Consider the following 128,114-nt stretch of genomic DNA (forward strand, 5'->3'; position numbering starts at 1 on the left):
ATGTACAGTTGTAGCCGCAGCCCGTCCGTCCGAGAGTTAGGTAGTAAGCGTCTAGCCAAAAGTCAGCTGAAAACCACAGCGTGTGTGCGTAACAAGTCTTTACGGCAAAGGAGGCTGACGCAACCGCAGGCTAAGAATAGCATTCGAGTCGAGAACACGTAAAGCAAGTCAAAACTAAGACTTAAGGAACTGTGAGACAAGAGTCAAGACTTAAGGGGTGCGTAAGACCCAGTCAACTGCAAGACGGGAAATTTGAGGCACAGTCAAGAATGAAACCGAGGCAACGTGAACCCGGTCAAGCGGCATGATCAAGGAAATGGGAGTCAAAAACCAAGGCAGAGAAAATGTGAGACTAATGTTAAGAATATCAAAAGCAAGATGAGACAGAGAAAAGCAAAACCAAGGAAAGACCAAAGAAATGTTAGACTGGGGCGAGAATAAGACCAAGTTGCCTCAAGACAATCAAGAACAAGATCAAAAGAAATGCAAACCCAAGTCATAAGTCAAGACTCAACCGGGCCCAAGGAATTGTGAGCCAAGACCAAGGAGAGGATAGCCCTTAAAGACAAGTACTGCAGGTAGTGACGTTGGCAGGGAAATGACTTGGCTGGCCTTTCATCAACAATTTTTTCGCTCTCCGAGTCTCAGTGTAGATTCTTTGCTTTTATCGCTCTTATCTCCTGTATTTCTTCTATGATTTGTGGCCGTTTACAATGATTATTGTGTGTGATGACAACCGTGCAGGTGTGTGTGTGTGTGTGTGTGTGTGTGTGTATATCAGGGGGTGCTGGATAGTTAGCACTGGTGCATTCCTTCATGCCTCTGCTCCTGTCTGATAACCTGGAAGGAGCCGCAGGGTCCCGCTTGAATTCTTTTGTGTGTGTGGAAAATGTGCTGTATTTGTTTTCAGGACTTTGTGATTACAGTGCCAAGGTCTTCATTCGCGTTGATGGGCGTTTTGGAAGCGCACCGGATGTCGAATATTTTCCACAAATGTTGTCATGCGGAAACATTTGCTTGTAGGAATGAAGTCAGCCGGTCTGACACTGCATTGTTGTCTTTGTATCTGTTTTGAGTCCTCAGAACAGAAATGTAAAAGGGGGAAAAAAAAGACATTGTGCACATTTCGTGCACATGACGAGGCTCCCGGGGCTCCGCGATGTATTGGAGTACTTCCTCTGAAACACTTCCTTATTTTAACTAGCTTCTCTAGAAACTTTGGAAAAAGGGAAGTATGACTATTGTTGTGGTATACGTGGTGTGTAAATACAACATGTTCACACCATGTATGTATGTATCACAAAACATGAATTACAAATATCTGCCTGATTATTAGACAGCCAAATATGCCATTTTCAAACAATGGCATAACAATTCGGAAAACATTTGTTACTGTATATGTCTCCAAACAATCATAAAACAGTCACAGCAATAACGCAAAATATTTGCAAAATTTTGAGAAACATTTGCCCAAATTTTTCAGAACAATCACACAGTTGCAAAAAAATAAAAAATCTTCCAAACAATTGTATAACACTCACAAAACAATGTTAAAACATTCACTAAAATATTGCCAAGCGCTGGCATAACAATCGCAAAACAACATACTGAAAACAAATCTCAACAAATCTGCAAAATATTCACAACTCCAATCACTCTCAAAAATGCCCTAAAAAACATTTGCAAAACAACCGTAAAAAACATACACCAAAGTTCTGCTGATGCAAAAAATATGGCATAACAATCTGGCTGCTGTTGAATCAGGCCGACTTGTAGCCATCTGTTTGAGCTGGTGCAAATCTCTTGTTAAGCAAACAGGGAATGAGGTCATATACAGTACGTTTATGCGTTGACTGTACATACGCTTGTGTCTGCTCAGCCTACTTTTGTCCCCGCCATCATCACATGATTAATATTGATCGTATTTGTGGGCGAGTTGAGAAGCCATTATCCTCATTATGTCAAAGACGTATGCATGTGGATGAAATTTGTGTTTGTGTCTTCCAACAGCACTTCCACGATGGCCGCAAAGCACAGCAGCACATCGAGAGCTCGTGGAAACAGCTGGAGTTGGTGAGTCATGTCGACTGCTTCTGCGGTTGGATTTGGATTTTTGGCTTCTGGCGTTTACTTTGGCTTTGCTTTTTAATGAACTCCGCAATTGTATCAAGACAAAAAGGGAAACGTTTTGATGACGAGCATCAAATAAATGAATGGGAAAAAAAGGTTGACTACAGAATGTTTTTTTCTGTAACGACAATAATAGTTAATAGTTCTTGAAAAAGTTTTTATTCCACCATGACAATTAAGTTTGTCACTAAATTACTTAAAATGATCTAATAATTTGCTAGATCAAGTGTGTGTGTATATATATATATTTTTATGAATGCCGTTTTTCTTATTTCATTTAAAATGTAAACATTTTTAATTAATGTATTAAATTCTTAATTTCAAATTGGGAAAGTACATTAAACAAATACGTACAGTGCATTTTACAATTTAACTGAAATTATATACTACATTGTCTTATTTAGATTTATAGTTTTGTATAATATACTGTATACAATTTCAAATTTTATTTCAAATGTAACATTGTTTTATAAAATAACTCAATATTGATTTGACTGAATATGAAAATTACACATAAATTCAAGTTGTAATCATTAAATAAAAAATGTCATGCTTAAAAATAGAATACAATGAGCCATTTTTTTAAATTTAAAATGTGAGTGATTTTTAAAAAAAATTATGTATTAACATTTTCACAATACAGTACGCATGTTTTAAAAAAAATGTAATTCACATTCACTCGCGCGCACAAACAAGACACACACTCCTCTTTACTGTATTTACAGTATTTGACCATATAGTCAGTCCAGCGCGGTCACGGTTGAGCGTGACAAATTACACTGGAGCAGATGCGACCGTGTCTCATCTATTTGTTTTAGTGGCGAGTTTGTACAGAGCAGCAGGCCTTATCTGTGCCTCCCCCCCCCCCCCCGCCCCCCCTCCCCAGAATGAATATGACTGCGTTCAATGATCTCTTTGTGAGGCTGATAGGCAGAGTTCACAGTGCACGCTGGCCCCCCGACAAACTCCTGATTGTTGCCCGGGGAGGGGGGGACAGAGAGTTGGATGAATGCTTGTTTTTGCGCATGCAAAACACCACTATGGACGTATGTTTAATCCTTAGCCCGCCAACGTTGTCCTTGTGTCATAACGTGACCCGCGTTGCGTATTAAAAACCGATATGACGCATTGCGTACAGTCTCGTACACGTTACCACACATTATCACTCATTTTTTCTCGCGATACTAAAAGTTGGGCCCAGCCGATATGGATGTTTTTAAGGCCAATTCCAATATTTGGCAGAATAAAATTCCAATAACAGATTAATCGTGTGATTAATTAGGAAAATAGGTAAGGAATAAAATGTGTTAGTTATCGTTTTTCATGAAGGTGTCATCGTTAATTTCAGTGATACTTAATCTGGTCTTCCTTCTCTCTGCTTTTTTCAGTGTAAAAGGAAGTTTGAGCGTGACTGCAAAGAGGCCGACAAATCACAGCAGTACTTTGACAAGATGGACGCCGACATCAACGTGACAAAAGCAGACGTGGAAAAGGTACTTTGAACCCCCCCCCCCCCCTTCACAGCTTTGACTTGCCACTTCCTGTTTTGACATCCAATCCAAAGGGTCCTCAAACTACCCTCTGTAGCAGGGGTGTCAGGCTCAAGCGTTGACACAGTTCGGACCCGATTATTATGCAAATACGGGCTGGGGAATAAAGAGGCTTTTTGCTCGCGCTTACAGGCGGGAAGAAGAGCCCTGGAGCAAGCGGGGCCGGCAAAACAAGAGCTGCCTTGTCCCGTATTCACAGTGGAGGCATTTATGGAAGCGCACTGTACAAGCCTCGTGCATCACACATAATTAATTAGCGCACAACAGCCACGCCATGACGACTGTCACACAGTCACAATAGCATCATATGATTTGTCGCTGCAAAGGCAATCGACCGCGTGTGAAGTCCAAAAAAAAAATCAGTGCTTCTAAAAGTGGCGTTCCCAAGCGGGAACTTGGAGGTTCGCAAAAAATAATTGGCAATAAATTACAGCGGCGCCTTAACTTACGGGTTGAATTTGTTCTGTGAGCACACTTGTATCTCAATTCATCTGTCACGTTTGAAATGAATGGAAATTCCATTTCAAGCTATTTGCAGGGAAAAGGACCAGGTTGCTGAAATTGTGTTTTTTTCAGTTGTTGGCAGGATTATATGAGATGGTCCTTCTTCCCATCTATCTCTGCCAGAAATGTATATTGACAGGCAGAACAAGTGAATGCTGTTCATTCCATTATCACCACACCATCTTTAAGTATCTACTTTTTGTGACATTTTTCTTTGGTATTGGCTCAATAAATTTACTGCTAATGTGTAAAAGGAACACAAGTGACGGCATTACAATAAAGTGACACTGCACACGTGGTATTATTTTGACAAGTTACGAGCCTGTGACTGTTCCCGTCATTAACGTGTCATGTCAGTTAACTTGGTCTTTTTTTTTTCTTTTTTCTTTTTTCTTTTTGCTGTGCGCTGCGCACACGCCAAAACCTCAAACGGTTCCCTGGCCTATAATTTGAGGTTTGGACTCACGTCCCAGATTAGCCCCAAAGACGACTGTTTCTTGCTGTGGAGATCCCAAAGTTGCACCCTTACTTATATAGCGGAACATGTAAAGTAAAAAAAATAAAAAAAATAAATACTATCCAAATTAGGAATGCACAGAAATGAACATTTTTGGCCAAAACCGAAAATGAAAAATGCTTGGCCGAAAGCCGAAACGCCGGGAAAAAAGTATGCCAATTTTTACTATCATTGCATATATTATAATTTTTTTAAATTATAATATTATTATAAAATATTTATTTAGCACTGGCATTTCAACAAAGCACAATATAATTTAAAATGTGCCCACACCGCAGACATGTTGGCTAATGGTACAATAAACACCAAACGAGGGTTAAGCGAATATTCTGCCACCGAAAAAAAATTCGGCCAAAAATGGCAAAAAAGATCATACAGAAAATATAATACTTACTGTCTGACACTAAACAATTATTTGATGCTGAAATTGTTGAATAAGAATGGTCAATCATGACCAAAACAATAGCAAGCGTTAATAATTGCAAAATGTTGCATATTTACAAAAATACTGAACATTGACAACAAAAAAAAATAGTCCATACAATCACTAAATGTTTGCATCAAATTCACAAAACTATCACGAAACAATCCAAAACTTACATTAAAATACAAAATAATCACAAAACTTTTGTAAAATACCATATAGCAATTGCCAAATAGTTACGAAATATTGTAAATCTGCCGCCTAACAAGAAAATTGGCAAATAATCTATTGCTCTGAAACAAAATATTTGTATTACAATTTCAAGGACTGTCAATAAGAAAAACAGGGCACCTCATTCATAAACATGCAAAAGATCACAGAAGAATGCAACATTCACTAAAGATTCCTCCCCCAACAACAACATCGAATTTAGCTGTAGCGGGCCTAACAATCCTTTTGTTTTTTGTGTTTATGGTGTTTGTATATTACTTTTTCAATGCCTCGCCTTGAAGCGAAGTTCCCTCAAGGTAGGTGCGGTGGACAGGAGGCGTTTGCCCGTGTGTGTCTGGACGTCCGTGGCTTGCCTCACTTTTGTCATATTTCTACGTGTGCAAAAAAAGCTCAAATGGGGTCGATTTGAACCGCAACCTGTTAGATATGACACGTTCGCTGACAGGAAACCCAGACAGGATGTGATTGGTCTCCATGGCGACACACGGTGGTGTTGTGCAAGCGCACTTTGCATAGCACGGCATGCTCACACATGCACATTACTTTTTTTTTCTTTTTTTTTTTTTCTCGAAGCTTCATCCAGCATATCACCTTCCTTTTGTGTGGGTTGTAACTTCCACACTTTGCTACTAGAACGGACGTGCTTCTTCTATGATGTCAGCTATTGCTTATCCATGTGTGTGAGTGTGTGTGAGTGTGTGTGTGTGTGTGTGTGAAATCAAAATAACTGTTTCCCCTTAGAAATGCACTGAACTCAAAACAGGAATCTCAACTCATAATTCCCTATTAAAATGAACGGAAATGGCAATAGTGTATTTCATACCAATGTACTAACAATAATAACATAATTAGATAATATGTAAACAGTTTGTGCATCATAATTCAATGGGCATTGTCCTGCTCCCTCTGGTGGACTTATATTTTATTACCGGCATTTGCTTCATGTAGAGGATAAAGAATATATGCCTATCAGTATTGCTGTGTGGTCTGTCGCACGTGTTGCTACCGCTTGTGTTAAAATGCAAGTTGTTTATTAATAACCACGATGCAACGCTAGTTTCATGAGCCCATCTATGGCTTTTACCTTTTTGTGTTAGCATTAAGCTAATTGACATGGTTTTGTTGAAGGTTTTAAAAATTGAAGGCCCCATTTTACAGTGAAACCCTCATATTCACAGTTCGCCGTTTAAGAATTCACCTTTGTGTGTGAGGTTTGTTTAGGCATTAGTAGTGCTTTGTCACCTACAGGCCATTACAAGGGTGCTAATTACTCACCTAATGAAGTTCCCTTTTTTTTTTTTTTTTTTTTAAATGACAGATTTTTCAAAGTGTTTTGTCTTTTCCCCCCTCCTTCTGGTGTTGGCTTTATTTTACCAAAAGCTCCTCCCCAGAATGTTTTTATAAAAGGATTTGGCCTGAAAAATAGTCCCTAGAGGAATCAGATTTTTTTTTAAATTTGTCAACGCCGGTTGTGCTGTTGTTAACGAAACAGTCCTGACAAATCTTGATTAATTGATAAAAAATCACCAGCTTTTGAGGAATATTCTTCCAGAAACGGTAACATTTTTAGTGTCATTGTGGCTTCACAGGCTGCACTGTATCAATAGTTTTTTTTTTCGTTTGTTTTGCGTTTGTGTTGCCCAGGCCTCAGTTGTGATGGAAAGAGGAAACAGACGTGTTTAGTTTAGCTGCACACACGCACACACACACACACACACACACGAAGGAAGCACACACATTGTCTATCTGAGATAATCTCATCTCCATCTGCTGTGAGCCCCTGCTGCACTTGATCGTCATGAATGTCAAATTAGCCAAATTAACTTGAAATCCCGCCGTACAAACTGAACGCTGTAGCCTTGTGGAAGTGTAACTTAAAGGTGAAGATGGCACTGAAGTTTTGCTTCTGTAACACGTTCAAAAAAAATTGATTTTGGTCCCAACAAATTAAAATCAAGCTCAGTGCTATTCTTAATGGAGTTGGATTGTCTTTTTGTTCATTTTCTATCTTTCTGTCACTACCGAATATTTTTAGAATCAATTAATCTATTGATTATTCAATCGATTAATCAACTATTCTGATTCATTTAAATTTTGCATTCAAGTGTATTACAAAAGTATTTTTTTCCCTGTGATTACTATTTATTAACCAGTGATTGGTGTTTATTTCGTACTTCGTATTTGTATAGTGATTAAAAAAAGGTGTGTGTGTGTGTGGGGGGGGGGGGGGGTGTGATGTTGTACTATTACTGGTTCGGTCATTGTTTTCCAAAGTAAAAACAGAAGTTTGCAAATGTCTTATTTTGATTAACTCATTTGCTCCCACAAACGTATAAATATGTTCTATTTTAAATGTTACCATGTTCCCAAAGACGTATTTATACTTTTATTTTTTTATGCTAGAGCATACAGAAAGCTTTGATGCAACCTCTAAACTGAAGAGAATGTTTGAAGCAATGGTAGTTATTACAAAAATGGCCAGCAGGTGGCAGCAGAGTATAAGATTAACCAGGGCCATGTTGAAAAAAAAGCTAATTTATCCGCAGTTTTAAACAGATCTGTGAATAATGATGAGCTATATTCTAATGCTAATTGCTGCAAAAAACGGAAACAGAAATATAAAAAAAATTCCTGATGAAAGAAGAGACTCTATCTAGTCTTTCTATTGGTAGGTTCCATGTTTTCATAGCAATATAACAATATTCTGTGGGCCTTGCAAAATCAGTCCAAATCCAGTAAAACAGTCGGGAGCGAAGGGGGTTGCTTCAGTGAAAATTGCTAGGAGTCAATGAGTGAAACACAGAAGATAATGAAAGTATTTTTTTCTGGAAGGACTGCAGAAATCAGTGAACAATTACTGTTTGGACAATTTTAAATTAGAAAAAAAATAGTTCCAAACAATTACGCAATAGTTGTCGATTAATTTGATAATCGATTACTTGTCGATCAATCAATTTCGACAGCTCTATAATTTTCTAAAAATAAAAACATGTATATGAAAACACCCTGCTAAAGCGTGCATGTGCTTGTATGTGCGCACAAACAAAGTACCAATCAATGTTTGTGTGCTCCAGCTGTGTTTGTGCATTTTAATGTGTGTGTGTGTGTGTGTGATACATCACTTGCCTCACTGTTGTAACAACGCATTTCTTTTGTTTTTTCTCCTTCTTTGTGTTCAGGCGCGGCAGCAGGCTCAGGCCAGGCACCAGATGGCGGCCGACAGCAAGAACGATTACTCGGCCTACCTGCAGAAGTTCAACCAGGAGCAGAATGAGCACTATTTCACCGTCATACCGAACATCTTCCAGGTACGGAATGTTGCGACGCGTGTCCATTTATCATATTTCATTCTTTTTTTTTTTTTTAAATTTTTTTTCTAAATTTTTTTTTCTAAATTTTTTTTCTAATTTTTTTTTCTATATTTCATTCTAACGCATGTCATGTGCATTTTTTGCGGCAGCAACTCCAAGACATGGAGGAGAAACGCATCGAGAGGATAGGAACATGCATGAAGACGTTTGCCGACGTGGACCGGCAGGTCATCCCCATCGTGGGAAAGTGTCTGGACGGCATGACCAAGGCGGCCGAGTCCATCGAGGCCACTACGGTGAGAAATAAAACACCAACAAAGCGTGTCTTAATCTGTCAGAAAGTCACATGACGGCCGTGTGACCCAAATGTGGGCGTTTCCACCCTGGTGCCAGCCATGCTGCGGTAAAAAAGCAACATGTCACATGCTCTCAAAGCAAGGCAAGGCAAATTTATTGGAGAGCAAACTTTTGTCCTTTTTTAAAAAGCAAAAAAAAAAAGTAATTTGTGACTCGATGTCTCAGTCTGAATCGCGTTTCCTCTTCCTGCGGGGCCTCCCGACCGACTCGCTTGTTTTCGTCACGCCTGACACATTTAGCTGGTTCTCCCTCTATTCTCCTCTCGCTCTTATCACCCCGACTGAAAACACGGCAGGCGGCAGGTCGGTGATGTGTGGCGGCTTATCTGTACACCCGCCGATTTGGCGGGAGAATCACAGGAAGCAGACAGCGGCGTGTTAAGATATCGTTTGACAGATGAGCAAGGACAAATGGGAGTTATTTAGAAGTCGTGGCTCTGCTGTCATTTTTTTGTCTCATTCAAAAGCAGTTTTGTTTTTTTAATACGATAACATTAATTTCTCATCAAACTTTGCGTTTTTTTTAGGCTGTTCGATATCAAGTATATCAATGTGATCATTTTGTGAATATGTCGTAATATGCAAGGCCCACAAAAATCATTAATTAAAATCTGCCGATTATTTAAAAAAATATATTTAATGCATAAAATTATCCCTCCCCTCACTCAATTCCTTTGAATGGGATCCTCCCTTCACTTTTAGCATTAGCGCAAGGCTAGCGATGTTTTAAAAACAAAGCATGTTTTGTATTTGAACATACAGTGGATGTAATTCTTATCTTAAAGTACGCTTAGGGACAACAGAATAACATACGCTACACACTTGCTAGTTGCTAATGATACGCAAGCAAAATGCTGCATTCAGGGTACTTTCTATGCGTCGGAAACTTCGATTTTAAGGGGAAAATAATCGGCCAATTGGCCGATTGTTTTGGCCGGTGTTTGAAAGGCAATAATCTGCGGCCGATTAATCAGTCAGGCCCTAGTGATTAATAAATTAGGGTGATTTAATAAATTAGGGTGATTTGCCAACTGCGGGCATGTAAAGCCCTTTGGGACTCTTGTGTGATTAAGGGCTATATAAATAAACTTGACTTGACTTGGATAGACCAGGCCGATGATCGGCGCCGATTTTGGGCATTTTGACGAATATCGGTATCGGCCCTTTTTCAAAATCTTTGACGGCTGATAAAAGGTAAAGCTAAAACCAATTTAATCTCAGGGAAATATTTGTTTAAACTTTTTAATATGTACTATAACCTTGGGAGTTCCCTGAACATTTGTTATTTTTTTTTTGCATTTTAAAAATGAAGTATATTGTTTAAGATTAAAAAGAAAAAGGAAAAAAAAAAAACTACATTTTGTAAAGTCTGAAAAATGGTTCAATAAATCCCGACCCGAAAAAAATAAATATCGGCTTCAAACATCGGTTATCGGCCTCCTTGATAATAATCGGCATCGGTCCTGAAAAAAACATATCGTCTATTTCTCTTATAAATTTGACTTGACTGATTGATGGGCACATGCCAAAAACATGAATAATTTCTTGAAACATGATCACTGTGGTAACGTAACTTCACAGTTGCAAACGGCTCAAAAATCAAGTTGCATGTTGATGTGTCATGTTAAAACTGCTGATGACTACTTTCCATATATGGGCTTGGTTTGTCAGTATGTTGACATATGGTGACGCAACGAGCCCAAAAGCATCCCGCCAGGATCGTTTTTTTTTTTTTTGCTTTTGACGCATTTTGTAACTGGCAAAGTCAACTTAAAACAAGTCAAATGTCCTTAAAAAAAAAAAAGCGCATCGCTGATTCAAGGTGTACGTTTTAGGACTCCAAGCAGGTTGTGGAGTCGTACAAGTCCGGCTTCGAGCCGCCGGGAGACGTGGAGTTCGAGGATTACGGACAGGCCATTAGGAGGGCGGTGTCGGAAACCAGCTTGAGCAATTCGCGTATGGAGGTCCGCGAGAGGCCCACCGGCAGAAGCAAAGGCAAACTGTGGCCCTTCATCAGGAACAAAAACAAGGTAACGCGCAGCAGCAGCAGCAGCAGCAGCAACCCAGAAAATGCACCGCGGATTCTCCGTTAGCATTTTGATGCTTGTTTATTTCCCCCTCACCTCCTTCACTGACGGAGCGTCCGTCCCGTCTGTAACACACACTAATTAATGCATTTCACATCTCCCGGGCTCCATTTTAATTCACCCGCCACCTCACTTTTGTTTTCCGCTGACTGGCTGTCCACTGTGAGTGGTGATACCTGATTTCTGACTTACGGGCTGGTGGTGCACTCTTTTTTTTTTTTTTTCTCTCTTGCACGTCACTTTTGGGTGCTTTGTATTTAGGATAAATGTCCCATATACGATGTGTGAGAGGTATTTAGACGAAACAAGGAGTAATACAGTAATCCCCCACATATTGGTGGTTCACGATTAATGACCCATTTTTCTGTGGGTGGTAGCCGTTCCAAGCTATTTGCTGAGGAACTCGCTTATCCAGAAGATGTCATCAAAGCCACGTCTAAATAGGAAAGTAGTGCAGTCCACAAAGCTCAGTTCTGGCATTCCAATCATTTTTTGGTCCCGTTTTACAACATATTACGCTACGGGACACAAAACAAAATGATGGCTTGTTGAAAAATCTAAAGCAAACAAACTCATGCTAATGCTAACCTAGCTTAGCAAAACATGTCAGAGAGTGTCAGCATGCAACAGAAATGCACAGAAAGATCTTGGAAATGTTTATGGATCAAACATCTGTTATGAGCTTTGCTGTTCTGCTCCTTGTTAGCGAATAGCAAGTAGTAAAATATTGAAGTTTTACCAGGGGGAGAAAAAAACTGATTATAGTACTTCCTTGTCACCAACTTACTGTACTAAAGCATGTGGAGATCGAGAAACTAAGACTTTTGCAAGTTGATCTGGGGTAGCTGCTTGTGCATGAACACGCACACTTCTGATGCTTGGCAACTATAAAATGACTTAAGGGGGCGTCGATTCTTGTGAAAAGCGGGGGATTACTGTACTCTAGCACAAAAGCATCAGAATTTTTGGTTTAGAAAAAAATTCTTGCATCACTTGATCGTCTTTCGCTTTGGGTTTTTGGAATGACATCTCACCGTGCATGGCATCACCGACTCATCTTGTCCTTGGACGTCTACTTCGCCAAGATTGGCTCAAAACGGACGCCTGCATGCGCTCGGGCTGCTTGCTTCAACGCACCTCTGCTTCGTCGTCTTTTGTGTTTTTCCCTCACGAGTTCACCGATAATATCGACGTTGCGCTCATGTTGTCTTGGATTTCATTTATCTCAACGTGTCAAAGGAGGCTGATTGATTTTGTTTTCCCTCCTCTTCCTCCGTTGGGATTCTGTACCCCCTTTTTCTCCTCCTATGATTTTCCCTTTACCGGTAGTTCATGTCCCTGTTAACGTCCCCCCGCCAGCCACCGCCCGCCCCCCCAGCCTCATCCCCGCCCTCACCCTCTGCTGTTCCCAACGACTCCCAGTCTCCCAAGCAGCACAAGGAGCCCCTCTCGCACCGCCTCAACGACTTCATGGCCTCCAAGCCCAAAATGCACTGCCTGCGGAGCCTGAGGCGAGGGGTAAGTGCGTGCGTGTGCGCGCGTGTGTGCGTGCGTGTGTGTGTGTGTGTGCGTGTGCGTGTGCCAAGCTTTGTGCATGCTTTTGTGCGTCTCCACACCTGAGCGCTTCACCTGCCGCACTGTATGGGCCCACAAGGTATCATTACAACCCACAATTAATGTACAGTACTCATTTAGTCATATAGCAATATTTTTATTTATTTTTTTACTCAACTGCAGCAGGTATTGGAATTTGCGCAAATGCACTTTTTATAATAATACTAGATATGCCCGCCCCCAAAAAAAATTTTTTTTACCCTCCACAAAACACTTTTATTTTTTTTATTAAAGTAATATTTCAAAAAATGTTTGCCAAAGCATTAATCTATTCAACTGCAGAGATTTATCGTTTATTTGTGAAAATGTAATACGATTTTTTTCCGTCAAAAAATAATAGTTTTCTCTCAAATGAATGGCAATCAATAAATACGTATCCACTAATAGTGGCCGAACCCTAACCACTGCAGAGAATGCCTGGTGTTTATTTGTGGAAATGCAATTTTAAAGTCTTTATTTTATATATTGTTTTTTACACAAATAAATAATAGTTAAAAGAAGAACACATTTGCCCAAATGTTGACCAAAGCAAAGCAAAAAATTGGATGTTGTATAAAATTATACTTTATGGATGTATATATTTTTTGTTTTCATGATAAATACTTCCACAAAGAGTGACTTGGGCGTTTATTTACTTAACTGAAATGTACAAATAGATTGACATTACGATCATGCCCCTCCCCCCCCCTATGCAAAAACAAAACAAAACAAAACCACTTCACCTTGCCACAAATACTCGTCTGGGCATTTATTTACTCAACTGCAATGAGCCCTTTAGAATAATCTCAACCATTAAGGCGTTAAACCAAAACCAAAAGGATCATTTTGGAAAAGTTGCACAAGCGACGAGAGAACGAGTCATCAATATGGAGGGAGGCGTTAAATTGTCGAGGATGGCACGTTAAGACTAATTGGAGCTTATGATAGGGCCAGCCAATAGGAAAAGAAGGAAGGAAATGAGGTATCATTTCTGTTATGCAAGGTACAGGTTTTATTGATAATGAATATTAATGTGATAAGCTCACAAAAGGAGGTGTTTATTTGAGGTAGGGCATCAGTTTGGTTTTTCTTTACTCTTAAATCTGAGCTTTTCTTTCCAAATGTCACTCATGTCATGCCTTGCCTCATACGGTGCGGTTCAGGTCCTTGTTCTAATTTTTTTTTTTTAACTCTCTTCCCGTTCCTATGAATCAGTGACGGCTGTCTGATTCACCAGCTGTGTCTTCATCTTCTGTCCTCATTCTTAACACCTCACGACACACACACAACAAACCCCGCCCACCCACCCCCGCACCCTCGCACCCTCGCCATGCGCCTTGACAGTATCATGGAGACTCATCCTCGTTCTCGCTGGAGGCAGATTGTTCATTTCAAAAAAGGGGACTGCAGCCGTCTGCAGCATATTTGCAATTTCAGCCATTTATCGTTTTTGTGCTCGTTCTGAAACGCTCCGAGATGACCGTCAGACGGCGCCGTCGCAAATAGGAAAGTAGCACAGTCGGATGATTCGTCTCAACGAAGCTTCGTTCGGTGCCAAGCTATCTTAGGACAATGCGGAGGGAGCACAAAAATAGATGGATAGGCGTGAATAGGTGACGTTTTCAGTGAATATCTGAGGTTGGTGGGCCGCTAAGAGGCTGGGGGTTCGAAATTCAAGTTTTGTGACTTCCTCGAGGTTATCAGCAGCGGCACGACCAGGGTGTCGTCGTCACCGAGGTCAAAACGCACCTTCCCGTTCCCCAATCCGGCTGTCGCTGACCTTAGGACTGCTCACGTTTTCCTTCTGCACCACACAAATGCATTTAAGGCAACTTGTGACATTTTTTTTGTCTGGTCCTTGTTTTGCGGACAAGTAGGTCACCTTTTTCAGTTTTTCTTAACTCATTCACTGCCATAGACGTAAAAAATTTATTTGAACCATTTCTATTAGTTTCACATTTTTTCCACTTTTGTTAACAAGAGTATGAAAACCTAGAATCGTTTTTCTTGTACATTTAGAACAGATACAATTTTTTTGATTAATCGTGAGTTAACTAGTCGTGATTAATTACAATTAAAAAATGTAATCGCCTGATGCACCTAATAAAAAAAAAAATATATTATTAAAAATTAGGGGCGTCAGACGATTAAAATGTTAATAATAGAAATAGTTCAAATTAATTTTTGACGTCTATAGCCGTCAATGGCAGTGAATGAGTTAACATCTATTCTTGTGTAGGCTTGTTTGTTCTGGTGAAAACTTGTTGTCATGTTTGGAAAATTCAGCTTCTGAAGACAGCATCACTTAGTGGGAGCATGAAATGTAGTTGACATGTCCGTCATGTGACCCACAAAAAAAAGTCGCACAAAGCCGTGTTGGAAAAGTTACAGGAAGTCTGCCGTTTTGCTTTGAAGTGTCGAACGTGTCCAAGGGATTTAGTTAGATTTCTATCAAATTAAAACCGTATATACGAGACGTATCAGTGATGCTAAATTGTATAAAGTTGAGTTTTGAACATTGCTATTGCTAACAAATTCCACGAGGGGACGAACATTTCCGACACTTAACGATTGTTGATTTCACGTCAGGGTTCGTTCAAGGTCTCCAGTGTTATCTTAAACGTTCTCTAAGCAGTCTTTCTCAAGAAAAAACATGAAGACTACGTTTATGATGCTAATGAATGTTGATCTTACGTCAGGGTTCGTTCGTTCGTTCGTTTAGAAAAACCCTGCGACCTTGAACGAACCCTGACGTAAGATCAACATTCGTTAGCATCGCAAACGTTCAATGTCAGCTCTCGACCAAACGTTGAATGTTATCGCGTTCCCCGGCTTGCTTGCAGTTTTCTATTTCAAAAGGGGCAGCCGTTATTCAAAGTCGTATGAATTGGTGCGAACGTGACATGTGAAAGGCACAATGCAACGTGCAGAGGAAACCATTGAAGTTTAGCAGAAAAGAATAAAAGGAAGTGCGGGTTTGTAAAAAGCGGGAAGGGCTGCGACGACGGTCCTTTGGAAGCGCAATATCCGCCGTTCAAGCCGACGCGTTGGCGGCAAATGTTGGCATCGAAATGAAAGCTGCTCGTTTTCCCATGTGTCCTTTCATCAGACGGAGTATCTATGTTTGCTTTATATTCATGTTTGTCCATGTTACAAACTTACGGGATGAGAGTTTGTTCATTCCACTCCCACTGGCACACAAAATTAACAACCTTGTATTCTTTAATTGGCCCACATAAGATTTGGTACAAAAAATAAATACTGGGCTAATTTTTCAATTATTTCACTTGATGCAACATCAAATTGCTATATCGGAATGAACAGTTAAATATGGACAGCAGTCAGCCGCCGAGTAAATGCAAAAACTTGTAATTGCCAAATGTGAATGAATTTCCATGATTTTTAATTCTTAAAAACACAGATTTCAATTAAATATCAATGCAGGATCAGTAGGACAGATACTGATACCAATATGTTTGCCATTTCATCAATTTGCTAAATCTAAAATAATTTTCATGATTTTTTACTTTGGATTATTAATGAGTTAATGTCTTTGGCACCCTCTTGTGGCATTGTAGGGAATTTCAGGGAAAAAAAACTAGCGAAGAGGTACATTTTTCAGCAAATAGCTGGCACTAAGTTGCACAGAAATAAAACATCAATTTGCAAATTTCAGTCTAGTATACGAAAACACAGCACATACAGAAGACAGAAATAAATAAATAAATGATATTGTGGATGTATGCATTGATCACCACAAGTAATTCCGAAATTGTGCCAGTGGAGGTGTTGTATACAGCATAAGGATTTGTTTATGAAACGCCTTTTGAGCATTTATTTGATGTCCTTCATATGCAAATTAAGGTCCACTTTTGTAGGACAATTCAGTGCACAAGCAGAGCGACTTTCACTGCCGTAGGACGTTTCTGCACACTGCACCATTTTCAATGGCATGCTAAGAGAACGCATAATTGTTTTTTGGGGAGACGGCGAATCCATTTGTCGACTCGTCGAGACTACTGGTTTGCATCAAGGTGAAATGCTTGAAGTTGATTCATTGCTGTTTGACATTTTGCTCATTTTCGTCAGCCTTTTATTTTTATTTTTTTACACTTGCGTGAAAATGTTCGTACTGTGCGGACAAATATTGTTGAATTGACTTGGACTCAGCTTTAATCACATTGCAGTTGATTGCAAAAAAAAGATTTTGTTCTACTACTGGTAGTGGGTATTTTGGTGCCTCTGGTACGAGACACATTCCTACTAGTTAGGCCTTGTCGTGTTACTAGTGCAAGCACAGTAGTTTACTAATAAAAGGTCAAATTGCTTACTAGTAGGCCAAGAGTGGCAACGCTCGTGAGAACATTTTATTTTTATTTTTTTCTTAAGAGCTCAGTATTGTTCATTCGGAAATGTCATCATCATTGCTCTTTTTTTTTTATTATTATTATTATTTTTTTTTTTAATATATATCGTGAGAACATTTTTAATTGCAAGCCACAGTCATTCTACTCGTGCGCTGAATTATTTCATTAATTTGGTCAAAGAGTGAACTAGTAATCATATTTACGACACGAATATTGAATGAGTGCTCAAATGGTTTGTGTCAATTGACATATGTTTTCTCCGACAACCTTCACGACGGCAGCAGCAACAACAACAATCGGCGCGCTCGCGCGTTTGTCACAAAGAGCTCATGAAGAGGACTCTGGGCCGGCCCACGTACGCTTTCGAGGCCCGGCAGTACGTCGTAAGTTGGTGCGCGCCATCCTCATAAAAAGGGAGCCCCCCCCCCCCCCCCCGCTGTCTTTGGGTCCGATGACCTCATCCCACGCATCACATGCGCTGGCTTTTTCACGTTCCCGCCCGGCTGTTTTCCCAGACCCGCCGTCAAGTTGAAAAAAAAAAATAAAATAAAAAAAAATAAAATAAAAAAAATATATATTAAAAAAAAAAAAAAGAAAAAAAAGTTGAAAGTGTCGCGAGCGCCCTCGGGGGATGTGATGATCATCGTGATGATGATGTCATCGCCAGAGGTGGGGGGGACTGGAGTCACATGAGTTGACTCGAGTTTTGGGATGAAACTTCTGAAAGACTCTACTTGAACTGCATAACAGGACAGTTCTTGTTTTTTATTTTGTGGGGGGGGGGGGGGGTTGTATCGGGCATTTGTATCGATTCGCTTAACGAGTTTCATTGGGCAACGAGTAACGGAAATAATACAAATCGGGCTGTTTGCTTCTTTTAACTGGTTTAATATCGTCACCTTTGGACAGAAGATACAACATATCCAGTTTTGCGCTCATAATCTGTAACGTGGGTCCCTGGGCCAAAAAAGAAAAAGTAGGTGACTTACTTCTCAAGTATGTCAAGAGAACCAACAAGCTTCAAGATATCAGAGTGCCTCGGGAAATTGTCCACTTTCATTCTCATTCGTCTTGAGAAAATGAAATATTTGGGTTTTAACTGATCCAACCACTTGAAACATTGAGACTGAGAAATTTTACTTCCTCCCCGGATCGCAGTTCTTACTTTTGCCTTGAACTTGATCCAAATCGAATTCAGACATAAAACAAAGAATTCTATTGGCTAGACTTTATTGATTTTTTTTGCCACAGTAACTCCAAATTGGCCTCAAAAGATCAAAATTGAAAACTTGCACATACTACGTGACTTAATCCCACCTCTGGACTCATCAACTATCTACGCTGATGGTCACACTTTAGAGGGCCCCATAACTGATCCCTGCAGCTTCCCGCAATGTACGTGTTAAATATATCTGTGTCTGTCTGACTGCTTAGAAGTCTGGGATGGTAGCACACCTGAACGCGTCATCGTGTAATATGAAATTGGAGAGTGTCATTTTCGATACAGTGGCTAAGCAAATATTAAATCATTAAAAAAATAATTATATAGTAAAATAGTAAAAAAAAAAAAAAAAAAAAAGATTCTCATTGTACTTTTTTTTTTCTGATTCTGATGTAATTATGACAACCAATTATTATAATTATAATCAAATGAATACAACGATACTTTGGGCAGCCCTGTCACTCCTTTTGAACTTCTCTTTTCACAAAAACGGTTTTGGACTATAGCGTCCTCCACCACATTCTGAGTTATTGAGACAGCAAGACGAGTGCAGCAAGTATTTCACGGTGGAGTTTCATCTCCAAAATGGTGGCCGTGTGATTGGATGGGAGCATGATTAGCGGAGTGCGCACCAGCCTGCGAGCCTCATAACCGGATTCCCACCAATACGAAACACAACAGCTGCTTTAATACGGTCTCCTCGTAGTCGTTATTGGGGGACAGAAAGTTTGTCTCGGTCCATCGTCTGCCTCCTTGTTTTGGATCTGCTTGTGTGCTCATAGCGCCCTCTGCTGTCCAGTGTGTGTCATGGCAGCAGGAAGTGAAGGGGTGGGGGGACCATCTTCATGCACTCCTCCTCACCCACCTTCCCCTTTAAGGCCTCATCCTTTTTTTCCCCTCTCTTTTTTTTTTAGCACAGGGGTTCTCAAGCTGTCTGAATCCAGGGGAGACATTTTCTTTTTTTTTTTTTTAACACTAATTAAATACAAACACACTGTACGACCCTAAATGCCATAAGAATTAAAAAGTTGAGAAAAAAGTAGTTGGAGAATTTTTTTTTGGAATGTTACAATAGCAAAGTAATATTTTTGCAATTCCCCCCCAGAAGAGTGATCATCATTACAAGAACAATTTTGTCAAAATAAAAGTCATAATCTTGCAAGAATAATGTCACATTTTTACAAGATAAATTCATAATATTAAGCTATTAAAGTCAAAGTTTAGAGAGTGAACACGTGAATTTCTAGCAGGCCATTTAGCTAGCTAGCTAGCTAGCTGGCTACCAAGCATTTATTTAGCTAGGTAGGTAGCCATCTAGCTAGTTTGATGACCTGCTATCTAGATAGAGGTATAATATAAATATAGTAAGAATAGTATTCTTGACAAGTGATACTTACGATTCATTTAAATACTCTGTATGTGCGGTGTACATGAACACTGTTGAACAAAAATAAACACAAAAAAATCCTATCCCTTTTTCTATGTACACAAGAGACTTATTTCTCTTAAAAATCATTCACAAATCTAATTCAGTAAAAATATTTTGACAAAAGCCTCTTGTACACATTTGATGTTATTTGCGTGGTGGTCACTCTCTGCGTATGTTGGTAAACACTTAAGCGACATCGTTTTACTTCAATTTGCGGACCCCCAAGCTCCCCCCCCCCTCCCCCGCGGACCCCAGTTTGAGAACCGCTGTCATTTAGCCGACGTGAAACTGCCGATGAGCAAATATTGTTTTTTTGAAATGTCCCTCCTTTTTCCCTCTTGACGTTGACTGTGTTTCTCTCTTTCCCGCCTCCCCCCCATCCTTCCCCCGCTCCCCTTTTCCTTCCTCCCCCACCATGAAGCTTTCTCTCAAGCTGGTAAGCATGACCGTGTAACCGCACCACCAACCACCCACCATCAACGCAGCATGACGCATGCCCACCCTGTAACACAGCTGTCGATAACGCAAGTTGTTGTGCCGCTTTTTGTTGTTACTTTGGATTTGCTGTGACGTAACGACGGGCGTTTTGTCTCATTGCTGTTATTTATATTTTGTTTGTTTTGTTGTCATGCAAAATGGCTATGTTGTTTTAACCCCTCATCCCTCTCCCATTCCCCGCTCTGTGGCGCAGCTCACACTCAATTCCCACGTCCGGAATCTCATTGAGGTGATCACGTTTTACTGTTGTTGTTGTTGTTGTTGTTGTTGTTTTTAGCTGCCCTCCTAATGACAAGATACTAACTTTGGAGTCGTAGTTGCCAACTGGCGTCCCCGCACTGCATGATTTTTCTTCACTGTGGAACGCTAAGTGTTGTTGTAGCGCCGGTGCTAGAGTTTGATTGATTGATTGATTGCTTCGTGTGAACATTTAAACTGATTTTTTTTTTATATATAAAATAGAAAGCAGGGCTGAACGATTTTGAAAAATCATAAAAAAAAGTTCCGTCTCACTTTCTATTGCGATTTATTGTGCGATCATCAACACAACGCAGTTGTTTTACAAGAAACACTATCAGATTTATTCTACATATATATTTTGGTTTTATATGTTAGGGTTTTACGCTAAAGCAAATGAACCATAAATATGAAAGACAGTCAATTAAGAGTTGTTGTCTTACGAAACACTTGGACGTGCCGTCTTTTGAACGTTCCCTACGTTAACTTAAAAATAATTCTGCCAGTTGTGAGTGCAGCGTTAACATAAGGATGTAGATTATAAAATCAGATTACAACAACAATGCAAACAAAGCTCGGATTGATCAATTCAACTTTTCGTGTTCAATGAAACAGTCATTTGGAATGCACGTCCAGTGCTGAACATATTTAGATGCTACATATATACTAGTGATGGGAAAATGAAGCTTCATGAAGCACTTGTGATATTTTTTGACTCCTCTAGATGGCACTCTTGGTTGAAAGATGCAGTGGAAATGTAATCAATTTCCTTTGCACGAACCTTTATATTTAAACAAAGAGCACCATCTAGGGGAGTCACAAAATATCACAAGTGCTTCATGAAGCTTCATTTTCCCATCACTAATATATACACACTGTATTAATAAATAAATAAATAAATAGGAACAAAACAGACATATACACTCACCAGCCACTTTATTAGGTACACCTTGGTAGTGCAGCGCGGCCTTGTGCTGCTGAAGCCCATGTGCCTCAAGGTTCGACGTGTTGTGCGTTCAGAGATTTCCGGCAATTTCTCTATAAATGCTCGGGAATGGATGGTTGTGCGTGAAATTCCGAGTTGATGAGCAGTTCCTGAAATACTCCGACCAAGCCCGTCTGGGCAGCAGCAACCGCGCCACGTTCAAAGTCACTTCAATCACTTTTGTTCCCCGTTCCGACGCTCGGTTTGAACTGCAGCGGATCATCTTGACCAAGTCGACGTGCCAAACGCATTGAGTTGCTGCCAATGCGATTGGCTGATTGGACATTTGTGTTAACGAGCAGTTGGGCAGGTGTGCCTAATTAAGTGGCTGGTGCGTGTAGATATATATATAAAAAAAAATAATAATCAAAGCCTGTCAACCGACCAAAATGAAGCGTTTTGTAGCCTTTGCTATTTTCTACTACATTGGCGATGTCAGTTTGAATTAGATTAAATGTTCAGCCCTGATAGAAAGATTTTTAAAAAAGTGGCCTCAAGCATGAGAAAATATTTGACTCAAAATGGCGAATTCCGACTGGTTGAGAGAACATTTGAATGTGATTGGATGAACGACTCGATTACTTCATCATTGTCTATTAAAAAGCCAACAAGAGGACAACAAGGAATTTGAAAAATGTTGAGCATTGTAGAAATGTCCCGGACTGGGACATTAGTTTGTGGATCGTTTGATAACCGATTAGTCGCGAGCTTTGCTAAATCAGCAGTCGGCAAATGTTTAACCTGCTAGCTCCCGCTCACCCTTTAGCCTTTATGCTTAAGCTAACACTCTGTCGCTGGTTGGTTAGAAGAATGAAAAATACAAACATGAATCACGTTGTGGTTTTTGATTGATTTTGATCTCATAGATTTGTTTGTATGAACACTAACAGGTTAGCATGCGGCGCATGACAATCGACAGCGTGTTTGTGGTAGCGTGCGTGGCATGTCCGGCACGGGTTGCATGCGGTTGGTTATATGAGCCACTGGAACGAGAATGGGCTGACTCCATTTTGTTATTGTTATGGTTTTAAGTACAGCATAGTCAAGAAATTCATATCATTCAGATGAAAATCAGTCTTTAATTATAGTTTACTTCCATTACGTGGCAGCGACCCCCAAAAAAAACTCTTAAATAACAAAAATGGAGTAAGCCCACTAATTCTCAATGGGTTGCCATGGTGACCGTGCGTGTGTGGGAGCTCCAGGCTTGTAGTTCCAGCAGTCGCACCCTGTGCTGGCCAACACTCAATGAGATCCAAACCCGCCGATCCACCTGTAAGGTAGTCCACCGTTAGCTTTTCAATACCCCCCCCCCCCCACCATAAAATGAATTACCAAAAAATAAGGCTTTTAAAAAAAGACATAAATGATGTTGGAAAACAAATTAGTGTGTGTTACCCCCCCCCCCCCCCCAAAAAAAAAGAAAGAAAAAAAAAAGTTTCCTACTTGGTGCATTAAAAATAAGTTACAATACATACATTTAAATGAGGGGAAAATATTTACAAAAAATGTAACCACCTGTTATTTTGCAGGTGAAATTTATTTTCTAAATTTAAAAATAAAGAAATGACTAATGAGATGGAGCAAATGCTTTTGTGACTCAATTAAATGAAAAGCGGTAGGAAAGCACATACCACTAAAGAGACACTTAGAAAATAAACATGTGCACACATGTTGAAATATTCAAATTATTGAAATGAAATTTTAAATGAATCACTATCTAAAGTGGCCATTGTTATTGGATAAGAGGTCTAATCAAAATAATCTTTAAAAAATGAAATACAATTTACAAATAGCATGGCAGCAGTCACTATGCAGTATAATTCATAACATTACTGTCATTTAAGAAATGTCATTATTGCAATAATTATAATAATAAAAAAATATTAGGCCATATATTTTGTGAATGAAAACATGAAAACAAATTAAAAAGTGCTTGTTTGTACTTTAATGCTTGACTGTACGTTGTCAAAAAAGTTTCAGAGTATCGGTAGCCTTTTTTCGTTGTTGCGTCCGTGTTGTGACCACAAAACATCTCAAATGGTTTTGGACTTAACTCATTTTTGAAATCATTTTTTAGAGTGGCCAACGTATCTCCCGACATGTCAGGTGCTTCCTAACACTCAAACCCTCGCAAAAGGAAATACCTCGCCCGACTGGAGTCACTTGATTATAGGTTTTTGCATTTATACTTTGTTGTTTCCGGTCTTTTAGGGTTCCGGGCCCGAGGACTTTAGCCACCTGCCGCCGGAGCAGCGAAGGAAGAAGCTGCAGGGCAAGCTGGACGAGCTCCACAAAGACATTCAAAAGGAGACAGACCAGAGGTGCCGTGCAAAAAAACATTCAAATCCAACCAAGATGAAATATCTCAAAAACGACGTCTTCTTACCCGGCCGGCATGCGTGAAACGGTTTTTACTTTGCGACACTTTTTGGTAAAACGCCTGCGACCTTCTTCCTCCTCAAGGGACGCGCTCACCAAGATGAAAGACGTTTACGTGAAGAACCCGCAAATGGGCGACGCCGCCAGCGTGGACCCTCGGCTCACCGAGCTCGGGCAGAACATCGAGAAGCTGCAGCTGGAAGTGCAGAAATTTGAGGCAAGCGAAGCTCGCCGGCGCTGTGTTTTGGTTTATCGCCGCAAGGCAGCCAACGGTTCGCACGTGTCCAGCTGGGCTGCATCCAAACGAGGACTGCTTCACGTCCATATTAGGAGAACATGTGCTGACTCTTAAGCTTTATTTTACCAGGTTGCCAACACCTCATTTATTAACACAAAGTAATGGCAGCCAGCTACGTTGTCCACATTTGGGTTATTCTAGCAAAGTATCGTGGGTCGGTTCCATTCCTAGAGGTGGTGAGAAGAAAAAAAAAAGACAACTTCATTAAAACAAAGTAAAGTTAGATTTCCCTTAGATTTGTGGTACATTAAAATAAAGTAATGGCAGTCACCTTCTCCGTCATTCCTGGAGGTTGTCAGTATGTTAGAGGCACATAACTTTTATCTTAAATTTCTTAAGGTTGTTGATACTTGGTTTATTAAAACAAAGTAATAATAGTCCTTATCTTATGCTTAAAACATTTGTTAATCATTTTTCCAATTGCCCATGTTGTGCATCGTTACTTGGTTTTACGTTACCAAGTGTTGACGATCTTATAAAAATGAGGTTTTAAATCTAAGGTATGTTTAACTTATTTTTTTGGGGGGGGGGATAAAGAGCTAAGACTTACAGTACAGTGTCAAGAGTGAAGCTCACCGTCGTTATTTTGTTTTAATGAACCCACTGTTGTCAGCCTTTAAAATTAACATATTTTTTAAGCATAAATTAAAATACATATACATGGAACTCCTTTTAGGGGATGTATAGTGATGCTGACTATTGTTACTTTGAATTAATGGACCAAGTGTCGTCAACCATGGAAAATGTACATCAACTTTTATATGTATATATGAAACTTCTTTTTGGCGGTGACGAGTGAAAAGACTTTCTGTGTCAAGATGAAACTGACGATCATTACTTTGTTTTAATGAACCAAGCGTCATCGACCTTTGAAAACTCGCCTCAGTTTTGCAGAACTGGCTTTTTGTTTTTGGACGAACGACGAGAGACTTTACTTTGCTCCCCGTCATTACTTTGTGTCGTATCGAACCCGTCCGTGCAGGGCTGGCTGGCCGAGGTGGAGGAGCGGATGCCGTCCAAGAGCGACACGCAGCGGCGAAGCGGACTCTACGAGAGCCACAGCAGCACCGCCGTCAACAACAACTGCGCCCAGGACCGAGAGAGGTATGCAGTACTCATCGGCACCTCGGCGGACGCCACGAGGAAAGACCTTCATACCTTTTTACTGTCTTTGTGCGTGTTGGCCCTCGAGCAGCCCGGACGGCAGCTACACGGAGGAGCAGAATTCCGAGATTCACGTCAAGGCCAACGTGGCCAACGCCAAGCCCCCCCCGGCGGCCAGCACGCCCGAGTTCGACGACGAGTTCGACGACGAGGAGTCGCTGCCCACCATCGGGAACTGCAAAGCTTTGTACCCTTTTGACGGTAAGGCGGGCGGGGAAGAGCTCATCAGAAGCCGGAGCCACTTTTGGATTTGGTAGACGCGCGTCGGTCGTGAGAAGATCCACACAAAAAAAAGGCCCGAAGAAGCAAAAGCACACAGAAAGTCAGCCATTTTGGTTCCAAGCCGCTGGGGCTGTGCAATTCAATTACAATTTCAATTATTACACTCCACAATTACAAAATCGGGATAATTGTAAACTAAAATAAAAGATGAATAATACTCTTTTATTTTATTTTATTTCTTTAATTTGCACCTTTTTTTAATTTTAAAATGACTCATTTAATAAATCTTGTTTGGTCCAAACATAATTATAGTGTTTCAAATAATTGTATTTGTCTTAATATTTTTAAATGTTTAAACATTTCCTTCTTTTGTACCAAAAAATAATCATTTGAATAATCGCGATTTCAATTATTACCAAAGTAATCGTGATGATTATTTTTTCCATAATCGAGCAGCCTCATTTTAGGTTATTTTCTAATGCCCCCAAACCACTGGTCTGAATATGTGACTGGATAGCCGATAGGCCAAGACTTTTGAAGTCGCAAGGCCGCCATATTGCTCCTCCCAAGAAACATCCCTCGGCATACGATCCATTTGAGGCAGTACTTTCGTCGAAACAGCATGATTTAGGATGTTTTAAATTCGTTAAACATAAACAAGAGGACTTCAAACATTTTACAACTTGCCTTAAATACGTGTATAAATTATATAATGATGTTTACAGGAGGAAACTTTTATATTTTTTTATGAAAGAACTATAACTAATTCAACAAAAGAGGGTCTTCAAAGCAGCACATAGCATCCACTTGTTTTTTTTTGTTTGTTTTTTAACTTGTTAAAAAATAGTGACCACCCCCGTCCCAAAGCTTAGTGTCGCCACCTAGTGGTGACAAGGAAACGGCCACAAATGATCGTCGCTTATAAACGAAGATGCTTCGAAGCAAACACATGGCTGTGCTCATGTGACTGCTGGAATGTGAGGAGGAGGAGGCGTGAGTGCGACCTTCGTGGTCAGCGTGCGGAGGAGTGCTGAAAATGAAATGCTTCATTTCTACAGCTGCTTGCTTTCAAAACGTTGCATCCAGCAAAAAAAAAGCAGGAAGTCATCGAAGAAGCCAAGATGTTGACAAATTGTTGTTTGGCATCAAATAATGAGCCTTGTAAACAAAACGTCACATTAGATGTGTTTTTTTTTTTTACATGATACATTTGGGGGGGAAATTTAATGGAAATGAATTCCAGCTCCAAAAAAAGTAGTGTAAGAAGTTGTCCCGTCTTGCGTTGCAGGCCACAACGAGGGCACGATCTCGGTGGCCGAGGGCGAGCTGCTGTACGTCATCGAGGAGGACAAAGGCGACGGCTGGACGCGGGTGCGCCGCAACCAGGACGAGGAGGGCTACGTGCCCACGTCCTACGTGGAGGTCTTCTTGGGGACCAACGCCAAAGGTGCTATGACCTACATTTGACTGTCATTAGGCCCGCCCGGGGGCCCCGCCCACTGCCCGGCCGTGTTCCTCCGCCGTGCCTCGGAGCCTCAACGCCAACACGCCAAATGAATGTAAACACATGATGTTAGCTGTACATTGGAACGCATGCCAAAAAGTCATCTGCTGTAAAATTGCGTCAATCGGCGGTAAATAGTAGAGCCCGACTGAATCGGCATCAAAATCTACCGGTCAGGCCTTAATGTCTAGTATATGTGAGAAAGTTATTTTTCTAGGTTCCGATGACAAATTTGTCCACTTGCATGCTTTTTTTTTTTTTTTTTTTTAATGCTGGAATATATTCGCTCTTTTGATAAAGATGGCGTTGAACGTGAGCTACTTTAGAAGGAAAAATGCGAGTCAAAAGGAGCTAAACGTCTGCCAAAGCGAGTATTTGACTTTAGACAAATCTTATTGCACACCACCAAACAAATATAAATATTTAAAAAATATATATTGTCACAAAAAAAAGTATATGTATTGAAATAATGACGGTTTCTTCGGAATTGAGTTGAACACTTTATTAATCCTGTTGCATGAATGTCAACAGGTGACACAAGTTGATTGTACCTTCTGCCATGTCGTGGGAAAGCATTTCGTCAATCTGCCTGTCGCTGACAAAAAATGATTTTTTTATTTTTTGGGACCTTTTAAGTGCAATTGGATCATTTTCCCGCGGCACACCTGTCACAAGCAATGTTAGCTTCCCAGGCTAACGAGCCCCTCTTGCCGATTGCACCTGCAAAGTCTCTTTTTGGTGGGTCGCTGTCATTTTATTCCTTTTGGACATTTTCACCTTTTATCCCCACAAGCATCTAACTTCTCTTATTCTTTCCATTTTCTTGTTATTGCAAAAAAAATAAAAATGAGAAAGAAAGATCAAACTTGCGAAGAAAAGAAAAGTGTGGAAAAACAAAAAAATAGGAGTAAGATTCTTTTAAACTAATTTATTGCCCAAAAAATATATATACATAAAGGGTAATAGGAGAATCCAATTTAAATGTTTTAAGAGGAAAATACAACTATTTAGAAATATTATCACAAGAGGAGATTTAACTTGGGGGAAATAAAGTCATCATCTTTTTTTCTAATATGAGGAAAAAGTCTTTGTGTAAGAAACTTTGATACTGAGAAAACGTGGTCCGACAGTCATTATTATTTTTACAATATTATATTGTATTTCTTCCCCCCACGCATATTTTACTCGTAAAATATTCTAAAATGTCATAAGACATATCCAGCAATTAGAAATTCAAACTTGACTTTTCCATATCAATTGCACTTCTCGTTTTTTCATCTAACATTTCTTTTTTTCTCCTTTGTGTCACTTGTTTGTTTATTTCCTGTCCTGCATTGCAGATTCCTAAACGAGATGCTGGCTGAGGAAGCGACAGGGCAAGCAGCCTGGGGGAGAAATCGCCCTGTTCCTAATTTAATATAAAAAAAAATAAAAAATAAAAGAGAGCAGGAGACGGACACTTTAGAATCCCTCCCCCCCCCACGCTAAAATTGTTCCACGCTTGTGGCCCCTAACAGCTTGGCCGCTTGACTAACCCACAACGGCGCAGTCAGAGAGAGGACGCAGAAGCAAACCACGCGGCCGACCACCGGAGCGAGTCTCGCTCCCATTTCTCATCGTCATCCATCCAACCATCCAACCATCCATCCTGGAGCCAATAGGATGACAGCACACGTTCAGAAGATTAACAGAAAAAAATATTACCTTAAGTTGTAATTTTACAAAATAGGAAAAGAAGTTGCTATATTACAAGAAGAAGAAAAATCCCAAATATGATGAAGTGCCTTTGTGGATAAATAGGTCATGCTCATTTAATATATGGAACAAATCTGACCAAATTTATGTCATAAATTCCAATTTTGTTCTTGAAATATGACTACATTTTATGCCAATACTACAAGAATGGCTATATTCTCGTAATATTAGAAACATTTAATAAATAGTGTTAACGGGCAAAATTATATTCAAAACAATTCAAATATTATGAGGTCGTTCTTGTAACATTACGCAATTTTTTTTGCAACATTATGACTATTGTAAACGTCAAAAGTGTGTGCGATTGGAGATGTGCTCGGCTCCTCCCACTTCAGGAAGTGAGGTTGTCTTTGTGTTTGTCCTGTCATGACATCATCCCGACGACGTCATGTCGCATCTGCTGTCTGCTGCTCTCTCTGACCCGACAAACGAACCCCCCCCCCCCCCCCTCTTTCCCATCCTCACCTGCTCCTAACCCCGCCCCCTACAGGATAGCACCTTTGATGGCTATCGTTTACAGCCAATTGGCTCTCTGCGTTGTGGTGTGCCGCATGCTTGCCCTGTCTGCCTCCTCGACCCCACCCCCAACCGATTGTCCCATGGGGGTAGGTGGTGGTAACTTGAATTCATTGGGGGGGCATTTTTTTTTATTTTTCATTTTATTATTTTATTTTTTAATGTGGGCCACCACCCACCCCATGAGGTTGTGTTTCACGGGTGGATTACCTTAACCCTTAACCATCATTTTAGTTAGTGCTATAAAAAAAAAAGAAGCCCCCCCCAATCATTACCACTCCCATATTTTGTGTTACCCCGCCTGCCATCAGTCCCCAAAAGTCCATTTGAGACCCCCCCCCCACCCAGCTTGTGGTGTTGATGCCAACACACTGTGAGCCTGCTTTATTTGTTCAACTGACACTTGTTGTTCCCACTGTCAGACTAAAAGCATTCTTGACGTCCACACATCGCAATGGCACATAAAGTCTTTTTGTTCTTTTTTTCCACTGATTGTTATTATTATTAACCGGAGCAGAAAATGTGTGTTTATGGGCGTATTCTGCCCTGGAACGGCACTGAAAAGCCACTTTACTGCAAGAGGGTTTTGTTTCATTTGGGATGGATTGCCTTGTGGTGAGGAGCAAAACCACTAGGTGGCGCACTACACAAACTAGCAAGTCAAACTGCAGCCAAGGAGTCACGCTAAAAAGAAGAACAAAAGTACAGTGTTACTTGAGAAAACGTCGTAATATTACCAGAAAATAGAAATGGGAATGACGATAATAGGACAAGAAAGTTATTTTGTCAAGGAAATAAAAGTTAATATAGTTTTATTAATGAGAAATTGTTTTGTTTTTCTTTTTGAGTGCGGTACCGTTGCAATTGTTACGAGAATTAGGGGAATTGCAGGGAAAGTTATTTTACAAGATTCATTTTTGTTTAATGGGGAAAAAAACATAAGAGGTTGCAATATGAGGAAAAACAAAAGTGTGTTATCAAAGAAAAGTATATAGAAAAAATATATATTGAAAAGTCATTTTGTCAAATTTTTAGCAAAAATTACATATTTTACAATTACATTTAAATATTTTGTGGGGGGAAAAGCTATTAAAATAAATCATAATTCAGCAACAAGAAATAGTAAAATAAAAAAAGATCTCTATTTTTTTTTTCAAGAAAACTGCCATGATATAAAATATAGTTGTATTTTTGGAGGAAGAAAAGTCTTAGAATATATTTATCCCTAATGTTAATTTCCATTACATCGTTATACTGCAAATTCTCGTAATATTACGACTGTTCTCACCACTTTTTTTTTTTTATGGCATCTATTTGAGTTCACTCTTTGGTCAAAACCACTTTTTGCTCCTGGCGTTGTTCTCCCAGTGGAGATTGAGTTTTGTGTACATTGGAGATGCAGAGTATAAATAAAATATATAAATAAGAATATATGGTTCAAGATGCAAAAGGAAAATTGTACCTTTGGGGAGCGTGACGACAGGTTGTGTGTTTGTTTGCTTCTCGTTGCCTGTTGGCCAATTTTGCTTGTGTTTTTTGAAGCACTGAATACTTTGTATTGTGTTTACTGTGCCAATTAAATATGCCTGAAAGTTACGACCGGGTCTCGTCTTTTGTCCGCTCTGTTGCCATGGCGACCACCATTACCTCAGACACCAAATGGATAATTTATTTTTTAAAAATCAGTTAAATTATCCTTTTCGCCACCAGATGGCACTCACGCGTCTCTTCGACTTTTCCCAATTTTTTTGAAAACGACTTTTGTAGTGCTAATTGCTAAGTGCTAATGCTGAAGCTAACACTTTTAAGCTAACATTAGCAGTAACGTAAACTTTCTTAGGAATCTTATCAAAGATAGCTAATGTTAGAAGCTAATGTTAGAAGCTAAACCTTAAATCTACTTTGAAACCCTAACCTTAGTTTAATTCCCAAATTTCAAACCCTTGTTCAAAACCCTCATATGAAACCCTGACTCGTTAAAACCAACTATTAACTAACTTATTATAAACCCTAATTATAGTTTAAAATACCAATTTGAAATCTTAACCATAGTTTCTAACTATACTTGAAAACTGTTAACTTCACTTTAAAGTGACACTAAATACGATTTGAACCTTCAATTCAGCCTTTGCAGGGACTTGGACTTCCGGATTACACGAAGATATGCGCTTGGCCTCATGGGAAATGTCGTTTCTTTCAATGGAAATTCAAGGGGAAACAATACCGCTTGTGTCCAAAGGTGCCGCCATAATCAACGAAAGCCAAATGCAGTTTTGCTCGGCTTTAAAACCCAAATGTAAAATGCCCCATCCTCTGCATGCTCTGTGGTCCGGGGGGGGGGGGGGGGGGGGGGGGGGGATACAAAATCTTACTAAATTTCTATCGTGACTTTTTTGTTGTCAGAAATCCTACTAAATTTCCGTGAGAACTGTATTGTAATTGTCATTAATCCGATGAATGCTGGGAGGTTCGTTCAAGCCCCTCAAATGTTCGTTTCTCTTCCAACCTCATCATTTATTTACATTGTGGTTGCCTGGCGACCAGCACAACACTCCACTGATTATAAGTACACACGTGATGTGCACGTGTTTGTTTGGAGGCGATCCGCTGGCTTCCTTTTCACTAATGCACAGAAATCAACCCATGAATGAATGATTCTTCTTCTTCTGGTCTGTTTTGTGCAGAAAAATGGGGGGGGGGGGGGCGGCTCTGGTCTGCTATGACGACATCGATGTAACACATCTGGAACTACTAGAATGTGTGTGCGCGGCCATCGAAAACGAATAGCTGTTGACACATCAGCAGTGCGGGGAAAAAGTAGAGAGGGAGAAATGAGAAGCAAAAAGAAAGAATGTTAAACCATTATTATTATTTTAAGTGTTGTTGCTCGTGAATCGCTGCTGTTGAACAAGTCAAGAATGTAGTTTTGATGCGCCCAGCAATACACGCGGACTGCCGCTAGGTGGCAGCATTGCTCTGCAAACTCTTTCCTGATCGCTCTCATCACAACGGTCGGTTTTACCAGTTTGATACACACTCCTGAAATGACACTTTGCTCAAATTACTTTCGAATTATGTCTTAATATTAACAATTCATGGCACCGATAATTTTAAGATTTTTTTTTCCACACTTGTCATCAAGTTCACAAAATAGATAAATGTTCCTAAATGTTCCATTCATCTCTACAAGTATTTACATTTTCAAATGATCACTTTTACAATATTCCAAGGAAATCACTTTGACAAATCACTGGTGAGGTAGTCTTTGAATTATTATTATTTTTGGGTAGGGTTTAATGTTAAGGTTGTGTTACGATTAGGTCTTTGTTTAATGTGCCAATTTGAGCCCGTTAGTGGAATCAATAAAATCATATATATTTTTTCTCAATTTATCTATTAAACGTATTAGTGTCCCAAATTCAACACACACTTTTTTATAAAATATTAAACTTAACATTCCATATTATATTTTGTTCAGCGAGTTGGACATAAATGTGAGGTTGTTTCTCCTCCTCACCACTAGGGCGCAGTACCTTACATATGGTCCAAGAACAAGTCCATCAAATGCTGACATTCGGAGCCATTTGCTCTGTTGAAAGAAAAAAAAAAAACTTTGTAACAATGAGACTTTGTGTTCGACGTCCTGCCCATGCGAGCACGCTCAACGGAATTAGAGAGAAAAAATGAGTTAAAGAGCTCCAATTTCCAGGGGAGGGGGACGAAGAGGTAACAGTGGAGTTGTAGGGGTGCGAGGAGGGGGCTGGATGACGGAATGTGTTTGCCAGATGTTTGTCGTCCACGTTGAAACAAACAAACATTCCGGGCGATCTCTCACTTTTTTTTCTCCGTCTGGTTTCCATTTTCACCAGCAAACAATCAAAAAAGAAAAAGAGAAAAAAAGACAAGGTTGAGAAGATGGAGGTCAACGGCGCATCGGACACGTGTGCTGGAGATGTCCTCGGCGCGCCGAGTTGTGCCGGGCTCTCCGGCGGGCCCCGCGGACCTCCGCGGACCTCCGCCGTCATCCTGCTGACTCATCGTCTTCCTCCTCGTCCAATCAATAATTAGCCTGTATTTTTTTTTTTTTGTACTACGTGCCCCTTCTCCATGAATCGGCCCCCGGCGCACACACGAGTCCGAAAAGAACCCTTTCCCCAGAAGGGGTCCCCCCCCCCCCCCCCCCCCGACAGCGAAAAAGAAAGAAAAAAAAGTTGACTCACCGGAGCGGAGCGTTAAATTCTTTTGCGATGTAGATAGATTCCCCGAGGACGCCGCGACTGCCAGGAGATGAGACACGAGAACAACACGAAAGATTGAATATGCAATAATAACCGTAAATCTCGATGCATACTGTGCAATATTGGCTAATTGCTGGGCTCAGGTCGGGTGGGGGTGCGGGAGGTCGTTGGGGACGATTCCGGTTTGGGGGAAATGAGTGACGTACTTTAGCTTAACAGTTTTTTCATTGAAGAATTTGATGCGAGCATCCTTACTTATTTTCTTGCCCGGACATTTAGCGCCATTCTCGGGTACGAACTTAGCCGACTTTTTCACACGGAGAGCCCGATTTGGAATTGTGGCCGCGTTTGGGGACGGGCGTCTTTTTTTGTCAGGTCTGAAAGGTTGAAAGGTTGGCAGATTGCCAAAGTGAAGTGGAAATGGGGGATGATGGTACGAGGGTGATTGGTGGGTGGGAAGTGGGCGTGCCAACGACAAGCTCAATCAAGCAGGTAATGACAACGTGTTGAGCTTTTTGCTGGGCCTTTTAATCCCAAAACACGCTGACACACTTGACGCAACATTTTAAAGCTTTGATAGCGACTGAACCTTAGGAAGCAGTTTTCCATTTCGCGCAACATTTTTTTTTTTTTAAACTCTTGTTTGTTTGGTAGCCAACACAAAGAAGAGGGAAGAAAACAAGTTTTTTTTTTTTCCCCCCAGAGCCCCCCCAAAAATAAAAACAAGACGCATCCATTTTTTAAACGTTTGATGCAATCACGTTTAAGTGCCAGCGCGGAGAAAAAGTTGAAATGAAAGCCGACTGCCTTCTGAAGTCTCATCAGCGGACGGAAGCGCTCGGCTGTCATTTGCCTCCTCAAGTCTCTGTAAACGCGGGATTTACCTGTTACGCAACTCTGCAGTGCAGAACTGGAGAGCGGGAGGGGCTCGCAGATGACTTCTGTGGGAACCTCAAACCTTCCAAAACCCTCACCCGAACCCAACCCTTACCGACTCCTGACCCTAAACCTTAACCCTTAAACCTGGACGTCAACGACCCAAAGTCCCCCCCACACGAGCCTGGTTCTGAATTCTCGGGAAAACCCTCACCCCCTCCAAACAGTTCCAAGACGAGAGACCTTAAAACTGGTCTTGTGCCCAGTCCTCAAGTCAACACTGGCAAAAACATGCCACAAACCTTTGCATGGACAAAAAAAATTATACACAAGCTTTGAATTTGTCCATTTTGGAAACGCTCCTCAAGTGTTGCGTAACCCGCAACGCGTTGGCTCGCGCTCTCGACGTTTTGGCTCGAAGGAGACCAAACATTTTTTTGGAAGAAGGCACTTATTATGCCGCGATCAGCTGTTACCGATTAACGTGTTGAGCTGGGGGGGGGGGGGGGGGGGACGCTCTAAAACGGAACCGCGACATGTCCAAGTGCATCCCGTCAGACTTTTGGGAGAGCGCTTGTTCTTGTTCTGTGCCCTCGCACCCTTAACAGCCTTTTTTCCCCCCCCAACAAAAGCAGCTGCGGGATGAGTCAGCGTCTGGGTCGGTATCAGCGATAGCGTTGGCCGAGCCGCTTACGTAAAGTCCCAGTCAGGAAAAAAGTGTGTAACGAATGTGGCTCTCATTTGGTTCTTCCGTGGGCAAAAGGCGAGACGTCCCGACATGGCTTGACAGACGTTTGCAGATGTTTACAGGGCAACATTCTCAGGCCACACCAACATAAGGGGGGTCTTCTAACACATCCGTGGGACGGAGGGTTTCGGGTTCGGTACTGGGGTATTCTTAGAGGAAATTAATGAAATGGTCTATGAAACATATTCAGCATATTTGGAATTAAATTTGGATTCCAAGATAGCATCTTCTATGGTTCCAGATCCTGCAGCTCCTGGAGGTGTGGGGGGGGGTCGGGGGCTGGGGGGGGGGTCACCTCTTACCCAGGATCAAACCAACATCCCTGGACATGGAGTCCCTGAGCACCGATGAGGGTCTGGGGTTTTGGGATTGGTCTTTTGTGAGTTTTTTGTGGGGACGGGTTAACTTTGGGATTTTGGAACGAGAGACCCCCCCCCCCCCCTCACCCCCCGCAGTACCCAGGGGATCACACCCTGGCCATTTCTATACCTATATCAGGGGGGCCTTTGGGCAGGTCGGGGTTAAGCATAAAATTGGGATTAAATGGGTAGGAAGACCCTAGTTCGGGTTACATTTAGGGAAAGGGTAGGGATCGAGTCTGGCAAAGTTTATAGGCTAGTTTCAAAGGTTACGGGTACGATTCGGCCTTTGACGGCGAATGGGATTTGGAAGAGGTAAAGATTTTGGAAGCAAAGTTTGGAGGTGGGCTTCCGGAAATTCATAGAATGTGGAATCCGGATTGCAACTGTTAATTGAGGGTAGGATTGGGTACCCGGGCCGGACCCCCACCCAACCCCCCCCCCCCCCCCTGCTCCCCTAAACTCTCAGAACCAACAACTGGGCTAAAGTTGCCTTTTAATTCCACGTATTGCAAAGCGAGCTTTCACGCGGATTGGAGGAAAAAACGACCGAGGCCATGTACGTGCGCGCATCCTCCATCTTTGCGTTCGCTGACCACATCACCCCACCCTCCTCCTCCTCCTCCTCCTCCTCCTCCTCCTCCTCCTCCTCCTCCTCCTCCTCCTCCTCTTCATCATCATCATCGTCGTCAGAGTGTTTTGCCTGGCAGACGCAAACGGAGTGTCTGGAATGGAAAGACTCACGTTACTTGGTAGCGACCGCCACATGTGTTCGCGTTTAAGGCCTTTAACTCTTTCACAGGAGCACCTGATGAAAGAGCAACGGGAGGGAAGGAGGAAGTGGCTGGAAAGTGTGATTCAAAGCCCAAAAATCTACCAGGATGCCACCGCATCATCACCGACGTCGTCGCGGGGGGGGGGATGGGGGAGGTGGGTTGGGGGGGGGGTGTTCTGGTTCAGCTTGACAGAGGTGGAAAGAATGCGCGATCCAGACGGTGAACACGTTAACAGAGACGAGAGAGTGACTGAGGAGGGGGGGGGGTTAGGGGGGGGGGGGTACTTCCTTACAAGAGCGCTTTCCCCACCATCCATCCCAGAGTCACCTAAAAAAGCCCGAACCCCTGCTTACCCCCAACCAACCAGAATTCAGGATGAAGGGATGGAACAGGAGTAGCAGGATGGAAAAGCTTGTAAATGGCTGGACGGAATCGGGGGGGGGGGGGGGGGGAATGCGGAGAACGGCAGACATTTTGGTCCATTTCTTCCCTACAATGACATCATGAAGAAATAATTGGATTGGTTTCATGTCGCGTCACTTCAAATGTCGTATCTTTTCATTTGGCGTATCGCTTCATAATTGATCTCAAACGGATATTTGGCAGCGCTAACAAACGCTTTTAGAAGTCCAATCCTGGCTTCACACAATCTCAAAATCTCAGCCAAATGTTCTTCCCCATCCTTTCAAAAAAGGGTTTTGGAAACCGGTTGAGCAGCTAAATTCTGCTCACAAACAAATCATCAGAACTTGGGCTGTGTGCATTTCAGAATTCAATTTGAAGTGTTTCCCCTTACGGGTTTTTTTTTTTTTAATCTGGAGATCTTTTTCACATTCCGTGCATACTTCCAAAGGCATTCTTTGAGTTTGAAGAGTTGTATTCATTGCGTGTGATTTATCAGCGCGAGGAGGAATAAAAGCTGGAGGAAGCCGTCTGCGTGGAGGTGGAAAACATCTGCTTGCCAACAGTGTCAAGGATGCACTCCAGCCCGGTTCTGATCCAAGCGGCTGTTGCCGGAAAGACTGGGAAGGATTTTTTTTTTTAGGGCAATTGATAACTCAGGCGGCTGAAGTCAAGAAGAAAGCCGTCTCGTTTAAAGGGGGACCGAAGATGGAGGATCCCAGGAACAAGTTCCAATGCTGGATTGTTGACATTTCCTGATGTTTCAGTCAACAGCGGGCCCACCCAGCCAGCTTGAGGCGTGTGTGTGTGTGTGTGTGGGGGGTGTGTGTGTGTGTGTGTGTGTGTGTGTGTGTGTGTGTGTGTGTGTGTGTGTGTGTGTGTGTGCAGGTGTCAGGCCTCCTTAGTGGCAAGGCGGGTGGAAACGAGTTCCAGGGGGAAAACTTTCAATTGGGCACTACAATAAAAGTACAAGAAATATGCCATTAGCCAATTAGCATTTTGGCTCACGGGCTAATAGCTAGCTGTGAGGTCATCAAAATCTGCCATTCACAAAATGTAATGTTGTTTCAGCCATTTTGAATGCTACCGAGCAAACCGCTAACTATATACCGGCAGGAAAGTTACCATTATTATTTAAGGAGATGGTTTATTATGTTTGTTTTATTGGCACGTCGGTCCCCATATTTAGATTTCTACTTTTTAAAATAAGATACCAATTTATTGTGATTTATTTTGCGGTCCATCAAGTTTGAGGAAAACTGTTTGAAAAATTGCCCTGCGATTGGCTGGCAACCAGTTCAGGGTGTACTACTACTGCCCGAAGCCAGCTGGGATAGGCTCCAGCAACCCCCGCGACCCTTGTGAGGACAAGCGGTACAGAAAATGGATGGATGGATGGATGTTTGAAAAGTACTGCTTCACAGGTATCAGACCGACACCGGTTTGCTCGATGGTCTTGAGCCAGTAGTGAGCGTCGGCCAAGAAGGGGAGGGGTCCACCCTCGGGTTCCACACAGAGCCGACGACGGCCTCCTCAGGAGGTTAAGATCCCGGAGTTCATGACGATGACCTCCCAGGAGGGGGTGGCATCCGGCAAAGTGTAAATCAGAGGAGGAGGTCGAAGAGGGGAGGCCCCCTCCCCTGGAGGTGGTCCCCCTTTTTCCTGGGATGACTCGACCTCAAAGAATTCCCCTGGAAAACCTCCACACCAGCCAATCAGCTGAGTTTCACCTTCGGATCCCTTCCTCTCGTTTTCTGGTCCTGATTCCCGAGGAAAATCTGATTACGGTGCTCCGTGTTGTCATCCCTCGAAGTGTAAACAAGATCGCCGCCTCTCTCCCGAACCTCCACCCACCTACTCTGACACTCTGACTGACCTGACGGGGAAGTACCCACAGAATTTCTAGAAGGTCCGCAAACCAAATCAAGTCTAAACTATAAACTCAGGGGGGGGGTTGGAGTCGTTGGGATTGACTGACTGAACGGTTCGAGGGCGCGTTAGCTATGCTGCTTATCCACAACTATTTCAATACAGACCATCAGGCGCAGTCCATCAGGGGTACATCGTGGACTGGTTTCCAGTAGTTCATCGCAGAGCACATGAAGACAAGAACGCGTTCACACTCACACCGATGTACAATTTAGAGTCTTAAATCAACCTTTGACCTCTGGCAGGTCTCCCATCCAAGTATTAACCAGGCCTGACCCTGCTTAGCTTCCCAGAGCAGTTTGGCTGCGAAACTGGACAATGTAAAAAATGAAAATCAATGACCGCCATTGTTAGCTTGCAGCCACAAGATAATCACCTCACACGAACCACGTACAGTCGTCGCTCTCCCGACATGGGAAGTAACGCTTCCGCAATTATCCGACCAATTTTCAAGTGCTGGGAGGCAAGTGGAAGTCATGAGAAAAGTACTTTTATGAAACGCGTCTGTTTACATTCCGACCCCCGCTGGCGGGAAGGGGGGGGGGGGGACGTCTGTTTCTCGTCCGGAGTCAAAAGCCGTTTCCTCAATAGGATAAAACAAAAAAAATAACACGAATGCAAGTGGAACGCGGCAACACGTTGCCCGTATGAGTTCCGGGCGTGTAACACCGACCCGATTTGCATATTATATTGTTTACAGAAGACATTGCGTGGCGCGGTTGACAAAGTCAGAGGACGTTAATCCATGTCAAATGTGTTTGTGTTACCAGTAGTTGAATGTGTGTCGCATTCAGCACGATGATGTTTGATTTATGTTGCTCTATGTTTTTATTTTACATTTTTTTCAACAAACCGTAACTTTCGGTTGTGTGCAAAATAGTGACATCCATGTCAATTCCGTGTACAATTTGCATTGCTCATCAGAGGATTGCTTGTCGTCAGATTAATTGGTCCGGCATTACTCTTTTAAATTTTTTTTAAATTTTACAAGAGCATCTGGCGGGCCGAATTATACACTTTTGCGGGCCTAATCCGGCCCGCAGGCCATATGTTTGACACCCCCAGGATTCAAACCTTTTAACTCAAGTCAAACAAAAGTCATCATTCCCTAAATGAAATGGCTGTTCCGCCATTTTGAGGGCGAGCTACCAAACTGCAAATGTTCAGTCTAACTTTTCACAAAATTTGCAGTTAGCAAGGTTAGCAAGTAAGCTACTCACGATGAACACGATGAGTTTTGTTGCTTTCATTTCACTTTTATAACGACATGAAATTCACAAAATCCGCCAATGACCTCATTAAATGGGTGTTCTGACATTATAAAGGCGGACGAGCTAACCGCTAACCGCTAACCTTCAGTGGAACTTTTCAGTCAATCTGCCGTTAGCGGGTATTTCACTAGCCTTCAAAAATTAGCTAACTATTAGCAGGAGATTAGAGCCTTCGACTGTATTAAAGTTCAACTAAATCCAGCGTTTGACAAACGAAACGGATTACGCTGCCAGGCGAGCTACGATCGGGAAGACCAACCACAAGTTTGGTGAGCGATGCCAGCAAGTTTGAATTTTCTTTTCTTTTTTTTTTTTATATATATTTGTTCCTTGTTTTACGATCTCATTTGAGAGATCCTGAGCTGCATTGAGTAACAGGTTTATATTTCCTCCCAAGGCAAGGAAGGAGGTGCGAGTGAGGGAAAGGAGAAAAAAAAAAAAAAAAAGAGGCAAAATGTGCAAAGTGAGCCCCGAGAACACGAGGCAGGCGGCGCAGGGGAAGCGGAACCCTTGCCAACGGAATTTGCTGGAAAGTCACAACGCCAAGCAAATGTGCAGCAGTTGTCGAGGACTTTTGTTCAAAAACAACAACAACAACAACGGGAAGAAAAAAAAATCCAACATTTCGCTCGCCTCGTTTCGAGAGAAAGCGAAGAAGACGTCGAGAAGAGAGTCGGTGGAGAATAACGTTTGCAAAGGGTACGAGGGAGCGGGAGAGAGGAGGAATTAGTTGCTGCACCGCGCAGCCCTCAGCCTCCCTGCGGACCCCCGCATGAACATATGTTGCTGCTATGACATGACTATAGCAAAAGAGCAGGATGGGCGGGGCCGGCCGGCGAGGAGGAGCAGGAGGGATGCGTCCTCAAACCCGCCATGCGTTCCGCCTCTGTTCAAAGAAGCTTTATTGACAGTACGACACACTTCTCGGGGGGGGGGGGGGGTCTTGGGTTTGGCCTCGTGTTCGGGGTCAGTGCGTTCGAGTAAGTGGCTTCGGGTTAGCGTTAGGGCGGCGTTAGGGTCCAAGCTTTTTTTTGAACAGTTAGGACAAAGGTCGCTCAAGGTCATGACGCGCAAACGGTCGTGATCGCCATTTAGAAGATGGCAGCATTTTCGCTTAGATTGCAGCTCAGTTGGAAGTTCAGCCGAAGACGTTTCTCGGACCCGCTAAACCGGGGGAAACCCTCCCCGCAAATAATAATAGCAGCAATAACAATAACTAGTTTGCCCGCCTTCACATTTTCATGGTGATGGAGGAAGAAAAAAAAAAAAAGTGTGGTGGTGGACGTCATTTTGCGAGACGTCCTGCCTCTGCTAAAACAATCGCCATCGTCTCGTCTTGACGAACGCGCCGCAACTTTTCTTTCAGGCCTTCAGCGGCACGTCAGCGGGTTCGGCCTGTATTCCGCTGAGGGGCGAACAATTTTCGACACGAACGAATGTTGATTTCACGTCAAGGTTCGATCAAAGTCTTAATGATTCTCTTAATGGTCTTTCAAGGAAATTCATGTTCAAAATTTCATTTGAGACCGTTTAGAGAACCATTAAGACTTTTTACAGAATGTTTAAAAACATCATTGTACAAGGTCTCGTTGTTTCCTTAAGGTTCTCTGAACAGTCTTAAAGGTTCTCTGAACAGTCTTAAAGGTTCTCTGAACAGTCTTAAAGGTTCTCTAAACAGTCTTAAAGGAATTTTTGTTTCGTTGCGACCAGAAAGATTATTAAGACAGTTTAGAGAACCATTAAGACTGTTTAGGGAATGTTTAAGATCGCTTAGGAAACATTTTGACCTTGAAAAGAACCCCGACATGGAATGAACATTCGCTAGCGTCGCAAATGTTCATCCCTCGGCGAGATACGGGTTTTAAGGTTAAGGTTTACTGTCCGATCGGGGTTTAGGCTTAATAAGGTTCGAACTAAGTTTCAGGGAGAAGGAATGGTTTACAGATAGGATTAGAATTGTCCAAAGGGAAATGGTCAGGGCACGGGTTCGGGTTCGAGTTTGGGGTTGGGTTTAGGGTCTGGTCTTGGGTTGTAGTTAGGATAAAGTTTGTGTTGGGTGTAGAAATGCTTGATAATTGTTCAGCGTTGAGTCCTTGGAAGCTTCACCAAGTCAAACACAACAGAACCAAACTTGACCTGCTTTGATGCTCACACAATTCCTCACCACTTACCTTGACTCTTGACGAGTTCCAGAACCGTCCATCCTGCAGTGCGGTACCAGGAACCCTCAGAACCCCCCCGGTGGACCAGAACGTGCCGGAATGCGAGCCAGAAGACGCAGCCGCGGTCCGACCTCCCTCACTCGGCATCCAACACTCGCGGATTTTATTTCCTGAGCGCACTCGGTGAACTGAATCTCAGGAGTGGTTCTGGTTCGAAGCAGCCGGCGCAAGTTGGGCCTGGCAGCTGAGAACAGCAGGAGATCGCGCACGTCTTGCTCGGAAACATCAGGAAAGAATCTTCTGGGTTATTCTGTCTTCTCTCGGACTTCGCATCTGGAGAGGCAAATCTTGCGTTTGGAGTCTTGGGTCCACTTTCGCTCTCCCTGCAGAAGATGCGGCGTTCCCGAGTGTCGCGGTTCTGTATGAACAATAACACGGAATGCAGGGATGAAGCAACTTTATCGCGTTTACAAAAAGTTCAGCGTTTTTCGGATGAACGTAAAAAATGCAACCACGACAATTTTGATACTTGGGCGCCTTTCTGTGACTCTTCCAGTCTCTCTGTATATCTCGACTGCAACCTGCTGATGACACTCAAATGTTAGGTTTGTTGTCTCGGTTTCGTGCTGCTCACACATGCGGATTGCTCAAAAAAGCAATCCGAATTGAACTCGCAAATGTCGCCTGTTGTGAATATGACGTATTTTTTTCATTGAAATTCTCTGCGAAAAATTAGTCATTGCTGTTTCGTTGAGACCTTCTTCTTCTTCTGCGTCTCATCCTCAAATCTCTGTGCGGTACGTCTGCGTGTCATACCTCCCCCTGGTGGCCAAGCTGTGCACACAAGAATGAGCAGCACAATGCCCATCGAATGATGACAATGCACTGACAACTGTTGGAATTCTTAAAATGTTTACACGATGTTTTTATCAAAATTCCAGAGCGCGGGTTTGAATTATGATTTGTGCTACAAATGTGGTCGCGGAAGGAAATCAACTCGCATGGCAAGGCGCCACTGCATTCCTCGAGGCCGAAACGTACATTTCACATGCCGACTCAGTGCAAAATGAAGCGAGCTAGCAGAGCGGCTAGCGTGTCTGGATCCGCCCCTTGCGAGTTTTTGCTTTTTGAAGCCAGCATCGCCGATTGCCTGGCTTATTCCCCATCTTCAGTTTTTAGAGCGTCATCTGCGGATTTATGGTCTCCTCCAGGGCTCTGGTGTCTTTTCCATTCAGATTCCCCTCAACAGAGATCCCGCACACTATTTTGCATCCCCCCCCCCCCCCCCCCCCCCCCCCCCCCCCCGGTTGCGGCAACACGTTCAGAGCAGATGTTGAATTCGAGTGGAGACTCAAAATGTAATCAGTGAATTAATTAAGAGTCTGACAGCAACATTTAGCGTTTTCATATTATCAACGACAAGATGGCCAGCTCGTTCTTTTTTCTAAGTAAAAAAACAAAAACAACCAAAAAACAGTTGTCGTATGAAACAACTATGAGATAAGACATAAAAATTCACTAATTCGTTTATTTTTTAAATACAAGGAAGGAAATATGTCGTTATGAGAAAAAGTCGTAATGCGACGAGAATTGCCGATCGCAATGTGCAGGAAATGCATCGTAATACTACACAAGGAAAAACGGGTAAACATATGTTTTTGGAAAAAACGAAGTCAGAATTTATGAATATTTTCACGTTACGAGAAGACGTAGTATTAAAGAGAAAAATTCATAACTTTATGGGAAAAAGTTTAACATTATGGGATGTTTATTTTTTCCACAAAAAATATGAAAAAAATGTGAGAAAAGTTGTAATACGAAGAGAAAATGTCAAAACATTGGAGAATAGTTGCACATTTTTAGCAAAACGATGTATGAAAAAGTCATAATATTACCCAAAAAAGGTCACATTGTTACAAGAAATGTAACAAGAGAAAAACTCATTTTTTTAAGAGCGAAAAAGTCACATTCAAGAAGTTGAAATGTTACGACAAAAAGTCATATGTGAGTTCGTAAAGCGTAATGTAGGGAGCGAAAAAGTCGTAATATTACAAGAAAAAATGTCACATTACGAAAAAAGTTTCAAAACTAGAAAATCTTTATTGAAAAAAAAACCCATTCTAATTTCTGAGGCTAAAAAAACACATTAGGAAACGTCATAATGTTAACTAAAATGGAAAAGGTCTGCATTAAAGCACTCAATGAGGCTCTCTCGGTGATGGACGGCCCAACTCAATAGTTCCGCACTGAACATCTTCAAACGGTCCAAAGCCACATGCTTCATGTCAGTCATGTTTTCGTACGCCGTCATTGGTTAAATGTCCAATCGTGCAGAAAAATTGGTGAAGTCATTCTTGCATTTTATTGGCCGAGCTCACCATTTCGTGCTGTTTTCCTGCCACTGTGCTCACATTAATGATTTCTTTCTCTCTCTGAGCTCGTGGAAAATGCGTGTTCACCTCCCACGCTGCCTCGCTTAAACTTTTCCACTGTACAATAGTGCCGATTGTTCGCCATCTTTGATTTTTCCCTTAAGGTAAAACCGTTACAAAGCATGTTGTATTTAAAATCCGAAAAGGTCGAACAGAGTTTAGAAACTCACGGAGAATAATATGACGTTTTACGTTAAACATACAAAAGTTATTTCTGTTACTTTTGTTTCAATATCACTAAGAATTTTTCTAAAAAAAAGAAAAGAAAAAAAAGTTCTCAACACCTTGTGACTTTTTATCGCAACGTTATGACTTTCAGATTACAATAAAAAAAATATTAAAAGCTATTTTCATACATTTGGCACTATTCCAACGGATGTGCCTTTTTTGTGTGATTTTTTTTTATTTTCAACACAATGCATCGTTTTCACATTCTAACTTGTAGCCTCACTTTCTCCTCAGATGACAACTTTTATTCTTATATTTTATCTGTTTGCTAAGTTTTTCTAAAAAACGAAAAGGCTATTCTTACAGTATCACAACTTGATCTCTTAACATTACATCTTGCGAAGAAGATTCCCATAACATAACGTAACACTGTAACTCATCTTATAACATTACACATTTTGGTATAAAATTACAACTTTTGCTCATATTAATGACTTTTTTTTGGGGGTAAATTCCTAAATTTTTCTCATATTTTCTCATATTCTTGTAACACTAATATTTTTCTTTACTCAAATGATACAATTTTCTTCTACTCTTACAACAACATTCACATTTTAAATTGTAAAATTATAACATTGTGCTAACAATTTTTTATTTTTTTAGTTTTTTTCCCTCTCGATAAAACAAGTAACTTTCCTCATTGGTCTTTATTGATAATATTCCAAACAGTTGTGTGATGAAACTGAATTTTTTTTCATTCGATAAAATTGGCGGTGAGAAGTGCGGTTTCCAGACGCGGTGTTTATCGAAGGTGTCTGGCGCGGGTGCGCACCGCTCACATTTTCCACGGGAGAGCCGCCAGGCCTCGACGGGATGTTTGCGACGGACGGATGGAGCGAGCGGTGCGTGCAAAAGCAGGCCGCCTCCCGCCGCTGTACAGTACGGATTATTATCGTCGTAATCTTCCAAATGGAGTTTCATTCGTTCCACAACCAAGCTTGTAATTCAATTGATTTGCTTATCAAATCAATTTTCCCCCACTTTATTGTTGTTTCGTTTCACTCGAGCAGCAAGATGAAAACTGTCGTTTCAGTGAGGGTCGCTACTTTTTTTTTTTTTTTTTTTTTAAACAAACACTTTTTAAAAAAAAATTCATTTACAAAAAATATTTTTCAATTTGAGTGAGTTATTTTGTTCATTTTCGTTAACTCTGACACTCGTGACATGAAGGTCGCTCGAACCTTCATTTGAATTTTTTTTAAACAAACACTTTTTAAAAAAAAATTCATTTACAAAAAATATTTTTCAATTTGAGTGAGTTATTTTGTTCATTTTGGTTAACTCTGACACTCGTGACATGAAGGTCGCTCGAACCTTCATTTGAATTTTTTTTAAACAAACACTTTTTAAAAAAAAATTCATTTACAAAAAATATTTTTCAATTTGAGTGAGTTATTTTGTTCATTTTGGTTAACTCTGACACTCGTGACATGAAGGTCGCTCGAACCTTCATTTGAATTTTTTTTAAACAAACACTTTTTAAAAAAAAATTCATTTACAAAAAATATTTTTCAATTTGAGTGAGTTATTTTGTTCATTTTCGTTAACTCTGACACTCGTGACATGAAGGTCGCTCGAACCTTCATTTGAATTTTTTTTAAACAAACACTTTTTAAAAAAAAATTCATTTACAAAAAATATTTTTCAATTTGAGTGAGTTATTTTGTTCATTTTGGTTAACTCTGACACTCGTGACATGAAGGTCGCTCGAACCTTCATTTGAAAACCTAACCGAGGTTTTGCAACCCTAATTCTAACACCTGATCCTACCCCAACATAACGAACCCTTATCAAGGCTCGAAAAATGTATTTGAAACCTGAACTGTGTTTGAAAACCCAAAATCAAAACCCTGACTCAGACTTGAAACCCTAACTTTTGCTTCGAACCATAATACCACCTTCAAACCCGAACCCTTTTTTGAAAACCCAGCCGTGGCTTGAAATTTGAACTTGGAAGCTTCTAATCCTCGTCGGAAAGCCCGCTTTGAAACCGTAAGCCCGGTTCGAGGCCGTGCCCGCACTTGCTGACCTTTTACTGTCTGGTTGGAGGGAAGCGCATGTGGCGCGCAGCTTTTTCTTCTTCGTGAAAGCTCAAAATCCCGGAAAAGATGGCGGCTGCGGAAGAAGGGTGAGGAGGAGGAGGAGACCGTTTTGCGCCGGTGATGGAATCTGCAAACTCGGAACAAGACCAAATGATGAATCCGTTTAAATGCTTTGACATGAAATATATAAAAATACATATGCTTACATTAGAGGTCCGTACATGAAATGTTATGCATATACATGAAAACTTACATCGCTATAATATATAAGGGTGCCTACAGTAAATATGTAAATCATGTACATAAGAAGTTGAAATCCATCCGTTCTCCGATAGAAATGACTCATTTGGTACTCGAGAGGTACACACGTCAAATATGATGTAAATATGGTAATTATAGGCGCATAATATTAAATAAGGAATATTACAGGTGCATGTACATAAAAATGGCAAATGTGGTACATTAAGGTGTATAGAGCATGACATTTGATGTAAACAATTAAACATGACAGGTGTATAATATGGTATATTAGTGGTGCATACATGAAATAACTATGTAAATAATATGGCACATTAGAGGTATATACACGGCTTTGGATGCAAATATGGTATCTGAGAGGTGCTATGTACATTAAAAAAGGACCCATATATGGTATATTAGAGGTGCATACATTAAATATAATGCAAAGATGTCTATAAGAACCGTCTAGACTTTAAAAACAAAGTAAATATGATACATTAGTATGACAATATGATTCCCACAAATCTCTCTTAACATGCGCCGGCTAGCACGTTAGCATGGGACGCTAACCGCTCCCAGATATGCGTTTTCCGCGTCCGCCGCGTGTGTTAACGATGAAGCAATGTTTCCAAAATGAGCCCGCAGACGTCATTCGGAGACGGAGATTGCGGAGTCTGAACAAAGCCTCGTCCCCGTTTTGGTCTTCTGGTCAGACTTTGTGCGGATGACACATTGCGGGCTGCGCAGGAAACTCTGGAAAGAGTGAACAACATGTGCTGAGTCGGCCAGCCTGCGGTGCCGAGAACCCAAGTGGGACAGACGCCGGGGATGACTCACAGACGCGTCGTCCCTTTCCTTGTTGCGCTCACGTGCAGGAACATTTCTGGAAAATGTCCAGTTGCCAAGCAGTCCCCGTCCTTCCATTTTTTTTGGAGCCGCAGCCAATCCCGGCTGACTTTGAGTAAGAGCGGCGGCATGCGATATCTGCAACAACCCACGGCGACATGAGCGTTCCTTCTCTGGTCATCGCTTGCGTTTTTTTTAAAAGCGATTGGAGATCCCACAAAATACGACATCAAACCGGTAACATTTCGTTTTGGGCAATAGTCCAACAAGTCATGCTAGCATGCTAGTCGGGCTGTGCAATTATATGGAAATTCAATTAGAATTTCAATTATTACACTCCGCAATTACAAAATCAGCAAAATCGTAAAAAAACAACATTAACAACACTGATTTTTTTAGTTTTAAATTTTAAAATAACTAATTTAATAATTTTAGTTTCATCCAAACGGAATCTGCATAATTATAGTGTTTCAATTTTTTTTATTTGTCTTAAATTAATATTTGTAATTAGTTTTTTACGTTTAAACATGCTGAAATAAATCTCTTATTATTATAAATATATATTATTATAAATTCAGTTTGGTTCGAAAGGAACTTGCATAGTGTTTCTATTTTTTAAAATTGCTCTTAATATTTTTAAATCTTTAAACATTTTCTTGTTTTGTACCAAAAAATAATCATGATTTCAATTATAGGCAAAAATATCGTGATTTTTATTTTTTCAATAATCGAGCAGCCCGACAATGCAGTTCGCTGCCTTGGCATGTTTCCGCGCACGTGCATTCGTCAGCTGAGGGCGTTTCTTGTGAAGGCGGCGGCGGGAGGAGTGAGGTGAAGCTACATGCTAATCTTGCTAGCAGCTTCAAGACGACGCCCGCCACCGCCATCTTTAAACTGAACAGATTTCACACTCGTATTATTGAGATGTGATCTCATTATTTCTCGATATAAACCTTTTGCGACATTTTGTTTGGTGTTGAGATTTGAAAACTTGAAAACGGACTTGCGTTTACGTCACAACCAGAAAAAGAAAAAAGAAGGTTTCCCTCATGGACGCTAGCCTCTTAAAGGGCCGGCAGCAGCCGCTTGATAAGTGGCAGCTGCCGACTTCACGACGACGTGTCAAGTCGCGTCGCGTCGCGTGTGTGTGTTTTGATTAGCACGTGTGAAAGTGGGACCCGCGCACGACCGGACTCTGCTTTCCTTCATCGCGACAACCGCTCAACTCCGACAAAACTTCGAGTCCGATATCAAAACCTTTACGATTACCCCCAAGTCAGCCACATATCTTGTAAAAACACAAAGCGCTAAAACAGCGGCGAGGGTGACGCGGCTCGTTCGACGCCGTCATTTTTTGGCGCTTTTGGGCCGATGGTTTAAATAAGGGCTCGTCTCGCTGGCTCTTTTGTTGTGCGTGTTAATCGGGTCCGAGATGATAAACGTATTCAGATGAAAGTCCTGCCATTTTATTGTGTCGATCATCTTCTGAGCCAATGAATTGATTCTGAGATGCGCAAGTCGGGCTCAATAAAGGACATCTCAAAAAGACGAAAAATGATTTATGACGTTTTAGGGAATAACGGGAGTTCTTTGCATGCTTTTAAAAACTTCCAAAAGCAACATTTGACTGTTGACTACAAACGGGGGTCAATTTATTTTTACACTTGAAGAGCTTTAAAAGAGACTTTACTGCCATTTATTTGTCAAAACGAAGTCAATGAATTGTAATAGTGGGCTAAAATGCGGCTAAATAAATGACATTTTGTTGAATTGACTGAACGGATTTATCGTGTTTTTGGGGGGGGAAAAAAAGGCTCTCGTATGATAGTTAATGTGATTTAAAAGAGACATTTCATGATTGATGATAAACCTTTTGATTCATTTTCAAACACGAAGAGCTCTTTTCCCAAATCGAAAAAAAAAATGTCAAATTAAGAAGCGACTTATCTTACTTGTCTTTTGTTGAATGTGTTCAAGAGAGCCGATGAATTGTTTTCATGGGATCAAATTTGCCTGTTTGGCTAAATCAGGACATTTTCCACTGCGTAATCTACATGGATTAATAATGGCAGGGAAAAAAAAAGAAAAAGGCGTAGCGTTCCTAAAGGGACGACCAAAACTCGCGCCTGGTGAATGATGAGAGCACGTCATGGGGGGGGGGGGGGGGGGACTCTCCCGATCGCATGTTGTTTCTTTAGGAACGCTACGAGACTTAACTTGTTTTCTTTTAATCGTTTTTCTCATCGCGCGGCAGAGAGCCAGCCGCCATTTTTCTACGACACTACGCACTGAATGACGTAAATAACAATGGCGGCCGGCGTACGTCCAACTAAAGTTTCTACAAAATGTATTAAACTGGAAATGATTTTTGAAAAATGAATCTCATAGTTATGTCGGTAACACTTTCTCAATTCAAGTTGAAGAGAGCCGGATTCGATGAAAAGGCTACTTGCTCGCCGTCTTCGTTTTGCTCACCATTATGTCTTGAAACGGGGAAAAAAAATATCCCGTCTTATTCCTTGAACACGTGGACAAAAGTTGGTATGTTGGAGCAGTTTTCAAATGCGGACCCTTTCTGCACTCGAGGCGTCGCTTCATGTCGCTTCTAGTCCGGCGCTCAATGCTTGATTGCTGATCTTTGGCAGGCTCCATTAATAGAAATGCAAATCTCGATGAAACATGTTCGGGACAACGTGTACTTTTTCTCCACCGATGATACATTTGTTAATTTAGTTTTTTTTAATTTAGACACGACAACAACACGCCATCCCAGATGCTTGATTTTTTGTTGTGCTCTGAGCATGTGACGCCAACAACGGGATTAACAGTCGCTAATTCTTGTTTTACAAAATATTAAAAAAAAACAACATTTTAATGACACATTGCATGCATTGCTATTAGATATTACAATTTTCACCTTAAATCCAAAACTGTAAGCAAAATGAACTATTTTATTTATTTCATTTCAATTCATTGTCACTCCACGAATTGTAAACGATTACAGGCACTTAGAGAACTTGAAAACAAATCGACGACCATCAAGCACGTCGGTCTTGACGGCACAGGATAATTCACGGCTCGCATTTATTGGCACACGACGACGGCTGCAGTTATTTGCAACAAGCTTGTTCAAAGTTGACAATCTGAAAATCGTGTATGGACGATACAGAAGTGCAAGAGAAAGAGAACTATTTTGACCCGGAGACATCCAATAATTGCAGGCCATCAATCTTCCCTTGATAGCTCACTGTATGTTGTTCTTGTGAGTCCCATAGGAGCTCATTAAGTTGATGGCTAACTAGCATTTTGGCTAACACGCTCATGACAACGTTTGCAGATAAAGCAAGTACGGCTTGTTGCTTCATTTGGATTCAAATTAATACTCAAACTAATATTAATAAAAAAATATATGAGAATGTTGATTTTGACGGACTCGTCCGACTTTGCAAACGTCCACATAGCTTTACCGAGATCCAAAAAGAGGCTACATGCTACATGCTAAAAATCCACTATTCATAAGGACAACTGCTAAGCTACTACTAATTTCTGTGCGTGTTTTAAAGAGTAAAATATATCCTTGAATTCAAACAGAGCTTCAAGACGTGTCCAGCTGCTCTGCGATTGGCCAATCCACACTTTGGGGGTGTGGCTTAGTGTCAGCATCTATCGAGATTTTGCGGGTGTTTTTGTGGCGTCTTCCGATGTAATTGTCCGCAGGTCGACACGCTGTTCTGTGGGCGGACTATAAGCACTGGTTTTGGTTGACGTCCGGATGTCCCGACTCCGTACGATCGCCTAAACCTTACATCATCCTTAGAAAGATAGAAACTCAATGATGGTCTTTCGACGGCTTCCGTTCATCACATTTTTTTTCTCTCTCTCGAAAGTTTGGCTTATGCTCACTAAGTCCAGGCATTTGTGCGTTTCTTACTGGGGATCCCGATCTGAACCCCCCCCCCCCCCTTTTCTGGCTCTACACCACGACGTCATTACAGTTTCATAGCGTCGAGTCCATAACTCTTCCTGACTTCTTCTTAAGTCTGGTTTCGCCGTCCGGGGCCGTCCAAATGATTGCGCGTGGGCGGAAATGAGAGATGAAAAGAAGAGGAAACAAGACACGGAACTGGACGTCCAACATTTAACGACTTCAGTTGACACTGTGAGGCTATGCTAACTCAGCGACTTTGAGGTGAACAGGCTAGGCTAAAATTTGGGAAAATAAGTCACTAAATAAATAACATACGGCGAGTCGGAAGCTTTAACTCATGCACATTTTACTAGTAGTGAGGAAACAAGGCTATGCTACGTTAAATAAGAGGGATTTTGCTTGTCACTGGATACTCATAAATTGATTAGCCAAAGGCAAAGCTATGCTACTTTTTTTTTTTTTAATCATTGAATGAAATGAGGCTTTTTTAAAAAAAACGCATATCGCTAATCATAAGGCAATGTAGCAATACTAGCCCTGTTGCTAGTTATCGTTATCAGACAATGAAGCTATGCTACGCTCTACAAAATGTGATTTGGCTGGCAATGAGGCTATTCTACGTTCTTCATTAGTTGTAAGGCAACAAAAAGTCGTTTCAAAAGTCCAACATTCTTAAAATGTTGCACAAAGGTTGTACAATAACGAGGCTATCCTACTTTTCTAACGAGTTCTATGATCGCAACAAGGCTATGCTTCATTTAGGAAAAATCAAATAAAACTAAATGTTTCCTCTGCTTTATGCTACATTTTCAGAAGGATTTCATGGAAAGCAACAAAGCTAAGCTAGATTGCTGAGCTATGCTACATTTAAAAACATGTTTCGTTGAATGCTAGATTTCTCGAGCTGTAAGTAAAAAAATTTCATTTGCAAAAGGGCAGTCTTCTGGTCATAAGGCAATGCGCCATACATTTTAAAAGGCTGCTGGTTGTAAAACAACACGGCTTGGTCAGACAAATGGTCCGCTTTTGGGCAAGTAAGTATAAGGTTGGAGGGCCACTTGACCACGTTTTGGCTTTGGCGGTCCCTGCGGGGGTAAAGCCTACCAATTAGAGGCAGGGCGTTTACCGCCGAGGCACGCGCGCCCAAGGGACCAGAGCAACCTCAGGACACGCGCGCTCGAACCAGCCACTTCTGACAGCCGAGTCACAAACGGATAGAATCAAATGAAATCTTTGCATTTACCGAAAAATCTTGATCTGTTTTCATTTATGAATATGTTTCGTGACCTTGTGACAGGTGTGCGAAAATACCAACAGGTAGTCTAACCCGCCTCTGCGCAGATATAGACCGCTCGCCGAGCCGGATTTGCGTCCATCACGAAAAATAGAGCTCAAGGTGTTAGCCGCCCACTAAAAGATATTAAGAAAAACCTGACTGAGGCCCGCTTGTCTTCATTTAGATCCACCCTGGACTGGTCGCCAGTCAATCACAGGGGCACATGTAGACAAACACACTCACATGAAAAGAGAGTAATAATTCTGTTGAGTTGTACAGACAGACATGATGTCAAGTCACTTTTTTTCCCCCTGCTTCAGTTTTTACAGGCACCACCTGGACACCCGTCAGACGGATGTTTGGCCCCAAGGCAGACCGCTCGTTGGTTGTGACGTGCGGGTCTTGTTCAACACAACTTTTGTGTCCAAACCATAAAAGCACTTGACTGCCGTGATTTATTTGATCTTGTGTCTCGGTTGCTATGGAGACGACCTTGCGCAGAAAGTCACGACAGAGTTTTGTTGTTGTCGTTTTTTTTACAGTGGATTATTTCAATGTCCACTCTTGCCAACAAAGAAAACTGCTTCAAAATGTGACCAATTTGATGATGGTTCACAGTTTGACGTTTCTTTTGCTATGGGAAAAGAGTTTTATTGCTTTTGACATCTTAAAAACTATTTCAAAGGAATTCAGAAATTTGTTTCTAATAACACTCTAAATATTTGAAGACGATTGCCGAAAACGTGCAAAGACTTTGAACTATGTAGCTATTCTGTTGGCATGGCCGTTATAGACAAAAAAAAATATTGACATGACGGAATTCTGCACTGGCGCGGTCGCTTTAGAGTGCCTTGTTGTTTTGTGGAAAAGCCCCGTGGCAACCCAGTGAGATACACTCCAGTCACTAGAATGGAAATATTTTCATGGCTCAAACATCTCGTCATGTTTAAGCTTATAAGAAAGATGCTAGTCATCGTAGCCAAGGCGGTTTTTGACGGACACGCCCACAGCGCTCGAGAGCAGACGGAATCTTTTGGTTTTTTTCATCAGTTGGAAGTTTCATTGCATTTATTGGTGATTTTTTTTTTTTTTAATAACTCAAACTTGGCCGGGTTGTTAACAACATTCTTCACTAATTTTCACCTTACAGGAACTTTAAAGCAACAGTTTGACTCACTTTGCATTCGTTCTTATGGGGGGGGGGGGGGGGGGGGTATGAATGGCCTTTTATGTCTTCATATTGGCATAGGTCACTTTTTTGTACTTTACACCCGCATGGAACATTGTCTTACCATTTGTATCCATTTTAGTTTGTGAATGACTCCCACATGCCCCCCCCCCCCCACCCCCTCCTTCTTTTCCTTTTTTTCTGGAATTCCAAGTGCAGGAATTGTAGGCGTGAAACTTTCCCTTGCACTTTTCCCCTCCCAGCTTGCCTCCCTTTGCCCAATAACAGGCCGTGATTTGCCTGAAGCGTGCTGGCTGCCTGCTGATTGACAGCCCGAGGTGGTGGGTGTGTAAGGAAGGGAGGGGGCCTTTTTTTGGGGTGGGGGGGGGGCCGCAAAGTGACGGTTGCAGGCACCTCAGAGGAGCGCAGCATCTGAGCGGGACAGACGGCGTGTGTCCAGTCCGGAGGATCCCCCCCCCACGAAAGCACGGGACCCTTATGGCTGCTTGAGAGCCCCCCCCAACCCCTCCCCGCCACCTCGACACTATTCCTCCCCCGTTCCCCCTCTTTTTTTTTTCTCCTCTTCTTCCTTCTTTTTTTTGCTCGTCAAACGATCACAAGCGGCCGCGGGTCCGACTTGAGTTGAGCTGCGAAGAGCCGTGGTGCACTCAAGGCAGGCGGCCATGGATACCCCCATCAGATGGAAAGTTAAACGGAGGTTAAGGGACGCTCTGGTCTCCCTGGTTGTCATTTTGCTTTTTGTCACATCGCCAGCGAGTTCAGGTAGGATGCAAAACGCACTGCGGGAAGCGAGAAATGCGCTTTCGGTTGTTTTTGAGTTTCATAAACGTCCTGCGCGCAGCTTAAAAGTTGCGAAAAAAAAATGACTGACGTTCACAAGTCACTCGAAAAGGGCTTTCTTGGCTGGAAAGCATGTATGGATGCCACTTTAAGTCACTTTCTTTGCGCTGCAGATATAATACAAAACTTTTTTTAAAGGCCAAAAGACAGATGGGGACATCAGGGAGTCTAGTAATTCACAATGCTGCATCATAATTAACACCATACAGGGACAAAAGTCGCTGACGCTTTGGAACTGCTGCACAAGTGTAAAAAAAAAATAATAATCACAACGCTACTAAAAAAGTGTCAAAAAAAAAAATCACAACGCTACTAAAAAAGTGTAAAAAAAAAAAAATCACAACGCTACTAAAAAAGTGTCAAAAAAAAAAAATCACCAATGCCTTCAAAAAAAAAAAGTTTGAAAGTGCATTTAAGCTGTAAAAACTGCAATCGGGCAGCTTAGAAGTTGTTAAAAGTGCTTATTAAAACAAATGCAGGTAAATTAGCGCTTAGAGCTCGGAACTTTTGGAGGTTCCTGGGAACTTTTTTTTTTTATTATCACAAGGCTATTGGGAAGTAAGTCACTTGAGTGTAGTGGGTCACATAACTAGTGTAAAGCAAAAAAAAAAAAACCTTGATACAATCAAACTAAAATAAAGCAAACCGAATCACCCTGATTGACACACAGTGGACAGCCAATAGGAAAGTAGTAAATGTTAGCGGTTTCAACTGCCATACATGAGTAAGAAGTGAATAGCTACATAACGATCAAACTAACCAATGTTCCATCAGGGGTCCGAATCCCATTTTGTGACATGTGGATAGCACATCTGCGGCACCGCCTGATATTCAAGATTTGAATCCCAGGTGACGCAACTGCAATCTATACTTAAAATGGGCAGTTGTTAGTGTAGTGGTTCACATAGCCAACATGTACCGGCAAACCAGTAGGATGGGATGGACGGGATCAGCGGCATAAATAACCGTAATATGAATTCCATTAAGGCCAATGGTAGCGTAGTTGTTCACAAAACCGACTTTCCCGCAATGCCCCACCGCGCAATCAACTGGCGAGCAGTCAGTCACCAAGTGGCAAAAATCGTAGCGGTTCAGTTGGCTGATTATCTGGCGGGTCCACTAGACTATTGACCAATCAGCTGCGATGGACAGAAACTGTGGACAAAGAGGACATTTGGAGTATAGTGTGTCACATAGTGTGTTTTTCCTTAAACGACCAATTGATATTTGCTTCGTGGACTGGCGACCACTCAGCGGGGATAGACGGGGAAATGCATACTAGAAAATGAATGAAGTGCTGCAATGGACATGTAGTGGTTCACATACCGAGCAAATGATAATGTGAAGTGGAATGCAAAATGATTGAATGGCTACACTACTTATAGTGGTTTGCAAGGCTGACATTGGATTAGCGGCACAGCTAATGAACATATTGATATGACCTAAAACAGGTCATCAGTCGTGTAGTGGTTCACACAGATGACTTCACTGAAATTCACCTAAAGCGATGACCATCCAGTCGACATAGCAGGGTTTTGAAGATGTAGTGCTTCACATGCCTCATGAACACGTGCCTAATGGACTGGCGACCAGGCAACTCAGATAGATGCAAACCCGAGTGGTCGCTCAATGTCACGTGGGGTCAAAGGTGGTCTGGCCTGGATGTATTATTAGCATCCAGCTCGCCACTCTTGGTGGTCCAACAGGTGGAGCCTTGCAGCGTTGTGCTGACGGCGTGACCGTTTCCATTTGTTTTCTATGGCGGTGATTATTAGCATGCTATCACAGATGCTACAGCTATCCGAAAACGGATACTTAGCCTGTTTAGCTCATTACTGAGCATGAAACCCAATTGACATAAAAGTTGCCACCTTCACTTTTATGTATTGTTGGTACAAAAGGCAATTCTGGCCTCGGGGTTTAGGGTTAGCAGCTAATATGCTAACACCTCTATACATATATTTTTTTATTGCTCGACCAAACCAGCTGCTAGCATAGCTCATCCCTCACTTTTACTGCACATTATTGTTAGCATGAAATGGAATATCCACTACATTTTTTACAGTTAGCAGGCAGCTAACATGCTAATGATTAAAAAGTCTGCTCCAGCTGAAGCTAATTAATGTTTTTTTGTATTGTTTGCCTCAAACTGCTGGCATACTTTTACTTCACTTCTTTTTTTGTTAGCATGAAAGCCAAATCTAGTTTACGGATTCAGAATTGCTAACATGCTAACGCTGCTTTCGTTACCTCCATTTTAGGCAAAAATATTCACAGTACCAGCTGTGTGCTGACTCTACTTAGCAATTGTTAGCATCAAAGGCAAATTTAGCTTACAGATTTGGCATCTCAGCATTTTAGCAACTGTTCAAGAATGCGGTTAACACGCTAACAAAAGCTTTTGTTATCATCCAATATGATGAGAGCGAAAAAGACACAAGCCTTTTCAAGCAAAATATTGTGCCTAAAACAATGAAACCAGTTGAGAGCTACGCCCTAGCGGAGCTAATAGCTAGCAAAAGATCGTTTTGGGGTTAGCTGCTAATATGCTAACGCTGCTATTTGTTCCAATAAAAAGTGTTCTTTTCTACTAAATTAACTGCTAAGTGTTAAGTAAGTATAAAATGTACTTCAACAACATTCTTGGAATAGCGCGTGCCAGCAAAAACAAGGACGGATTCGGTCCAAAGCCGCCGGCGGCGGCGGCGGCGGCGGCGGCGGCGGCGACACAGGGCGGTGTAAGAACATACGTCCAGGATCCATCAATACCTTATTTTGTTTCATCCGAAGAAAGAGAGAGAAAAAATTTGACATCAGAAAAGCTGGCCGCCACATCTGGATTTGATACGCTTCCACTGAGTCGTCTGCTAAAGCCGAGGAAAAGCCAGGAAAAATGTCTTCCAGATGTTTTCTTCCCGAATCTCTGCGGAAAAAAAAAAACTGCAACCCCAAACCCCCCCACTGAAAAGAAAATACACCATTCTTGTGGACGTTTTTTTTTTTTTCCCTCCAAGAAAATTCCAAATGGAATAACATCTGCAGCCTGTCCGCTGAATTTTCTTGAAGAAAAAAAAAAAAAAGATAGCACGTCCACGTTCAAGGTCATTAAAAGCTTTTTTCTTCCAGGCGGCCGTCACATGTGTTCTTAATTGCAGAATTTAAATGTGTTTGTGTTGTTTTTTCTTCCTCGAGGCACTTTAAAGTTGTTCAAAAGCGATCGACTGTGCAGAACTTAACGAGATGCCTTCAATGTTGACGTCCTGACGAGGCGAACGATAATTGAAGACGTGTTTCTGTTGAACGTGTCACGGGCAACGGGCAGAACCAAAACAAACAGAAAATGCTTTGAAATTTTGAATTTTAAGTGCATGATGTCCAAAACCACGACGTTATCACTTTGGGGTTGCGGCTTGTTGAAGATGAACTTCAACGGGTATTTGTAATCAGATTGTTAAAAAAAAAATCTCTTGTTCGCAAAGATTGTTTACTAACAACCATTTTTATTATTATTATTTTTTTATAGCTCCGTATCGTGATAGTTTAAACTACAAATGTTAGTGGTGCTCCGATCGATCGGCCACCGCTCGGAATTTGGCCGATTTCCATTCAACGATAAATGTTTGTACTACTTTATTATCTAGACAGAGTTTGGCGCCATCTGATGGCAATTTCATGGCGTTTCAGAAAGAGCACAAATACTTAGAATAGGTTACTTATGCTGCATTCGAGGAAGGTGCGAAGTCGAACACGTCCCACTTGGAATCTCGCAGTTCCGACCTCAAAGCGTTCGAAGCGATTGTTAGCAACAAAGACGGCTGATTCCGATGAATTTTGTTTGTTGTTGTGGTTAATGTCGTCTGTCGAAATCACGTAAAAGTTACTTTTTTTTCGAATAACTAAATTCATGTTATAATCAATAAATCGATAAATATGTTTTGCCATTCACGGTGTTGGCCGCTGTTGAGCGATTTCAGATTTAAACCGATCGGCGAAGTCGTGATCCTTTTTTTTTTCTCTCCTCGACTTCGCAATTCCTGGTATGAATTTGGAAAAGTCCGACTTCCTCCATTGGTGAAGAGTAAACGTTCTTCCGATAACTTCCGCAATCTCGTCTAATCTGCGCAAGGAAAGTTTTTCGTAACATCCGGAGAAAGAATCCACGCTAGCCTAAATATGCTATTGTGCCTACGAGCAACACGTGAGGTAAAAGAAAATAGGGGGGGGGGGGGGGGGGTTCTGGATTTTGACCCCCCACCGCCCTCAGATTTAAGTCCATTCCCTTTAGCGGCGCACAAACGCTTCATTCTTGACCGCGCCCTGCACCGTACATGCCGCCTATTAGAAGCCGTCGTAATTAAGGCTGATTGTTTGAAAGTGCTGAATGGCCGCTCTGTGTGTAAAAATACGACCCCCGCCCCGATCGGGCCGGGATGTGCCGCAGGGAGCACAAAAGCTCCGTCGCTTCGGTTTCGGGTTACAGTTCACGGGGACAGGAATGTTCCCTGCGACCTCTTGGCTCATTTGGGAATTGTAGTCCTCTCACAAGAAAACTCTTGTTGTTGTTATCATTTTTCTTTTTCTTTTTTTTGCTGTAATGAGGGTATTCTAATCAACGCATGACTCATCCTTTCCAACCTCATATCCCCCCCCCCCCCCCCCCCCCCCCCGGCTGGGCCGAGCCGCAGTTTGGTCTGTAGAAATGCTCCAGCGAAGCACTTTTTTCTCCATTTTCGTTTCCAGCCAGATGAAATACAATCGTTTGTACGTAGTTGAATTTCGGAGGGGCCGCGATGGGAAAAAAAACACGATTCTGCTTGCGTTTGTATTCTGCCTCAGTTCGTTAACATGTAAAAATATTGAAAGGAGGATTCGCAGCTTTGAGGCGTTCCAACCTCAATGATCGCGTGAAATGGATTTAAAAAAAATGCCTAAAGGACCTTAATCTGACTTCACTTCTGTTGGCAATTTATGTTATTGTGTGCAGCATAACATCTAAATGACGCTTCACCATTTTTGCTTTGACTCGTGGCTATGGTGAATGTTTTTTTGTGTGCCTTATCACTGCTGGCAACGAGATCAGCGTGTTTCTCGCCCAAAAGTCATCTTTGAAGATGAAGATAGAAATGTGAATGGTAGTTTGTCTGTATTGACTGGCGACCAGTCCGGGGCGGATATGGCTCCCCCCCCCCCAAAAGATAGCTGGGATAGGCTTCAACTACGCTAATGAAATGGATGGATGGAAATTATGCATTTTTTCAAAATGTAAAATGTTCCAAGGTTGTCTTAATGACACAATCAAAAAAACAAAAAAGCATTTCCACTCACCCAAAAAAAAATCAAGTATGTGCCGCTTATCGGAAACACTCATCTGTGTGATCAACAAGACTCAACGCAGCTCTGCTTACCTTTTGGCTTTGACCTGGTAGCGGGGGCGTCGCGCCTGCGTATGATGTGGGTGTGGCTTGAAAGTGGCCCTTGGATCTTCAGCCAGCGCAGAGAACACTTGCAGTTTTGTCTGTCATAATTTTAGAAAAACTTGTTAGCGGTGTCAATAATTAATTAATTGATTAATTGACAACTACGCTAATAATTGAGTAATCGTTTAGAGCCATTGTTTAACTTAAAACCGTCCAAATCCTCTGATCAACCGCAACTATTCTCTTGATTTCTCTCTTTTGTTTTTAATAAAAAAAAACATTTGCAGACATCTGCTTTTACTTTGGGAAACAATAACAGAACCAGCCATTGAATCAGATTAAAAAAAGATGGAGTACAACATCAATCAATCTCATCTGATATTGTTTAATTGTTTTTTCATCACTAAACAACAGCAAATGAACAATAATTGCTTAATAGACTGTAATCAGTAATAAAATGGCTTTGCAATACAGTTAAATGCACAATTGTATCTGATTATTCGATTATTAATGGAATACTTGAGGGAATAATCGAGCCTAAAATGACAGCCCCGCTGTTTGTTTTCCAGTACGACGACTTTTTGTTCTTCAAAATAATGTAACATTGTGCCATCTTTCCTTGCATCACAACCATTTTTGCATTCTTTTTCTTATAAAAATGGACGTACCTCATCAAATTTGAACATGAATCTTGTGAGATTACGTTCTTAAAAAAAAAAAATGAATGACTTGACCTCGTAATTTAACTACTAAGTATTAAAAAAACGACAAACCCAAATTAAAATCAGGCTATTTTAAATTGAGGCCTTCCACTTCAATCTGGCGTCTCGAAAAGTAAACGTTTATCGAGACTTCTTTGTGCTTTTTCTAGTGTAAGGGGGGGGAAAAAAACAGCAGCGCATTGAGTCAGTTTTTCCGTTCTGGTTCGGGGTGGACTGATTTATATCATCGGCGCTGTGAAGTAAACCATCTGGAGCTCTGCTAAAGCGATGAGACGCAGAGAGGAAGAGAGCGAGCGAGAGAAAGAGAGAGAGAGAGAGAGAGAGAGCGAGAGCAAGCCAGAGTCCTTGAAAAACACTCAAAAACGACATGTGGAAGCGGACCTCAGCATGCGGACTCGCTGTAGACCGCTTACACTCGATGGCAAGCAGATAAGTGAACGCTTCACGGAGACATTAGGCCATTTTTTTTGTACTTTTCAAACCGTTCCCAGGCATCTTCATAAAACTTCTTGGAAATCCTCTTAAAAAACGCACAAACCATGAATAACTACAACGCTATTAGAATTCGCACGTCACATTCTGGTTGAAATCCCGCTCTAAAAATCGAATGGCCATATCATGTAGATTCAATTGCATTTTCACTCACGGAGGCAGCGCTTCACGAGATGCCGGATCAGACCTTTAGTTTAAAAAGGGTCTGCCCTCACACGTTGACAAATGAGGTGAACTTTCGAGACTGTCCTGGTTATCAGAAGTCGGCTGCGACATTATGCTTCCGCTTGAAAGTGGCTTTGGATCTGCAATTGCTTTAGATTCCGAGTCATGGGTGGAGAAAATCAGTGTGGGGGGGGGACTGGGGAGCGGTTATGCAAATGAGCCAAATTGGGATGTCACAATTCGTCACAATTCCGACATGCTCACGGAGTCATTTTCAGAACTAAATGCTTGTTTCGTTTTTGGTTCGATGTGCGGTAAGGGTGCGATTCTCAGTTACGCATCTGTAAAAGTTGAATGGAGGCAACTGAACTCTTGTTGGTTGTTGAAGACGCTTCTTCAGTTCTAAAGCTTTGGTGTGGCATTTCCCTGTTGATGTGGTCTTTCTTTGGTGGGCGTGTTTCCTGGAAGTGGTCACATGGGTGTTGTTGTTGTTGTTGTTGTTGTTGTTGTTGTTGTTGCCAGGTGTGGCTGTTGATTGAGTGTTGCATTAACGACGAGATGGTCGAGAGATGGAGACGAGTCAACCCGAGTCGCCGTTTTGGATGACGTGTCTGGACTTGATAAAACTAAAAAAAAAACTTGAGACTTGACTTGAGGGTGTCGACTTGAGACACGATGACGCATTATACGGGTTCGACACTTTGCAAATTGTCTAACATGATCATGATTGGACCTTTTTGGTCTTCTGTTTTAAGGTGACTTGACTTTCTGCGACTCGAAATGACAAAATGACTTCGGCCTTGCTTGACGTTTAAGACTTGAGATTTGCATGAAATTGAACGACGCAAATCTTTAGCTTTCTGCCGATTCCTAAAAATGGCAGTAAGCAGTCCTGAATTCTGCCAAACTGTGATGTCACTATTTGTCAAATTTACATAACAACCATACACGTTAGGATTTACTACTGCAGAAACCTTTTCGATTAAAGGTGAAGCACTTTAGAAACCAACAAGAGTTTAGTACATTCGACTTTTGACAACAGAAGCTAACGCTAGCAAGATAGCTCGTTGCCGTGGCGATGGCGTTGTTGAAATTTGGGGCACATGAAATGATCTTGAAGTGAAAATGATATCAAGTACCTTCGTGATGTTCAAAGCTAAGAACTGTCACGTGGCTTCGTGTGTGTGTGTGCGTGTGTGCGTGCGCGCGCGCGCGTGTGTATGAAATGTGCTCAATCTAGCAGACGTAATGCATGCAGTATGATTTCCCACGTCTGGTCACATGCTAACGGTCTGCGCTAATGCAAGCGCGTCTCGCTATGATATGGTTCCATTGACTCCGGAATGGCTCAGACAGCAAAAAGGGGATTAGGGTTCGGTTTAGTGTTAAATTACGGTGAAGGGTTAGAGATAGAGTTAGAGGTTGGGTTTGGGTAAATGGGTTAAGGATAGGTTTAAGGGGTTGGGATTAGAAGTGCTACAGTTCTGATGGAAAATGAAGCCAATGTGGCAGTCAGCAGTTAGAGTTCAGGGTTAGAGGGTTTGGGGGTTATGGTAAGAGGGCTCAGGGGTTAGGGTTCACGAGGTTGATCTTTGGTTAAGGGTTATCTTCAGAGGGTTCAGGAGATGGGTTTAGGTTTGAGCTATGTGGTTAAGGGTAGGTTTAGAAGAATTAGGATTATGACAGCCTATTGGTGATAATGCTCTGGCTGCACAGAGGTTAGGGTTCGAGTTAGAGGTTTCAGGGGTTATGTTTAGGGTTGAGGTTAGGTTCAGAGAGTTTGGGGGTTTAGGTTATAGGGGTCGTTAGCGTTAGGGATTATGTATGGAGGGGTTCGAGTTTGAGAGTTCATAGGATGTAGGCTTTGTTTTAGAGTTGGTTAAGAATTAGAGTTCGAAGGTTAGGACATTAGGGATAGCGTTGCGGATTACGAATTGGTTTCAAAGGGTTAAGTGTCATGAAAGGCAATGAAGGTAGAGTGAAGTGTTGATGGTTTGATTGAGACTCTGGCTACACATTTTGTCAGGGTTAGTTAGTGCTGGAGTTGGGGTTAGAGGTTCGAGTTAACGTAGTGTTAAATTTGTGAAGCTAACCTGGCATATTGACATCTGAATAGAGAAATGTGTGAAGTGATGCGCTCTCGTTGGGGGGGGGGGAGAATCTTTCGCTGAGCATTCTTGTTTTTGGAGCTTCATGGCTGCTAATTACTGCTTGCTTGTCCTCGGAGCCAGGTCAAGCATGCGCGCCCGGAGAGAGTCGGCCGGCCGGCTGGCCTCGCTTCTGCAAGGGTCCGTGTGCCCATCGGGAGGAGGAGGAGGAGGAGGAGGAAGAGGGGCAGTGAAAGAGGAATGTTAATCTCCTCCCCACCATGAAATTTCACTTTTGCAGCTCCCCTCCAAAGAAACGGTGCCGTCTGAAGAGTCTACAAGTTCCAGAGTGCGCGGGTGTGGTTTGTGTGCGGTGAAAAAAAAAAAAAAGACAGGGAACGGGATCCACCACATACTTGGCTCAGAGCCGAGACCTGGATTACGGATCCCAAGCTACTGTTCAAAGAAAAGAAAGGTGGAAATAAAAGGTCGTGAGGCGAAAGCCGCATATTTGAACGGAAATCACGCTCGTCTTTTTCACCGAGTGTCAAACTGGCCGCCGAAACACCGGCTGACTCTTCAATACGAAGTTCATCTTGTGTTGAACATTGCGTCTCAAGCAAACTGTACAGAAAACAAAAGGGGAGGAAATTGTGATTTACGATGTGTCAAATTGGCGGTCGTGTAAAACGCTGCCGACTCGTCATTTGGTGTGAAAATTGAATCTGGAGGACGGCGTTGGAGAATAATCCGATGAATAACGCAACAGTACATATTTAAATATAAATGTTGCATATTTACACCTGATGTCAAATTGATGGTCTCGTGGCAAGTTGCTGGCTGTGTAGAAATCTGGTTTTAAAAAATGTCATCTCATGAAAGTGTTCAGAGAGAAAAGGGCGATGGAAAATGATGGTAAAAAAAAAGCATTTTAAATTAATTTGTGTGGATGTTTTTACCATGTCAAGTTAGTCGTCCCATAAAGACTCACTAATGACTCTTGGAAAAAGTAGGAATCTCATCTTGCATTAAATAATTTGTCTCAAGGTCGTGTTAAACGAAAGAGAAAACTTTGTGAAGAATTAGAGAAATTTGCAACGAGCCAAACAAAGATCAGAAATCCGTAGAATATTTTGCAACAAGCCCGCAAAATCAATTGAGAAAAAAATGACACAGGCAGTGCTCGGTTTATGACAACACAAATTTCTGTTAGACCTCGATGTGTTATGACTTATCGCTAATCTATACTTGCTCATTAGTAAAGTCAGAATTACAGCAAATATTTGCATGAAAACACACTCAGAACGTTAAAATGTCAAAATATCGAACCCCCGGCAATTGAAGTCAATGTTTCATTTTGTTGAGTACTTTACCCAAAACTCTGCCCTCCTTGTGGGCGATAAATCTTAATTTTATGTAAGTGGCCTTAAGACAGTCTCCAGTTCAACCTACAGAAAGAACGCAGTGTAGACTTTTGCTACTTTGCATCCACAAAAGGAAACACCTCGCGTGTCTGCGAGGGGAAACCGCTCCAGACGTGAGGGGGGTATTTTTAGCAGGTGGGCCCAAAGGCGGTGGTCCCCAAGGTGCTCGCACTAAGTGGGTAAACATCACAGCTTCACAAGGTGGCGACTGACAGCTTGGGATGTGGTCGCCGTGGCGTCCCAAGCCAATGAATGACGCCGTGTGTCTCGCTAATGTTTACCCGCCGCCGCGAACGTATCCTGGCAAGGTTCAGCTTCTTTTTTGGTGGTCCTTTTGGCTAAGAAAGCTCCATTGTGTTATCATCGCACCTTTGCCGCTTGGCTCACCTCCCTGTGACCTCGCTGAGGGGCTTTTAGATGTGCGGGGGTGAAAAAAAAAAAAAAAAAAAAAACCCGATTGTACGCCGGGGTAAACGGGGGAAATTGGATTGAGAGATGTAAAGTCAAGGCATTGGGTGATGATGGATGGAAGCGCCGCGGGCGGAGGCGGCTCAAGTACTCAAACTTTGAAAAAATAAAAAATAAATTACCTGGTAAAAGTAGAAGTGCTGAATCAACTGAATAATACCCGTTTTGATTTTTAAAAGCAACATTCTGACTGGACAATCAGAAATGAACTCACCCCTAACATCGTGCATGGCAACGTAAAATACTAAATTAGCTAATGATTAGCGCTGGAGCTAAAGCTGATTCTTATAGCTGAAAATGTAACAAAAGTTCAACAGCAGATGACTTTACTGCTTACTATGTTCGTCATTATTTTTATTGCGTTGTCATTCGTGGAGGTTGAAGAAGCATGTTTTTTTTTATAAAGTGCCGGTATCTATTTTTAAGCATAGGGAGTAAAGTCATCAGAAAAGCCGATACTCCGGTAAAGTACAGACACTTAAGTGCACTGACAAAACATTTGTACGTGGTTACTTCCCACCGCTTGCTGCGGAGTTATTATGTATCCCGATTGACTTGACAGGATTATCCTGCGTCGATGCGGATTAGCGCAGGCGGAGCTACGCGGCTGGAGGTCGCGACTCGGTTAGCATCGACTGGTTGCCCTGCTGCGGCTATTGAGGTGTTGTTATTGCCTCGTTTGTTGTCGCTAAACGAATAAATTGACGACGTTTTAATTGCTGGACACGAATTAATTTCACCCCGTGTCGAAGCTAGGCTTTGCTATTTGCTAGTTGTGCTTTTTGTAATGCCATAAAAAATGCCAGTTGGCACCAAAGCCTTGGATTAATAGGAAAGTAGTAATTGGTGTCAAAGAAGTATGAGACTAAGATCAGGAGAAGTAAAAGTGGTTTGTTAGTGTACGGTCAGCCATTTGCTGACAGGCAAAGTTTAAAATTAATATGAAAGTATTTGGTGATATTTATGGTTTAAAACATCCATATAGACAATTATGAACATTTTAGAGATGAGTTCCCACCCACCATGAATACAGGAGGTAAGGGGGTCGCTGATGCGCTTTCCAGTTGCGTCACGGCGGACATTGAAGTCACCGACCCGCAGGCATGCTTGTACCCTTAAAAGGACAAAAAAAAAAAAAAAAAAAAAAAAGAGTACGAATGATTAAAGGACGGAAGAAAAGTGCAGGCGACGGCTGACTGCTCGCTTGTGAAAACAGTCTGAGGACACCAGCGAGCGTCGCTATTGGATCCTTTCCGTCGTTAATACAGGCGAGTCAAAGCCGGTTACTGCTGGATTTTACAATGTGGGCTTCAAAGAAAAAAAACGAAATAACCCAATGGGTGTGAAAATGATGATTGTTGCGAGGAACCAGCAGAGCTCTGGCTCGCTTTACTGTAAGGTGACGAACGCATTGTGGCGTGAATCCTCCAAAGACAAACTCACACTCGCATTTTCCCGCCGCTCTCCCTGACAGACGCACGCCATCTTTTCACGCCGGGCATGAGAAAAACGTGTCTCTTGTGGCCGTGTTGTCACGAGCGCAAAAAGTATAATAATTACCGAGCGGGCGGGCGCAAGAGCCTTCCCTCCCCAGACAGGAAGTGTGGGCCGGATCGGCGAGAGAGAGCAGATGAGAACATCCCGATTAGGAAGTCCCGCCGCTGCGAACGCATCCTCCTCGGAATGCTCGACAGTGACTTGCTGTTTGTATAAACTGTGATCAAGTCGCCATGCGTTTTTGCCTTGCTAGGAATGTGGGAAAAAATAGAGAGGGGGGGGGGGGGGGTTGTACTGTACGTTCGGACTGTGTGAAAGTGGAATCAGACACAAAAGTGTGTAAAAAAAAGCAGGTGAGAAAGCGAGAGATGTGCTATAATACAGGTACGAAATATCAAAACTAATAATAATAAAAAATTAAAAAAAATGGTAGGAAATGTTGTTTAATGCCCCCAAAGAATAAAAACGAATCTGATCATGCATGGTAACAATTTACATGCATTCTGCTGCTGTGTCAACCTGATGAGGAGAAACTCGAGTTCCTTGCCGTCCGTTTTGCGTCACTTAATTCCTGCGCAAGCGGGAGATTCCGGCACGTTCTCCCGCGCTCAGCTGTGGCAGCTCACGTGCACATTCTCAGTTTTTTCCGTGTGTGTGTGTGTGTGGTCCCTTGCCGCCTGACTACCAAGAATGTCATACCTGTGCATGGGAACGGGAACGGGAGCAACAGCATTCCCACTTTTGTTCCCGTCCATGCCGTAAAAACGCCGCCTGTTGTCCGTCTGTCCTTCGTGTTTACCTGCCCCTTGTGGACGCGACCCCTCTTTTGTCCACACTGGTGAGGCTGGTTGCTTTTGTGGGAACAGCTGTTTGAGCGGAGCGTTTTTTTTGGTACTGCGGGTGGGGGTGCGGTCCGGGTCAGGTTGACTCGATGAGTGTGTTCTGGTGGCCCCGGCAAGTGTGCTAATCACATGTTTTGGGTTGCGGTCGTTATAGCTGCCGCATGTAACAGGATGGCAGCAAATGTTTTGAACTTTGAATCGTAGAATGTTTTGAACGCGTCCCGCCAAATCACTATTGTGCTGGTGTTAGCAAAAAAAAATAAAAATAAACAAAAGAGAATTATGCTCCACAAAGTTCAAACATATAACACATCACAAAACGTAGCATAGCTTGTTGCCTTACAATCAGTGAGATTCCCGTTTTGAAAACGTAGCACAGCTTCTTCACTTTGGGAAGCCAAAATGTAGCAAAGTCTCTTTGCCTTGTGATCGATGAATTTTTTAAATGTAACATAGCCGTCTTTATGCCAATTTATAAAAGGTAGCTTAGCCTCAACGCCTTACATCTGCCGGAATACTATATTTGTAGCATAGCCTCCTTGATGCTGTCTTTTTTGGGGAAAAAAACTGATCAAGTGAGCTTTGTTAGGCTATAGAAATTTAGCATCTTTAAAGACATTTACATGTATCTTTTCAGTTGTTTGTTCAGAATGCTACATACACAAGCGAGGCCTAGCTACAGTCCACTAGCATGCTTGCCCACCTAATTGTTTTGGTATTGGCCCAGTGCTAACATTATAAGTTACTATCTGTGGGGTTAGCACTCTTAGCTCAGAATGCTAGCAACACACTCCTTGTTGCAATTTTTTTTTTATAGGGGAAACACTTAAGTAATGAGGCCAGTATGATGCTGCCATGCTTCGCTAGCTTAGCTAACTAAAATCAAAAGTAAATCAGATAAACGCAAGCCACTGTTCTCCGCATAGTCACTTGAACGCCTCAAAAAAGCCACCATGCTATTGTTACCTCAAAACATGATATGTCGCTAAATGCTAAGCTGCATATTCCTGGTGGTGTTCTATTTGATTAGGTAAATTGCTTTCTGTTGACTGTGATATTCTAAAACCTATATGCTATGTTAGCATAGCCTACCTGAGATGTAGTTTGTAAATTTAGCAGATCGTAGCGGACTTAGTAGCTAGCAACTAGCTTAGCCACACATCAATGTATGCTACAAACCTGATGACTAACGTGACTTCCTTCTGTGTTTATCTCTTCTTTCCTTCTATGCAGCGGAACCAGCGGACCTCTTGAAGATTTTAGATTTTCCCAATTTACCCGAAGGTGTCACGAAATCAACGGGCTTCTGCTCGAATCGGCGGTCGTCGCAAGGACCCGACGTGGCCTACCGAGTCTCCAAAGAGGCGCAGCTCAGCGCCCCCACAAAACAGCTGTATCCAGGTGAGCTTAGCTTAACTCTAATTCCGTGCAGGTGTCTTAGTCGGTTCCATTTTTACGGACTTGCAAGCCCACATGGCAGTTAGGAAGGGATATAACGGCCAAACATAGCAGGAGAGCAATTTCCTTTTTTTCCCTTCTTGCCCTCCGGGTGGCACATTTATAAGCTCCCATAACTTTATTATTTATATGTCAGCCAACTACTATGAACTTTGAATCAAGCTGTCTCAAGAATATTTTTTATTTGTATTTACTTTTTCTATTTTTTTTTAAATTTACTTTAATACAAGCATGCGAAGAAACTGACTGATTTCAACTGTGCAGTTGGAGAAGTTACATTAAATTAATTCCCTGAAAAGCTAATATTGTTGAATGAATGTTAAAATATGTACATTTTATGTATTTATGAATCATTAAATTAAAATAAAATAAAATTCAAAATAAAAAAATCATATAATTATTAATTCTCATGATTAATGTTAGTTATGTATAATATATACAATCATCTATTAATAATGAATTAACCAATTATTAAATCAAATAAAAATGGCCAAATATGTTACTTGTATAAGATATAAATATAGACATACAGTTTACATATAATAATTCTCATTATTAATTATAATAATAATGAATGTAATTATTATTAATTAACCAAGTATCTAACAGAATAAAATAATGAAGAATTTGAAATGTAAAATATGCTAAATTAATAATAAAATATGAATTCATTCTCGTGACTATTGTTACTTATAATTATTTTAATCGTAATTAGCTGATTACATAAAAATTTGAAAAAAGTTAAGTTTGCATTTAAAATGTGTAAAAGTTGTTTCTTTTAAAAATAATGAACTCATTAAGTTTTTTTGTTTTTTTTAAATATTTACTAAAACAAATGTTTCAGGACTCTTGATAATGTAAATGCTCAGTGGACCAATGTAAAGAACGCAGTGTGTCCTCAAAGGCCGCAGTCTGGCCGGCCCCGGGCTAGCATGAGCGGCTTCTGCGGGTTAAACCGCGCTGACGTGGCTTTGGATCCTCTTTTCCCATCTTCTCTCTGTTTTCCCTGGAGCGCCGTCATTTTCCACCGTCTATCATTTCTCTTTGCTTTGTAGTGTCTTCTCAAATTTTTTTCCCTTCCCTCCCAAAAAAACGTCTTTTCATTCTTGGAATGATTTAGCGATTGTGGGAACAATAAAGTACAAGTGCAGCGATGTGGTCGAGATGCGGGAAGAGTGTTATACGGAGTTATAACCCCTCGGCCGGACCACCGTCCACGTCGGACGTGTTTTGGCCCTCACTGGACCTTTGAACCGCACCACCCTGCCTTCCTACTTGTTGGCCCGGCGTGTGAAGTCACACACTGTGAAATCACAATATTGGTTGAGACGAGACTCTGTTTGGATGTAATTATGTGACTCTGGCAGACAGCTGTGCGGGTTACTGGATACGAATTGTGCCGATTCAAAATTGATACAGTTGTCTTTTCCATCAAAACACTGAAAAAGTTGGCCGTTGTCCTACTACCAAAACTTAAGCTGCAAGCTAGCCTTTGGAGCTAGCTAGCGTCTGGCCATTCGTTTGCAGGACCGTTTTGAGTTTGAGTCATCGTTTCTATACTAAAAACACTCGTTCATGATCATATAAAAGTAACAATGGCCATGGCTAGTCAACGTTGACAGAAGGTCCAAGCTAGTCTTTGTGATTAGCATTCCATTCAAAACTTTTACATGACTTTTGTGAGCATGAAAACACAAACTTTTTCAAAATGGCACCATCATTGTTGCAATTGTTGATGCAAGCTATCATTAAGTGCTAGCGTTATGATATAAACATTGAAATATTCTGGGTTGTTTTGGCTATTCCTTCGAAAAGAAAACTTTGAAAATAGCTTTGACGTTCTTCAAACATGTAAACAATGTCAAAACAAAACGACATATAACTAAAGCCATGTTAAAATTTACCACACAGTTGCTTTACTTGAACCAAGGGAGCCCGGCCAGTGACATCACTCCATCCCATTAACTTTTCCAGCTCAGCTAAGACTCAAACTATTAAGCTCAGCTTTCTGCCACCTAATCTTTAAAAAATGTCTACGAGCGAACGACAAAGAGACGCTAAACGGGGTTGGACAACGCAGCGAGCTCTTGCGGCGGCGTTGTGGAAAAGCGCGAGACATGCAGTCGTCAGACGCGCGGAAAGGATAATTCGTTTAAAACGAGAAACAGAGGTCCTTTCTATTACCTTTACGACTCGAAAAGGGCATGCTAATTATAGCGTACGCTTCCCACGCTGCGGCACGTCTGCTGAGGCTATGTGCAAATTAGCGCCTCAAGCTACAGAAGCTAATGCCGCCAGGGTTCATGTCGTCAGGAGCTTCTGTTTCTTTTCTTTTTTTTTTTTACTCAATTTGCCTGCCTTCTTGTGGCTGTAAAACCTTTAACAGTGCTCGTTTGACTAAATGTGACATGTTGGCAAACTGCACGATGCGTAGTTTTTTACAAAATATAAGCTTTTGCAGAACACAAGATAAATGTCGCATTATGTTATGAAAGCAATATAATATCAAATATTATTTGTCAAAATATATTACTCGTGTTATTTATATGTAGAACTCATATGTGAATGTGTGAATTCACATTTTATGTCAAATTGGTGACCAGTCCAGTCCAGCCTCCACCTCTTGCCCCAAATCAGCTAGCATAAGCCTGCTAACCCTACTGAAGACGAGCACAATTTTGACACTGATTGGCAAGTATTGGGGACGTGGAAGTGACTTTTTCCCAGTGGCCAAGCGCTTTATGGCAAGCCTGGCCTCTTCTTTTCCCGTCTAGTCGGCTCACACAATAGGGCAGGGGTGCTCAAGTTCGGTCCTCGAGAGCCCCTATCCAAGTTTCTCTCCACTAACACACCTGATTCGTGATCAGGATCGTTATCAGGCTCCTGGAAAGCTCGCTGAATAGCTGATGATTAGATTCAGCTGTGTTGCAGGAGGGGAAACATGGAAAACAGGCTGGATAGGGGCTCTCGAGGACCGAACTTGAGCACCCCTGCAATAGGGTATCTCTCACCTGGCGGCCCCCCCGAAGTAGGGATTACAGAGGGAGAGCATTCCAGGGAGAAACCCAAGCCTTCCCAAATTTGTGTTTACTGGTGGGGGCTCCTTTGGAGAAATTCTATTTTTACATTTGGCTAAAGATCCTCTGAGGGTGTATCGGAAACCCTTTTAGATTGCTTACAAGTTGTTTTATTTTGGTTCCCTGACACTTGGCCAGTGGTCCTGAGTCATCATCTCTGAGACTCCGTTAGCTTCCATCCGTTGTCTATCGCACGAGTACTTGCTAGGGCGGCAGGTGTGCTGGAGCCTCCACCACCAGTGTGTCGTCTTTGCATGGCTTCTTGTCGACGAAAGATGCACCTCATCTGACCGACAGCGACCAAAAGACGTCATGTCCTGACATTTCCAATAATAGCCATCGAGGCGGGAATTCGATTGACAGTCCCGATTCTGAAGAAAAGAGAGTCGGCACCTCTTGTTCTTCTTGTCCATATGTCAGCTTTTAAACCTCAGCCCCACTTCTGGCATCAACCAGCAGGGAATTACAAGTGGAATCTGAACAGTTGCTTGTCATGTTAATGCTAGCTTTCATAAAAATGAAAGATTGGAAAGAGGGCAAGTATCTTCACGGATGCTTGGAAAAAGTCTGGGTAATACCCAAATATGCTCATTTGTATGTGTTTATATACACAAAAGGTTGTTTTTTATAGGCCCTATCATTTGAAAGAAAAAAATCTCACCCTCATTTTTTTCTTCCCGAAGAGCGATGTGGAAGATAATTGATTAGACTCTGGAGTTTTTACAAGCGATTATGCTGCCAGCTCCTCCACCTGATTGTTTCCTCATGTTGCTCCAAGATGGATGATCCGATTCTTCCGTATACTTAAATCCTCTTCAGTCTTTGTGTTATGTCCATTTGCTCCGCCGAATACGCGTCAGTTCTCCGACCCGAGTTACTGAACTCTTTGCTTCCCCCCCCCCCCGCCAGGTGATGACTTCCCTGAGGACTTTTCCATCTTGGCCACAGTGAAGCCCAAGAAGGGCAGCCAGTCATTCCTGTTGTCCGTGTACAACGAGCAGGGAATCCAGCAGCTTGGACTGGAAATGGGGCGCTCGCCCGTCTTCCTCTACGAGGACCACACGGGAAAGCCCGGACCTGAGGACTACCCGCTCTTCCGGGGGATCAACCTGGCCGACGGAAAGTAGGTGGACTGGTTTAGTGGACAACACACAAGTTGGGTTAGGGTTTTTGGGCTAGGGTGTTGGGGATAGGTTAGGTTTAGGAGGAAAATGGGATTGGGGGTTTAAAGTTTGGGTTTTGGTTTAGGGATTAGGAGTTAGGGTATTGGTGTTGAGTAGGGTTAAAGTAAGGAATTAGGTTGGGTTCATGGGTTAGGGGTTAGGTTAAGGGATTAGTCTTGAGTTGAGGGTTGAAGGTTTAAGGTGAGTGGATGGGATAAGGCTTTATAGGTTAGTGACTATATGATAAGGTTTAGTAGGGGGTTCAATGGGTTCAACGTTTGTGGGGTTCTGGTTACTGTTACGGTTTGGGTTCGGAGTTAAATATGGACAGCGGTTAGGGTAGGGTCAGGGGCTTAGGTGGTTGGGTTTAGGGTTGGCGTTAGCCGTTCGATGTAGGGATTAGGGGGTTGGGTTAGGGAACTAGGGTTAGTGGATTGGGTTTAGCGTAAGATTTTAGGGGGTAGACTTTGGTGTTGGGGTATATGTGTTGCGGGTTAGAGTTTAGATTGGTAGGGTTGCGGGGTTCAGGGGCAACGGCTGAGGCGAGGACTAACAAGGTTAGAGTAGTCAAAGCTCCTTGAATCAGCTCAAAACGACATGAATACAAGGCAGCGCTCACACTTGGTCCACAAACGTGTGAACGGACATCTCGTCTTCTCTTTCTTCTTATCCAGGTGGCATCGAGTGGCCATCAGCGTGCACAAGCAGACCATCACCCTCATTTTGGACTGTAAAAAGAAGACCACCCAGAAGCTGCTCCGATCGGCCCACCCCATCATCGACACCAAAGGAATTATCGTGTTTGGAACCAGGATCCTCGATGAAGAAGTCTTTGAGGTTGGCCCCGTTTTGAGTTCTCTTTACTGCTTAGCACGCGACAGACTGACTGTTGCCAGTGAATCAACACATTGAGCTGTTCTGCTTTTCTTTTTTTTTTTTTTTTGTGAGGCTGTAAATGACATTGGTGCCCATTTGAGGTTTGTGGCGACGGCGGGCATTTCCTCTGCAGACATGTCGGTGACCGAGCTTGCTCGACGCCCACTGCCCACACGCCGTAAATCACAGCGTACAGTCGCGTTAGCAGCAAAGCGCCGCGGGCCTGACGAGGTGCCCGACGGTCAGAGGAATTCTGGAATGTCCGAAATTTGGTAGCTTGAGACAAAACTGATGAGAAAACGCGTTGTTTTGGCATTCTGTGTTTGTAGATGGTGCAAAAATGTCTACGTGTGAATTTGTTTTTGCCAGTTGACAGTATTTTGAAGCTCGACTTCATCATATTAGCCTGTTTCAATCCCAATTCCGATTTGTCTTTGTTGGCCCCGAATGAAGAGCATTTGCGTTTGGTAGTGAGCGATTTCCTCATGCAGTGTGAAATCGACAGGATTTTAGCTGAACATTTCTTTTTTGAGTTTGATAGCTGGCATCATGCTTCATAACTTTAGTTGTGCCAACAAATATTTGTTTGAAGTGAAATTTCTTATTGTGGCCGCTAGCATTTAACGTCAAGTTGACAAACGGTTGTGGTTTTATTTCACTTGTCCAACTTTTGCTTTTTCAATGAATGCAAATGCATTGCGGTTATGCCACGATGAATTTATTAAAAGTGATAATTGGTCAGGACGGAGGTTTAAAAAAAAAAAAAAAAAGCTATTGTGTAATAATTGTGGGCTTGTACTGTATCTTCAAATTTATACGAATAGTAACAACAATGACTTTTCTTTGATTTTCTGACAGATATATTTTTTTATTACCACTTGTTTTAACTAGCGATGGTCATTGGACTACAAAACTCAAAATAAAATTTATGGAGTCGTTAGCTTTGATTAAATCCCTTTGGGGATCAAAATTTGCATTGTAAAATTTTTAAAAGATTTCAGAAGGGATTGTAGAACATCTTTCTGGATGTCTGAACTCACAGACACATGAGGATAATTAATAAAAATGGAGGCATTAAAAAAATCTATTGTTTGAGCATGTGAGAGCGGTGTCGGACGAGCGCTGCCTTTATCCCTGCGGATGTCACGCCGGTTTAAAAAGGGAATATTGGCACGCTGATAATTAATAGCAGAGGCCAATCTGACACGACTGATGCCGAGCCAGCCAACCTCACAACTCCCTGCAGTTAAGCGTTTGAAATATGACATCACCCCCCCCCCCCCCCCCACCCGCGAGCAACCAATCCCTTGACGTTAAATCTTCCATAATCGTTAATCAGCGCCTAGCGAAAACCAAAACCAGCTTGCTGCGGCTCTAAAATCTATGCAGGAATCCGTTCATATGTGGTTCACTCAACGTCTGGTGTCAGAATAAAAAAAATTAAAAATACTCCAGAGCTCCCCCGGCAGTTGGGTTATGGACTTGCAGACGAGTGGTCATTTGTTAAGCAACAAACGACGTGGTTGGAAGCAGCGCTAATGAATGAAGGCGCTAATAGATTTGACACAGCGATGGTCCGAATCTGTGAAACTAATATGAACATCTTTTTTCGTGGTCAATGGGACGTAATCATTTCATCTATTCATCCCAGTCAATTCCAGCTGACTTTGGATGAGAGGCAGGGCAAATCCTGCACTGTTCACCAGCCAATCAGAGGGCACATACTGAACAGACGAACAACCGTTCATTAGAGCATTCGCTATTCTCGGGTGACCATATTCCCATTGCCCAAAAAAGAGGACACTTGCCCCGGCCTTGAAATTGTGGTACCGGTCGCAGTTACACCGTGTACTTCACCACCTATTAGTCACGCAATGCCAACCGGACATTTCCATGAATTCATAAAACCCCCCGGACGCCCGAACAGGACGTAAGAAAATGCTCTGTCCTCCCAAAAGACGACGTATGGTCACCCAAGCTATTCGTAATGACATTAGCCACTGGATGAGCGAATCAACTCCAATCGGTTACTCAATATATTTTTACCGAAAGACACGTCATAGTTCAACAAATGAAAAAAATCACATTTGATAAAACGGCAAATGGAGTGTGCTTATACTGTATAGCGCTTTATTTTGATCATAATGTTACATAATGTGCAAAGCCATCTCCACTTATCTCGTTCCAACGGATTGGAGTTTAGCGCATACCGGCCGGTGTGTTTTTTCCACTTTGCTACAATTTTAAATCCATCTACGTTGCTGCTCATCCGCATTCTAGCTAGCGCTGAGCTCGTTCATCTCTCAGGTCCGACGTCCAAAGTTGAAAACGCCTTTTTTGTTTGTTGCTAGTATGGCATTAAGCCGGCCCTCAACGAGGAGTTAGCAGGACAAATATTCCCATTTGTGCAGCCAGGGGTCGTTAGCTAACTCCCATAATTAATTCTGGGCCTCCGCTCAAATGTAGCGTGCACGTTTGCTTTCACGCACGTGAACTCGAATGGGAATTTTTTTTTAATGGTCAATTCGATATCAATTCGAGTTGCCACTGATTGGTGCACAGCCCCACAATTCACACTTTTGGACATCGTGATCGCACATTCGAACCGTATCATTATAGAGGCTGCTTGGTGAGATACGTTGGCTTCTGTCACCGTGGGTCATTTTATCTGGAAATTGTCATTGAATATGGAAGATAACATCAAAAATATTTTATGATTGTAGTGTCATTAGGTGGTTGGCAACTGCAATACACAGAGACTGGAGGAGTCACAGAAAGGCAGTAAAGTGGACGGCGTTGGGAAGTAACGTGGATGAAAGTTGAATATATGCTTTCGAAAGTTTAGAGACAGTCAAATGATGCTCACCTGTGAAGGTTATAGGTCATCATGACATTTCACTGTTGCAGGAACAGAAATCGGTTGTAAATTGAGGACCCCCCCATGTTGGTTTTAACTGGATTTAATTCCGTGGACTGGAATGGACACCCACGTACAGCTGACTCGGATCAAGTGGTGGCATTTCCTAGTCTTTTAATGAGGCGTAATTACCCAGGAAGGCCCAAAAGTGGGCTGCAGTTGTTTTATTAAGAGTGACGCCATTCTCAAACCATTCCAAATCCGACCTGGGCTATCGGCAAGCTCGACTGCCGGTTGTTACCGTGGGAACAGGGTGATATGTGTTTTGGGGTTTCTTTTTTTCTGCTTTAAAAGCCTCCCCCGCTGCTCGTCTGCCAGTTTGCAGGCGGGACAGACAAGACGCTGGGAGAAAATGGAAAACTACGCGGCATACTTTCCAAACCGTTCCGTTCTCCCTTTGCTCCCTTCACCCCGTCGCCGTTTAGTCTGATCACGTTTTTTTTCGTCGGAGTACTTACACCAAGCGTGCTGGGTTTCACGCAGTCGAGCCAGAATAATCACGTGTAGAAACAAGTTGAACTCTCCCAAATGTTCTTTCAGGAGTATTTAGGTTGGAGGTTCTCAAATATTTGGGGGCCAAGTAGAGAGATTTTTTGCAAGGTCCTGCTGTTAATTCCAATTAAAAAAATAAATAGCAGGTCGAGCCTTAAAATAGGAATTGAAAACTCGTGAAAAATTTGTAATCTCGCGAGAGTGCTTCTTTCGTACTGTATTTTTCCCAGGTAAAGCCATAATGTTGTGATATTAAAGTCAATGTTTCGAGGGAATAAAATCATATTTAACAAGTGAAAACATACAATTTTCTTGAAAAATTAATAGAATTTCAGCAATGTAATATTAACATTAATAATAAAAAAAAAAAGCATGGATGTTAGATTGATTGTGATGATGATAAATGAGAGCTTTTAGTTGGTTTACTGTATAATTAAAGTTTTATGGGTTCCCGTATGTAAATATGCACATTCTTAAAAATGATATAAAAAATGCATTGCAAATTTTTAACGGACATCTTCTGTTAAAACATTTGCAATAAATGTTTAAGTTGTTTTCTTGCTGAAATATTTGCTCCTTCAGCATGTTCTGTGCACGAATCTCCATGTACTTATTGTAAATGTACACTGAGTGGCGGTCAGGCAGTTGTGAAACAGTGCTACTTACCCGAAAGCCTCAAGCTCTGGTTTGTGGTTTGGTTTTCTCTCAAGTGCTTGTCCTGGTCAGCGGGACAAACGTCCATAAGTGCCGTCTTGGTGGCTTTGCCTTGCTTCCGCCGCGCTTGTGTCGTTCAAAGACAGAGATGGGATTTGTAAATACAGTACAAAAGGAGGGATTGTGCAAAGCCTTGTGTTTAGGAAAGTTGCAAAAAACAATTCCATTTTTTTCCTGACCAAGGAAAAAGTTCTTACTATTTGTGTGGTTATCTTCATTTTAAAAATTGGGTGACATCTTGTAAGATTAAAAATCATGAAATTTGTGATCTATTATCATTTATAATGCAAAAAAACAATGACAAATTGTAACAGTCAATTTAAATAAAAATAAAATGATAGAATGTGAACATTTTAAGGAAATCCATTTTTATGCTTAAAAAAACATTAAAATATTGTGACATTTTGTTATGACTTTAAAATTAATTGTTTTGGCAACAATAAAAACATTCAGGAAATCTATTCGTTGTTACATCAATTAAAAAAAACATGCCATCTTGCATGACCATTTTTTTACGTAATGTCTTTTTTACAATGAAATAAAATTAAAATAGAAATTGTAACAAAAAAAAAGAATTTACAATTTTTAAACAAACAATAGTGTGACATATTGACATATAAACTGGATATATTTTAAAATAATAAAAATAAAGTAAAAATATTTTTTTTCTTACATTTGGGAAAAATAAAAACTAAAACTAAAAAGATGTCTTTCAACATTCACCATATTTTTTTTAAAAAGTGGGCCGATAAACAATGTGCAGTGGACCACAATTAGCCCTAGTCCTAACTTTGGACCTCGCAAGCTTCAGGCTAAGGTTCAGGGCTACGGTGAACAGAAGGCGCACGCACACAAAGGCGCTCGCTGCCAACTTTGGAAAATGTGATGAGCTTGCATCTGAGGTCAGTCCTGGAGTGGCCACCACATGGCATGACATCATCCACAAGATTCCACAGGTTTTACCAAGCAACTCTGGAGAATAACGTGCAACCCCGTTTTTGTACTTAAAGCTGAACGCACGTAATTAGGAGTGCCTGGGAAAAGTTTAAGTTTCATCTCGCCGATTTGCCCCCACATTTAATGCATTTACATCATCGTGTACGAAACGTTCCCGTTCCTTATTTACATCATGTTTGATATAATTAAGCCTAATGTCACATTGACATATTGAATGTGCATACATACATTTCTAACATGCCATGCTGTGTATGCGCCGCTAAAACATGGCCATCGTCCTTCAACGGATCATCCATGTCTCACACTTTTCCATACTTTTGGTTTGGGGAAGGGAATATTTGTTCCAGCAATTAAGATGAGGTCCCTAACTCGAGTCAGATGTTTGCGCCCTTTTATTCCCTCAGTAAGTCCTCCTCCATCTCAGCACTTTTTCTGGGAAAAACCAAACACGCAACCGCCGTCTGGTGTAGGAGGCAAACTGATCTGGTTCCCCCCCCCCCCAAAAAAAGAGCAGGAAATGGGAATATGGTCTAGAGAGATGGCGGATTAAGATCTTTAGCGGGGGGGGGGGGGGGGGGGGGGGGTTGGAGGTGATGGGGTGCTTAACAGAGGTGGCAAACGTACTCACGCTCTGTACTCAACATGTTTTTATTAGAAATGGCACCAAATCAGAAACAAAACGCTATCTGGAAGAACAACAACAGTCGATACTTGTGCATTTAGTGTCAATTTCGTCAACAAAAACTAAGCAAAACTCATTTCGTCAACACACATTTTTCACCGGACTAAAACTAAAACCCTCATTAACCCATTCAAACCCCAAAACGTATAAATACGTTTTAATAACGTATAAAAAAATTTTTTATAAAAAAACATGTAAATACGTTTAATACTTCTCAATCAATGGATCAAAATCTCTGATGAAAATGCAAGAAACTTTAAAAAGTGTGGGTGCTGATTTACGGCCAACGAGCTGAGCTGCCATCTGCGCCACGCTCGGGTTTACCAACTTGCCCGCCGCCAAGACGTGTAAATATTCTGTTTATGTACCGTAAGCCAGGAGGCTTGGACCTCCCAGGGACCTGCTCCAGGGGGGGGGACAGGCGCACCGCCAGCCACGTTTGTCCTGAGGATTTAACTTCATCAAGCTGCTAGGTGAGGCGGAACAAGCAAACCATTGCTGGCTTTCCCAGTACGACGTCCCGTAATGGTCCTGCTGCAAGGGGACGCCGCCATTGCGATAATGCAGTGCTTAAGGACCACTTAGCACAAAAACAGGCTATTGACACACAGATAATCAAAGGTCCACCGCACACAGAGTGACACGGCTGCGCGTGACTGACTGCACAATTGCCCTTACAATCGTTTTTACCAGGAAACATTATTTATACAGAGTTCTGTGTAATTTGTGATACGATTCTTCTGCGAAAACCACAGTATTAAATAGGGGTGTGCCAAAAAAAACATCGATTTTCATAAGAATGGCGATTCTCATTTAGTACGATTCAGAATTGATTTTAAATATGCCCAAATCGATTTTACCTAAATTATTCTATACCGTTTTGCCCTTGTGTGCCTTTATTCATGTTGTACACGATTTGGCCACTGAGGGGCAGTGTGGTTCTGATACACTGTTAAGTTGTAGCCACATTAGAGAGTAGAGGGAAAAAATAAATAAAAGTTGTTTTTTTTGCAGCGTAGAAAGAGCATATGCCGGTGAGTAATGTTACGATGCTTCTCGGTATGCATTCCTGATTTGTATGAATAACCGTTTTTTTGAGCGATAAAAGTGCCGTGAGTAGCGCGCTAAATAGCATCAGTCATACTGGAGAGTAGATTATGATGATTCTTTGCACATCTATAAATTGAAGCAGAAATCATTGTCAATCAAATCATTTTGAATCAAAAATCGATTCTGAATCGAATCGCAGACCCAAAAATCGGAAATCAAATCGAATTGTGAGAGTCAAAGATTCCCACCCCGAGAATTAAACATCGGCGTTCCGGTGGTCCGCGGACTACACTTTGACAAGCTCTCCCTTAAAACGTCAACACTTTTACACATTTTATGCGCCTGCGGTGACGATGTTGCAACACATCTTTTAGAAAAAAAATCGCAAACGATGGGAGTGCAATCCGCAAGGCTCGAGTCCAAAGACCTCGGCCAATCCTGAATAGTTTTGAGTCGGGTTCAGGCAGGGAGACAGATGTTTGGCTGCGTCCTTCGGCAGAGCTCGTTCCCGCCGCCACCTTGGATTGAGCGGAACCGTACCAGACCCAACGGGGATTAGTTTGGTTTGAGGTTTGATTGCGACAACCATTTCCCCCCCCCCTCTTTTATTTTGCATATCAATCAGGGTAAACATGACATTTTTGATCAATCGCACTTTAGCGACTTAAGAAACACGTGTAATTATATTGCACGCGCTTCAACCAGAAATGTTGCATTAGCATACCGCCGGCCGCCGGCGCGTCACATCTGTACAACAGCTGCGTACGTTGCGCTTAAATAGAGCTGATCAAGCTCCAAGAAAAGGGAAATAGAGAAGATCAGCCTCTGCTTTATGTTGCGTTGTCAAAGAATGGCTCGGAACTTGACTTAATTAGGATCAGAATTGACACTCAGCTAACAAGTCAGCAAAGTCAGAGCCACTTTCAATTAGCAACATGACATTTGGTAGGCAAGTCTGTCATACGTAGACCCACCAAATTTTTGGGGGGAAAATACACAGGAAGCCTCACATTTTGGTGTGAAGCAGCCAATTTGGTTTGGTAGGGATGTTTATTTTAAGTAGACCCACAAAAAAAAAGTCTCAAGAACCTATTCCTGGAAAGACACAGAAGATCTGGTTACTTTGGTTTGAAGGATCTTTAGGGTTATTTTGAGGATTTCCGAAATGCCCTAATCCGAGAGATTTGGTCAGATTTCCACCCCATTTCAACCATTTACTACTTACACGTGTGACACTAAATTGCAAGAAAATTCACTTTTTGTCACTTTATGTGGCCAGAAAATGGTAGCAAACTTTGCTGACTCATCAGAGAACTACAACTTCTGTTTAAACTTCGGTCAAAGCCGGTTTAAGCACGAGTCGACCAACAAAAAAAGTCTCAAGACCCTTTTTGCCTGCAAAGACACAGCAAGTCTGCCATTTTGATTTGAAGTAACCATTCTCGGCTCATGAGTCCAATTCATGACATTCAATACTTCTATGAAAGATTTAAAAATTCCAAAGAGCGCATATCCCTTATACGTCAATTTTCCACCGCCTCGCGGAACAAAAAAGGCCAGGGTACGGCGGTCACGTTGACGTCGACAGCGCCACAAACGTTATTCCCAAATCAAGTGTGAGCTCATTCCGAGCCCCCGAGATCCCCATCGTCCCCTCGGAGCGCAGCTGCGACTCCCGCCCGGCCAGACGCAAGGACCGAACACACTTTCAATCCTTTGCGAAACAGAGACGCGCTCACTTGACCGTTTCTCGGGCTACTTCATTCCTCCCGTCTCGGGAGGAAGCGTCGTAGGGATTTGTTTTCTCGCACCCAAAGTAAACGACAGCGATAAGCCAAGGACGGAGCAGGAAAAAAAAAAAATGTTTTCCTCCCACTCTGTGGACTATATTAAGGATCACAAGGTTTTAGTGCTCGGTGTCGACTTTGCAAACTGACACTTCTTGGGATGCGAGCGCTGTTCAAACTCGGCTTAAGAAACAGCAAAAGAAAATTAAGTCATAAACTCCTCATTCCATTGTTGTTTTTTTTAAAGTCCAGTTTATGCAGCGTGCAGCTGGCAGCGTCTGTGATGAGGGGCCTGATAAAAAACACCGAACGTGGGAGTCCATTCCCACAGTTGTGCCTCGTTATTCTTTTTTTTTTTTTTTTTTTTTTTTTCTCAGCCCCGTTTGTTTGAGCTGAGTTGATTCCGTATTGGAATGATGTGTGATGACATCACTGCAATCGGAGGTACGATGAGAACATGTTTGGACAGAAGCGATGCAGTGTGTGCGTTGACACTCTGAAACTCGGAGCAGGCCCACACAACACCCAGCTCCCCACGTAGCCCGGGGATCCCGCGGAGCCTTCGCGTTCTCTTCTCTTCTCTCGCGCTTGCGCCTTCGCATCAATCCCACCACAATTGTCAGCATTTTTTTTCTTTCCAAAATAACCCTTTTGCCGCCCACTGGCCAGCAACGCCCCCCCCCCCCCCCCCTGTCCATCCAACGATTTCCTCTCAGTCCAACTCCCGCAGGTCTGCTCACGCAAACATTTCGCCGTCACCGTTGAGGCGCAAATGAACGTTCTGAAAATGTTCCTGACCTCGTTTGTGTGCAGATGTTACGCTTTGTCCTTATTTGTTGATGTTCCTCAACCCCCCCCCCCTCCCCCTCCTTGTTTGTTGCAATGCATGACTTGCCGTCTGGCTCACTTCCTGTAACTCGCTGTTTCCAGGGAGACATCCAGCAGCTCATGATTGTAGCAGACCACCGCGCCGCCTATGACTACTGCGAGCACTACAGCCCCGACTGCGAGGTGGCCGTCCCAGACCAACCGCAGAACCAGGACCCCAACGCCGACGACTACGTGAGTGGTCACAATTTCCGATAAAACTCGACTTGTATCGTCTCGTTTTCCAGGGAGTCCCATTGCCGCGAGCCTCGAGTGTCGATCTTAAAGTTGCAAGTTAACTGAGGCAAAAATCAAGCCAAGTTCAAGTCCAAAGTCCCCATTAAATTTCAAGAAACATTATTTGGGTTCAGCAAGTCATAAGTCATGTTTTGACTTCAAGAACTAAATGCTGACTTATGATTTGCATTTGCGACTTACTTCCAACTCAGAGTGATGCCAAAAACGAACAAAACAAACTAAAACAAGACAAGAGGCACAACCCCTATTATTCCTCCCTAAAAAAGATTTATAATTGCTTATAGATGTCATAAGATGTAAGCAAAGCATAACACAGAGCTCAAAAACTCATATCAGCACAGGTTCTTGGAACCAAGATGCCACACAATGGCGCCAAAGCAATACTTTTATGTTAGACAAGGCTTTGGCTTGAGCACAAAAACAGCAACTAGGTGAGTGAGATTCCCAAAATAAAATTAGTGCATAATTGACGGCTGCCAAAAAGATTTTGAATTGTCGATAGATGCCACATGATGGCGACAAAGCACGACATGAAGCTCCTCAGCCTAATCCAACATAGTTCCTTGTAAACAAGGGGCCACAAGATGGCGCCAAAATGACTTTTCTGCAAACAACGTTCCACCCATAAAAAATAAAAAAAAACATCCGCGATTGCTTACACAATGGTTTATAGTTGCCGATAGATGCCACAAGAGGGCGGCAAAGCACTAAATGAAGCTTCAACATAATTAAAATGGTCACACATAGTAATCGTATAGTACAACCAGTAAGTCTAAAAACAAGAAACAGATAGAGGGACTAAAGGAAATTTAAATCTAATCCAAACAATAACAATAATAATAATAATAATAATAGAACAATAAATTGGGTATGCGAGGTAATATAGTCGAATTTAAGAAGCCCCATATTCCGACCTTATTGGGTTGAATTGAATGCAAAGCTGTTTTGAGCAGCCCAATCAGACATTTCATTTCATTGCCCATCACACTGGGCAAAATATTGGGCTATGATGATGATGACGATGATGATGAATGGTGCCTTTCCAAAGCTGAATTCCTGCCTAAATACGTGCCACTAATCAACCATAACCTTGCGAGGTGTTATAAGAAGAACTTGAACTTGACCTGTAAGTGTAACATGTTCACTCCAAAAAAAAAAAAAAAAAAAAGGCAGAAAAGTCATTCATCATTCAAGGGGGTAACAAGTTGGAACAGCGGCATTGAGCTGAGCTTTTTACAACTTGTAGACATTCCTGCGTTTTGATTAATGGCGCGCCTATAACATAAATCTCTGCTATTTACAAAGGATTGCCTATATTATTTATAATAAAGGTCAGAGTATACTTTTAAACATACAGCAAATTTCAAACCTATCTTACCCAACATTACTTTCAAAAATATAGTTTAAAAGATGATCTCATTATACAAAACATTGCATTGGAAATTCCACTTACAACCATGAAGCACAAAAATGTTAGCCTCCCGGTTGTCGCAGGGTTAAATCTGCGACAAAGATCGTGTTATCCTTATTTATTTATTTTTAAAATTACACTTCCCACAAGAACACATTTAAACTCATTAAAACACACTTAAGCAATTCTGGCTAATGAAAGTCTGCTATCTTAATGCTAACATATAATGAATGCTCTGTGGGAGCAACGACCATTAACAGGAGATAAGTTGGGGAATTTCTCGGCCTCTACTAGTTTTCTCAATTACTCGGCATCTCTTCCAGTAGATTTCAGTGCTGCCTGGCATATTGCAGCACAACGTGGAACTATATTTTCTCAACGCTAAATTCAGACGTGCCTGTAGTGTATACTGTTAAAAAAAGAATCCATGGCACACAAATAATGATATAGTGGGGGAGTTCACTGCACTTCCTTGACACCAATTACTACTTTACAAGGGATTTGGCACTATCTTGTGGTATTGCAGAGCATCAAAGGAAGAGCATAAAAAAAAAAAGGTTTAGGATTTGAGTGCTTAGGAGGTTGCAAATCCAGGTCCAGAAAGTAAAAACCCTGCCACAGTTTATCTTTAGCCATTGATGCTAGCTAGATAGCTCCCTCGCAGTAAATGAGCATCATGGGAGCTAGCTAGTGAGCTAGCACCTGAGGCTAAAGCCAAACTATGACAGCGTTTTTACTTTCTTGACCTGGACTTGCCACCTCTGATCATAGTTTATTTTATCTTAGATTAGCTATTCCATGGGTGGCAAATCTAGGTCCAGAAAGTAAAAACCCTGCCAAAGTTTGGCTTTAGCCCCAGGCGCTAGCTAGCTAGCTCCCATGGTGCTCGTTTACCTGCTATGGAGCTAGCTAGCGTGTGTTAAGTTATTAACATTGTTTTTCAGTTTTAATTTATATTTTAGCCGTTTTAGATTTAGTTAACTCAGTATGGCTAAATGAATAGCATTTTTATGTGTCTCACACTCCTGAGAAAATAAGGGAGTGTATGTGTCTGGTCCACTATTTTGAATAAGTATTGATGCACCACGTTGGAGAGACAGACAACCTGATAGAACACGGCTTCAGTGTCATCAGCTTTTTGTCCTCAGAAGCTTCTGGTAATTAATAAATACCTTTGCAAAGGGACTTCTTCACCAGGATCTCACCATTCAGTTAATTGAACACGCAAAGAGTACAATACTTAATATTGTCTACTTTAACACGTGCTAGCTAGTTAGCTAGCACCTGCGACTAAAGCCAAACTGTGGCAGGGTTTTTACTTTCTGGACCTGGATTTGTCACCTCTGGAGCACTTTATAAATAATCTCTCATCGTCCCTGTTTATTCTCTAGAACACAGAGGAGGACAGCTACTATTATGAGTACCCTTACTACGAGGACATGGACGGAAAGCCTCCCGAGTCAACTTCTGATGCAGAGGAGACAACTAAGGAAGTCAAGGTAGTCGACCACTTAACGGATTGCTGAAATACGTTGTGCCGCAACATATCTGCGCTGCGTTACAGGTGACGGGCGGAGGCAGCCTGGCGTCCAAAGTGGAGGAAGTCGCGCGAGGCACCGGCGCGGGTGGAAAAGTGGTCATCACTTCGTCTTCCAGTTCCAGCTCACCTTCCAGCCCGGGTTCGTCGTCTAGCAGCTCTTCTGCGACTGCCACGGACGGCGCCGGGGCTTACGACGGTTACGACAACTATGGGAACTACGAGAACTACTACGACGAGCTGACGCCGGCGCCTGATGGCGACCGCTCTCAGCGCATCACTATCACCGGCACCGGCACCGGCGGGCAACTGGACTTAACGAAGGGAAAGATTGACTTGGGTGCAGGAAGTGCAGTGGAAACCCGGGTTATCAGCGGCGGTGGCGGCGGTGGATCCTCAATCACCCTTAATAAAACTACAGTAGGTGAATCACTTGGAAGTGTATGATAGCAATTCTCGGGTTAATAACTTTGGTTGTTCCTAGCTTGGAACTTCCTATGGCGACTACGGCGACTACGGCGATGGGGACTATGGCGTGGACAGCCACGCAACCACTGGAGGCGGCAGCAGCAGGTAGGGGGGCACTCACATGGCATCACTCCAATCAGATTGAAGTCACCAATTTTAGGACTTGTGACTTGCTTGGGTTAAATTCAGCCAAGACTGGACACTGACTTTAAATTGGTATTAACTTGACTGGCTTGATTGATGCAATTTAAGGCTTGTGCTTACCTACTCTCACCTGTGCGAAAATCCCAGCCGTACAGTTCACCTCGGTGGCGGCGGTAGCAGCGCCATTCATCTGGGTGGTGGCGGAAGCAGCAGCAGCAGTAGCAGCAGCACCATCAACCTGGGCGGTGGCGGCAGCAGCGCCGTCGACCTCGGCCTCGGCCTTGGCGGCGGCACCATCAACCTGGGTGGCGGCAGCAGCAGTACCATTGACCTTGGTGGCGGAAGTAGCAGCACCATCAGGCTAGGCGGCGGAAGCAGCAGCAGTGGGACCATCGACCTGGGCGGCGGAAGCAGCAGTAGCACCATCGACCTCGGTCTTGGAGGAGGTAGCAGCGGTGGCACCATCAAACTGGGCGGCGGTGACGGAAGCAGCAGTACCACCATCACTCGAGGTGGCGGTGGAGGCAGCTCCACCATCACCCTCGGCGGCGGTTCCGTTTCGGTCGGAGGTGGTTCCGCGTCAGCTGGAGGCTCTTCCACAGTTGGCGGTGGGTCGGCCAGTGCCGGAACCGGAGCCGGTGGTTCTATCGCCACTGGAACCGGCGCGGGCATTGAGGGGGACTACACGGACCTGGACACCTTCAAGCAGGAGCACATCAATAACTACGACGATTTGGATCTGAGTATTTATGATGACAACTACGATGATCTGGATTACCAAGACAAAGGTTCCAAAGTGCTTCCCGCCGAGACCAACGAGTATTACGGACAGGTGAGAAAAGATGGGATGCGATTGCAAACGGGGGCGTGGAAGAGAGATGAAGAAATTAACAGTTGGGATGGAGTGGGGGGGGGGTAAAGTTTGACAGGAAAGCTAACGTGAAAGGCAAGAGAAAGCTACTAGAGGAGAACGGTAGTAGAGCTAGTTACGGACCAAACAAGTAGTGGACATTTTGTTTTTTAGCAAGCAATTCAGCACAAAGGAAGAGAATGATAACTTTTAAGCTTAAGAGGGAAAGAAAAACACATGAGGGAAGACGAGAAAGCTGACGTGGCGAATGTTTGGTTGCAGGTCGATGGCGTCCGCGGTGAGAAGGGACAGAAGGGAGAAGCTGCTGTCATTGAGCCCGTGAGTATTCACCACGCAAAAGGTGGGGGACTCCAACCACATGACTTGACTCAAGTCAGACAAAAACTTGTGAAAGGCTCGGTTTGACTGACTGGGTGTTCATGAGACCCGACTTGACTTAAGTGCAGGACTTCGGCAAGTCTGAAATTGAAAATCAGCATTTTTCGAGATTTAAGATTGGGTGCCATTTGTTTGGTTTTTGAATGAAAATATTTTTTTTATTGTTGTACCACCCGCAAACCTCCGATGCTAAGATGTGGAGGGCAAACGCAACCATTTGAAACATCACAGAGATAATTGCATTTGGATTTTTTGATCAATTCGAACAAAAAGTAAACGGCAACATGCAAGGTTTGCAACTGAAAAGACACGACAATTGCAACAAACCAATAAAGAAAGAGAAGCTCCGTTAAATTGGCTCCAGCTCGGGTCCGAGCATTTAACTTTCGTTGAATCAGATTCAGGCAACTTTGTGACTTGGACTTGAGTCGACTTGATTGATTGACTCAATGTGTACGAACCAATATGAAAACGCTTGAGTTGAGACTTGAACCCAGGCTTGGATGTTAAAGACTCAGCTCTTGACATGAGACATTATGAGGTGTTTATATATCAATTCAGGATCATCCATTGGTCTTATGTTTTTATGAAGACCAGATACTGGAGGTAAAACTGCATCAATAAGGAGACTTAACGTACCACAGGGCTTGACTTGACTTAACCTGTGACTTGACTTTTCCATGCGCAAGACAGAACTGCTTGAGACTTGACGGTTAAGACTCGAGATTTACTCAAGACTGATTTGCATATAAGCTTGTAAATATTCCTATTCGTCAAAGTCATTTCACTCCGAGGGCACTGAATCAATCGCAACCGGACTGTTGCGGCGGCTCGTATGAGGGGCATAACACACTCCAGAACACCAGAACCAGAACAAGTCCAGTTGCGATGGATCCATTTCGCCATACTCCCACGGTCTTTTGCGGCCATCTGTATGCACTCCCTGCAGACACTGCTGGCGAACGTAGCGCCGTGGTCACCGGGACGTCAATGTAAACGTTTGGAGAAGAGCCATGTGGGGCTCATCAGTCCAGTGTAAACACGGAGCGGGCTGCGCCTAAACACTGGCAGAGCGCAGTGGCGAGAACCCGCCGAGCTTTTTTTTGCTCAGAACCGAAGCTGCCTCGCTCCGAAAACAAATGTCAATGAGTATACACTGCGGCGTGACGGAGCGTTTTTTTTGTATTTATACGGTGTTTTAGCGTCTTGGCCTTGCAGACAATAGACAGATGTCGTCGCTTTTCCCATTGCGCACACACGCACAGACAAACGTGCGACTTCTCATCAGCGACCACTCGGAGCAATTCTGTGAGGTAAACACTCGGAGGGGCGGCGGCCAGCCTGGAGAACCGCTGAGGTCACAGAATTGCGTCCCGACGGGATTCACTTGATTTATAGTAGCCTCAGAGGCTTTTCTTTTTTTTCCTCTTTTTTTTTTTTTTTTGGTGGGGCCAGCGCACCATTTTTCCCCGAATTTTTTTTTTTCCAAGCACAAATTCCAACTACATTCTGATAAGAGTTGGCATAACACCACGTATCACGTACACGTCTTTTTCCAAATGTTTTCAACATCCTGATACCAATTGTGGTTGTCTTCAGCTGTCTTTTCCACAAAATTTACTCCATGTACACCCCCAACAGCATTTTTACCAAACTCTCACCCCATGCACATTTACTGTGTGCTCTCGACAAGTCTTTCCCCCCCAAATTTGTATCCAATCAAAACGTCCTCATGAAGTTGGCGCACCCCTCACACATCGTGGTAGTCTACAACAGTATTTCCCCCCCAAACATTTTCCTACAACATCCCAAAAGAGTCGGTGCACCCCCTTCTCAAATTTTGCTCGTCTCCCCCTAAACCTTTTAAACCATGTGCCCCTTTTCTCAACATCCAATTAACAGGTGGTGCACCCCTCTGTAGCACGCACAAGATTCACAGAGTGATGCATTGTAATCTTTTCCCCCCCAGTTTTTTTTAAGACGCGTACCCCTTTCAACATAAATTTACACAAGTTGGCACACCCCTCTATGCCCTGTGCACACCCGCTTAAAAGGTCAAAGCAAAATCTTGGTCAAAATCCTAATCTGACAATCAACACACATTCAATTCGCACACCCTCCCTTGAGAGCGCACCCAGGGGGGATTCCTGCGCTACAAATTCTAGTTTGAATACACACAAAATGCCCCCCCCCCCCCACAAACACATTTTTGGAGTCAACCTGACATTTTTGCTGTTGCATGCGCGTACATGCTGTCTCTCAAATAAATCATCTGTGGTGGTGCGCGACATGGTGCGCCATGCATTGAGCAGCACTTCAGGGCTTTTTCTTTGCGCAGATTAATCACCGGCTCAAGTGACGGAATGACAGGCAGGAATGCGCGTTAAGGCTTGACCTTGTCGTTTTAATTAATTTTTTAAAACACGCCCCCCCCCCCCCCCCCCCTCACGATTCATGTTCTGTGTGCCTTGCAGGGAATGCTGATGGAGGGTCCGCCTGGGCCTGAGGGCCCCGCGGTAAGTCAAGCCGCCTGAACATTGTCCTCGGCATGTCTTGTTCTTTTTGATTGTTGGCCCTGCTTGCCTTTCTCTCCCCGGCACGGCCTGTTTATGTTAGAAAACATGGCTTGATTTCCCCATTCAAAATGGGAGCGGTCGCTTTCCCAGATGAGATACGGACTTGCCCAGATGTCCATTATTGAGTTTTTTCTACCCCCTTTAAACAGGCAGTCCTAATTCAAGCCATACACATATAAAGAGCGCCCCCTGATGGAAGTTGCTTTACCCCCACATGTGTGACCACTTTTCAAATGAAAAAAAACCCCAAACACTTTATGCCTGTACATGTGAGAGTTCAATGTCATCTTTATGTGCTTATAAATTAGGGTCTTCCCGGACCTCTGGGTGCCTCCGGCTCACCAGGCATTGCTGGAGATACCGGCGAGAGGGTGAGTATCGTACAGTGCAAAAACTGCATTAAGATTTTAAGGGAAGAAATGTTTGCTATCTAGCTAGCTAGCGAGCTAGATAGCCAGCCACACTGCACTGCACAAACTGGGCTTAATAAACAAGATGCGATGACATGAGGAATATTTTACTCACTTTAAGCAAAATTATCCGCTAATAAAAGGGGAAATTGTCATTTATTTGACTGTCATGGCAGAAAAAGTAACATCTATCTAATACAGTATGAGTATCTAGATAGAAAGATAGCTGGATAGCTAAATAGATCTAGCTATCCACAAGGCAAAAAAAGAAGAAGGAGAAATCCATATAGAGTAGAAGCATTGACATGAGGAATATTACCTTACTGTAAAACATATTATCTGCCAATAGTAGAGCAAATTTCAACTTGGTAAGATTTCTTAAAAACAAGCGATGAACACTCATAATTTGCCTTGATTTTAATATTCCGTCTTAGTTCAATTTTATTACTATTATATATATTTAGCAGGTTTTTACTCCACTAAGATGAGCTTCTTTTGTGGGTGTGTTTACATAAATTGTTGTCACCTCTCAGGGTCTTCCGGGTCGTTCTGGTCTTCCTGGTGCTGATGGTCTACCAGGTCCTCCTGGCACTGTCCTGATGCTGCCTGTAAGTAAACCACAAGACAAGGTTATGTTAAATAAATGTGTACGGCACTGTTGGGACATTCCCTCCTTTTCAAGTGTGATTAATTGCTTTACACTTCTGGTTTTATGCGCGCGCCATAATAGAATGATTATATATTGGAACCTATCATTTCCTATTGTTTTGTTTGTAATGTTTTAAAAACAACTTGTGCTTTAGCAGCCTCTAGTGGTGTTTATTGTAACTACATCACCCCAGGCTTAATTCCAAATATGACACTGATTATAAAATAGAATCGAATGTGTCACTTCTGGTTTGTTTGTCAACTATTTAAACAGACAGCCATATATTTTATTATATAAGAGCCTCGGGTCAAAATGACCCGAAACTCATAAAATGGGCACAGAGCGAAAAAAAAATCATTCAGAATATTGATCTGTATTTTTTCCTCATATTTTCCCAGACCCAGATGCATAGAGCATGTGAACATGGCAGTGAAAATATTCAATGGTCATTTTACTCACTCGTCCCCGTTAAATTAGCAAAAATAAATCAAAATGTTGTCAGGCAAAATCAGCTTGAGCCGCTAAACTACGAATCGGGTCAAAATGACCCAGAAGTACAGAGATGTGTACGACATTGACAGTTCATTATTATCATGTTAATTTAGCTAACCAGGTAACCCTCACTAAATTATTTAAAATATGAAGCAAATAAAATATGTCAATGATTCATGTAGAGACTTTGAATTGGGTCAAAATGACCCAGAAGAAAAACGATATGTTCAGAATATTAAATATATGTTCATGTGTATTATCAAAAACATTAGATTTTTATCTGTACCCAGTTGTACACGTTAAAATCAATTAAGCATTTTCTGGGGTAAAGTACGGAATCGGGTCAAAATGACCCTGAAATGCAGCGTTGCATCAAGGACATTGCATCATTCTGTTGGTTACCCAATTGCCCTTTATATTGCTAAAGATATCAAGAAATAGAATCGGGTTAATCTGACTCAGAAGAACGCCAATGTGTACCGAATAGATTAGCATTGTAATTTTATGTTGAATTGAATTATGATCAAAAACGGGGGGGGGGGGGATGGGAAAATAAATTGCCGATCGTTCCCCATTAAATTAGTTAAAGTGGGGAGGGAACAGTCATTCATTTAAATGAGTCAAATATTGAATCATGTCAAGATGACCCAGAAGCTGTCAAGTTAGCTTTCTTCTCACCGTCTCTGATGAGTTTCCCAGATGTGAAGTTACTTCGTGAACGGCGTCTGGACAGGAAGTCTGTCATTCTGCTGGAAAAATGATTCCCTGGAAAAAAGAAAAAAAAAAAAATTTCAGCACATTGAGTTCATTTGCATTTGTGATTTGGAGAATAAAACACATGACATATGTGAAGGTAAAGCAAGCCCATTAATTTTATGATTGGGCTAAGCAGCTAATGAAAGCCACGTGAAATTCCAACAAATGCCGGAATTGGTGGTGAGAGACGGAATGAGTCACCATTGCTTTCAGCTGCCCGTATGACGCCTCTTGATATATGCATATTTGAAAAACTCCTCATTAATGAGGCAATTGACATTGTGTGATGTCATCTTGGACTACGGTTTCCTGACCTTGGACCGAGGGGTCCCGCGAAATTAATTTGCAGATTGTTTATTACGTTTTGGAATATTGCGTTAATTTCGGGGGGAAAATGATCTAATGAATTAAAATATGAATCACTGTGGCGGCATCGAGGCAGTAAAATGGCAGTCGAATATAAATGTAATTAATCATCATGACTCATGGGACAAAAATTGACCTTGAAAACCCGGAGTTTTGTTATTTCTATTATTATTATTATTATTATATTTTATTTACTTATATTTAGATTTATAATTCATTTTACTTTACTAAACGCACCCCACACCACAGGATCCTAAAAATGGGTTCCTGGAATATTCCTGTGTGGTGCAATATTGCCTTGTGACCACCGGGGGGCAGGTGTAGCATTTGTGGAAACGGCCCTGGGCGCACCGCTGCTGATGGTGTGATGGAAAATATCCTTCCATCCATTTTCTTCGCCTTTGTCCTCATTCGGGTGGCGGGTGAGCTGGAGCCTATCGCAGCTGACTTTTTGGAGAGACAGGCGGGGTACACCCAGGACTGGTCGCTGGCCACACAGAGACAGAACCATTTTAAATTCACACCTATGGGCAATTTACAAACTTCAGTAAACCTAACACGCCTGTTTGTGGAATATGGAAGGAAGTCAAAAAGTGGGATACACCCTTGACTGGTCGCCGGTCAATCTTGCTCAACATAGAGACAAATAACCATTCACTTTTATATTCACACTTTTGGATAAGTGACAGGTCGCCAGCCAATAACATGGCACATACAGACACTAAGAAAGAAAGCATTCGCACCTGGACAATTTAGTCTTCAACAAAACTAACACCTTTATGAAAAGTAGCCAGAGTAATTTAGTAATTCAGTCACCTGAGAATTCCATTTGGCGAGAGAAGCGGTGCATGCCCTTGACTGGTCGCTGGCCAATTTCAGGCCACATAGAGACAGATAACCATTTTAACATTTGCATTCGGATCTATGGATAAATGAAGAGTCTTCAGATAACTACAGGTGATTTTTGGTGAGAGAAGTGGGGCACACTCTGGACTGGTCGCCAACTGATTTGTAGTGTGCATGTTGACAAACATCTATTTACACTTACAATGACACCTACAGTCAGTCGTCAATGGGGCTAACGTATGTGATTTGGATTATGAAAGTTGCTCAACAATAACATCTGGCGAGAGAAGCGGTGCGTGCCCTGGACTGGTCGCTGGCCAATCTCAGGCCACATAGAGACAAATAACCATTTTAACATTTACATTCGGATCATATGGATAAATGAAGAGTCTTCAGATCATTTAAGATCATTTTTGGCGAGAGAAGTGGGGCACACCCTGGACTGGTCACAGGCCATATGTTAACATTCGCACTTCTCGTCGTCAACATGCATGTTTCTGGAATGTGGGCCATATCGAGTACCCGGAGAAAAGCGTGGATTCCAACTCAAACCTGAGAAGTTTGTAGCAGACCTTGCAAATGGCTTACAAATCAAACTGGAGTTGCTCTTTACCATATTTGGTCAACTTGTATGTCCTTCCCCCGTCGCAGTTCCGATTCAGCGCCGGAGGAGGGGACTCCGGACAGAAGGGACCGGCCATGTCGGCTCAGGAGGCCCAGATGCAGGCCATCATGCAGCAGGCTCGGGTAAGCGAGCGGCCCGCGCACGTCTCCGACCGCACTTTGCGCGTATTCCGTCTTGATGATGGTTCTCGTGCTCCCGTGTCCAGCTGGCGATGCGCGGATCCACCGGCCCCATGGGACTGACGGGCAGGTCCGGCCCACTGGTGCGTACGAGAAGGAAGTCGGCCCAGGTCACATGACAGATGGGATGAGGATGATGTCACCTATCAGGGTTGTTGTTGTTGTTGTTGTTTCAGGGTCCTCCTGGTGTGGCGGGACTGAAGGGAGAGTCCGGAGAGTCCGGTCCTCAGGTGAATATTTAACCACTCCAAATGACAAAATAATGGCGCTAATAGAATACCGTTATTGACCATGTGGTTTATTATATTGTGTTTATGTTTTTATCATATTGTATGGTAATTAAAATCAGATTATTTCAGTTGAATTTGACTTTATTTTATTCATGAATTTATGCTGAATTGGGAATTTCCGTGCAGGGTCAACGGGGACCAGTGGGCTCAAGTGGACCTTCCGGAAAGCCCGGCAGAAGGGTACGAGTGACGCAAAGTCAGGGCCAAAAAATTACAAGATCATAATAATAATAATACAAATCGTAACTTTTGCAGGGTCGCGCCGGATCTGATGGCGCGAGGGGTATGCCGGGTCAGTCCGGAACCAAGGTATGTGGAGCCCGTTCGGACTTCGGCTGTCATATGAAATTCCGCAAACCTGGAAGTGCTGCAATGTTTTCTTCTTTCTTTTTTTCCAGGGAGATCGCGGCTTCGACGGTCTGGCCGGACTTCCTGGTGAAAAAGGACACAGAGTGAGTCACCGATTGTTTCCCCCCTGTTGATATTCCCGTTTTCCTGACACCAATGCGCTTGGTTCCAGGGTGAATCGGGACCCCATGGACCACCCGGCGCAACCGGCGAGGATGGAGAGAGGGTAAGACCAGCAGCACCCACGGAAAAACAAAACAAAAACGTATCTACTTCCCATGTGATCGTGATCATTTTCTCGTTCTCTTTCTGCAGGGAGACGACGGAGATATCGGACCAAGGGGACTTCCAGGGGAATCAGTGAGTGTTCTCATTTTTGAAGAAAAGCATGTCTACATTATGAGTGGGATTTTAGCCTGCGTAATTTTTTGTGGATTTACGGTATTCTCATAACCTGAGCAATTTTGAGAGGATTTGAAGGTACGGTAATTTAGGGCAGTCTTATTTTAACTTGCCTAATTTTTGTGGACTTTACTCAAGTCTTTTCTGTTAGCCATGCAACTTTACCGGGATTTGCGGATTCCTCATTTCTGTGCAATTTTTGTGCGATTCACGGCAGTCTTACTTTAAACCTTGACATTTTAATAGGATTTATGGATTTCTCTTTTCGAACCGCACAACTTTCATGGAATTTGGGGTAGACTCGTTTCTACCCATGCATGTAACATTTGATTTGCAGTCGTCTTAACCTGCACAACTTTTGGCGAACTTTAAGTCTCAATTGAACCTGCGCAACATTTGAGGGATTTTCAGAATTTTAGTCATTCTGGGGGGGGGGGGTATTCGAGTAGTATTTTTTTAAATCCTCATTTTAATTTGCGCAATATTATTTATAATATTATTTTTTGGTAGCCTTGTTTTAACGTGCACAACTTGTGGGTGATTCATGGTAGCCTTATTTTAACATGTGCAATTTATGGTGGATTTCTAGTTTCATTTTAAGACTTGGAACATTTGAAGGAATCACTGTATTTTTATTTTTTTTTACAGTATAATTTGTTATGACCTGCATAACATTTGGGGGATTTATGGTAGTCTTTTTCAATTGAAATTCAATTTTCAATAATCTTATTCTGACCTGCACATTTTAGAATTAGACTTGACTTTATTGATCCCTTTTGGCTGACTTCCTCAGGGAAATTGACATTTCCAGCAGCAATAAAAGCAAATCGGTATACAGACAGGAAGAGAATCACATCGATGAAGAAAAATTTTAAATGTACAAAATAGAAAAATATTTTGGGGACTTAACACTAGCCCAATTTTAAGGGATTTACGGGTAACCGTACTGCTCAATTTTTAGAGGATTTACTTCATTTTAAGACTTTGAACTTCTGGGGTTTTACAGTAGTCTCATTAAAATCTGCAATAATGGTTGAGTCACGTTCAGCCTTGCAACGTTTGGGGGATTTACGGTCGTCTCATTTTAACCTCCATTAAGTCTCGGCAGCTCACCTCCTCCAAGGCCTCTTGGAACTGCCGTTATGATTTATTTTGTCCACCAGGGTGTGCTACACCGGCCTGATGTCATGCACATTGCACACAGGCAGGCAGGGAAAGTGGAAAACAAAAAACTGATCTTGAGGGTGTAGACTAGTATCAAATTCATTTTTGGTGCAGGCCACAAACTCTGCAATTTGAACTCATTTGGAACAGACCATTAAAATAATTACACAAATCCACAGATATTTTGTTGATTTTTGTTATTTATTGTTTTATTTTGTTGATTCTTTTTGGCCCAAAATTTTAAGTCACAGGAACTGGACAAGATTTCACATTATGACTAGAACAGATGTGTAAATAAAATATGATCTTTAAAAAAAAATCACGTTGATGATTTAAGGAAGAAATGTTGCTGTTAGTTTTTTGCAGTTATTGTGTATAAGTTTCAGACAGTTGTCGTCCTGTGGGCCAAGTTGGACCCTCTGGTCCACTGTAGGACATTTGGGAGGAAAGTGATGTAACGGAATTCAATTAAAATTAAAGTAAATCAAGTTAAAACTTTTTTGGTGGGGGGGGGGGTTATGATGACCAAACTCAATGGCAGCAGGCTGGCGTGATGGTATTTCTGATGTCATTCTTCTTCCCTTTTCCCAGGGACCCCGTGGTTTGTTGGGACCTAAAGGACCTCAGGGACCTCCCGGACCTCCTGTGAGTCTCCTCATCCTCACCACCACTAGCCTTCCACAGCTAAAGCTACGGCTAATATTTATGGATGTTTATGTTTGATGCCGTAATATTCTGTCTCATGTGGCGTCCCGCAGGGTGTCACTGGAGTGGACGGTCACTCGGGACCCAAAGGCAACATCGTAAGTGACAAGCATAATGGACACAACTGGTTTTCGGGGTGGAAATGGAAAAAGAGTCATTTCACTCAACTCACAACTTTTGGAGGATTTTTAGTAGTCTTACTTTCATTTAATTTTAATCTGTGCTAATTTGGAGGCATTTTAGTCTTATTTGAACATGTGCAACTTTTGAGGGATTTTTGGTTGTAGTAAAAGTCTTGCTTGGAAATGATGGCTGATGATTTTTTGCACCTGACCCAAAGGGACCTCAAGGAGAACCAGGACCTCCAGGTCAGCAAGGCAACCCTGGAGCTCAGGTGAGTCGACGCTCGGAAAACATTGTCGATGTTCTTTCGGAGAAAATACAAGTTTGTTTTTTTAACCTCCCTGCAGGGACTTGGTGGGCCTCAAGGTGCCATCGGACCACCCGGAGACAAGGTGACGTCTCTGTTTTTGTGAAACTTAACTACGTTGGAGGCATGAATCTGCCACCTCTGCAATCCGACTTAATGGGATGCTAATGCGAATGCTAATGCTAAGTCATGAGCGCAGCGTGCCTCCGAGGCACAAGTGAAACACGGCTCCCATCTACTTTTTAATTAGTCAACTATTAAATAATGTAGCCGCTTTCCTCCAACGCATGCAGATTTATTTCTCGTAGTGTGACTTATATATTTTCTTCTTTATTTATTTATTTTTCTACTCGCAGGGTCCCAATGGTAAGCCCGGCTTGCCAGGAATGCCAGGAGCTGACGGACCACCTGTGAGTTCCCCTTTTTTACCACGTACCTAAAGATTTTTTGTAAATGTTTTCATCTTATTTTTGCAATCAATCTGGTTATCGTCAGACAACAGCAAATTAAATCTATACGTCCCACAATGCATTTGGATTTTGTACATTCATGCAATGACGCCATTTAGTCACTCCGATTTTTCCCCCCCAGTCGCTGATTTCTGATTCTGTGCTTTTGAAGTCAGCATTAAAAAAAATTAAAATAATTATACAATAAATGACTAATACATAATAATCATATAATATGCATTTACACCATTTTTTTTAATTCCTTTTTGCATTATTTCTACGCCCCAACCAACTCACGGTCAATTTTGTAATTATAAAAAACTATCATATGGATCAGTATTCGGCCTGCAATACGCTCCCTTATCCTTCTTTGGCCTTGAGAATACAAATAACTCTTTGCACTTCCTTTATTTCCCCCATTTTTTTTTTCTTCCAATCCTACCATTTGTTTGCTGGCGCCCAAATGCACTTTGTCTCGGATCCATTTCCTTCCCAAAGTGGCAACACTGGAAAGCCATCAGTGCTCCATTTCCTTCCAATCTCAGCACTCTCTCGGCTGAAATAAGGAATGCGCATGTGTGCATAATATATATATATATATATATATATATATATATATATATATATATATATATATATATATATATATATATATACATATATATATATATACACACACACATACACAGAACATATAGAGTACATATGTATATATGAAGTCCAGTTGTGAGACCATAAAGCAGCGAATTAAGAACAAAGTCCTCGCTGGTGAATGAACATTTCCATTTATTTTGTCCTCCAGTAGATTTACCACTTCCTCTTTTATTGCAATATAATAAATAATATGTCTTTACGATGATCTTTGGCCATCATTATAAGTCTTTAATGATTGCCATTACACGCAGATGAGACGATATTTTTTGACTGTTATGATTCTTAGGGTCACCCTGGAAAAGAAGGACCTCACGGAGATAAGGGACACTTGGTAACTTATTCACTGCGCCACACTTTTGCGTGTCTGTGTATGTGAGCTTCAAGTATTGACCTTACGTTTTGTCGCCAGGGACCCGCCGGCCCTCAAGGACCCATCGGTTATCCCGGACCGCGAGGCGTGAAGGTGAGTTGCCAATCCACCACGGGCTGACGAATTGACAAGGAAACTGTTAGCGACGGTTGTCATAAGAAAATACGTGTCTACAATTGAGTATGAGTGATGCTGTAAAGACAATACATAGCATAAGATTATGAGAGGAAAAAGTTGCAAGCGGCAAGTAGGAAATCATGAAGATAAAGTGTCAATATTTGGAGAAAAAAAGTCGGAATTTTATAAGCCTTAAGTAGAATTTTTCATGAAGAAAATGTCATAACATTATGAGAAAATAAGTGGGATTTTACAAGCAAAAGGTTGCACTATTAACAAAAGACAATATGGGGATTTAAAAAAAAGTTTTTACGAGAATAAAGTCTCATAAGTTATGAGATTTTATTTTTACAAGAATAAAGTGGGACTTTTTTTTCAAGTTGTAATATTAGGAGAATAAAGTCTCAATGTTTAAAAATTTATTAATGTGATGGGAAGCATTTTAAAAGAATTAAAAGTAATAACTAACGTTAATAAATTGGGATTTTTTTTTATAAATAAGAAAAATTCACAGCAGTAGGAGAATAAAGCAGATTTCCGAAAATAATACAGTATATTCCAAGAAAATAGTTGATAAATTACAACATAAGGTGGGACATTTTTTCAAAAAGCTGTAATATTTAGACAAATAAAATAATTTTCAGAAAAGATATGTCATGTGAAAAAAAGGGTTTTCCCCCCTATGAATAAATAAATAAATATATCTCAATATAAAGACATTAAATTGAGATTTGCGATGAAAAAAAAAAGTTGTCATTTCACAAATATAAAGTCAAGTTCTTCCCATAAAATTGTTGTAATTTTAGTGGAGCAAAGTGGGATTTTTTTCTTGAACACTTTCGTTGTAGTATTAGACTAACGAGTGTTTTTTTCTGGAAATAAAATAGTGCTACTATGAATTTTTAGTAAAATCGTAATGAGTATGAGCGTTATTATGAGAGTTATTTTTTTGGCGGGAGAGAGAAAATGTATTACAATAAAAAAATAAATATTTTAAAGGAAAAGTCACACTTAGTAATAATACAAGAATCAAGTGATATTTTTGAGAAAAATGTTTTAACATGATGAGAATTTTGTAACATTTTCTTGTATGCAAACTTTTTAGCTCTGTAGCTTACTTTTTTTTTTTTACGTTGTTGCGTCTCAGGGAGCAGATGGCATCCGCGGCCTGAAAGGAACCAAAGGAGAGAAGGTAAGCGAAGGAGAAGTGTTAGTAACTCGTGGATGATTATTCATGGTGCGTCGTCTGTCATCCCCGGGTGTCATTTGAAGAATTTCCATTTAAATTGAGCCTCGTTCTTGTTGCCAGGGAGAAGACGGCTTCCCAGGCTTCAAGGGAGATATGGGTATCAAGGGTGATAGGGTAAGTCTTTCCTTGCTTGTTTTCTTGTATGAAAGCCAAAAGTAGCGCTTCGGTACGCTAGATCCGCTGCGGGATTGTGTGTAATGATCAAACATAAGGCGCCATTACAATCGCTAGGCACCGTCCGCTTTCCAGTCGTAATTCCTGCAATTTAAAACGTTAGAGTTGTGACTCTTCACTTTGAGTCAATACTTCTGAGTCGTAGCTTTTAACCGCGACTCATAACCTTGAGTCCTGGCCTTTAACAGTGATTGGTCATTTTGAGTTGTTAACTTTGTAAGTGTCATTTGTAGGCTTTAACCTTGAGTCATAACCTACCTACAGTCGTAGCCTTCGCTTAAGTCTTAGCATTTAGCCATGATCAGTCTTTCACATTGAGTTGTCGCCTTTAACTGCAAAGGCAGAGACTTTTGAGTCCTTGGCCTTTTAACTGTTAGTTGTAGGCTTTTTATTTTGAGTCAGAGCCTTTTACATTGCGATATACTCTTTGACCATCAGTGGTATCTTTCAAACTCCAGTTGGAATCTTGAATTGTAGCCTTTGACCATGAGTCCATAGTCTTAACCTCGAGTCCAAATCTTGAGTCGTAGCCTTTGACTTGACAAGAGTTGGAGGCTTCAACCTTGAATCGTAGCCAATTACGCAGAGACATAGCCTTCTTGAGTTGCAACCTTGAGTCCAAGTCTTTATTTTTTGATGGGTAACTTTTGAATTGTAGGCTTCAATCTTGAATCATAACCTCGATTGGTAGCATCTTCACTTAAGAGTCTTTCGTCAGTCAAAGCCTTTGTCATAAGCATTTTCATTGTGTCTTATATGTAGGCTTTAGCCTTAGTCACAACCTTGAGTCACTATAGGCCTTTTACATCGAGTCTGAATCTTAAGTTGAGTCGCAGTCTTTCTCCTCAAGTCCCAGTCTTTTAAGTTTGATTCATTTGTAACCTTCAATTTTGAGTCAAAACCTTGGGTCATAGCCTTTAACCATGATTCATAACCTTGTGTCATAACCTTGACTTTTAGCCTTTGGCTTTAGGTTAATTTGGGGATTTACAGGCGGTATTGGCAACCCTTACTTTAGTCTTTTGTGTTGAGTCATACCCTTGAGTTGTAGTCTTTCACTTGAGTCATAGTCTTTAACCATCAGTCATATTCTTTTTAACCTTTAGTCAAAGCTTTTTGCCGGTGCATCTTAGCCACGAGTTGTAGCCTTTAACTTGACCGCAGTTTATTTTTTTTACCTTGAGTTCAGGGCCTTTTACATTAAACTGTAGCCTGAACGAGCTTCTATGTAGCCACATCGTCAGTTTTTACCTCAGCCTGCACTTCAAACACCAAAGCATCCAAGTCTACCTGACTGCAAAAAAAATCAATGGCGCTTTAAACCCATCATACCCTGGAGAGTTTTCCTCCAGTTCTTCAAGAGAACAGGTCGATCAATATGATAGATTAGAGGATAATCCAACATAAAAGCTGCCAGAAAAAAAGTGTGTTGCTTTTTAATTTTTCAACCATATTTTCTCTTACCTTCAATGCTAACATTTGTGGCATCGATGCTAACGCTGGCCCTTGCCCTGTCCACATAGGGCGAGCTTGGATCGGCGGGACCCAGAGGTGAAGACGGTCCCGAAGGGCCCAAGGGTCGCTTGGGTCTCCCTGGAGACTCAGGTTCTCTCGGCCCATCTGGCGAGAAGGTAACAAGTAGTCACAGTCGTGTAGCTAGCATGTGATGTTAACATAGCACTTATATCACCACTCAAATGGCTATTTCATCTCACAGGGTAAACTTGGAGTTCCTGGTTTGCCCGGATACCCTGGAAGACAAGGACCAAAGGTAACAATTGGGGACAGTTGACCACATATGAACAGTTGTTCATTTTTAGGATAAATGGCCACAATTTGTTTTCAAGTAAAATATTAAACAGTAGGAAAATGCTGAATGATTTTTCCCAAAGACAATCTACTTATTTTTGTTCATAGTTAGAACTTGGCAGACTACATTCTAGTTTTTGTATGGTCAGATTGGCATTGCTAATTTAATGTAAGAATAAAACTTTTGCACCAAATTACCAAAAAATAAACTTATCGTGCCTTTTCCAGGAATGATTTTCTTTCCATTTCAGATTGGCTTAATTTGCACCTCAGGGTCGGTCACTGTTTATGTAAAATAGCTGTGGATAAGAACAAAAAAAAAGTGGTTATATTTTTTACACTTTATATTAAAAAAATATATTTTAAGTGAGAATAAAAACACAATTCTTGTTTTTCATTATAGGGATCTCAAGGTTTCCAAGGCTTCCCTGGTGCAAACGGAGAGAAAGGAACTCGGGTAAGTGTGACTCTATGGCATAACATAGCGTAGGATAAAATACAAATAGAGTATGGTGTAGTATGACAGCGCAACATAACCAAGTGGAACAGTAACATAACATAACATACAATAGCACAACCTTAAGTAGTTTAACATAACATGGGATAGCATGACATCACATAGCATAGCTTGAAATCGCGGAGTGAACCCAACTGAACGTAGAGTAGCACAAGATAACACCGACACGTAGCAATTAACATAACATAGCATGGCACACTCTAGCAAAACAGCATTGCATAACATAATGTGGGGCAGCATAAAAAAATAAAACAGGATCATGTAGCAAAACATAGCATAGTAGCATGACAAAACATTGTAGCATAGCGAAGCAAAACGTAACGTAAAAACTGTTTAACATAGCATAGCTTAGCATAATATTGTATTTTAGCATAGCATAAAAATGCATACAAAATATTACACAGAATCTGATATTTTTGCTTTTCAACATCCTAAATGTCTCAGATAGAAATGATGGGAAAAACTATTCCACTCTTCCTTTTATGTCCGCAGGGAACGGCGGGAAAGTCGGGACCACGTGGCCAGCGAGGACCGACGGTGAGTGCCTTAGTCAGCAGAGTCGTGACACTAACAGATGGCCATCTTGGCACCTCAGACAACCAAAATGAATCCTGGTGGGGATCTGAGGGTCTTGCCTTAATAAATATCCATTCCTCGTTTTCCGCAGGGCCCTCGAGGGGAGAGAGGACCCAGAGGACCCACGGGAAAAGCTGGACCAAAAGTGCGTCAAACTTTTACTTTAAATGTCAAATCTATCTAGTTTTGAATTGACCTATTTTATTATACTCATTTATAATAATTTTTATTATTCCCATTAATGGAAATTTCAACAAAAGAGTTTCTTTTTTTCCGCAGGGCACCTCAGGGACCGACGGACCATCAGGACCTCCCGGCGAGAGGGTAGGTGACTTCCTGAGATCTTAAATTAATAATTCGAATAAATCTCATTAATAAATTGTTGTTTGTGCGTCAGGGTCTGCCAGGACCTCAAGGACCAACAGGATTCCCAGGACCAAAGGGCCCACCTGTAAGTACTCACCCCCTTCATTTTTTACACATTTTGTTATGTTACATTTTGTCATTAAGGTCCACCCTCAATCCATCCACTTAATGTTGTGTTAAGTGTGACATTGTGTGGTTTTTCAGGGGCCTGCCGGGAAAGACGGACTTCCTGGACACCCTGGGCAGAGAGGAGAGACTGTGAGTGGTTGCCTAAAAAATGATTTTATTCGTCACTTCATCAGAAAAGCCACATGACAACCCTTCTTCTTCTCCTGCAACACACAGGGATTCCAAGGAAAGACGGGCCCTTCTGGTCCTCCAGGTGTTGTCGGACCTCAGGTGAGTACTTGCTCTTACACAATGGAACCCTTAAGCTGGAAATGAATCCCATTTGTTGGGATTGTGAATCAGAAATTAAGAAAAAAAATCTGTTCTAGAGCCATGATAAGATCCCACAAGCAAATATTTAAGTAATATGTTCACGCTACTAGTTATTATGAAAGTGTAATATTCCTTGTGATTTTGTAGGGACCAACAGGCGAGACTGGCCCAATGGGAGATCGAGGCCACCCAGGACCCCCTGGTCCACCTGGTGAGCAGGGTCTTCCCGGAGCTGCCGGAAAGGAAGGCGCTAAGGTGAGTCCTCAAACGTGACTTGGTTATAGAAATAAAAATAAACATTTCTAAAAATGTAAAAATGTCATTTTAATAATTAAATAAGTCATTGTCATGTTTTATTTTTATTATTTTATTCATTTTATGTATGATTAATTTATTTGTAATTGATGAATCAATTATTTGATAAAGTTTTAATTATTTTTACATTTATGATTTACAATCAATTCAACTATCCACTTAATGAAATAATTTATTTTACTCATTTAAAAAATGCATTATTTACACTAAAACAACCAATGATTAGAAACATATTTTAAAAATCAATTTATTTTAAAAATGTATATATAAAATTGCTTATTGTTTAAAATATTGTTTAGAATGAATACATTAATTAACTAACTATTAAATGAGATAAATGAATTTTGAAAAATACCTTTTAACCTATTTTAGGGGACAAAAAAATGCTAAATGAATGCAAGAATCAGGACTCTTTATGATCTGAGTGGGTTGCATGATAGCAAATGTGCATGTGCAATTGAACGCCTGTTTCCGCATACAACCGATACTTTTGAACTTCCTTTGAGGGCATCATGGCATTGTGTTGTCTTCGCCCACAGGGTGACCCAGGACCCTTTGGCCCTGCCGGTAAGGACGGCCCACCTGGGCTGCGAGGTTTCCCCGGAGACCGAGGACTGCCCGGCCCCTTGGTCAGTATCATCTTCACTCTGCGTTGTCATTGCGTAACGCTCGTGGGCTATCAAAAGCCCGGCGAGACCTTGTGTGGGCTTGAAAAGAACGACGATGTGATCCTGCCTTGTTTGTTCAGAAATCCACATACAAAGTCCCACTCGTTGTGTAATCTGCTCATACTTTGACACAGAGCCAGAAACAAAGATTTTGAAGGCAAAAGCTAAAGAACTGTGCTGTGTTGTAAAACCTCCACTTATGTTTGCAGGGGGCTCACGGTCTGAAAGGAAACGAGGGTCCTCACGGCCCACCTGGCCCAGCTGTAAGTATCTCTGCATTTGGCATAAATCCTTGAATGTAACTAACTGTCAATATTTTGTTTTAATGCGATTAAATAAAGTCATGATTCTTGTTTTAAACATTTTGTTTCTTTGGATAAAGAGGAAATACTGAATACTGTCAACAGCGGACCTTAACGTCAATACTTTGTACTGCAGGGTTCTCCTGGCGAACGTGGTCCAGCTGGCTCCGCCGGACCCACAGGCCTGCCTGGACGCCCTGGCCCCCAGGGACCCCCAGGCCCCTCAGGAGAGAAAGGCGGACCGGTAAGAATGTCTGCAGTCCCAGAAATTAAATGAGTTCTGAAGCCGGCTTTTACGGGAAATGGGAAAGGTGTTTCCTACCCTCAAAGGCGAAAAACTGTTGGTGTTGGTGGAAAATAACAACTTTTACAAGCAGTATGAAAGTGCCTTTACCACCAAACATGAAAAATTGCCAGATCGAGTTCATACCATCATTCTGAATCATGAGTGCTGATTCCGTGTCTAAAATTGTTTTTAGGGAGAGAAAGGACCTCAAGGCCCAGCCGGAAGAGATGGTATTCAGGGACCGGTGGGTCTACCAGGACCCGGGGGACCTCCTGGACCACCTGGAGAGGACGGAGACAAGGTGGGATATGTCTGTCAGCTTTTCTTACAAGCTGAAGTAGTCTCTAAAAGCTTCGGTCTCTGCGTTTATTTCACCTGTGTTTTTGCCTGAAAATTTTCTGTCGACTTTACATTTGCAATACTTGTGACGGCTTTGTTTTTCAGGGAGAACTTGGAGAACCCGGCCAGAAAGGAAGCAAAGGTGACAAAGGCGAACATGTGAGTTACTCTGAGGTTTTCCCTTATATTCAATCTTCAATTATCATCAATTAACACATTCCTAAAAATCAACAGGGTCCACCCGGCCCCACCGGACCCCAAGGACCCGTCGGAGCTCCTGGTCCTGCTGTGAGTGACTTAATTTTCGTGCACCAGTCTGTGTTAAATTGGCAATTGACCTGTTTACCTGCTTCGGGTGTGCAGGGAGCAGATGGCGAGCCTGGTCCCAGAGGTCAGCAAGGTCTGTTTGGCCAGAAGGGAGACGAAGGATCCAGAGGCTTCCCCGGACCCCCGGGCCCAGTCGGGCTGCAGGTGAGCAAAAGTTTGAATCTGTTAGGGCATTTTCCCCGCATCACTGTGATTGATTGATGCATCTCTTGTTTTTTGCAGGGCTTGCCCGGTCCAACTGGCGAAAAAGGAGAAACAGGCGATGTTGGTCAGATGGTAAGCGCCATATGAGACATAAAAATATGCTATAAATTGAACATACACTAACGAAAAGCTGCTAGCTGAATGCTAACAAAATTAGCATAGAGGTTACAGTAATTATAAACCTTCAACAATATAATATTACTCACGAGTATATATGTTCTCTGCTCTGTGGAAACGGTGACAATAGTGGAGATTAGTTCCAGTTAGGACCTCTGTAGAAGTGCATTGTTTTCCCTTAGTAGATCTCAGTACAAACGGGGTGTGAACAATGAGCCGTCATTCAATCGGGATTTACTGTCATTAGAATCAATTTCAAGATTTTTCACATTGTTTCAACATTTTTCTTTTAAGGGTCCACCCGGCCCGCCTGGACCAAGAGGCCCCTCCGGATCCTCTGGTGCCGATGGACCTCAGGGACCTCCTGGTGGTATTGGCAACCCTGGTGCTGTTGGCGAGAAAGTAAGTCTTTCTTTTTTTTTTTGTTGTTCTTTGTTTACTTGGCCTTCCACACTTTTATTCCTTCGGCGTGTTTGCAATTTTTGCACATCTCAGAGAGCAGTTTCCTCTCCTGGGAACCTGACAAGTTTGTGCCTTGTCGTGACTGGCCGTCCCGCAATTCCGCTCCATTTGCCGAGATGGATTGTGGCAAATGACACTTTCACTTCTCCATCCTTCTTTGTTTCCCCAGACGGAGGGTGAGAATTGCAAACAAGCGAGTGCCACGTCGCTCGAGTTTACTTGATTTAAGAGGAGACTTTGTTGTGTGTAAACACTTTGCCTGGCCGCTCTGTCAGTACGACAAACAACTCGCATCTGTCGGGTGACGAATGCATTCATTAATACCATAAGTCAGTTGACAGTAAACCTCCTCAAATGTACGGACGACGATGTCAGGCAGTGACGGTGCTACGAGAGAAGCAGCAAAACAAACTGAAGAGTTTTAAACGACGATAATGAAGACAATAATGTTTCCCCTCAAAGTCTGAAAGGGCTTTGTTACTTTCTCCAATGTTGGAAAATTTTCCAGGTCATGTTCAGGCGCCCATTGTTGGAGTTCACAGTAGCGATACCCTAAAAAGTTGACTTTTAAAGGGAGTATGAAATGTGTTTGTCAAGGAAAATTACCGGGTTGACTTTGTACCATTAATACACAGAAAGAAGCTTGAAAAATGCCTCTTACAAGCCTCTGATAGCTCAATCGTATCCCTTGCGAAATGGCAACTCCATGCTTTCACATCTCTCTTTGGGCTAATGACACTTCCGCCGAAATGGCATTTTTACGAGGCGGAACATCAGCATAATAAGGGTGCTGAGTAGCTGTCAGTCATGCTGGCACTTGGGCTGTTGTCAGCAGATGAGAAGCAGTCAGGCCCAGAGGGGATGTAAAGCCACGAGATTAGGTCTTCATTCATAAAAATGGAGACAGGCTTCATTGTGCGGTGAACGAGCGGGTTGTACCACAAGGGTTGGCATTATCAAACCTCTTCAGAAAACCACTTTTTTTTGCCATGCTTGCTATGCTATCGTCGACAAATCTCCTCAAATGTCTCTCATCCATCCTTACTCTCTCTCCAGGGAGACGCTGGGGAGACCGGAGAGCCGGGTCTACAGGGCGATGGTGGTCCACCGGTGAGTAACTTTGCCACTGATATTCAACCCAGGAACATCACATTTTGTCAGTGAAAATCCGCATCCTCGCGTCCTTTTCACCCACAATGTTGCACTGAATATCCATTTGTGCTTGCATGATTCTAGGGACCGAGAGGAGAGCGAGGAGAGAAGGGAGAGGGTGGTCCGGCTGGTACTGCTGGACCACCTGGACCCAAGGGTCCCCCTGGAGATGACGGTCCCAAAGGCAGCCCTGTAAATTCCCTTCTGGATTCATCTCATTGCAGTTTGTATTGAAAAGTGATTTAAGGCCACTGTGTCGACTTTCAGGGTCCAAGTGGCTTCCCTGGTGATCCAGGTCCACCCGGAGAGTCCGGTACAGCTGTACGTACAACGTCTATACTGTGAATGAGCAAACTTAATGTGGTCTACGGAACTAAAAGGATGGGTTCTGGTTGTCTTGTGCAGGGCTTAGACGGCCCACCTGGTGACAAGGGAGATGACGGCGAGGCCGGTCAGGCTGTGAGTGTGACATTCTTGTTGAAAAATCACATTGATATTCTTTTGTACTTCAGATGTTTTAATCTATAATATTTCGAGCTAGGGTTCCCCTGGACCCACTGGAGAGTCTGGTCCCTCCGGACCACCAGGAAAGAGAGTGAGTATACTCCTCCTGTGCCATTGTTCTACCCACTGTCATATTCCAAGACAATAATCATGCCATGTTTTCCCAAACAGGGACCACCCGGCGTGACGGGACCTGAGGGAAGACAAGGGGAGAAAGGAATCAAGGTAAAAGAGAGCACAAGTTCAAAATATATAATTATATTTTAAAAAACAACAACCAACAAACGAGTGGAGAATGATCTCCTAAACGATAGTTTTCCTTGAATTTAGTCAAGGCTGCTGTACACTGAAGAAATCTGATTACTGATGCAGCACGAGCGGAAGCTAAAATCATTTCTGTGTATGATTTTGTGTCCGTGCCAAAAGGGAGATCCCGGCTTGGAAGGTCCTCAAGGAAAGACCGGTCCTGTTGGACCTCAAGGATCGCCTGGCAAAACCGGTTCTGAAGGCCTCAGGGGAATTCCTGGCCCCGTTGTAAGTTTTAATACTGTAAAAACGTAATTATGTTTTCTCGTGATCCCAACATCAACGTTTGTTATTTGTGCCCAGGGGGAACAAGGTCTACCTGGTGCTCCTGGTCCAGACGGACCTCCCGGGCCAATGGTGAGTTTAACTTTGATCTGTCTTGGTGGGTTTGTGACCCGAATACTTATCAGACTGTTACTTCCTCCAAAATCACAGGGTCCTCCGGGCTTACCTGGTTTGAAAGGAGACTCTGGTATCAAAGGAGAGAAGGTGAGGCTATAAATTGTAACAACAAAGACTAATGGACTCATTTCCTAACCGATTGATCATCTGTGTTGTTTGCCCGCAGCCATCAAACCATTAGAGCACTGGCTGGCAGTTAGATGTATGATGGTGCTAATGTCTGCGCTGGCGTGTTATTGACTAGCTGTGTGCTCTCTCTCCTCAGGGCCACCCGGGTCTCATCGGTCTTATTGGACCACCAGGCGAGCAGGGAGAAAAGGGCGATAGAGGTCTTCCTGGTCCGGCGGGAACTGGTGGTCCCAAAGGAGACAACGTGAGTGAACGAAAGGTCGTCGTCAAAAGGGCAGGAGGGAAAGCCAATTGATTGTCAAAGAAGGTGGTCCTGGAATGGGTTGTCTTTACTTGTCATTAACAAAATACAATGAAAATCAAGCTCAAGCCCTTCATTTTCATTCATTAAGGCTATTGTTGTAAGATGAGTTTAAAATGATATTGAAGTGATTTGGGATGATAGTTTGTTGTTTGTTATTTGTTACGCTTAAAACTATTTGCGTCAGGGCCTGGTCCGTTTTCGCATGTAGTGTACATCCAACCATCCACTTTCCTCTCCTCATCTGGGTTCGGGTGGCCGAAGGGGCAGTCGAAGTAGACAAGCACTGACCTACAGTCGACTTCCCTTTCTGCGGTCACTTCATCCAGCTCCATCGGGGAATACCGAGACATTACCAGGCCAGCTTGTGAGATGTTGTCTCTCTAGCATGTCCTAGATCTTCTTCAGGGTCTAGATTGGCCAAGAACACCTCATCAGGGAAGCATCTGAAATACTTAGTCCCTCCCCAGATGATCACTAGCTCGTTACTGCTGCTTGTATTTGCAATCTTTGTTTTGAGCCTATAGGTGAAGTTAAGGGATTACTGCTAGATTTTAACCTATTACCCTATGACCATGCTATTCACATTCCAGAACCCTGCCACAAACAAACAATTGCAGTAATTTTACTTTATTCTGTCTTTTTTTTAGGGTATTGCTGGTCCTTCTGGTTCTCTTGGTCCACTTGGTCCACCTGGATTACCCGTAAGACACCATTCACGTTACTTAGTCTTGTTTGATGAAATCATGATGACTTTATCAACTTTGTGTTGTCAGGGTCCTGCTGGTCCTAAAGGTGCCAAAGGCTCATCTGTAAGTTGTTAGACGAATAAGAACAGTCAGACTACTTTTAAAACCACTATAATTGAAGTCCTTTTCCCTTTTCAGGGTCAAACTGGACCTAAGGGAGAGACTGGTACCCCAGGAACCCAAGGCCCTCCGGTAAGGCAACATTTCTTCACCAGGTCGATGTGAATGATTCTGATGAGCTAACTCACCAAGTACACAAACATTTTACACCAAGCTTGACCTCAAGAATATTTAACAAAGTTCAATTCAAATTGTATTTATACTAATGTTTACAAAGTGTTCTGATAGATTAAATGAAAAATATATACTCCAAAGGTAAACACAGCAGATTTGTAAATGTACTGGATTTTAGACCAGCTCAGTGGCTAGTGGTAGAGTGCCCGCCCTAAGACTGGGAGGTTGTGGGTTCAATCCCAAATCATACCAAAGACTATAACATTGGGACCCATTTGCCTCCCTGCTTGACACTCAGCATTAAGGGTAGGAATTGGGGGGTTAGATCACCAAATGATTCCCAGGCGCGGCCCCTGCGGGGTGCTCACCACTCCCTCAGCGGATGGGTCAGATGCGGAGACAGAATTTCGAATGTTCGAGTACCCCTTGATGAATCGTTCCTGTCTCTAAACAGGGCCCCCCTGGCGACGTCATCCACCCACTGCCTCTTCAGGCCTCCACCAAGGGCCGCTCGCGCCGAAACATTGACGCTAGCCAGATGATGGATGACGAGGCAGCGGACGCCAACTACAAGGATTATGACGACGGCATGGAGGAAATCTTCGGCTCACTGAACTCGCTTAAGTTGGAGATCGAGCAGATGAAGCACCCGTTGGGTACGCAGGCCAACCCTGCCCGCACCTGCAAAGACCTACAGCTGTGTCACCCGGACTTCCCTGATGGTTGGTATTCACTGCGCCATGACCAGTTAGCCAAAACTCATTGAAGACTCTTCGTCCATGTTCCTCATGTCACTCAATTAGGCCACGCCTCTTTATACATGCAACATTACAAGCTATCGTTGTGACTAGATTACCCTTTCCTTGCCAGACAAGTTGATACTTTTGCTCTACGATATAGCGTGACGGTGGTAGGTGAACCGTGATAAAGTGAAGGGACGCTGAGTATATTCCTCGAGGGTCAAATGAAACCCAATGCGTCTTCTGACTCTCCACAGGCGAGTACTGGATCGATCCCAACCAGGGCTGCTCACGGGACTCCTTCAAGGTTTACTGTAACTTCACAGCCGGTGGCGAGAGCTGCATCTTCCCCGACAAGAAGTCTGAAGGGGTGAGTAGGGGCGCTGCTATTTTTAGCCTTGGCTTCGGCAGAGCGGGTAACATGACTCCCATGCTAGCAACCGTACGACTTCGTGCATAATCAGAGCACTGATTTTGACATTAAATTGTGTTATTTCCACTCTGGTACCCATGTTACTAGCCTCCATTTGGAGGGGGCATGGGGGAGGGGGGTGGGTGATGTTACTATTCTAAGTCTCCCTTCACTTGTACATCCTCTTGCCTTTATTCATTTCCGAACAGCGGGAATCGAGACAGACAATTTAACCAGTTTTGGTTTTATTTACGTAAAGACGAGAGCAGCGGTGCGATCTGTCTGTCGGGTGGGAGTACAGCGTGGCGGCCATTTTAATGAGGCCTCTCGCCAAGCCAGTCCCAACCCCACAGGAGCGGTGTCAGTTTGCTTAAGCCGGGAATAATGAAGCTGAGGTGGAGAAGGAGGAAAAGAAATCCCGCGCTGTCAAGGTTTTGCGATATTAGTCGAGCATTTCCTGTCCAGTAGGGGGGGGGGGGGGGTATGAGTAGTACAATTGCTTTGTTAATGTACTTAAGTAATTTTTTTCTGGTATCTGTACTTTAGTTAGGTATTTATTTTGTCTGATGACTTTATTTCTACACCATACAGGCGTGTACTCTAGACTGATTCTTTTAAGCTCTTGCAGAAGTCGACGTGACTTAAAAGACGCGAATAGATCTAGAGAGATAGTCAACCGAGGTTGAGATCTTGATTGAGATCATTACCAATGACGACGCAACAGATTTGGAGAAGCTCAACATCTCCCATTCATGGCCGTGGAGAATTGTTTGATGTTGTTGCTTCTAGAGTTCGCCAATTCCTCATCTGAAAATACACATCCAGGCAAGGTGTAACTTTTCAGTTGTCATCGTGATCTCATTTAGCCGTTTGTTCTTCTTTTCGGGTTTGGCTTTTCCCCCATTTGAAAGGCATCATTTTGTGCGAGCCAAAATATTCCTGTAAATAGCTTACCTTTTTTTTTCCACTTGTTTCTCTTTCAGATCTGATTCGGTACGGTCTCCCCCATCGGTGTCGTGTTCTTCCTTATTTCATTTCCGTACTTCCATTTTGCATCAGATCTCTTCTGACATGCTGTCCTTTAGTTCTCCTCATTACATGTCCAAACCACCTCAGTCTTGTACTTTCTTTGAAGCTTGGGTTACCTTCACCGACCCCCTGAAGTATTCAATTTGTTATTCTATCTTTTCTCGTCACGCTGGATAACATCAAGGTTCTTTTCTTCTTCTTTTTTTGAGTGGTGCTTCCCATCATCCATCCATCATTGCTGGCGTGCCCACTTCTTTAAGGACTTTGCATTTTCATTTTATGGGTACTCTCCCAAAATCCACGTTGTATACAATGGTTAACTTCCCCCACGCATCATCATTAGTGTATTATGTGTATGATGACATTTTTAATACAGAGCCATGCACAGCTTCATCAATGTCAAAGAGCTGAGGTCTGCTGTCTTTAAATAGCACCACAGCAAAGCCCCCGGCGGACCGCGGTGTCTTCATTCATCTCTGTCTATGCTGCAATTTTTACAGCAGCAATTAGCTGCCAGCTGCAGTTTGTTTTGGCCAAAGCGGCACCGCGGCACTCTGGTCCATTCTGGCAGGTGTGGACAGCTACCCTCACTCCTCAGAGCCCCCCCCCCCCCCCCCCCTGAGGAAAAGCATGAACGAGAAAGGGGTGAACTAATCATCTCTCCCTCATGGGCAACACTAACGATTTTTCCTTCCTGTCGATCCGTGCCCCCCCCAGGCTAGACTCACCTCTTGGTTAAAGGAGAACCCCGGCTCCTGGTTCAGTGAATTCAAACGTGGTAAACTGGTAAGCTGGCTTTTCCTGACTCCCTTTCCCTGAATGCCTGTTATATGGTTTTTACAGAGCAAAATGGCAAAATGGCCCAAAGACTCGCCAGGCACATGGTATAGTCACTACAAGAGAGGTTCCCTGGTAAGTGGCCCCCCCACACCTGCGGCCCAGGCTGGGATTGTGTGGGCCCCCAGGCCGTGCATGGTTATGGTACTGCACCTAAAGTACAGTGCATTACTCTGGAAATTTAAGGGCTACCTAGTTTTTGGGTGAAATTCCAGGATGAACCAAAATTGCACATCTACGAATGAGAATTAGGGCTAGTGAAGAGAGAAAACAAAAGTTTGGCAGGATTCTCTCACTTTGAAGTGAAAATTCTGAGAATAAAATCGGAATTTAAAGTCAGAATTCTGAGAATAAAGTGAGAATCCTGCCAAACTTTTTTTTTTTTCTCTCTCTCTTCACTGGTCCTAATCCTCCTCCGTACACAACAACCTATCCAAGTGAACTTTAATTTGTATGTTAAGGTAATAGTGGACTTCATTTTAATCCTGATATTTCACCTGAAAGCCCAACACCCCTAAATTTTTAGTAGTAGTGTGTGTTTATGCGGCACATGGCTTGGCTTACCGTTACGATGGTTGTTGGTGGTGGTGGTGCATGACTCGGCATGAGACGCATGCTTCTTCAGTCCAACAGCAGAACCCGGACAGATGGACGGACGGGAGGGCGGATGGCACGTCCTGTCCTGCCGCCACCCTGTCCCAATTCCCAAGAGAGTGACTGTATATCCTGACGACGTTGACTCAAGAAGAATCGGTAATAATTGCGAGGCTAAGTCTGAAAAAGGTTCAAGTCTAAAAGGTTCCACTTGAAGGTTGTGTTCAGTTAATTGGAGTGTGTGTGTGTGGGGGGGGGGGGGGGGGCAATAATGCACCAACATACAGTTAGGTTGAGTTTTTATATCTAGGGTTCGGGTTCAAGGATTAGGATTCTAGGATCTAGCTCAGTGATTGCTAACTACTGTGCTATGGTACATTAGTGTGCCATTAGAGGCTTCTTCAGCATACTCTACTTCCTTGATACCAATTACTACTTTACTATCATCCAGGGTTTTGGCTCCGTCTTAGGGTGTTACAGAAATAACTGCAGTTTAGAGGTGCTACTGTCCCGTGTCTTTGGCCTTTGAGCTGAACAGGTAAATCAAGGTCTCTGTGGGCTCGTTTGAAGCTTCGCCGTTTTTTTTGAATGGCGTCACAAGCAAGCATGAACACAACCTTCATTTCTACAACCTTCTCCAAATTCGAATTCGACTTTGGGTGTCGATGTTGCGAGTCCAGCGGGTCAGGACATTCAGTCACCAGCCACCCGGGGGGTTTCCGGGACACTCAGTCCCCTTGAGGCTGTTATGATGATGATGATGATGATAGTGATGACAAAGAGGTAATGTTCCTGGATCCACATGCTGGGCAGGTGGGGGTGGGGGGGCGGGGGGGAGCATGACCATCTGAACTCGTTGGGCCACAGTGTCGACACTCTTCAATAATTAAATGGTACGCCAACGTTAGAAGTTGAACTTGATTTTCAAACCAAATTTGATCAACTTAGCATACCTTAGTTTAAAAAATAGCTTTCATTTGGAAACCAGAAAGAAAAAATATTCCAGAAATGATCAAATGAATTGATACTTTAACGTACCTCCTCCTTTCCTCATATCTCAACCAATTCAAACCACTGGAGTGGCTATTCGGGCCTTTGAAGTTCAGCGTACCATTCAATTGGTCATCAAGTCCAATTGTTAGTGTGGCTACTGTGGCTCGGGAGATGCATGTGAACGAACGAACGAACGAACGAACGAACGAACGAACGAACGAACGAACGAACGAACGACCGAACGAAAGTGCATGGAGACGACGTGGAGACAAAAGGATGCTTCGTTCCAACGGCTGCCGTTGCGCATGCGCCCAGTAAGTTTGTCGGGAACGACCAAGCCACAATGTGGACCTTAATGGATTTCTCATGGTTGGTATACAAATCAGTCTTCACCTTAATGGGATCTGGCTCACTTTATTGCAACACCAGCGCAAAATGAGAATCGCCTCATTTTGTAACCCGCTACCTTAAAAGTATTAGCGTCACGAGCTCATTCTGAACAATACATGATGGCGTAGTTTTCGACAAACGAATAAAGACGTAGCTAATCATTAAAAAAAAAAAAAAAGCCAATAGTTAAGAAATTTGGAAAAATATTCAAACCATGTTAACAAGGAAGGCAACTAAGATCGGAAAATGCGGCTAATTAACGTGGACTTGTTGGCATTAACCTTCCAGCATCGATCGATTTGCACTAAAATGTAACAATCGATAGAAACTTGATGATGTATGGTCGTACATTTTATAGCCCCAAACGAGCTGAAAATATAATCAGGATTACTCACGTTTCTTCTAAAGATCTGAGTTTTTGCTGTAATTGAAAACTTCTGCAGTGATAGGAAGTAACAAATGTAACCGGAAACTCGACTTGCTGGAAGCTTGTGAAGGAAATTGAAAGATACATTATGAGAAAATTGACACTTGAACCCGTGGGGGGTTGTGAATTTTTGAAGCAAGTTGAAATGTATTATTAAAAATTATGACTGAGATAGATATTCAAGTTAAAAAGAAGTAAAGGGAAGCTACAGAACTGAGATACTTTGCTGCTTTTACTATTTACTTAATAGGTCTAAAAGTAATAATAGTAATAGTAGTACTAGCTAAGATTAAACTAATCCATATAAGAATTCTAATCATCACATAGATGCAAATACATACTGCAGATTCTTTCATGAAATGTTTTTTTACTCACCATCTTTGCCTCTATCACATGCTGGTTGGTTTCCTCCCCCGTTTTTTTTTTTTTTTTTTTTTTTTTTTTTTTTAGCTTTTCAAACCAGACTAAAAACAACCGCCGCTGTTTCGCTTTTCCGCTGCAGCTCTCCTACGTGGACGCTGAAGGCAGCCCCATCGGCGTGGTGCAGATGACTTTCATGCGCCTGCTGAGCGCCGCCGCCCGCCAGAACCTGACGTACAGCTGCCACCAGTCGGTGGCCTGGCACGACCAGGACGGCGACAACTACGACAAGGCCATTCGCTTCCTGGGCTCCAACGACGAGGAGATGTCTTACGACAACAACCCCTACATCCGTGCCGTGTTGGACGGCTGCGCGGTAAGCACAGAGGACGCCGTCGGTCCTCTCGATTGTTATCGGAAGGGGTGAAAATGTTTGCCATTTTGTCACAGCTGTACCCCGTTTCATTATGATTTATTACGATAGTAAATAATGAACCGGTTTACAAATACGATATTTTTGCGGCACGTGTGGGGAGGAAAAGTCACTTTTAACACACCGTACACTACGGGTTGAATGGGTAGAGATTTTTTGTAGTCAATGCGAATTTGATGACGTTGATTAATCGACGGCCAAAATTTTTGCCACTGTCAGTTTCACACCAAAAAACTATTCGCTGGATCGGCATAGAAACAAATAGGGCTGAGTTTAAGAAATCGAATAATCGATATCGAATCGATTTTTCTTTTCGAGTGTGAAATCGATTCATAAAACCATGAATCGATTATTTTTAAGATTTCATTTTGCCCATAAATAGAATTTTAAAGGCCCTTTTTTGTATCGTACTGTTTTCTTGAAATTTACCGTTTACGTGAATTTAAAAGTATTTTCTTATATTTTTATGAAAGACCTGATTTTATTGCACAATTCTGAATCTTTTTAATTATTGAATTAGAATTATGAAAACATTTTCATCTCATCCATGCTGATGCCAATCATTGTGTAGCACTTAAATGATTATAACGTGTTATTTTTTATTAATAAATAAATAGTTTGATCAGTTTACTGCCCCTGCAAAATTTATTTGGAATTTATTGTTTGTAGAGTTTCTTTTAAAAGACACATTTCAAAACGACCCAAGTAGAGGATTGGTCCATTTTTGACCCATAGTTGGGTTATTAGAGTGTGGGAAGAAAAATAGCTCTTAAGATAATCATTCAGGATGTCGTTTTAGATGCATCAAATTACATCTTACATCTCATCTCAATTCATGTCGGCTTTTTGTCTCCCGCAGCTGAAAAAGGGCTACGACAGGACAGTACTGGAGATCAACACTCCCAAAGTGGAGCAGGTGCCATTTGTGGACATCATGTTCAACGACTTTGGAGGCTCCACGCAGAAGTTCGGCTTCGAAGTGGGACCGGTCTGCTTCCTCGGCTAAAGACTGAGTGAAATATGGAGGCAAATTTAAAGAAAAACAAACAACACTTATTTTTGTTTCTAGGACAATTCTATTTGTAAAAAAAAAAAAAAATGTTTTTTTTTTCCATAAAGCAAATTCTGTAGGATGAGAGGAAATAACCTTGAAACCTCAGCGTGCCTTCTCCATCACATGCAAGTTTTGAAAGTGGATGATCACATGGTGCTGTTCGCACCGGTGTCATCTCCCGCCATGGACTCCATTTTGGCTCCTCTTCCTCCTTCCTGTCACGCACGTTCTTCGCTTTATTGTTGGGAGCTTCGTTTGTGCATAATTGTCCCTTCCCCTTCCAGCCCTTCTTTTTTTTTATTTTTATAAATATATATAAATATATAAATAATTTCTATGTTTGTAAGTACATTCTGTATATTGATCCTTGTGTTTGTTTTATTGCTCTACTGGCTTCAAAACGTGCATGTGACTCAATCGACTGGGCGGATACGGCAATGACATCATCATCATCATCGACGACGAAGAAATTCGATGTTTTAAAAAAGACAACAAATGAGGGACTAAAAAAAATGAGATTCTTGTTTGTATGAATGGAAATAAAAATAGAAGAATATATGCTCGAATGATTTGCAACGAAAAAAACGAAAGAAATAAAAATCGGATGACGTCACCTGAAAATCGGAAAAACTTCGGTGCTATTTTTCTCTTCTGTGGTGCTACACTTGGTATTTTCCCTCGTCGATCTTTTTGCTGCATATTGTAAGTTTTTTTTTTTCCTCTCAACGCAGCCATCTGCTTGAATTTCGGGAATGAATCAGAGTGACAAGAAATAACCCAAAGAGCGTTTTTTGTTGTTGTTGATGCTCGTGACGAAAAACCATGGCAAAAAAAACACACACACAACAAGAGCTTTAAAGTCGACATTTCGAATGGGAAAGGTGCTTTTTCTTCTTCTGAAACAGGTTTTTCTTTTAATAATAATAATAATTGTTCCAACTATGCACTCTTACGCTTATGACCACTAGTATCTTACCACAGAATTTCTTCACACAATTTTTTTTTCTGTTCATGTTTCCTAATTTTCAAAAATAATAAAAATATTTGAATAAACAAATATGTGACTTGCACAATTTCTCCATATGCTTTGTAGAAACAGCCATTGTTCTGATTTATTTAGATTATTATTTTTTTGTCTTTGTCAAACCTGTGTACGGACAAAAAACAAAAATAGATCTATTTGTTTTTTTCTCCCTCTTTTTTGGGGGTTTTCAAAATGTCAATAAATCAAAGTTTACTGTGGCCATCCACTCCTTTGTATGTCTTTTGAAGCATTAAAACTCATCTGTATGCATGAAATGGTTAAGTTTGCTCTCTTGTTGTCACCACCATTATTTATTGTATTATTTAATAAAAAATAATAAAAATATGTACATCACAAATTTAAGTGTAAAAAAGGCCATTCGGGTATGACGAGTTTATATCTTTTGAGTTGTCTTTGTTGAATAAATCAGCGAATCCGGACAGCAGCTCGCGGTTGCTAACGTAGCCGCGGTTTGGTTTATTTTTTTCAAAACTGGACAATTCTGTTTTTCACTCTTCCTGTGCTGACTTCCGGGAGTTTGCAAATCATGATCACACTCAAGAGGAGGCATGTTGCTAACCTAGCCACAGTTTATTCGGAACTTCAGTTGCCGTAAACGATGACGCCTCAGAAGAAAAGGCAAGCAGAGCTACTAGCGGTTGCTAACATTGATTTGTTTTTGGCATTCAATTTGTTTTTGCTTTTTACGGAAGGATGCTTTCACGCTTCTTCTGACTGACGTGCACAAGTTTGTGAATGCGACGACGCTGAAGAAGTGCAGCTGAGGTGAGTGTTACAGTATTTGCACAATTTAACATTAAATATTTTCAGTCCCACATGCCACGCCCACTTCCAGACATGCAACTGACCATCATTAACTGCTGCTCATTGGCGCACTTGGTAACGTCAGTGTTTCCCACACATTTGAAATCTACTTGGGCGGGTGGCCCAAAAAAATGTTTGCCTTGTTTTTTCAAATTCGCACACGCACACACGCAGGTTTGTTTTACTATCTTTGTGGGGCCATCTCATTGCGAGAAATGCTGTTTTCACTCTTCTCCCGGCTGAAAAATGACAGCGCTGCCGAACTGGCGAGCGTAGCTAGCGCTACCTGCTGGTGTGGATGAAGCATTGCAAGCACTAAACAAACGTCAACTGAAATGTTTGTGGCCTGCACACGGGTGACTTTTTCCACTCACAAAAAAAAAGCACAAAGAAAGTCATTTCCAGGTATGGCACTGACTGGTCAAATTCAGCCCCGCCCCCTAACTGTTCTACTCAACGCCTGTGTGGCAAGAGCTTTATCACGACGGCACATCGACAAACGGAAAACGTCGGCTGTTTAATCTGGAAGCACGTTGGTTATTAAATTCCACACGACGTGCGTTGCCGCTTATCTGATTGGCATGCAAGTGGGTCAGTGGCAGCGGGACCCGACTTCTGATAACCGAGTATCGTCTGGCTCAAAGCAATTACGCGCCGACACAAGGGGGGAACGCGGCCAACCCCAATCTCCCTCCTCTTGACCCGTCTAAACGGAACCCACAGCGCTCTTTAAATGAGGCGCTCTCATTAGAATTTTCACGAGCGCTTCTTGGCTGTTAAGCACCGACCGAGGCACATACGAGAACAATCTCACGGGACATCAGCAAACAAAAATTCGACAAAAAATATTGGGAAAATAATGAAGATCTCGTTCTGATTTCCTCACAAATTTTGCAAAAGTGCGAAATCCGGGCTTGCTTAAACTCCTGAACTCTGAAAAAATAATTCAGACACTTGTTTCTGAATAGTGTACGCATTTATGAAGATTGATTCAGAGCGCCTTGTTGTTGCCCGTGAGTGTGTGTTTGTCTTGATGAGAAGAGGAGTGAGGGTGAAAAAAATTGTCTGGCAAACCGCCAGCATTCAAACCAGGACTTTAGACTAACGTGGATGCTTTAGAGTGCCTCATTGTTGGCCATGAGTGTGCGCATGAGAGAAGTCAGAAGATGGCGGAAAATAATTCTATATCACTTGAAAAAAAAAATGAAAAAAAGTGGCTACCTAGAGGATAGGGGCTTCACGCTGGCATGGCCGCATTAGAGCGCCTCGTAGTCATAGTACGGAAAAGCCATGCGGCAACACGTGGGATATTCCAACCACTGGAAGCTTTTGAACTATATTTTCGCGGCTCAAACGTGTAATAATCTCCCCCATTAGAAATAATACAAAGCAAACCACTGCCTGCTCGCTAGTCACAAAAACACCTTACTGTCGTGTCGTCAGAATCTTTGTGCCGTTTTTCACGTCTTTTTCGCAATGAATCAGGATCAGACAATTAAAAAAATACATAAAAAAATGCAATGCTACCATTTTTCTATTTTAATTGGACATCTTACTGGCCCGTTGCCGTCAATCAAGTTGTCTTAAAGTTAACACCGCGTAAAGTGATGCATAGCCAATACGGCCCGCAGATTAAACCGTAAATCCTGCGCACGTCCTCAGGTGCGAGGTGACGTTTGTCAGCTTTGCGTCGACTCAAGTCAAAGGCGCCCCGGGTGAATCAGGACATTTTTAATGACGGAATATTTCACGAGGCTCTCGTGTATGTTTTTTTTTATTCCCCGTTAAATCATTTGCGTAACAACAAAACAGAAAAAGAAAAATCCGAGCGTGTTATTTGCCGATGCAAATGAGGGCTCTAAAATATGATATATGTACGCTTAAGCGCGGAGCGAGGTGTACATGCAGGCTGAAGCACAGGAGAAGGATTAAATATTTCTCATGTGCTGCATAGATTAGCGTGCAAATGTGCGGCTAAGCCCATTTTTTTTTGTTTCTCGGGGCTTTTCCCATACTAAAAAAAAATGCCAACGATACCCTCAGGCAATGTTGTTTACATCCAAACTCCTTTAGCGGAGTCGTGCGGGCGATGAACATGCCTTGCTGCAGTTTACATTAACCTTCGTTGACTTTTCATACAATGCTAGCGGCGCATGACTGAAGTCATTCTTATCAGAGAAAAACGGAGAAAGTCATTCTATCTAGAGTCCGCGTAAAATAATCTGCCGATAGCATTTCGTGTCAGTTCCTCAAAACCTAGATTATTTTAGTTAACGAAAACTAACGAATCAACTAAAAAAAAAAAACTAAAAAAAAAAATTATCAGAAACTTTATGTTTACAAAACTAACTATAATTATAGCAAAAATGTCCTTTGTTTTAGTCTTTGGTAATTCATTTAATGCATGAGCCTTTGGGGTTGATTTTAAATGTGATTTTAAGTACGGTATAATTATTTCAAAATTAAGTGCAATAAGGACGTTTGAAAGTTTGTCACACAAAAGTGATGTCATCGAGCAGCAGCCAATAGAAAGTACCTTCAGATGACATCACTCACTCGGCGACAATTTTGCGTGCTTGACTTTTGGCTCCGATTGGCTCGGCTCGCCCGCTTTTTCATTTAACTCAGCTGATATGCAACGCTAGGTAAGAAATGTGTTAATTTTTTAATTTCACCGCGGTGTTTATTAAATACTGCGCACAAGTAATACACTTAAAAAAACAAAACGAATACTAAAACGATATTTTTAAATAACTAAAAAATAATTAAATAAATTCAAAACTAAATAAAAACTAACTCAAACAAAAATTCCCAAAACTATAATAACCCTGCTGAAAACTCATCATCGTCCGTGGCGATTGTCTTGGGTCTCGTCTGGTGGGCCCTCTTTGGCCCGTTTTCTCTGCGAGGGGATGTTCAAAGCAGACACTCATCTCAGCATCCCGGGCCTAGCGTGCTTGAGGAGGGGCCGGGGAGGGTTACGGGCACAGGAGCATATGGTCTCCCCTTCTGGCATTTAAAGCCCAGCATCTAATTAAATCAAGGCTACGTTCTGCAGCGGCGCTACAAAGCGTCTCCTGCTGAGAGAAGCCTCAAAGTCATTTTTGTTAAATATTCCCTTTTTGCGCCTCCGATGCCAACTCAGCCAAGGATGAGTGCTACTCTATTTTAAGTCTGCGGAGAAACTTTAGTTTTTTTTTGTTTTAGTTTTTTTATTCTCCCGCCCTGCTCTCCAGAAATCTCAGATGTTTGCAACCCCCTATGACAGCGCAACACGATAGTTTCGTTATTTTTTTTTTTGCATGTTAATGATCTCTGCTCCCCACTTGTTATGCCACGCGTCAACTCGGCGTTGTTACCTGCCATCCTGCAGGGGAAACATGGCCGCCTCGGGTGGCGTATTTACACATCAAAACATCGCGCTCGCCTCCCTCGTCGCCGTCGCCGCCGCCGCCTGCAACGCTTGTCTCGCTCTTCCATTTTTACCATTCTTGCTATTTTTCCAAAGACCCTTTTCAAAACTGACTGACGCCAAGTCCTAATGCAAGGTTGTGTGGACGTGCCAACGTGGAGTAAACAATTTTTGACTGGCAAGTACGTGTACGTTCAAACGTATTTAACTTAATTGCTCCCCAAAACGTATACATTATTTCAAATGTTTTAAGTGTCCCAAAGACGTATTTATATGTTTTTAATGTGTTTATTTTATTTTATGCTAGAGCATAGTCTTTGATGCAGCCTCTGAACATTAGAGAAAAGTTGAAGCAATGGTAGTTATGACAAAAACGGCCAGCAGGTGGCAACAGAGTATAAGAGATCAACCAGGGCCATGTTGCTTCAGTGAAAATGACTGGGAGTGAATGAGTTAAAAATATACTCGCCTAAAGGCTAAATGCTACAAACACAGCACATTTCCCCATAATGTCATGTGGTGTTATGTGTACAAGTAATATTGGCATTATAGGAAACTCCAAGTACATTTGAACGTATTCGTAAGTATGTTCTAACTAGAGTTGTCAAACGATTTTTTTTTTTTAATCAGATTCATCACTTAATTAAAAAGGCTTTTTTATCAAAAAAAATTGTGCCCGCCAAATTTAAAGAGCAACTCTTAAGTGTTAATTTTTTTTTGACATTTAATGTTATGAGGACGTCTTCAAAAAATTTAATCCACTGCACACGCTGTCCTCTTTTTCTAATCTTTTTCTAATTACTTGCATAATTTGGATTCGGGTTAGAATTTCCCGCGTCCTGTCTGCGGATGTGACGTAATGTGCGTGGTGTGAACGGTATGTTCAGTTTCATTTTTCATCAGCAGGTGGCAGTAGCGATTCAAAATGGAATATTCTACGTTCAGTAGCTTTAATGCTGTTTATTGCTGTCAAGCTAAAGGATCATCTGCGGTCAAAATTAATAGTGTGATTAATCTGCACTAATAATACATGATTAATGCGTAAAAAATTTTTGTGATGAATTAATTAGTTAACGCTTTAACTTTGACAGCACTAGCTTGAACGTAAATATGTTTGCTTGCCTGTTCAATTCAGTCGTTATGAGAACGAAATCCGTGCTCGCCTCTTAAGTCTCGCAGTTTATGGAACTCGTTGGTTGTCTAGACATTCACTTAGACAGGCCAGGGCCGCCCCCCCTTCAGACCGGCTCATTTTAGCAAGACAACAAATCAAGTCTTAATTGTGCTATAAATGTTTTACCATCGGGCAATTAAAATGAAAGCATGCCACAAACATGTTACAAAGACATCAGGGAATTGCTGAAAATTGGAGGTGTATTTTGTCTCCTGTAAATGAACACTGATGGCCATTTTGGTGCACTGAGCGTTAGGGACATTTGTCCTCATTGTCGCTCCAAACTGGGTCACTTTTATGCGGTCGTTTTTTTTTCTCTCTCTTTTTTTTTTTAATCACGACAGACTCACACTAAAAGCCTGCAGGTGGTCAGCATAAGTGCCACATACAAGCATCATGTTGGGTTTCCAGCTGCGTTTCGCTTCCAGTTTGGTGACAGCGCACCTGCGTCGTCGTCGTCGTCGCTCGGCTGCACTCGCCGAAAAAGACAACATAAAAAAAAAAAAAAACGTTGACAGGTTGACAAACGAGCAGAAGTCTGTGTTGAATCTATTCCTGATGCGTAGTTTCCTCATTAAAGCAAAGCATATGCTGCTTTATCTCGTCACATCAGGAAAGTGGAGCGAAGAGATTTCCGCGCTTGATTCATCATTTATGGGATAAAATGATCCACCAAGGCAGGGAGGGAGTAAAGGAAACTCATAATGGCACTTTGTAAAAAGCAGATCTCCACTAAAGACCACCCAAGTATTGGACATACCAATTAACCGAATAGTGTCCCCTGTGTACAAATTGGAAAATTCAGCTCACACTGCCAGTTTATAAGCAATTTGTGACTCATGGACAGCGGTGGAAAATCCAGGTCCAGAAAGTAAAAACCCTGCCACAATTTGGCTTTAGTCCCTGATGCTAGCTAGCTAGCTCCCTAGCAGATAAACGAGCACCATAGGAGCTATCTAGCTAGCACCAGGGGCTAAAGCCAAACTGTGGCAGGGTTTTTCCCCTTCCGCCTAAATTAAATAATACAGCATTGTTACGATCAGAGGTGGCAAATCCAGGTACAGAAAGTAAATAACCTACCACAGATTGGCTTTAGCCCCAGGTGATAGCTAGCTAGCTCTGATGATGCTCGTTTATCTGCTAGGGATCTAGCTAGCTAGCACCTGGGGCTAGAGACAAACTGTGGCAGGGTTTTTCCCCTTCCGCCTAAATTAAATAATACAGCATTGTTACGATCAGAGGTGGCAAATCCAGGTACAGAAAGTAAATAACCTACCACAGATTGGCTTTAGCCCCAGGTGATAGCTAGCTAGCTCTGATGATGCTCGTTTATCTGCTAGGGATCTAGCTAGCTGCTAGGGATCTAGC

General features: G+C 42.2%; 2 protein-coding genes and 1 long non-coding RNA gene across 11 annotated transcripts in view; 2 read left to right on the top strand and 1 right to left on the bottom strand.

Moving 5' to 3' along the window:
* Positions 1-27,956, top strand: part of fnbp1b (formin binding protein 1b) — a 49,677-nt gene extending 21,721 nt beyond the window's left edge. For 3 of the 8 annotated variants that reach the window (XM_086095995.1, XM_086095994.1, XM_086095996.1), the window contains exons 5-19: positions 2,011-2,073; positions 3,519-3,623; positions 5,638-5,652; positions 8,536-8,664; positions 8,817-8,963; positions 10,859-11,053; positions 12,440-12,628; positions 17,352-17,453; positions 20,143-20,157; positions 20,413-20,448; positions 23,656-23,765; positions 23,908-24,040; positions 25,104-25,225; positions 25,317-25,486; positions 26,796-27,956. In XM_086095995.1, coding sequence (XP_085952121.1) covers positions 2,011-2,073; positions 3,519-3,623; positions 5,638-5,652; positions 8,536-8,664; positions 8,817-8,963; positions 10,859-11,053; positions 12,440-12,628; positions 17,352-17,453; positions 20,143-20,157; positions 20,413-20,448; positions 23,656-23,765; positions 23,908-24,040; positions 25,104-25,225; positions 25,317-25,486; positions 26,796-26,974 — 1,710 coding nt within the window. In that variant the 3' untranslated portion in view covers positions 26,975-27,956. The remainder of the gene's footprint in view (positions 1-2,010; positions 2,074-3,518; positions 3,624-5,637; positions 5,653-8,535; positions 8,665-8,816; positions 8,964-10,858; positions 11,054-12,439; positions 12,629-17,351; positions 17,454-20,142; positions 20,158-20,412; positions 20,449-23,655; positions 23,766-23,907; positions 24,041-25,103; positions 25,226-25,316; positions 25,487-26,795) is intronic. The other 5 variants (XM_086095997.1, XM_086095998.1, XM_086095999.1 and 2 more) reach the window with 5 other exon arrangements.
* Positions 27,957-32,579: 4,623 nt separating this feature from the next.
* On the bottom strand, positions 32,580-47,970 carry LOC147161532 (uncharacterized). The gene is made up of 5 exons (XR_015097240.1): positions 47,823-47,970; positions 46,733-47,738; positions 42,053-42,461; positions 33,503-33,559; positions 32,580-33,131 (listed from the first exon to the last, which is right to left on the bottom strand). It is a non-coding gene; the product is annotated as an uncharacterized LOC147161532 (long non-coding RNA).
* Positions 47,971-54,701: 6,731 nt separating this feature from the next.
* Positions 54,702-121,561, top strand: col5a1 (procollagen, type V, alpha 1). Of its 2 annotated transcripts, none has more exons than XM_086096522.1 (67): positions 54,702-54,986; positions 69,412-69,579; positions 73,623-73,836; positions 74,551-74,713; positions 84,282-84,413; positions 87,279-87,386; positions 87,452-87,844; positions 87,909-87,997; positions 88,184-88,868; positions 89,169-89,225; positions 91,760-91,801; positions 92,170-92,232; positions 92,805-92,879; positions 96,032-96,127; positions 96,211-96,267; positions 96,361-96,414; positions 96,601-96,654; positions 96,730-96,783; positions 96,873-96,926; positions 96,995-97,048; positions 97,138-97,182; positions 98,980-99,033; positions 99,147-99,191; positions 99,434-99,487; positions 99,564-99,608; positions 99,880-99,933; positions 100,913-100,957; positions 101,036-101,089; positions 102,261-102,305; positions 102,423-102,476; positions 104,060-104,167; positions 104,254-104,307; positions 104,749-104,802; positions 105,355-105,399; positions 105,530-105,583; positions 105,718-105,762; positions 105,836-105,889; positions 106,009-106,062; positions 106,150-106,203; positions 106,393-106,500; positions 107,100-107,189; positions 107,438-107,491; positions 107,667-107,774; positions 108,010-108,117; positions 108,261-108,314; positions 108,390-108,443; positions 108,519-108,626; positions 108,705-108,758; positions 109,098-109,205; positions 110,322-110,375; positions 110,502-110,609; positions 110,685-110,738; positions 110,823-110,876; positions 110,959-111,012; positions 111,093-111,146; positions 111,348-111,455; positions 111,531-111,584; positions 111,663-111,716; positions 111,895-112,002; positions 112,710-112,763; positions 112,836-112,871; positions 112,947-113,000; positions 113,497-113,764; positions 114,040-114,152; positions 115,941-116,009; positions 118,967-119,200; positions 120,117-121,561. In XM_086096522.1, the coding sequence occupies exons 1-67, from the start codon at positions 54,887-54,889 to the stop codon at positions 120,261-120,263; spliced, it is 6,252 nt and encodes a 2,083-aa protein (XP_085952648.1). In that variant the 5' UTR covers positions 54,702-54,886; the 3' UTR covers positions 120,264-121,561. The 2 variants fall into 2 exon arrangements, with proteins under 2 accessions (XP_085952648.1, XP_085952649.1); XM_086096523.1 differs by lacking the exon at positions 115,941-116,009 and adding an exon at positions 116,067-116,135.
* Positions 121,562-128,114: the final 6,553 nt, after the last annotated feature.

Source organism: Leptonotus elevatus, chromosome 15, assembly GCF_054856555.1.
Source record: "Leptonotus elevatus isolate MCC_2025b chromosome 15, RoL_Lele_1.0, whole genome shotgun sequence".
NCBI lineage: Eukaryota > Metazoa > Chordata > Actinopteri > Syngnathiformes > Syngnathidae > Leptonotus > Leptonotus elevatus.

Coding starts and splice junctions, on each gene's coding strand:
- col5a1 (XM_086096522.1), top strand. CDS start 54,887: ATGGATACCCCCATCAGATGGAAAGTTAAACGGAGGTTAAGGGACGCT. Junction 74,714..84,281: donor TCGATGAAGAAGTCTTTGAG/GTTGGCCCCGTT, acceptor CGCTGTTTCCAG/GGAGACATCCAGCAGCTCAT. Junction 96,415..96,600: donor CCGGAGAGTCCGGTCCTCAG/GTGAATATTTAA, acceptor ATTTCCGTGCAG/GGTCAACGGGGACCAGTGGG.